At 40.1% G+C, this 144,179-nt stretch overlaps 2 protein-coding genes across 4 annotated transcripts; one reads left to right on the top strand and one right to left on the bottom strand.

Annotated features, from left to right (window-relative positions):
- Nucleotides 1-52,885: 52,885 nt before the first annotated feature.
- On the top strand, nt 52,886-74,545 carry SNN (stannin). 2 transcript variants are annotated; one of them, XM_043978954.1, is made up of 3 exons: nt 52,886-53,209; nt 54,500-54,699; nt 73,493-74,545. In XM_043978954.1, the coding sequence occupies exon 3, from the start codon at nt 73,581-73,583 to the stop codon at nt 73,842-73,844; it is 264 nt and encodes an 87-aa protein (XP_043834889.1). In that variant the 5' UTR covers nt 52,886-53,209; nt 54,500-54,699; nt 73,493-73,580; the 3' UTR covers nt 73,845-74,545. The 2 variants fall into 2 exon arrangements, with proteins under 2 accessions (XP_043834889.1, XP_043834879.1); XM_043978944.1 differs by lacking the exon at nt 54,500-54,699 and having other exon boundaries at nt 53,004-53,209.
- Nucleotides 74,546-76,902: 2,357 nt separating this feature from the next.
- Nucleotides 76,903-138,898, bottom strand: TXNDC11 (thioredoxin domain containing 11). 2 transcript variants are annotated; one of them, XM_043978926.1, is made up of 12 exons: nt 138,495-138,898; nt 134,262-134,478; nt 132,457-132,554; nt 127,284-127,413; nt 99,207-99,300; nt 93,905-94,017; nt 91,855-92,055; nt 87,608-88,388; nt 84,470-84,612; nt 84,041-84,150; nt 81,965-82,045; nt 76,903-77,533 (listed from the first exon to the last, which is right to left on the bottom strand). In XM_043978926.1, the coding sequence occupies exons 1-12, from the start codon at nt 138,740-138,742 to the stop codon at nt 76,903-76,905; spliced, it is 2,847 nt and encodes a 948-aa protein (XP_043834861.1). In that variant the 5' UTR covers nt 138,743-138,898. The 2 variants fall into 2 exon arrangements, with proteins under 2 accessions (XP_043834861.1, XP_043834867.1); XM_043978932.1 differs by lacking the exons at nt 127,284-127,413; nt 138,495-138,898 and having other exon boundaries at nt 134,262-134,399.
- Between the last annotated feature and the right edge of the window lie 5,281 nt (nt 138,899-144,179).

The raw sequence follows: 144,179 nt of genomic DNA, 5'->3' as shown, positions 1-144,179 counted from the left end.
ATAAATGGAGTCATGGAGCAATTGATTGACATTTCCCTTCTAGGAAAAGTTATGTTAGTCTGATTACTGTTCCCAGAGCCAGAACTAGAGGTAGAAAAAGGGGAAGATAGCCAGAATCTAAGGCCTACTAGATATAGTGAACCTGACATATTTTGTATGTGGAGGATGGGTTGTAGAGGGGAGAGACTTGAGACACAGAGAACAGTTAGGAGATTATTGTAATAATCCATGGGAAAGAAGATGGTGATCTGAACTAGGCTGACTGTAGTGTCAGTGGGGCAGCTAAGTGGTGCAGGCAATAGAACACTGGGCCTAGAGTCAGGAAGACCTGAGTTCAAATGCAGCCTCAGACACTTATTAGCATATGAGCCTGGGCAAGTCACTTACCCCTGTTTCCTTATCTGTAAAATGAGCTGGAGAAGGAAATGGCAAACTGCTCCAATATCTTTGCCAAGAAAACTCCAAATTGGGGCCATGAAAAGTTGGACACAATTGAAACAACTAAACAACAACCACAAAAAAGTGTCACTGGGTAAAGAGAAGATGATGGATTCAAGGGATGTGGGGGTAGAGTTCACAAAGAAAGATCTGGATCATAGAGTGTAGCCCAGAGAGGGCAGGCCAGACCAGGGTAGAATATGCTAACATATCACTAAATGAGGCTACAAGGATTGCAGGAAGTGAGGTTGGTGAATGGGGAAGACATCAGAAGACAAAATCCAGATTGCTTGAAACATCACAGATGCTTTTTCAGGGCTGGGCATCTTATGCTATTTTGGCTTAATCTCAGTGTCTGATGCCTCATCTGTAAAATGGAACACTGGGCAATGAGCTACTTCCCCAGTGAGGCTGGCTTAGGAGATTAATGATTGTTTGTTTGAGTGCTCTGATGGCCACAGATAAAAAGCATGCTGGCAAAGCTCATTATTCAGTGAAAACAAAGCCCAAAGACAGGTGAGATCATGGACGCTTGAATAGCAGCATCATGCCTCTGAAGATGGAAAGGAAACTTCTAGTCTGATGGACAGGTTGAGTCAGAACATCTTGGTCCTTCATCAGGACAGGAAACTTGGATGAGAGCCCATCCACTAAAACAAGCGACATCTCATCCTAAACAACTTGTCTCTCCCCTCCTTCATCTCCCATCTCCCATTTCCCATATTTACTGTTGAGTTCCCAGCCCTCCTTGCCTGTGAATATGCTAACATCTGGAAAAGGCTCCTTGCTTCCATATTTGGGAGGGAGGGAGGGATTTTTGTAACCATGACATTACCGTGTCATTTGCTGAAATAGCTTTCTGGGCCAAGCTAGCGATGGGAAGAAGGGGGACCTGAAACACTCCTCATGTTACAAGCTCCCAGGATGAGGGGCTTTACTGGAAGGGAAGATGAGGGGTATTTCTATCTCTGACCCAAGAAGGAAAGTACCAAGAGGACCAGAAGAAGGAATGGGGATTTCTGCAATGCCTGATCCAAGAGATCAAAGCTGGGCCAGATTTTCTGGTCTGAGGAATTAGGTTATAGGGGTTTTAACCTGGGGTCTGTGAATTTGTTTCAAAAATATTTTAATAACCATATTTCAATATAATTGCTTTCCCAAAGTAGTACTTTCCCTTGATGTTTGGGTTCTTTTGTTAGGAAGAGTTTGTTGGCTCTGAGACTGAAGCTAACAAGAATACACAGGGATGAGATTAGCCATGTAAAACATTTGCTCATTTATTCATTTAGTAAATATTTCTTGCACACCTACTTTGTGCAGGGCATTGTGCCAAGTGCTAAACTGATTTTTTTTTAAATCCAGAGTCTTTTCCTTTAAGAAAGTAATAATGAGTGGGGACAACTAAAAGGCACAGTGGATAAGGCACCAGCCCTGGATTCAGGAGGACCTGAGTTCAAATCCGGTCTCAGACACTTGACACTTACTGGATATGTGACCCTGGGCAAATCACTTAACCCTCATTGCCCCACCAAAAAAAAAAAAAATAGATGTGTAAGAAGGTAATAATGTAGGCTGGGCAAGGTAGCAGACACCTGTAATCCCTACCAGGAAGGCTGAGGTTAGCAGATCTCAAGCTCAGAGTTTTACACCTAGTGGGCTAAATTAATTAGAGTATGAACCAAGTTCAACATTAATTTGGCAAACTCCAGGGATCAGGGAGGAAGGGACCCACTGGGTTGTCTAAGGAGGGTCAAACCAGCCCAGGTTAGAAATGGAGGTCAAAACTTCTTTGATGATCAGGGTGAGATTGGGCCAGTAAATAGCTCCTGCACTCATAACTTGCACAAGATAGGAAGCTCCAGGTTTTATGTATAATATATGTGAAATATCATATATTATATATGTTTTGTGTGTAATATATATTTTAAGGAGGTTATAATTTAGTAGGGAGGAATCAGACAAGTAAAAATTCTTATACAAAGCAGGATGTGATAAATATCATAAGGGAAGTGTTAACAAAAGAATATGAGAGTTCAGAGGAAAGAGAAATTAGTACTAATCTAAGATAAGGAAAAACTTTTGGAAAATGTCTTATCTCCAATGAGTATGACCTACAAAATATATAGGAGATTGATACAAATAAGCAAGACCAAGTTTCACCCTCTATTAGTTAAGTGGTCAAAAATATAAATTAACAATTTTGAAAAGGATATATGCAAACTAAAAGCAAGTTGGAAAAAAACCCCAATCATTAATAATGAGAACAGTGAATTAAAACAATTCTGATATTTCAACTCATAACTATCAAACTGGCAAAGATGATAAAAATTGAAGTTGTTAATGGTGGATGGGCTGTGGGAAAGGAAGCACACTAATACACTGTTGGTGGAGCTATTGATTGGTCCCATTGTTCTAAAAAATAATTTGGGAGTGACTAAATTGATAGGAACTATGTATGATAGGAAAGTGACTAAACTATTCACTCCCTTTGCCCTAATGATTCCATTCTAGAGAGTATACCACAAGAAGGTTAAAGACAGGGTAAGGAAGGTCCCATATATGTATAGATACTTACACTGAAATATGTAAATAGATTTTTAATCCATTTCCCACCAGCTTTTGGACTTCTTTGGAATCCTCCATCACACCTTAATGCCCCAGGAATTTCATCATTGGGAAATCTCATTATCCTGCAAGATTTAGTCAGCCTTGGTACTCACATCTCATCAGTATCCTCTGCCCTTCTGATTGGACCCTTTCACTGGAGGGAAGAGCCATGGATTCCAAAGCCTTCATTCAAGGAGGAGGACCAACACAGCCTTCACCCCATTTCCCACCAGCTTTTGGACTTCTCCATAGTACCTTCACATTTGCCCCCAGCACAGCACCTAACACATAGTAGGCATTTAATAAATGTTTATTGATTGACTGACCATCTCACCAATGTTTTGTAAGCCCTCCAGAGCTGTAGATTGAGGTCTTTACATGCTCATACATCCTGTGTGACCTTTTTCCAGTGTCTTCCACTGGGGATTTACCTAATGTATATAGGCCCTTCCTTGATTTATCTTGACATTGAGAGGATCTCTGTTGTTATATATTTCAAGAAATCTTATATCACTTTCATATATGCATGAGAGATACCTTATTGAAGGAGAGCCTTTAAGGTAGGATTTTTGCTCTAAAAAATCAAAATGTCAACAAACAATGCGCAAAGAAAATTATTCTCTACATCTTTTAGTCATGTGCATGCTAATTAGGATATTGCCTAGTGTGGAATATCACTTGCAAAGGCTTGCCTGTTCCTTTCTAATACTCTCATCAAGAATAATCTTGGGGGGCAGCTAGGTGGTTCAGTGGATAAAGAACCAGCCCTGGATTCAGGAGGACCTGAGTTCAAATCCAGCCCCAGACACTTGACACTAGCTGTGTGACCCTGGGCAAGTCACTTAACCCTCATTGTCCCACCCCCCAAAAAAAGAATAATCTTGACAGGCATATAGTTTATTCTCATGAAAATTCTATATAGCTAGGAAAGCAGGCACATAGTTCAATATAGCTGTTTATGTCCTTTGTGGGTCTCCTTTTTATTTGGTAGTAATAAGGCTTAAGATTTCGCCTGCCTTTGCTATGTTTCCATTGTTCAGATACTTTGAGAATTGACCCTTCAACACATTCACAATTGTGTATTCTCCAACAGAGACATCCTCTGTGCACACTTGGTCTAAGATGGTTGTTTTTCCCATCTTCCTTCTCTTTCTATCTTCTCTATACTGTATCTTCTTCTCTATACTGTACTATCTTCTCTGCTACTGTAATATAGTATCCAAGTATAGTGGCTCCTTTTTCCTTGAAGGCAAAAAGAGTCTGTTATAAAAAAACAAAACAAAACAAAAAAAAACTCGGCTGATCTTTTCCATTTTCTTCTGTTTGTTGTCTCCATTTCACTCTCAGCCTTAAATGTCCTTGGAATGACATTTCATTGCAGGTTCTTTTTATCAAGCTTGCTTTTAAACTGTTTTTATTCCTTACTGCTTCTCTCTGTTTTTAAGTAATATTGTTTATAACCCTATAGTATTCATCTGTGTAAGACTTTATAAATTAGTCTTATATTGGAATGTAGTTTTTCCATAGTCTACCATATCTCTTTAGTAGGCAAGTAAGACAAGGTTTTTTTTCTGACAAAAGTCTCTTTTAGTCGTCTTCTTATAATAATTGATTTACATTGGTTAAACTTCTCTATGAAAACATTGTATTCCTATATATGCCAAGATATTTATAGAAGCATTTTTGTGGTAGTCTAAAACAAGGGGGGGTTAAGTATTGTTATTGTTCAGTGATTTCAGTCATGTCCAACTCTTCATGACCCCATCTGAGGTTCTCTTGGCAAAGAGACTGGAGCAGTTTGCTATTTCCTTCTCCAACTCATTTTATAGATGAGGAAACTGAGGCAAACAGTGTTAAATGACTTTCCCAGAGTCACACAACTATTAAACGTCTGAGGCTGGATTTAAAATCAGGAATATGAGTCTTCTGAACTTCAGGTCAGTTCTCTATCCACTGCACTACCTAGCTGCCCTAGGGCTTAAGTGGGCTTCCATCAGTTAGGAAATGGTTGAACAAATTGCTATATATGAGTAAAATGGAATGTTATTGTGCCATAAGAAATGAAGATGATGAGAAATTCAGAAGAACTTGGGAGAATGTGTGCAGAACCAAGATTAAATCACCATAATAATATAAAGGAAAACAGTGCTAAATGTCATCAAAACTTGGATCAGTACCATGACCAACCTTAACTCAGGAGAACTGATAAAATAAGCTTCCCTCCTTTCAGCAAGTATAGTACTACAGGTGTTTAATGAAGCCTACTCTCACGGTCACAGTCATGTTTGTTTTTGCTTAACTGTACTTTGCTACAAACGAGGTTGTTGGAATGATGATTTTGAGGAGGGAAAACAATGTTCTTCAAAAAGCATCAATAAAATTATTTTTTAAAGCAAAAGTGACATCTGAGCTTGACCTTCAAGAACAGATAGGATTTCAACCTGCGAGGTTACAGGGGAAGAATATTACAAATGTTGGGAAATATGTGAACATAGGACTAGGAAAAGGCAGAATGTGTTTTAGAAAAATAAATAAGTCAGTTTGGCTGGAAGACAGCCTCACATGTAAGGCTTGGTTTGGCTGCCAACAAGGAGGTCTAAATTGCCAAAGACCCTAGGACTTGTATTTTGTTCCAAAATGGGAAAAGAGGAAGGTAGCATGATATCAGGACTGGAGACTGATTTTCTTCCCAAGGGGGAGTTTATGAGGATCCCTCAAGAGAGAGAAGAGGCTAGTGTTGAAGGTCCCCAATATAGAGCAGCATGGATCATCATAGCTATACCTGCAGTCTTCAGGTCCTCACAGGAGACCATAAGAGATGAGCTCTAAAGGGATAAGTGGAGTGGCCTATGACAATTTGGATTTTTTAAATTGTGGGTAATCGCACACATGGGCTGCCAGGTGGTGAAATGGATAAAACACCTGGCCCAGAGTCAGGAAGTGCTGAGTTCAAACTAACTTCAGTCACTTAGTAACTATGTGACCCTGAGCAAGTCACTTAACCCCGTTTGCCTCAGTTTTCTCATCTGGAAAATGAGTGGAAAAGGAAATGGCCAACCACTCCAGTATCTTTACCAAGAAAACCCCAAATGGGGTCACAAAGAGTTGGGCACAATTGAATAACAACAAAAACAATTGGAACATGAAGGAGAGAAATGGACATGAGAAACTGATGAGCATGACTAGAACATGCTTCTAATCACATCCTTTTATCCTGTTAAAAATGGCATCTGACTGATCTAATCTCATTTCTGTTAAACATTTGTGGTACACACTGTCCTTGCATTTCCTGATGTCTCTTTGTTTGAGGAACCAGGGCCCAGGATAGCTCTGGGAACCACACAGGGGAGAGTGACCTTTCATAGCCCTGGACTGGGATTCCAACTCTCTCCCTGCAACACATACATACACACTTCAGCTTAATATTCATGAGTTTTTGCTCTTTGAGGGCATAATCCAAAGCCATTCATATGTTTCATAACTATAACTCTAAGGGCAGAATTATTGCCACCTTGGGACCATTTAAATTTGCCTCATCCAAAGTAAGTCTAAAGTAGTGGCCCCTTGGGTTATAGATTTGACAGGAGAGTAGTATGAAATGAGGCTGAAAAAGTATGTTGGAAACAGATTGTGGAGGAACTTGAAGGTTCATTTTGTAAACATTAGGAACCACTGAAGATTTGGGAAATGAGGAGTGATATGCTGAGAATTGTATATTATGAAGGTTAATCTAGCAATGAGATATAGGACAGATTAGACAGAGAAGATCCTAGAGAGAGGCTATTGTCCAGATGAGAGAAACAAGGAAAACCTGAACCCAAGTAATAACAGTGAGAATGAATAAGCACATAGAATAGGTGTTTAATAAACATTTTAAAATATTTTATTGTTTCTAATTACATGTAAAAACAATTTTAACATATATATATATTTTAAATTTTGGGTTTCAAATTCTCTCCTTCCTTCCCTCCTCCCCACCAAGAAGGCAAGCAATTTGATATAGATTATAAGTGTGTAGTCATGCAAATATATTTCCATATTAGCCATATTGCAAATAAAACACACACAAACCAAAACAACCCCTCAAAACCAAGAAAAATAAAGTTTTATAAAGTATGCTTCAATCTGCATTTAGACTGTCAGTTCTTTCTCTAGAAATAGATAACATTTTTCATCATAAGTCCTTTGAAAGTGTCTTGGATAATTATATTTCTGAGAATAGCTAAGTCATTCATAGTAGATCATCATACAATATTAACTGTTATTGAATACAATGTTCTCCTGGTTATGCTCACTTTACTTGGCATCAGTTCATGTAAGTCTTCCCAGGTTTTTCTGAAATCTGCTCACCATTTCTTATAACACAAGAGTATTCTATTACATTCATATACCACAACTCATTCAGTCATTCCCCAATCAATGGACATCCCCTTAGTTTCCAATTCTTTGCCACCACAAAAAGTGCTGCTAAAATTTTTTTTTGTACATATAGGTTCTTTCCCTTTTTAAAAAAATCTCTTTGGGATACAGACCAAAGAGTATTTCTGGGTCAAAAGGTATATACAGTTTTATAGTCCTTCTAGAGTTTATACTATATGATCTTTGTGACACACTATTATAACCTCCTTGCTGGTATTTTATTTTTAAATTTTGCATCAATATTTATTAAGGATATTGGTCTATTTTCTTTCTGCGTTTAAGTGACTTGCCCACAGTCACTTAGCTATTAAATGTCTGAGGCAGAATTTTAACTGAGGGCTTCCTGATCCTAGGTCCCACAGTTCTATCTACCCCCTTGAACTTATTTACTTTACTTAAAATGAGGAACACAATGCTGGCAGCACTGCCTTTCTCACAAGTTTTGTTTGTCTTGACAGGACCAGGATATCACTGGACTAGGAAAAGCCTAATGAATAATCACAACCACAGCCCTCTGCAATTTATAGGCTTAGAAAGGTGCCTGGGGTCAGTGAGAGGTTAAGTGACTTGCCCAAGGAAATACATGCAGTGTATGTCTGAGGTAGAATTTGAACCCAGGCCTTCCTAATATGATGCCAGCTCACTAACCATTAAACCACAGCTGTCTTCCAGAATTATTAGTGTCATGGGAGGATTAAGGACCCACGTGCTTTCTCCTATCGGTTTCCCCATATCATTAGGAAGAAAGTGTTTCCTTATTCTTAAAATGTTATATAGACCTGGGCTATTGTTTTTAACCTCCGCTGCTAACAAAGTTTATAACAACAAAGTGTGCTCTTGGCATATAGCCTTTCCATTACCCAGCCTGCTGAGGAGATTAAGGTGCTTCCTTATATGTCATCAAGAAGCAACCGCCCTCAAACAGAATCAAAGAGAAAGAATGAGCAGACTCGAGAACTAGAACATGTTATGAAAATCTGTTGAAATGCAGAAAGAGGGAGGGAGAGTTAAAAGGGTGAGTGTTGACAGCAGGGTAATGATTCTTACCTAAGTACAGGGGTGGGGGAAAGAGATAGAAAAAGAAAGAGAAAGGAAAAGAGACTTTCAAACACAGAATCTCAGAGAGGAATGGGAATGACTCATTCCTGAAAAAATATTCCCTGTAGGACCTTCAGTGATGGGGACTTCAAAAAGGCAACTCATTCGATCCACTTTAGGAAAGTTCTGGCCATTGCTGGGGTTTTCCTAAGTGTGGCCAAAATCTACCCCTACAACTCATCACCTGTTGTTCCCCATTCTAGCCTCTGGGGCCAAGCCAAACAAGTTGTAATGTATGCTCACTGACAGAGGATTTTTCTCTGGCATTCAAAGTCCTTCCTAACCTCCCCCTACAGATACCTTTTCAGTTTTCTTGAACCCTACACATCCTCTCTTCCCCTCACCCTCCCACCATATACCAGGAGATCTGGTGGCACTGGCCTCCTTTTTATTCTTCTCACAAGACGTTCCTGTCTCCTGACTGTCCCCCATACCTGGAATGCTCTCCCGCCTCATCTCTGCCTCCTGACTTTCTTCAAATCCCAGCTCCCTTTCCCTCTGTTGATTATTTCCAGTTTATCCTCTCTATAGCTTTTTTGCAAACAGTTATTTGCAGAGCTCCCTGAGAGCAGAGATAGTCTTTTTGTTATTCCCAGTGCTTAGTACAGCATCCATCAGAAAGTAGGAACATGATAAATATTTATTGACCCACTACTAGACTCTTTATTTCATGGATACTATGCCTTTTAATGCGACCTAAGATTGCATTAGGTTTTGTGGCTTTCACATCACATTGTCAGACTCATAGTGAGTTTACAATCCATTAAAACATCCCAGATCTGATTCAGATGAACTCTACTATCTTATATTTTCAAAGGTAATTTTTTGAACCCATATTAAAGACCTTACATTTCTCTCTTAAATTTCATTTGACAGTTGGATAAAGCACCAGCCTTGGATTCAGGAGGACTTGAGTTCAAATCCGACCTCAGACACTTGACACTTACTAGCTGTGTGACCCTAGGCAAGTCACTCAACCCTCATTGCCCCTTCCCTCCCCCCCCAATTCATCTGATTGTAGTTGTTTTTTGTTTTTTTGCAGGGCAACGGGGGTTAAGTGACTTGCCCAGGGTCACACAGCTAGTAAGTGTCAAGTGTCTGAGGCCGGATTTGAACTCAGGTACTCCTGAATCCAGGGCCAGTGCTTTATCCACTTTGCCACCTAGCCGCCCCCCATCTGATTGTATTTGGCCCTTGTTCCAACCTGTCAAGATCCTTTCAGAATCCTGACTCTCTCACCCAATGCAATAGCTCTCCCTCCCAGTTTTGTGTGATCTGCAAATTTTGGGTATCCCTGTATTAGAGTCATTAATCAAAATAGCACAGGATGAAAGACCCAATTCCTGGAAACAGAGCTGTGACTAGGAATTTTTGCCCCTTGAGCAAGCACTACAGACTTTGCTCTGGAAAAACAACAATGAAAGGTTTCCTCATTTGGGGTGGGGAGAACAGATAACACCCCTGGAGGGGAAACTGAGAATCTGGAGGCCACTGTAAGGGGGCCTCCCATCCCCCTGGGAGAGGAAGCAAGACATCAGAAAGCTTTCTATTTTAATTAGTGATAGTGAATAACTAGGTGCTAAGATTAGTAGTTTGTTGATGGGTTTTGATATGGTGGGGAAATGGGGTAGGGGTTGGGGTTCTTGGGAATTCCTCTTTAAAGAATTACACCCTCTTGCACACAAAACTTAGTTAGAATAAGGTGATAGTTTATTTAGGAGCAAGGGAAGGGAAGGGAAGGGTGGGGGGAGGGAAACCATGAAAGAAATCCTTGGACTTTTCATGGGGAAATTTGGCATAAAGCACATGGCTCAGAGGTACCAAATCTCCCCGAACAAGAGACTGGAAGGTACTTTTATAGAGGCCTGATGGGGGTGGACCATCTGCCTGTGGAAAGTTCCTTTAGTGAAGGTGGACCATCCCCCACTGGTGGTAGCTGGGGGAATTGGGTGAGGAGTGGAGGACCATCCCCCACTGGTAGTGACTAAAGGAATTGGGTGTGGGGTGGCTACAGATCCCTCTTCAGAACACAAAGGCCGAAGCCACACCCAAATTTATCTCCCCAGGGTAAGGGAGACCAGAATGAAGGGTAGGAATCCGAAGCTAGCTCAGTCCAATTTGGTTCAGTTTATCTCTCTAGGCGTTATCTGTCCTCTGGTTTAGTTTCTCAAGGAGAAGATTCCTTGGTGTGCCCCAGAGAACTTCTGGGGTGCTCTGCACCCCATGACAGTTTGTTTGTTTTTTCCACACTTGACATCCAAGAAACCTGATTACTAGGGGGATGGGAGCAGTGGAGTGGTAATCTCTATAGCTAAGAGATGGCTGCTTTGGGGAAGAGGCCTGAAGAGGGCTTGAACCTAATATTCCAGAGACTTTTTAAAGAGTTATGATAGAAAGTGAAAGCCGGAAGAGAGGCCTTGGGGAACTATCTAGTCCTTCATTCTGCAGAGGAGAAAACTGAGGCCCCAGAAAGGAAAAGTGCCGCCCAAGTTCACAGAAAATGACTCATTCAACTTTTACTGAAACTGAGGCTGAGCTGAGGTGAGCAACTTGGGGAGCAACTTCTATACCCCCTCATGTTGAAGAAGAGGAAATAGAGGTCCAGAATTATCAGAAGAGGAACTAGAGCTCAGTCTCTTGACCCTCCAGTTCTTGAGGGGTGGGGGGCACTTAAGAGACTCCCCAGGAGCCCACTGAACTACAGTTTGGTTTCATGAATGATTCTACAACTCCCTCAAGCCATAGAACCTGAAAAACATGAGCTTGGGGCTCATTTGCATTTCCCTTATAACAGGGGTTCTTAATGTGAGATCCGTGAACTTAAAAAAAAAAAATGTATCTCAATAGAATTTGTTTCTTTTGTAATCTTGTGTGTTTTATTTTATGAATTTCAAAATATTATTATCAGAAGAGGTCCAAAGTGGGCCATGACAACAAAATGATTCCAAACCAAGAATGAGATAGTTGTTAACATGGGTTATTATCAGGCTCACTCAGAGAGCTGGGGGCTGAGGTCTCCTGGAATGGATGGGGGAGCTTGGAAAGTTCCACTTCTGAGATGGCACAGTAGGGGAGTGATCGATCTGTGTGGATTCCCTTTCTACTTAGAAGAGGGAAGTGAGGGGCAGCTAGGTGGCGCAGTGGATAGAGCACAGCCCTGGATTCAAGAGGACCTGAGTTCAAATCCAGCCTCAGACACTTGACACTTACTAGCTGTGTGACCCTGGGCAAGTCACTTAACCCCAATTGCCTCACTAAAAAAAAAAAGAAGAAGAAGAAGAAGAAGAAGAAGAAGAAGGAAGTGAGAAGAGCATAGACTATTCACATTCTGAAGTAGTTAGGCACAGAATGGAAACTAGTTGCCTGGTACTGACCAGCTCAGTAACTAAGGTGTTTGGCCTTGTTGGCTATGCCTACCCCCAGAAACTCATCACAAATTAGATGATTTTTCTGAGCTAAAGGCCTTCAGTTTGGCTCATCAAACATCCCAGGAACTCGTTCATTTTCCACAGAGATTTTATTCACCTATTTGTAAGCAGGCCAGTATGTCATGACCCCTGTTCACGTCCCCTGACCATCTGGACATGATGCCATAAGCCATGGAGACAACTTTGGGGAAAGAAAATTCATACACTTATATGAACTGTTGTATAGTGAAGTGAGAAGAACCAGGAGAACATTGTGAAGTGACAGCAATATTATTTGAAGAACTGTGAATGACTTAACTATTCTCAGCAATACAATGATCCAAGACAATCCTAAAGGACTAATGATGAAGCATATTATCCATCTCCAAAGAAAGAATTGGTATTGATTGAACACATACTGAAGCATGCTATTTTTCACTTTCTTTCATTTTTTTTTTATTCTGGTTTTCTTGTACAAAATGACTAATATGGTAATTTCTTACATAATTGCACATGTATAACCTATATTTGCTTACTGCCTATGGGATTGGGGAGGGAAGGAAGGGAAGGAGGGATAGAATTTGGAACTCAAAACTTTAAATAAAAATGTTTCTTATAAAAAAAGCAGCAGAAAATGCTCTTCCTCCCCCCACAGTATTCCTTCAAAGCTTGCCATAGAACATGAAATTTCAATCTTAGATTTACTCCCTAGAGTTTTCTAGGGACACTTACCTAGGTTAAATAACACCCTACATAAGAGGGATAACACAATAACTATTTAACCTCTTATCAGCAAGTAGATGATTTACCCAATTTTAGAGTTGATAAAACTGAAGCTCAGAGAGAATGTATGTAAATTTATTTGTAAACTTTAAAGCACTATATGAATTTCAGTTATTATTATTATCACATTCTCTGCTTTTCTTGATGCGGCTCAGATAAAGGTGGTGCTGGGACAAAACTGCCTTCCTAGAAATCTTGTAATGTTCAACAGACTGTTCTACAAGTGGATCATATGATTGCTTTCTGTAATTGAATAAAAGTATGAGAATATCAGTCCCTGTTCTATTGGCTCAGTAAAAACATCTACAGAACAACTCTAATGGCAGACAGGATGATGGGGAGGGTGTGTATTTCATCCTGTTCCCTTCTAATTTTGATTTTTTTCTGCTGGACTTCTAGATATTTCAAAAGTGTTTCATTTTGCCTGGATTAAAAGTTATGAGTACTTGATAGAGCAATATCTATTAAAAGTGAGGTTCTTAAATATATGTGGATTATTGTTCTGGCCAGGCGATTTGTCTGTGATCATGCTTCAGTTCCAAAACACTTTGTCCAATTGTCAGAAATATTTTATACTCTGCATTTGTAGCACAGGGATGTGTAGTCTGTTAGTTTAGTCAAGACAGTGGTCTTCTGTATCTGGGGCCACCTCCAGTCATCCTGATGTTTATCTTGCCACTGGAGCCAGATGGTTCTGGAGGAGAGACTGAGGTTGGTGACCTTACACAGCTCTGCCTCACTTAAATCCAATTCAGCACAAGTCAAGACACCACCTTCCTGCTGTCATTGGTCCTCTTTGAGAAGGACAAACAACAACAAGTTTTTCCCACCCCTTTGATGATCCAGGTTGGTCATTAAATCCTTGTGAATAACTTCTCCCTAATTTCTTTGACAGTGACCCAATCTTGAATTGCTTCTAGAAATCACTGTTTCTGTAAAAAAAAAAAATCTTCTTGACTCTGCCCTTTGATCAATGCTTCTCCATCAGTATATTGTTGGCTAAGTTCACCTAGATGTTACCCATAAAATGGTCTTTTGATTCTACTCTTAAATCTTTGCTGTTTCACAGACTCTGACCACCCAGTTTCATTTACCTTTGAAAAACCAGTGGTTTATAAACCTCTTTTCAACCTTTACCATCACTCTGTGAAGTGTTATACTTGTTCCAGAAACATTTCTGTAAATTTTGAATCTGTTTATCATATGTTCTGGGAACCTCTATCCTTTAGGCAAGGAAATGTTCATCTTTCTACAGCTGCCTTGGTGTGATCAGCCCTGGGTTTTGTTAATGTAATAACAACAATAATTATTATGTAACTTGCCTAAGGTTGACTGACGAATCCAGTAGCAGAATGGAAAGAATCCTCAACTTGTAGTCAGGAAGAGAGAGATCTGCAAATCTTGAAAGTCTCTGGCACTTCCTAGCTATATGACCACAGGCTCATGTTACCTCTCTGAGCCTCAGTTTCCTTATCTGTACAATAGGAGTAATAGCAATGGTAGCACCCTACCTCATGAGATTGTCCTGAGGGCAAAATTATATAACGTTTGTGAAATGCTTTGGAAATTTACAAAGCACTAAATCAATGTTGGTTATTGTCATGAAAAATCTATTACTACTCATTGTTACCTAGGAAAGAGCAGGGCTCTGAGGGAATGAATGGGTCAGAGTTTGGGAAAGCAGAGGGGAACAATCTATTCTAGCGTAGGAGTTCACACATTTCTGGAATATGAGAATTCCCTTTAAAAAAAGAATTTCATGTACTCTGACATAAAAAGAGTCCTATTATCAGCATCTGTTGCTGGGGAAAATACCTGATGACAAAAGTTATTACGAATTTAGTAATACTTTTAAATACACTTGAATTTTACTCATCACAATAATATCTACATACATTTGAAAATGTAAAGAGTGAAAGGATATGGGGGCAGCTAGGTGGCACAGTGGATAAAGCACCAGCCCTGGATTCAGGAGGACCTGAGTTCAAATCCAGCCTCAGACACTTGACACTTACTAGCTGTATGACCCTGGGCAAGTTACTTAATCCTCATTGCCCTGCAAAAAAAAAAAAAAAAAAGAGCGAAGGGATATGAGAGGACAACCCCACCTACCCCTTCCTAGAGGTGGGAGGTTCACAGGTGTTACACATGTTTCCTAACTTTTTCAATGTTATCAGTCAGTTGTTCTATGTTGTTGTTGTTTTTTGGTTTTTCCTCCCCCGCAAAAATATTGTCATATGCAATGGCCCTTTGGGAGAGGAAGAAGAAGGGATACATGGGATACTATGATGATGTCAGAAACAGAAAATATCAACAAAACTTACTTTTTAAAAATGTTAGATACATTTCAAGCTTCAAGAGGTAAGTTTATTTACTTAGGGATTTCTGCACTACTTGAAAAAACTTGAAGGCCCCCAAAGGTCCTTTGCCCACAGGTCTAGTGTTCACAGGTTCTCAAAGTAGGGTTGGGGGACCCCTAAGACCTTTCATGGGGTCCATGAGGTCAAAACTATTTTCTTTCTTTTTAAAAAAAACTATTTTCATAATAATACTAAATGGGGGCAGCTAGGTGGCGCAGTGGATAGAGCACCAGCCCTGGATTCAGGAGGACCTAAGTTCAAATCCGGCCTCAGACCCTTGACACTTACTAGTTGTGTGACCCTGGGCAAGTCACTTAACCCCAATTGCCTCACTAAAACAACAACAACAACAACAACAAAGAGTATAAAAGGATCCTGAGACCAAAAACGTTGAGACATGCATATAGAATATGAGACTACAGGACCTTGGTGGAATTAGCACTAAGGTCACATGAAGCAACTGAGCACTGGGCATAGGGAAAAGGAGTGTTAGGAAGGATTGGGGCAGGCTGTGGGCAAGTTTTGATTAAGGAAAGGACAAAGGAACAACCTAGAGCAGTGGTTCACAACTTTCTTATAAGGGGATTATAAGAATCCCTTTTTAAGCTTAAAAATGTCCATGAACCACCACATAATAGTATTCGTATTATTAGCATCTGTTGGTGGAGAAAATGCATAATGACATAATACAAGATGACATCAGTATATAAAAATACATAATGACATAATGTCTCCACTAAACCACACTGCTTATAGAAATTGAATTAAATGAAAAATAAAGGAAATTGAATTAAACCCTGAAAACTAAATGGTTTGACTTTTTTATTATTATTATTATTTCAGAGGGGCATCTAAAAAAATACACAAACATATAAAGGAGGAGTTTGAACATCTTTCTACAACTCAAAAAAGCTGTTTAAATATCATTATGGAAAGATGAAGGAAAGAAGAATCAGAACTAACTAGCCTGATGTCAGGAAGCAACAGGGTGAAATTGTCAGAAGCCATTGTGGGGGGGGGGGCAGAGAAGAAGACTCCAAAATGAGAGGAAGAGTCAAGCAATGCTTGGGATAGGAGAAATCAGAGGCACTCTGGTCTTTCTTGTGATAGGAAGCTTTCTGCCATGACAATGAGATGATACACAAGGGCTATGCCTAAAACATCTAGGAGGTTACTCACCAGCTAGTATTTTTTAATCAGAGTGCTAAAAAGGACCTCAGAGGCCATTAACAACTTTCAACAGTTCCCTTTTGCTCTGGGCTACAAAATACAGACTCCTTAGCTTAGCATTTGAGGTCCTACACAGTCAGACTCTATCCTACCTTCTTGGCTTTATTTCATACTATTCCCTTCATTACTACTGCCTCTCCCACCTCCACGGATACCCCAAAAACTTTCTCCCATGCCTGGCATGCATTCCCCTCCACATCTCTGGCTGGTGAAATCGGTTTCTCCCTTCAAAGCCCAGCTCAAATTCTCCCTTCTCCATAAAACCTTTTCTGATACCTTTCCCCACTTAAATTTCTTACAGTAATTTTTTAAACTTCTCCTTGCTTTCATCTTATGCTTCCTTATAGGACTCGTGAGGAAAAATGCTATTCACGTGCAGAGGAAGAACTGATGGAGTCTGAATGCAAATTGAAGCATACTATTTTCATTTTCCTTATTTTTTGTGGGCTTTTCTCCCCTTTGGTCTGTTTCTTCTTTCACAACATGACTAATATGCACATATATTACCTATATCAAATTGTTTACCATCTTAGGGAGGGAGAAAATTTGAAACTTAAATTTTTAAAATTAATGTTAAAATTTGTCCTTACATGTAATTGGAAAAAATAAAACACTATTTAAAAATACTCTACCTTATACTTTAGTTATTTTTGTATACATTTTCTTTTCCCCTCCCCATTAAACTGCAAGGTTCTTGAGGGCAAGGGATGGAGGTTTTTTCATCCTTATATTCCCATTGCTTAACACTGTGCATTGCACATAATATAAGCATAATAAATACTTCATGGCTGAACTGAATCTAGTCCGACCTCCCAAACACTGCAGGATTTCTCTCTACAGCATTCCGGAGAAGTGGGCATGCAAATTCTGCTTGAATATCAGGAAAAGGGAATGCCTAAATGAAGAGTAACCTCCAGTAGAGGCGGGCAGAATGATGTGTTCAAGTCCTTATCAGAGAGCACCAAGGGGCCCAGGAATGAAGGAATGAAGGGAGAAGAGAGGAGGGAAGAGAAGACAAAAGGAGAGGAAAGAGGAGAGGAGAGGAGAGGAAAGAGGAGAGGAAAGAGGAGAGGAGAGGAGAGGAAAGAGGAGAGGAGAGGAAAGAGGAGAGGAGAGGAGAGGAGAGGAAAGAGGAGAGGAGAGGAAAGAGGAGAGGAGAGGAAAGAGGAGAGGAGAGGAAAGAGGAAAGAGGAAAGAGGAAAGAGGAAAGAGGAAAGAGGAAAGAGGAAAGAGGAAAGAGGAAAGAGGAAAGAGGAAAGAGGAAAGAGGAAAGAGGAAAGAGGAAAGAGGAAAGAGGAAAGAGGAAAGAGGAAAGAGGAAAGAGGAAAGAGGAAAGAGGAAAGAGGAAAGAGGAAAGAGGAAAGAGGAAAGAGGAAAGAGGAGAGGAGAGGAGAGGAGAGGAGAGGAGAGGAGAGGAGAGGAGAGGAGAGGAGAGGAGAGGAGAGGAGAGGAGAGGAGAGGAGAGGAGAAGGGAGTCGAAAAGGCAGAGTAAGGGATAAGAAAGGGGAGGGGAAGGGAGGGGAAAAGAGGAGGAGACAATGAAACATTTTTAAAATACACAGCAGAGAACAAAAGGAATTTCAGAAGGGGACACATAAAGAGGGCAATATTAGTATTACCATGTTAAATCTAATATCTACTTTTTAAAAAGCAACAAAATATGGTTTTCTTTCTTTTTAAAATTTAATTTAACTTAATTTTAAAAACATTTTTCTCCAATTACATGTAGATATTTTTTGAGTCCCAAATTTTTCTCCTACCTTCCCTCCCCCCTCCCAAAGCCAGAAAGCAATCTGATATAGGTTATACATTAAAATTATGTTAACCATTTCCACATTAGTCAAGCAACAATCTATTTGTAATATAGATTAGTGGTTTTATTCTGTTTTTTACATATGGAAATGTTCCTGTTGATGTTTGTCAAGTTTGAAATTTAAAAAGAAATAAAGAAAAAAAAATTGGAGGGTGGAACACAGGCCCAGGCAATCATTTCATGTTTTCCTGACTGTCCTTCAGTAGCTCAATGATTCATTGTACAGAAAAATCCCAGGGGAGACTCAGGCTCCTGGCCAACCCTGTAATCAGCCTCTGGGCATAAACACCCAGGTAGACTGGTTCTGATATTAGTTAGTGAGGGAAGGGGAGGAATATCCAGTGGTCTCCATGTGCCCTCCCTAGGACTGGTCTAGATAGAAGGAAAGTATTGAGATTACAGAAGGTCCTGTTAGAACAGGTTTTGAGGCAGGATGGGTTAATGCATTTTGCCAGGTAATCTCTGACCCTAGCAAGTCAGGAACCCAGAGATGAAAACATGGAACCTAGATCCCTGATCTCTTTTTTATTTCTTTCTACAACACCCAAGCCAACACCTCTTCCTTCTTCTTCCTCCTATTCCTTACCACCTCTTGTTGAGAGTGATAGAAAGATTCATCTCCCCTGAGGCAGCAAAGAATAGAAATCTGCATCTGGGGAGAAGATTAATTATTCCTACAGTTTAAATATATTTCTAAAGATGGTGGCTAAGGGTTCAATTCCCTTTCTAGGGAGGGGTAATGAATGATGATAGATAGTGCAGGCAGCAACATGTGATAAGAGCAAAGGATGGCTCTAAAGAAGATAAAACATAAGGAAGTTCAGGTGGCCCTGAGGAAGCAGGCTGGCTTACTCAGAAACAATGATGACATCTCCTACCCTAGATGCTTCTCTGAATGAAACAGAGAACTAGTTTGGGGCCAGGACCTGCTGAATCTCATTTCTAAAATATTAATTCAATTTTTAAAAATTTGTTAAGTAACTATGACATGCAGAGCACTGTGCTAGATACTGGGTGAGATACAAAATTTAGCTATTACATCATTCCTGTCACCATAGTTTACAATTAAGGAGGATTGGGGAGGGGAGGGAATAAGTATTTATTAAGGGCCTACTATGTGCCAGGTGCTATGTCAAGTGCTTTCTAAATACTATCTTACTGATCCTCACAACCATGATCCTACTATCACATTAGGTCCTATTATCATCTCTTTTTTTACAGATGAGAAAATGAAAGCATGCAGAAGTTAAGTGACTTGCCCAAGGTCATGAAGCTAGTAAGTATCTGACGTCAAATTTGAACTCCTGTCTTCCCAAGTCTAGGCCTAGAGCTCTATCCACTATGTCACCTAGCTGCCTCAAAAAGAGGTTATGACATATAAACAAATAGCAGTTCTCATCAGTTACCCAGAACCACAGGGCTGAACTGACATGGATCCAGTCAATCTTTTTTTTTTTTGGTGGGGCAATGAGGGTTAAGTGACTTGCCCAGGGTCACACAGCTATTAAGTGTCCAGTATCTGAGGCAGGATTTGAACTCAGGTCCTCCGGAATCCAGGGCCAGTGCTTTATCCACTGTACCACCTAGCTGTCCCCCAGAGTCAATCTTGAAGGCATTGAAGCATTGAATAAGACTCTTTTCTCTATGAGCTCTTCATAGCTTTTGCCAGATTTTCTCTCTAGTAAATTCACAACCCAGCTCATTTTAGCCTTTCCCTTTGGGTCTTAGATTCCAATCCTGTAAACAAAAAAACAAAAACAAAAAAACCCCAAAACTCAATGCGCTCACTATGCATTTAAATACAGAATATGTATTAAATGTATTAAATACAGGAATATGTATTCCTGGCCCATAATGAATAGAGACAAGGATAATAGTCCAATCTCTTTAATGAAACAATTGGGAATGTATCTCACCTTCAGACAATTGCGGGGGTTTTTTTTAGAGAACAAGGGAGCGTCTACTAGGTGCCAGGCATTGTACTAAGCACTTCACAAATATCTCATTGATCCTCAATAAAAACCCTGGGAGGTAGGCACTATTATTATCTCCATTTTAAAGACAAGGAAACTAAGGCAGGATGAGGTTAAATGACTTGTCCAGAGTTATACAGTAGGGGCAGCTAGATGGCGCAGTGGTTAAAGCACCGGCCCTGGATTCAGGAGTACCTGAGTTCAAATCCGGCCTCAGACACTTGACACTTACTAGCTGTATGACTCTGGGCAAGTCACTTAACCCCCATTGCCTGCAAAAACAAAACAAAGCAAAACAAAAAAACAGAGTCATACAGTTAATAAGCGTCTAAGGACAGATTTGAATTCAGGGTTGGTTTTTTTAACCCTTTCTACCCTTAATTGTTTCTGTTTCGGTACCATTAAAAGAATAACATCACCAAAGAGGAAAGTTTTGCTACCTTTAAAAAGGGGTTCAGTAACTTACCCATGGTCCCAGAACTGTTGGAAGTTTCAGAACTGAGATTTGAACTCATACTCTCTTGGCACCAAATCTAGCCTTCTTTCTACTTCTAAATTCAACTCTCACTGACAAGATTCAAAGTCCCAAACAAAGGCTTACCTACCTGGGACCTCATGAAACTGATCAAGGGGCCCCTCCCATCTTTCAAAATAATAATAGTGATGCCTTTACCTACATACATACATATGTGTGTATATACACATACATATGTGTACAAAGTACTTTCACATCCATTATCTCACTGGCTCTCCCTGACTACCTTGTTGGGTAGGTATATGCTATCCTTCCCGTTTTGTAGATGAAGAAATAGAGACTCAGAGAGTTTTAGGTGCTTGCCCAAGGCCTGCTCCAATGCTCTATCCAAGGGCAGCTAGGTGGCGCAGTGGATAAAGCACTGGCCCTGGATTCAGGAGGATCTGAGTTCAAATCCAGCCTCAGATACCTGACACTTACTAGCTGTGTGACCCTGGGCAAGTCACTTAACCCTCATTGCCCCGAAAAAAAAAATGCTCTATCCATACTACATGACTTTACACAACTCAGCTCACAGCACAAGACAAGGTCTGAGCCTGATTTCCCTTGTGTCATTAACAGAAAAGAAGCACAGACATAGGCAGTGCCTATTGACAGGCCTCAAAGCTGCTGAAGGAGAGATTCTACTGGATGGAAGTGGGTGGAGGCCCAGAGAACAGGAAAGAGACAGAGCTGCTCCCCTTACCCACCTACCCTCCAGGGCAAGGCTATGCCTACACTTGCAGAAATCTAAGCAACTTGGTCTTGGGGAATTCTGTGGCCAAACTGTTTTAGAAATGTTCTCCTCCTCCTCTCTCTCCTACTTCCCAGTTTCTTTGATTTATTCCCGAGTATTACTTGGTGAATTTGTTTCCTCTTCACTCCACAAAGTTAGGATAGCCTTCCTGAGTTTCTCCTGTTCATAGAAAGACTCCACATCTGTATGGCCTGGAGTAGACTGAGCCTGGCACTTAGAGATGGAGAGCAATAGTAAGACATGACTACCAGAAAGGTCCATACAAGCTTAAAGTTCATGATGCTATCAAGTGCCCAGAACAAGGGAGATAGAGAATCATGTCCCTGTCCCCTGTCCATTCAATTGTACACTCCTTGAGGGCAGGAACTGTCTTTTGCCTCTTTTTAAATCCCCAGCACTTAGCACAGTGCCTGGTCCATAGGTGCTTAATAAATATTGATTGATTGATTAATTGATTGACCTGGTCAAACTACATCCGGAGTCTCAAATTTAGGCAAATTTGAGTGGGGACATGGACAAAAAAAGAGGTTGTCCAGAGGAGAATGACCTAGATGATGAGAGGACACTCCAAGAAATTTGACTAGTTCAGGAAATCTTCCTACCCCCCCCCCCAGCTATGAAATGATGTTTTAGTAGGAACAATGAAAAGTACTAGGAAAGTTGACCAAGGAGTAGGTCAACATCCCTACAATAAGGGGTTGAACCTAGTGTATTATACTAGGGTTGGTGTTGAATAAGCCTACTGCATTAACAGCCCTAGGGATATAGGGTGTCACCCCTAAGAGTAAGGGTGATGTCATCATCATCATGGTAACATTTGTATTAATATTCGGCAGGGCAGTTAGATGGCACAATGGATAGAGTGATGAGCCTGGAGTCAAGAAGACCTGAGGTTTGATCTTGGGCAATTCATTTGACCCAGCTTGCCTCAGTTTCCTCATCTGTAAAATGAGCTGGAAAAGGGAATGAATGGCAAACCACTCCAGTATCTGCCAAGAAAACCCCAAACAGGGTCTTGGAGAGTTGGACATGACTGAAATGACTGAACAACCGCAACAATATATGCCAGGCACTGTGCTAAGCACTTTACAAATATTATCTCATTTGACCTTCATAATAAACTTGTGAGGAAGGGGTAATTATTATCTCCATTGTAGAGATTAGGAAACTGAAGAAAAAAAGGGTTCAAGAGACTTGCCCAGATTTATAGCTAGATAGTATCTGAGGTCAGATTTGAACTTAGGTCTTCCTGACTCCAGGCCCCAGCACTCTCTCTACTGCACCATCCAGCTGCCCCCTACAGAGCTGTCTTCAAATATTTGAAGGGCTGACACGTGAAAGAGGGATTAGATTTATTTCTGTAATTCCAGAGGGCAGAAATGGTGCCAAGAGATGGAGATTACAGGGATGCAGGACTTAAGCTAGAATCCTTATGTCAGAGATTCTCCCAGGACACAGAGGACATATTCCCAGATTTTGATTTCTTTCCTGGTCAATTCAAGAAAACTTTCAATTGCCTATGTTCCAGATACGGTGCTAGTCTGCTCATCCCCAATATCCAGTGGAATATCCACACCCTCTAAATTTCAAACAACAAAGGCTCATCTCTCCTAAGTCCATCAAGTTTGATGAGCAAACTCACCTGGTCACCTTTACTGTGAGGTAATTGGTCATTGTTTTGATTAGTTTTTTGATGTCTCTTCATTATAGATATCTTTTACATTATGGTGGTTGTGGTGGACACTTTATTTCTTGGAAAGGAGGTGATGCTAGGTTTTCCAAGGCTGGCTCCGCAAAAGAGTAAATCTGCTATCTTAGAACCAGCCTAGCTAAGTTTGGAGAGGTTTATCACCAGCTTGGCCACACCGTCATTAATTTGTAGGACACAACATCCTCGAAGATTACAATCTGGATCTTCATTAGTGGATCGGGTGTGCACACTGATGATGACTTTACAGGTTCTTGAAATGGGGAAATATTTAGATGGGAAAACAAGAGAGAAAAGGACAAATTGTAGTACTCAGTGCAATACACACTGAGGAAGTGGTGATGAAAACTTGAATGGGCTGCCTTGTTATTGAAAATGTCAGAATAGAAGCTGGATTATCCCTTAGCAGTTGTGCTGAACCATCTAACTTGAAACTTCTTTGGTTGGTAAGCATTCAGCTGAGCTGCTGAAGATGCCAAAGAAAGACTGTAGGACTGGGGACTGTTGACAAACTTCATCAGTTTTTAAACATTATTTAGGTAATGGAAGTGTACTGGCCAATGGGTGGGGGAAGAGGAGAGTTCTTATAGCATGCTAAGATATACCCAGTCTAGTTCCAGTCCAAACAACCACTCGAGGTGAATATCATGGCACCTGCTGACATTCTACTCTGACCACACATGGGACTTCTAGATTTCCTGAACACTCAAGGTTGATCTTGAAATACTTTTTCACATAACATTAGGAAGAACTAGAAAAAGACAGAGGCAATCAACCATATGCTCACAGTTGCCCAGGCTCAGTAGGAGCCAGGGCAGCTGCCCTCCCCCACCCCTTCTTACACCCCCAGCAGACCCTGAGTCATCATTTCTTCTGGCTTCAGAAGCCAATTAGAGAATTCTTCATCATCATACAGTACAAATCCCTGAGTCATCATGACCTGAAGTAAGCTTGCCCCTAGCTTCTGTTTGGTAATTTGGACTGGAACCAGTCAGGGAATAACCGGGATATGCCAAGAATTGGGCTACTCTACCCTCATTACACTTAAAACTTCAGTTAACTTGAGGGACTTGATATTATTTATAGTTTTATTCATTTACATATATGTAAGTTTAGCACTGTGGAAAGCACTGGACCCAGAGCCAGTTCAAATTTGGCCTCAGACATTTATTAGCTGTGTGACCCTAGGTAAGTCATTTAACCTCTGTCTGCCTCAATTTCCTTATCTATAAAATGGTGATAACAATAGCACTTACCCAAGGTTGTTATAAGGATCAAATGAAATAATTTTTATAAAACTCTTTGCAAACCTTAAAGCTATATATGGGGGCAGCTAGGTGGCACAGTGGATAGAGCACCGGCCCTGGATTCAGGAGGACCTGAATTCAAATCCGACCTCAGACACTTGACGCTTACTAGCTGTGTGACCCTGGGCAAGTCACTTAACCCCAATTGCCTCACCAAAAAAAAAACCAAAAAACTATATACAAATGCTAGCCAACATCATCATTAATACATTCTTTACAGGATCATACAATTTGGAGCCCCAAGGCATCTTGGAGGTAATTTAATCCAACTTCTTCCCTTTGCAGATAAGATACCTGAGGCCCTGAATTAGTCAGTAATCATCATTTATTAGGCATTATGCTAAGCACTGAGGATAAAATGAAAGATAAAAACATGGTCTCTGCCATTGCAGAGCTCACATTCTAAAGGGTGGTAAAGAAACTTACCCAAGGTTGTTGTTGTTCAGTTGTTTTCAGTCATGTCTCTGTCACCCCATTTGAGGTTTTTATGGCTGAGAATCTGGAATGGTTTGCCTTTTCCTTCTCCAGCTCATTTTACAGATGAGGAAACTGAGACAAACAGGGTTAAGTGACTTGCCCAGGGTCACAAAGCTAGTAAGTGTTAAGTGTCTGAGACCAGATTTGAACTCGGGTCCTCCTGACTCCAGGGCCAGTGCTCTATCCATTGTGCTACCTAGTTGCCCCAGGATGGTAATATTTTAATAAGAACATTCTATGTTTAGCAAATGTTTTAATGTCTACCCAGCACTTTCTTCACAACAGTTCCATGAAGCAGGTAATGCAAGTATTATTATCTCCATTTTACAGATGAGAAAACTGGAACTCTGAGCTTGGTTCTGACTATGCCACTCCCCTACTCCATAAATTCCAGTGGCTCCCTATTTCTTTTGAGGATCAAATATAATAATAGTAGTAGCAATGATGATGATGATGATGATGATGATGATGATAGTTAACATTTATATAGCACTTACTATATGCCAGGCACTGTGATAAATGTTTCACAATTGGGGCAGCTAGGTGGCACAGTGGATAAAGTACCAGCCCTGGATTCAGGAGGACCTGAGTTCAAATCTGACCTCAGACACTTTACACTTACTAGCCGTGTGACCCTGGGCAAGTCACTTAACCCTCATTGCCCTGCAAAAAGAAACACTACTAATATAAATGGTTCACAATTATTATCTCACTTGAGCCTCACAACAACCCTAGGAGTGCTATTATCATTCCCATTTTACACATGAGGAAACTGAGGCACACAGAAGTTAAGTGACTTGCTCATGGTCACACAGGTAGTAATTGTCTGAGACAGGATTTGTATTCAGGTCTTCTTGACTCCATATTCATTCTTGTTTGGCATTCAAAACTCTTTTCAACTTGAACCCAATTTATCTTTGCAGCCTCACCACTCCTAACTCCTTTTCACATAATCTAAGGCACAACCAAAAGGACCTTCTCTCTGTTCTTCATCTTTTGCCTCTACCTACATTTTTGTACCAGCTCTTCCTCATTCCTGGAATTCACTCCCTCCTCATCTTTACCCTAAGAAGCCTTAGTTCCCTTCAAGGCTTAACTCAAGCATCACTTTCTAAATGAAGCCTTTCTTTACCTCTTCAGTTACTGGTACCTCCACCCAGGCCTCCGAATTACCTTATTTGTGTAGCATTTGTCTCCAATAGAAAATAAACTCTTTAATCAAGAGCAGGAACTCTCTGTTTTGTCATTGTGCTGCCAGTGTCTGGCACCTAGTAGGCTCTTAAAAATGGCTTGTTGTTGAGTAACTTGCCCAGGGTCACTGTATCTAAGATACGATTCTAACCTAGGACTCCTGTGTCTAATGCCGCATCAGGTATCTTTCTCAGTCTCTTTGGGTGAGAAAAGATTTGTAAGTTAGTACCTGAATTGCATTCAATTTATAACAAGTAAAGGCTGGGCACAGAGTGGAGTGTGAAGGGGCCCCCTGAACAAGGGTAGCCTCCTGAATAGGGTTACAATAGGGAGTTCCTTTTAAGAAGATTGAGAGGACAAGGTAGGAAGGAATGTGACATACTCAGGAAACAGGCCTAAGGCAATATAATACCTTAGGGAAATAAAGGGGATCCCTTTGGGAGAATTCAATAGGACTGCTGGGAAGAGTAGGGGAAAGGGGCCGCTGGTCTCTAGAACAGACTCCATTTCAGGCAGAAAGACCAGCAAAGCTGTCCTAATCAGCCTTCCACTGAAAGAATAGCTGTGGAAATGCAGAGTAAAATCGGAGACAGGCCCAGCACTTGAGGATGGGTAGATTATCTGCTTTCTAGACTAAAATACAGTCCCCAGAGTGAGCAATAGATCACAAATGAGAAGGTTTCTACTTGGCCTTTTAAAAGCAGCCCCACGTGCCTGACACAGGCTACCAGCCGAGTATCATAGCCCAGCCCCACCTGGCTGGAAGTTCTGGAGCTTCTCTGAGGATATAACTTTGCTTCAGCCAGTTCAAATGAGGAAGAACTTCCTCAATACAAAAACTAGGAAGGTTAGTTGACTGAGGGGGTTTTCTGGATACAATGCCTTAACCAAAAAGAGTGATTCAAATAGAGGGGATTTCAAGTTTCCCGAAAGTCTGGAGAGAGAGAAATACAGGGAGGGACTGCTGGGGTTTAAACTGAAGCATTCTCCACTGAGAACATTCCATGGAGGTAGTTGCTGACTCTATCTACTCTTGGGGCCTGTCCTGAATATACCCACCTCCAGAGGGCCACTCAAGGGGGAAGGACCAGGTTGGAAATTCCGAGAACCTGGGATCCCCTGGGAATCTCTTGTCTGAGAAGTGACAGAACAAGAACAAATTGTTCCTGGTCCCCAATAGGTCTTAAGACCCTCTGGTTCCATTTAGCCACCTGGACCCCAAACCAACCTTTCTCCTCTTCTCTCCCACCTCCTTACTGCTTGCTTTACCTTGAATACTCAGCACAGCCCATATATTAGCACTGCTAGGGGTGGGAAGGTGGGAAGACGTGGGGAAAGGAGACTGGGAAGCAAAAAGCTCTTGCTTTTGACATTGGGCTGACTAACATTGGCACTTAGCCAGCCTGGTGTATTCTACAGGATGGGGGGAGGGGAGTAAGCCATCCAGAGAACAGCAGGAAGGAGAACAAGGGAGCAGGAGTTCCTTTTTTAGATGGGAGCCGACACGTGGGCTGGAATTAGAGAGAGAGAGGGAATATTTGTGCTTTGCCAGGTACACATATTAACCGAACCAACTTGATGGGAGGAAATATTTGTATTTTCCCAGGTGGTTGCATTAGTGGAACCAATCTGATGAGAAGGGATATTTGTACTTTTCCAGGTGCATGCGTTAGTGGGACCAACCTGATAAAGGCAAAATGTGTGATCCCTTAGATCATGTGATTCAAGAGGTGGAGGAGGAAAAAGAGAACATTGATCGTGGAGTGAGGAGACCTGGATTCAAAAAGCAGCCTTGGGGCAGCTAGGTGGTGCAGTGAATGGAGCACCAGCCCTAGAGTCAGGAATACCTGAGTTCAAATCCAGCCTCAGACACTTAACACTTACTAGCTGTGTGACCCTGGGCAAGTCACTTAACCCCAATTGCCTCACTAAAAAAGTGACCTGTATGAACTCAGGTAAGTGAGTGTCAAATGTGGAGGGTGGGCTTTCCAGCTCTAAATGTATGATCCTATAATAATTCCCCCTCTTGGGGAAAAAACCCAACAGTATTTCCTCACTGATACCCAAAATTCCATCTCATTTTTCATTGCCCTCTTAAATTACAAGCTCCTCTGGAAGAATTAACATCCATCCAGAATAGTTGGTCACAAAATTCCTTTCGACTAGAAGGAGAAGAGGACCATGACATCAGGGTGTGTCATGACTCAAAGTGAATTGGATTTAAGTGAGGGGGGGGCTGTGTAAGGGCACCAACCTCACTCTCTCCTCCAGAGCTATCTGAATCCAGTGCAAGATGTACATCAGGACAACTGGAGATGGCTCTGGTTGTTTAATTGGAATGAAGTAACTTGCCCAGGGTCACACAGCTAGTAGGTATCTGAGGTGAGAGTTGAACCCAGCTCCTCTCAACTTCAGGGCCAGTGCTCTATCCACCTAGCTGCCCCTAGAAGGATTTGGAGTACATAGGTCACAAGGGCAAAGAAACATATTTGTACCCAACATGTACATATTGTACATATTTGTTTATTTGCTGTCCCCTCCATTAGAGTGTAGGCTCTTTGAAGACAGGGACTATCTTTTGCCACTTTTTGTATCCCTGGCACTTAGCACAGTGCCTAGCACATAGTAGGTGCTTAATAAATGTTTACTGATTGATCAATTAAACCTCAAAGGCCATCTAAACTAACCCCTTCATTTTATAGCAGAGGAAACTGAGGCCCAGAGAGGTTAAAAGACATTCACAGGGGTGATGAGCACCAGAGGTAAATTTGAGCCTAGGGTCCTCTGACTCTAGTCTAGTCTAGTCTTTCAGCTGAGGAAATATTTCATTCCCTGGGCTAAGGGAGAAAGAAGGATGCCAACTTATTGCGGGGGGGGGGGGGAGGTTATAGCCATTGAGCCAGCTATTTCCTTGATGCTCTCTTTTCCATCACTATATATAATCACCAATTAATTTATCAGAAGTATTAAAGGGATAAGATATATTTCCATCCATGACCCAAGAGTGGCTCCAAAGACAAAATTGAACTTCATCCGAATTCACCTAGGACTTTAACTAGGTTGGTGGAGGCAAGATGGTAGATATAGGGGCCTGCCCAGCTGAATTCTCCCAACATTCCCTTCTGAAAAACTTTAAAATAATGCTTCAAATAAAATTTTGGAGTGGCAGAGCCAACAAAAGGTTGAGGTGAGAACTTTTTTCAGCCTAAAAAAACAAGAAGTCAGCAGAAGTCTGTGATATTGGAGTGGGGGCCTGTCCCCTGAGCATGCATGCGCACACACACACACACACACACACACACACACACACACACACACACACACACACACACAGCAACAAGAGTAGCTGCAGAAGTAGCAGCAGCAGTTTTGAGAACTCTAAGCCCAGAAACAGTAAGGGGGTCAGACAACTGGTCAAAAACAAATTACATGGGACCCTTTGCTGGCACAGGGTACATCTGGTGCTGCCTGGCAACTCTATTGCTCATACATAGTTCTGGATCATAGCTCCAGGATAGAAAGGAGTTATTGTGGCAACTCACAAGGGAGCAGGGACCCTGGTCACAGCTCCAAAGCAAAGAGGACCTCTAGCACTTCTGACTATAGGGAACCAGGGGCCTTTCCTGGATAAAGGCCAGAGCACAGACCAGGAGAGCAGTGGCCACCTTTCTCAGGATCTCACAACCTTGGAAGCATCAAAAAACTTGCACACTACTAGAACTATCTCTGAAATTAGCAGCATGAAAAAGCTTGAAGCTTGGAACAGTGCCTCCCTAGACCAAGGTGAGCAGTCCAATTTTAACATAGAGTTTAAAGTCAAGAAATAGATTGGAAAAATAAGCAAACAACAACAAAGAATTTGACCATAATAAGCTATAGTGGAGGCAGGGAAGACCAAGACATAAATGCAGAAGAAGATAGCAATGTGAAAACAGCTACAAAAATAGCTAATTGAACCTAAGGCCAATAAGAATTTCTAGAAGAGAGGACCTGAGTTCAAATATGGATTCAGACACTTGACATTTACTAGCTATGTGACCCTGGCCAAGTCACTTAACCCCAATTGCCTCTCTCTCTCTCTCTCTCTCTCACACACACACACACACACAAATTTCTAGAAGAATCAAAAGAGATAAGACTGGGAGAGGAAAAATTGGAAAAAGAAATGAGAGTAATATAAAAAAATTGTGAAAATAGAATTAATAGCTTGCTAAAAGAGGCGCAAAAAATACTGAAGAAAATAACACCTTAAAAAACCAGAGTTGGTCAAATGGCAAAAGAGACATAATAATCCACTAAAGAGAAGAATTCCTTAAAAAGCAGAATTAGCCAAATGGAAAATAAGGTACAAAAACTCACTCAAGAAAACAAAAATCAGGATTGGTCAAGTGGAAGCTAATAACTCCATAAGACATCAACAAAAAATAAAACAGGGTCAAAAGAATGAAAAAAAAAAAGAAGAAAATGTGAAATATAACATTGGAAAAAACAACTGACCTGAAAAATAGATCTAGGAGAGATAATTTAAGAACTATTGGGCTAGGGGCAGCTAGGTGGCGCAGTGGATAGAGCACTGGCCCTGGATTCAGGAGTACCTGAGTTCAAATCCGGCCTCAGACACTTAACACTTTTAGCTGTGTGACCCTGGGCAAGTCACTTAACCCCAATTGCCTCACTAAAAAAAAAAAAAAAAAAAAATTATTGGGCTACCTGAAAGCTATGATCAGAGAAAAAGTATACGCATCATATTTTAAGAAATTATCAAGGAAAACTGCCCTGATATCTTGGATCCAAAAGATAAAATATAAATTGAAATAATCCACTGATCACCTCCTAAAACAGATCCCCATAATGAAAGTGAGAAAGAGGGATGCACTGGGAGAAAGGGAAAGGAAGATATAGGACCAGAAAAATTTCTCACATAAAAGAGGCTCACAAGGAAGAGTTTTTATAATGAAGGGAGAAGTGTGGAGAGGAAATGCTTGAAACTCACTCTCATCAGAATTAATTCAGAGGGAAGAATATGTATACCATCAAGAGACTATTAGGAGACACCCTGTTTTCCAGAGCTAAGACCCAGCAAGAAAGTCGTGCCCTCACCTCACAATCCTATGCCCTCACCCTCTGGATGAACTCTGCCGCAACTAAATCACAAAACTGATGGTCCCTGAGCTTGGGCAAACACCAACAGGCCCAGACATGAAGCCCTGCTATGAATGGACTTTTTGTCAATAGACAGCCTTTCTTCACTAATGCTGTTGTGCCTCACCACTGTTGCTACACTACATTGTTTGACTCTTTGTCTAGCCACAAGCATATAAATCAAGGTTCAGCCACACTAAAGTGGGTCCCCACACTAGGGGTGGGGTCTGGCACATGTGTCTAGCCTCCTTGCTTACAAGACATTTTCCTCACGTTGAAATTAAACTTCTGTATGATACCTGACTCTCCTGTCTCTAGCGTGCTCTCTTCTGCTCTGGCCTCCCACAGGTTAGAGCTGGTTTGGTCTCATTGACAAAACACACTCTGCCATGTATAAAAATCCATCTTACCTAAAGGGGAAGTAGGAGAAAAAGGGGAGAAGAGAAAGGAGGAAGGGATGATAAAAAGGAGAGTTAAGGGTTAAGATTAAGGGAGGCTAGGGCAGCTAGGTGGTGCAGTGGATAGAGCACCGGCCCTGGAGTCAGGAGTACCTGAGTTCAAATCTGGCCTCAGACACTTAACACTTACTAGCTGTGTGACCCTGGGCAAGTCACTTAACCCCAACTGCCTCACTAAAAAAAAAAAAAAAAAGATTAAGGGAGGCAGTGGTTAGAAACAGAGTAGGAAGGACAGGACAAAAAGAGATGATGAATTAGAAACTAGAATCCAACCATATGTTTTTTACAAAAGACACTTGAAACAGAAAGACACAATTAAAATAAAGGGCAGGAATAGAATCTAATAAGCTTCAGCTGAAGTTAAAAAAAAAAGGCAGAATGATTGTAGACAAAGCAAAAGCAAAAAGGAGACCTAATTAAAAGGGACTATCAGGGAAACTACATTAGGCTAAAAGGTACTCTAGGCCAATGCTTCTTAAACCATGGGTTGTGACCCCATATCGGGTTGTGTAACTGAATGGGGAGGGGGGTCACAAAAAATTTGGCAGTAAATGTTTTATTTGTGTACCTATTTTATTTACCTACATACCCGGGGTTGAGTAAAAATTTCTCAGGCAAAAAGGGGTTGAGGGTTGAGAGTGGAAAAAGTTTAAGAAGCCCTGCCATAGACAATGAAGTAATATCAAAAATTTTTATAGCAAGTTTCTCTGATAAAGACTTCATTTCTAAAATTTATATTGAGTATAGAAGTGGATCCAAAAAAATTTTTTTGTGAGGCAATTGGGGTTAAGTGACTTGCCTAGGGTCACACAGCTAGTAATTGTTAAGTGTCTGAGGTCAGATTTGAACTCAGGTCCTCCTGAATCCAGGGCCAGTGCTCTATCCACTGTACCACCTAGCTGCCCTGGATCAAATTTATAAAAATAAGAGTCATTCCCCAATTGATAAATGGTCAAATGATATGAACAGGCAGTTTTCAGAAGAAGAAATCAAAGCTTTCATATGAAAAAATGCTCTAAATTACTATCAATTAGAGAAATGCAAATTAAAACAACTCAGAAGTTGTTTTACCTCATACTCATCAGTGAAAAATAGGTAGACTAGTGAATTGCTGGTGGAGCGGTGAACTGAGCCAACCATTCTGGAGAACAATTTGGAACTATGCCCAAAGGCCTATAAAACTGTGTCTACCCTTTGACCCAGTAATACCACTACTAAATGTATAACCCAAAAAGAACAAAGAAAAAGGAAAACCTATTTGTATAAAAATATTTATAGCAGCTCTTTTTGGGGTGGCAAAGGATTGGAAATCAGAAGGATACCCATCAATTGGAAAATGACTGAACAAGTTGTGACATGTGTTTGTGATGGAGTACTATTATGCTATAAGAAATGATGAGGGGGGAGGTTTCAGAAAAACATGGCAAGAACTTTATGAACTGATGTAAAAAGAAGTGAGGAGAACGAGAAGATCATTTTGCACAATAAGAGCAATGTTGTAATTAATGATGATCCACTGTGAAAGTCTTGGCTACTCTGATCAATATAATGATCCAAAGGACCTATGATGAAAAAATGCTATTCACTTCCAGAAAGTGAACTGATTAACTCTAAGTGCAAATTGAAGTATGATTTTCTCACTTTCTTTATTTTTCTTGATTTAAAAAAATATGGCTAATATGGGAATATGTTTTGCATGACTTCACATGTATAATTGATAGCATTTTGCTTACCCTCTCAGAGTGGGGGAGTGGGTGGGAGGGGCAGAGATAACTTGGAACTCAAAATGTAAAAAGAAAAAAATGTGCTAATAAATAAATAATGAGTTGAAATGTTTGGGGGAAAAAAAGAATTAGTCTAGGACCTACCATGTTTAGCCCCAGGCTCTATACTGTTCTCTCCCTTGGATAGAAACCTTGGACTCAGTGTGATTTCCTATTCTTCCACACTGCCGGAGACCAGTCTGACTTTCAATCTCAACCCCAAATACCTTTGTCTCTGAAGTCACCTGATTACCCCCACCCACTGAAAACATCTTCTTGGTCCTTGTCTTCCCATCCTAAATATCTGTGTCATCTCCATACATCTATAGAGAATGTCAGCAGGTGTTGAGAAGGGAGCCTAGAGAGAAGATGCAAAGATGCATGCCCTCCATGACAACAGAAACCTGTCCCTGTAGATGGAGCTGATTTTGAGTTCTAGCCTCAAGTTGATAATAAAAACCTGTAGGAACCAGACCTCTATGAATAATGTATTCCAGGCCCTGATAAAACCCAGACCTCTTCAGAGGAAGGCCTGTAAATAATTAATAGCACCAATGGAGACTTGCCTCACACAATAAATCCCTGCTGTGGTTCAGGTCGATTCTTTCGATATGGTTAGAAATGAAGAATTTCCCCAGAGACTGGAAATTATACTACAGGCTCTCTTCCTCCATCTTCACTTTCTCTTTCGTCAAACCAAAACAGGTAAGGAGAAAACAGTAAATGTTTCTACATCATCTATTTGAACCTCTTTCCCCTTCCCCCCACCCCCACAACATTCTATCCTCTTATCTCAAAGGAAGGTAGCAGCCAAATACCAGGGGCCTAGATCACTGTCATCAGAAATGTTTGGAAAGAGAGGCAGCAAAATCCCAGCCTGTTAGTCAATGGCTGGGTCATAGTTACATGGCACTAGAGAAGCAAGGGCCCTAGGCCATCTAGTCCAATCCACTCATCTTTCCAGGTGAAGAAACTGAGACACAGTGAGATTTAGTGACTTTTCCATAAGCACACAGGTAGACAGTGTCAGAGGCAGGATTTGGGCCAAGATCCCCTGACTCCAGAACTCTTTCCATCTTCCTACTCAGGACAGTCAAAGGATGTGAATTTCAGACAGAGACAGTCTCTCTTCTTCTTTGAATGCATTGAAAGGTGAAGTTATATCAGAGTGCCACACAGAGAAAAGAATTTTGAAGAAAAGAATTTCCCTGTGTCAAAGTGAAGCTAGAATAGTTGGAAAGAGACCCTCCTGACCTTTTCGCCTGACTTATTCTACTTTCTTGTTCCTCTTTCTTGTCTGGAAACAAGCAGAATGTTTACATCTTACACCTTGCTTTCATGAAGGATTTGAATGGTATCTTATCTAAATTTCCCCTGAATGAGAATTCAGTGCTCAGAATGGTGATATGTACATATTGGGTGCTTAATATGTATTTGTTGAATGAATGAACAGTTTTAGAGGAACACATAAATACCATTTCAGGAATACTTAAAGTCAGTGGAGTGGAAAGAGACTTGGGCTGAGTAGTTCTGGTTCTACTTCTGTACTTACCTCATTTTCCTCATCTGTAAAATGGGCAGGTTGGACAAGGTGATTTCTAAAGTTGGCTCTAACATTTTGTGATTTTGTAATGCAAAGTGGTTTTGGTCTGGTTTTTTTGCAAAAATAATAAAATGTTGGGGGCAGCTAGGTGGCACAGTGGAGGACCTGAGTTCAAATCTGGCCTCAGACACTTGATACTGTGGTAAAAAATATGAAAGTTTTTTAACAGTCAGTTAGGATAACTGAAAGACGCCAGTTTTTTTTTAAGGACCACCCTTTCGGGGAGGAGACCAATGGCATGAGCTACGCATGCCAGTCCGCCTGCTGCGCACGTCAGACTGCCTGCTACGCACTCCACTTCCGGGGTGCAAGCTTAAAAGGCAAGGAGAGAACGGAAGTGGGAGTTTTTTCCTGCTCTGCTGGTCTCCTGACTGCGCTGCACAGGCTGATGCTGATGAGAGTTTCGACCGGGTCCAGCTCAAGGTTAGCAGCAGCACACGGTCTCTCTCTCCCCAAAGGTGGCCTTCGGTTTTGGTGAGTTTTATACGGAATATAGACTAAGCTTAGATTTGAGACGATTTGTATTGTGTTTCTACTTTCCTATCCTTCTAATCAACATCACCTTGTGACTACCATACAATAAAAGCTCTATCTAGAAAACCAGAAGCTTCTTCCATTTACTAGTCTGGAAGATTAAATTAAGGGAAAGGTTAAAGAGGGGAGATTTATGATCTAATATCCAATTTTAAATCTCACAATACCTACTAGTTGTGTGACCCTGGGCAAGTCAGTTAACCCTCACTACCCCACCAAAAAAACAAACAAATAAATAATAAAGTCTTTTAGCATCAATAAAGGCGGAACTATGATGGAAAGCAAAAAGAAAGGAAAAAAAAGAAAGTATCTGGTAAACAGAAAAAGTCTCAGAACTGGAAAGAATTTTTCAACTCTGTTGTCATATTACAGATGAGAAAGCTGAGGCCCAGAGAGGTTAGGTAATCTAACCAAGGTCACACAGCTAGCCACTACCAAAGCTATCAAGTCTCCTGACTCCCAGTCCAGAACTATTTTCATTATACTATACATGCATCTGCATTGGGGTTTTTTTTTGCCAGTTTGCTCCCTGGAGTGGTTATTTCTGTATTCTATAAAAGTGAAATCGTTTTGGGTTGTTTTTTTTCACAGAATATAAAAAAAATGGCTACAAATAGTCTGAAAAGAGCTTGAGCCTGGGCTCATGATGGATGATCCTATAACAGTGATTGCATGGACCTACGGAAGATTAACTGCTGCACTAGAGTTCTATGCCTTCTGTAATCATCCTTCCTGCCCTTTAAGTTTCTCTCCCCCTCCTTCCCACCTTCCCCCTCCCTTCTGCCCTCTGCCCAAGATATTCAGTCTCTCTATGTTCTGTCCTCTTGACTGTCCTATAAAAGCCTGCCTTAAAACCTTAGAAAAGTTCTCATAACCTATTCCCAGTGAATCAGTCAACCAGCATCTATTAAGCACCAGGAACTAGATGCTGGGGATACGAATATATGGAATTAAGTAATTCCTACCTGAAAGGAGTTCACATTCTAATGAGGGAAAGAAGTACACACATAAACACAGCACAAATAAAAAGTGAGTAAATACAAACAGATAGAAAGTAGTTAAATACCAGGTAGCTTGGGAGAGAGGGTGTCAACAATCGGAGGAATCAGGAAAGGCTTCATGTCAACATGATGATAGTCCCTGAGTTACCTGTGAAAGAGAGGGTCTCTATGAAGGAGAGATAAAAAAGTGGTTCATGAATTCCAGTGCTTAACACAGTACAGGGCACATAGTAGGTGCTTAATAAAGTACCAGGTACGGAAAATATCCAAAACAAAGACAGGGAAATAGAGTGTCTTGTTTAAAGAACAGAAGGAAGGCTGATCTGGCTGGATGGAAGAATGTAGGAAGGGGAATGATATACCAATGTATACACTGAGCCTGGAAAGATAGGTTGGGGCTAAGTTGTGCAGGGTTTTTTTGTTTGTTTGTTTTTGTGGGGCAATGAGGGTTAAGTGACTTGCCCAAGGTTACATAGCTAGTAAGCATCAAGTCTGAGGCTGGATTTGAACTTAGGACCTCCTGAATCCAGGGCCGGTGTTCCATCCACTGCACCACCTAGTTGCTCCTGGTGCAGGGTTTTAAAAACTAAACAGAAGAGTTTATATTTTGTCCTAGAGGCAATGGGAAGCATTGGAGTTAGTTGAGAAGGGAATCACATGGTCAGATCTGCACTTAAGGAAAATTACTTTCTCAGCAGTGTGTGGGATGGTGAGTTGGGGAGAAACAAGGAGGAGGCTGTTGCAATTATCTAGGTAAGAGGTGGTGAGGGCCTGAATTAAGGTGGCAACCATGTGAATGGAGAGAGGGGATCATGTTTGAGAGATGCTGTGAAGGTAAAAACGACAAAATTTGGCAATTGATTGGATATGGGGGCCAAGGGAGAGTAAGAAATCCAGGATAATGCTGAGATTATGAACCTGAGATGGGGAAAGGTGCTTTCAACAAAAATAGAGAAGTTTGGAACAGGAGAAGGTTTAGGAAGAAAGATGATGAATTTAATTTTAGCCATGTTGAGCTTAAGATATCTCTGGGACATCCAGTTTGAATTGAATAATTGGTCATGCAGGATAAGCTTAGGAGAAAAGAGTGGCTCTGGAAATATAGATCTGGGAGTCAGCTCCACAGAGATAATAGTTAAACCCATAGGAGCTGATGAGTTTATCAAGAAAGCAGCATGGCTTCTTATACTTTTTGGTGCTATGGATTCCTTTGGCAGTCTGGTAAAACTTATGAATGCCTCAAAATAATTACTTGTTATTTGTTTTTTGTTAGCTTTTTTATTTATTTTTTTGGGGGGGCAATTGGGGTCAAGTGACTTGCCCAGGGTCACACAGCTAGTAAGTGTTAAAGTGTCTGAGGCCGGATTTGAACTCAGGTTCTCCTGAATCCAGGGTTGGTGCTCTATCCACTGTGCCACCTAGCTGCCCCATGTTATTTGTTTTTAAATTCATGATTGAATGAAATGCTAAATTTCAGTTCAGGATTCCTGAAAATAAAGATGTAATTTTTTGCCATCTAAATTAATAGGTTTCTATGAATCTATCAAAGACCTTGGAGGATGGGGAGTCTGTGGACCCCAAGTTAAAAATACTTGGTAGAGAGGGAGAAGAGAAGAGAGCCAAAAAAAAAAAAAAAGAAATGGAAAAATTACATTTCAATCTGTACTCAGAGAGGTTGGCCTTGGCAAGAAGGGTCGTCTCTTTGTTAGAGACTAGGAAAAAGGAAGCCAAAATGGTGGAGGAAAGACATTAAATGCACAGAGCTCCAGACACAATTACCCCCAACATAGTAATAAAACAACCCCTGGAGCAGCAAAACTCACAAAAAGATAGGTTGAGATTATTTTCCAGCCAAAGACAGACAAGAGGGGGCCATGCTGGGCTGCAAGAAGAGTCTAACCCCACAAGTATGCGCCAACACAGTCCCCTGGCAGGTTGCGCCAGAGAAACTTACCCCTGAGCCTCTGAATCAGCTGCAGCACCCGTGTGTTCTGGAGCTGAGTTTGTGGTCTGGTGACAGGGCTGAGCAGCTGGCCAGGGGATGGGGGGAAAGTGCAGGGGTGTCTGTGGGACCTCGGGAGGAATTCGGCTGTCCCACCTCAGCAGGGAACCAGGTTCGTAGGAGCTAAGAACCACAGCACACAATGTTCTGCTGGCTGATTAATTAGCAAGTTGGCTTGAGGTTTTCCTTGGACCAGAGAACAGGCCAGGCAAGAGAAAAACCTGCCTTCTCTCAAACTAAAACACCTGGGACCCTTTGAAGCTTGGGTTAGTGTAGCTTGGAAGTAGGGCCCCTCTGTAAGAGGGAGTTAAAAGTCAAGTAAAAGATGGCAAGATGAGCAAGCAAAGAAAGTTGAAAACTATAGAAAGTTTCTTTAGTGACAAGGAAGATTGAGGTGTACCCTCAGAAGAGGATAACAACCCCAGGGCCCCTACATTCAAAGCTTCCAAGAAAAATATGAATTGGTCTCAGACCATGGAAGCACTCAAAAGGGACTTTAAAGAGAAAGTAGGAAAGATAGAAGGAAGATTTAGAGAGGTGGAGGAAAGAATGGAAAGAAACTAGGAGAAAGGAAAAGAGAATGGGAGATGCCAAATGGTTTAAAATAAAGAGAATGGAATAAAAGAGAAGCTCACATTGGCCTTAATTTTTTTTTCTTCATTAAAGTAGGAGGCAAGGTCTTCAGCTGAGAGAGGGGGATTAGGAAGAAGTATGGAGCATGGGTATTTTGGATCCAGTTTGTTCTGGCTCCCAAAAGCCAATTGTTAAATTTTCAATATGAACATTTACCCCTCAAAAGTCAGCAAATGCCACAAATTAGGGCTTGATTTGTTCTTTGTTGATTGTATAGACTATACTTGAGAAAGTGATGGAGAAAATGTTAATAATGTAGATTAAACTTTAAAATGTGTCATGTGTATTTTTTTTTTGGTGGGGCAATGGGGGGTAAGTGACTTGCCCAAGGTCACACAGCTACTAAGTGTCAAGTTTCTGAGGCCGGATTTGAACTCAGGTCCTCCTGAATCCAGGGCTGGTGCTTTATCCACCGCACCACCTAGCTGCCCCTTGTGGTTTTTTTGAAAGCTGGTTTTTAAACATTTACTAGCACATCCCTGTGTGGAAGGGCTTGAGGTTTGAAAGAACTTCTGTGGTTAGTAAGCAAGGAAAGAATGAAAGGACTGCCTTGATGCAGTGAAGACTCCAGTTCAAGTTGAAAACATGACTTTGCAATGCACCCACCCAGCACAGTTGTATGACTTCCTCCAACTTTGTTCAGTGGCCTTCTGAGTAGAAACAAAGAAGATTGATGGTGGAGGTAACTGAAGGCTGATGTTGGCAAGAGAAGAGACTTTGTCATTAGAAGCTCTTCTGATGCAGAAACAGAGAACAGTGTAGACACTGACCCCTCTATTCAGGGGTTTGGGCTTAAGGCAGAGGAATGAAACTCTAAATGTGTAATTTCAGGGATGAGTTTAATCCTGCTTTGATAATGTACCCATTACCCTCTAACACAGATAAACTTTACAGACAGCGAGTTCAGATGAAGAAACATTTATTAAGGCAGCTAGGTGGTGCGGTGGATAAAGCACCGGCCCTGGATTCAGGAGGACCTGAGTTCAAATATGGCCTCAGATATTTGACACTTACTAGCTGTGTGACCTTGGGCAAGTCACTTAACCCTCTTTGTCCCGCAAAAAGAAAAAAAAAGGGGAAAAAAAGAAACATGTATTAAATGTCTAGTGTGTACAAAACATTGTGTTGGGTCCTGGGCATAAAAAGACAAAAATGAAATGGTCTCTATCTTTAAGGGATTTCTCATTCTATTGGGGAGATAGTAATAGCTTAGGCAGTTAGGTGGTGACCTGCATGAAGCAGTGGAGCATGAAACATGGAGTGCTAACCCTTGCTTGGAGTCAGGAAGGTTCAAATCCTGCCTCAGACATGGCTAGTTGCATATGATCCTAGGCAAGTCAACCTCTCTGGTCTCAGTTTACTCGTCTACGAAGGGAATGATAATAGCACCTACCTCCCAGGGTTTTTATGAGTATGAAATAAGATGTCTGTAAGTGACTCACAAACCTTCAAGCACTATGTAAAAATGAGCTATCATTATCCTTTTTATATCAAAACTGTAATTTATTTAGCATTCTCAGGTTCACAGAGTGCATTACATACCTTATCTCATTTGACCCTCACAGACACCAGAAGCCCTTTTGCATAAGTACGATTATCCCCATTTTGCAAACAAGGAAATGAGGCAGATGGTGGCTATGTGACTTATCCATTATCACAAAAACTAGTATGTGTCACAGGCAGGATTTGAATCCAAGTTTCTCCTGACTTCAAGGTTGATGATCTTTTCACTCCATGCTACCTGTCGATTTATGCACAAAGAAATAAAGACAGGGTGATCTCTCCCTCCCAAGAACACTAATACCCAGTACAGATGGAGTTTTGGCCAAGGCTTGCCTATGTCAAATGAGCACTTATAAACCCTTGTATACAGAAAAAAAAAGTATTCTGTCATCTGTAGAAATATTCCAGAGCACACACATATATACAAGATGAAGAGACTTCTCTTTACAGAGGCTCTAGTCCAGCTGGACTTATCTGTAAACAGAAATGAACACTGGTGGATCACTGCTGTTTCATTTCTCTTCAAGGATATTCATCCATGCCGCTTGGTCCAAAGACATCAATATCATTACCCATAAGTCCCTACGTATATGAGGAGGGGCCCCGGGACTGAGGAAAAAAATTGTCTGCTAATTCTGAGGTGCCCACTGGCAAAGATGTGATTTGATCCCAGGTTTCATGCATCAAAGTCACCTTCCCCAAGGACTTTTTCCATTCTCATAGACATTTATTTTAATCTCTTTACCAAGCTGTACCCTACCCAGGGTAGGGAAAGAATAGAATTGCTAGTCCTAAAATCTCATTAGACACCCCTAGCTCAGCTTTCAAACTCTCTCATTGCACAGGTCTTTACTGACTCTTCTGGGGCCCCACCTATCTCCTCTCTCCTGTCTCTGGGTAGGTCCTACTAAGTCTGTTAGAGGGGCAAGTTTCCTTTCAAGGGCCAAGGCCTTTTACCCTGCCAAAGTCTGTGGAGCATCATTAAGGTCACCCTAAAGAAAGATTTGGCTCCTGGGAAAACAAGGAGATTCCAAGGCTGTTTTTAAAACCAAGATAGCTATGTACACACCCAGCCTCTTCACTTGCCAAGTGTAGACAAGGGCTTATCAGATTAATCTCCCTTTTCCTTCTCCCGTTGCCCACAGATCTCCAGGTGATCTCAGGCTAATTCCTTTGCCTCTTGAGTCACTTAGGGACGAGAATTTTCTCAAGGTCTCAGGAAATTATCGGGAGGAATCTTCTGACATCCAAGTCTTCTTCTAGCCCTGATCAGCCTTTACTACCTCTGAACATCAATCTTATCTAAAGGAAAGCATCTCTTATCCCTTCCCCACTAGCAAAAAGAGCGCTGTCCTGGGCTCTGTAAGGAGAATACAGAAAGGAGAAGAGATGTTGTTCAAGCCTTCAGGAAGCTCCTAGTCTTATGGGGGAAGTTTGACTCCCTTCCACCTCCAAGAACTCCTAGGAAGATAAGAGAAATGAATGTAAGATTTATCAGAGAAGATTTTATTTTAAAAAAATCTCAAAGTAAATACAGCACAAACCAAGTACAAGAGCAGAAGGGGAGCCCAGATCATAATTTAAAATGGAAAGGGTCTTTAGAAGTCATCACGTCCAACCCCACCCCCCCTTTTTTTTGGAAGGGCAATGAGGGTTAAGTAACTTACCCAGGGTCACACAACTAATAAATGTCAAGTGTCTGAGGTCAGATTTGAACTCAGGTCCTCCTGAATTCAGGGCTGGTGCTTTATCCACTGCGCCACCTAGCTGACCCCAACCCCTTCATTTTACACAAGAGGAAACTGAGGCTGAGAAACTAAATGACTTGCCCAGAGTCACACCCCTAGTAAATGTCAGCAGTGAAATTTGAATCCAGGTCTTCTTGACCTTATTCATCAGACCACACTGCCTAGAGTTAAGAGAGGTAGTTTGAATCATGCCCTCTCATCTAAAGGTAGCTGCTGGACACAGGAGCCCTGATTTCAGAAATGCTGCCCTCTCACTGACAACAGGCTTTTTTCAGGTTTCTCTAAGGACAGACTGGGTTTGAGAAGGCCCTGGGGACACAGTGATCAATCATGACATTTTCCATGGCAAGAACTGACATGGAATTTCATGCTACATTTGAAAGGAAGAGAGGAGTGGGACCATCAGCCTGAGGCTGGAGAGGAAGAGAGAACCAAGTTTACCCATTTTCCTCCAGTGGACAAGGGCCCTGTCACCCTTCCTAGATGCTGTCCAGTTTGTCAGGTAAGCACCATTATCCTCAGCGAAAACGGATGGACAAGGATTGGCCACACCCCGACCCCCTGGAAGCAAAGGGCTGAAGCAACAACATAAACATATCCAGGAAAGGAAAATCCTAAAGGGAGGGGCAGGTCTCAGGAACTGAACATTCTGGTTTATTACCTCAGGGCTCTATTTCCCTCAGCCATAGGAAGACAAATTAAAAAGACCTGGTAAGATGTGTCTTGGCATGGAAGGACTTGGTGTTAGAAGACCTAGGTTGAAATTCTGGCTCTCCTGTGGATGACCAGTGTGACCTTAGACAAGTCTTCACCTCTCTGGCCCTCAATTTCTTCCTCCGTAAAAAGTGGGGTGTGGATTTAATAACTTCTAAGAAATTTTCCAGCTCTCCCTGGAGGGGAAACAACCCAACACCACTAGGAATGGGGTAAATGGACTAAGGATTGAAGTGAAATCGGGTTTCTGAGTTTCCTTTAACAGGGCTAGGACTGGGGTATGGGGACAGGAAGGCAAAAGATGAGGACCTTAACAGGCATTACTAATGTAATGGTCTAAGCCAATAGACTGTCCTTGTGTCTTTATTTTTTAATTTTTAATTTTAATTTTATTATTTCATTTTTAATTGCTGTTTTGTTTTTAATATTACAAACATTTACAGATTACTCCCCATGTAAGAGTTCTTTTGTAACAAAGTGAAATTAAACAAAAATTATAACATGATGAGAGTTTAAGGAACATTCCACATCTGTAGCCACCTGCCCCACCCCCATTCTCTATATTTAAAATAAGTAATATAAGGCTATTTTCTCTAACTCCCATTCTTCTGAACCACTGAAAAAATAAAAAAAAGAAAAACAAATTTCTGGTAGTATGCATTATCTTTTTTGGGGGGTGGGCAGGGCAATGAGGGTTAAGTGACTTGCCCAGGGTCACACAGCTAGTAAGTGTAGTAAGTGTCAAATGTCTGAGGCTAGATTTGAACTCAGGTCCTCCTGAATCCAGGGCCGGTGCTCTATCCATTGTAATATGCATTATCAAGCAAAACAAAATCCCTCATTGGCTGTATACATCTCTCACACACATACTCTCTCCCCTCCATATATACATATACACACATACATATATATATATACATATATATACATATATATATATATATACACAAATGCACACATGGACATACATGTACACAGACAGTATAGATGTACATACGTGTATGTGTATGTGTATATGGAAACATCCCTGGAGAGGATACTCCAGCTACTCCTTATGGGGTAGATACAAAACGGGATGCGGCAGTTACCGGTTATAAGTCACTCAGGAGCTGTGGCTCCCACATCGGACTGCACAGCCACACTGTGGCCTGTGGCTCTTCAAGGCGCTGATCCATGGTTGTCCGTGACTGGTGGAGGCCTACGACTACTACTATATGGAAACAATGAGAGATTTTCTTTTGCTTGATTATACCTGTTGTCGTTTGTCCTTCATTTTCAAAGAGGACCAGTGACATCATGAGTGATGTCTTGACTCACAGGTGAATTGGATTTAAGTGAGGTAGAGTCGAACAAAGTCATCAGCTTCACTCTGTCTTCCAGAGTCATTGAAGTCCAGTGGCAGGATAAAAATCAAGACAACTAGAGATAGCCCGGACGACCTTGGCATCTGCATTATCTGACCAAGCACTAAGTGCTCTACAGTGTCTGCTCAGCTGCCTCCATGGACTTTGTTCTCATCTGACCATTCTGCCAGGGGAAGTCTTCATGTGCTTGGGGTGGACATCCCCTAACTCTCCAATGAGTTTGAGGCTTGTCGTTATTCTCAATCTGGTTTAGCCTGTCTGGGGAGACAGTCTTACTAGGGTGTGGCTGCTCCTCACTCTACAGCTTCTTGAAGCCACAGGTGAGAGTGGGGTCCCAGGTAGACATCAAAGGTGGATAAGCAGCCCTGAACACCAGAGGTGCTTGTCCTTCCTGAACACCCCGTACACCCCTTGATTATACACATTTGTTATACATTTACATATGCATATATACACACATGCATATAACTAATATATATGTATGTGTGTACGCATGTCTCAGTATGTACCCTAAACCCCATTGCGGGAGGTGAACAGTATGTTTTGTCATAGGTCCTCTGGAATTGTAGATAGTTGTTGTAGCATCTAGGAAGGGTGACAGGGCCCTTGTCCACTGGAGGAGAATGGGTAAACTCGGTATTGATTATAGTTCTTGCACCTTTCAAAACTGTCTTGATGGTGTTATTGTATAAACTGATCTCATTCTGCTCAATCCATTCTCCCTCAATTTATAAAAGTCTTCAATTGTTCATTTCCATAATACTGATGTTATAGTATATAGCATCCCCCTGGTCCTGCTCACTTTACTCTTCATCTTTATATTATCTCAGTCCATTGAGGCTAATCACTCTTTTCCAGAAGGAATGAATGAATGCTGTCCCCATCCAGCCTTAGATACTTACTATCTATGTTATCCTGGGCAAGTAACTTAACCTCTGTTTGCCTCAGTTTCCTTAACTATCAAATCAGGATTAAAAAATAGCAGATACTTCTGAGTTGCCATGAGGATCAAATGAGAAAAAACACTTAGCACAGTGCTTGGCACAGAGGAAGAGCTATTTAAATGCTTATTCCTATTCCCATTCCTTTCTCTTCCTCATCATAAAAGAAGCCCAGATAAGCCTCATGTTGGGGGTGGGAGGAGGGGAGATCTGGATGGGAATCATCAAGCATGGTTCTCAATCATTATTTTTACTTGGAAATGAACAAAATGGCTGGAGCCCGTGTTAATGAGGCTAAGGTTGAGTAGATTTGATCTCTATGCACAGAGAAAAGCTCTGTTCTACCTATGACTCTGGGATGACTTCTAATTCATCCACAATGTTACAAATATGTGTCATTCATCACGAGGGGGACAGAATGAGAGTGTGTGGATGACTCAATCTGAATCCATCATGTCTACTAGAAAAGAACAATTGATTAACAATGGTGGCTCATCTTCTTTCATGAAAGGCAACATGTTTTGGTTTTTTTGTTTTTGTGTGTTGTTTTTTTTTTTGGTGGGGCAATGAGGGTTAAGTGACTTATCCAGGGTCACACAGCTAGTAAGTGTCAAGTGTCTAAGGCCAGATTTGATCTTAGGTCCTCCTGAATCTAGGGCCGGTGCTTTATCCACTGTGTCACCTAGCTAAAGCAGCATGTTTTATACGTGTGAGGTTAGGAGGGAAGGAAGGAACAGTAGCAGACTGAGTTCCTAGACCTGGTATCATATGGATGTGCTCTGCTACCTTCAGGGAGGGGTCTAGTACATTCTCCAAAGGGTCAGAGAGACTGGAGTTCAGCAAGTTTAACAACTCCAATCTAATACACATTTATTAAGTTCCTTCTATGTGCCAGCCAGTATGCTAACTGGTAGGGATAGAATTTTTATTTATTTATTTATTTTTGTGGGGGCAATGAAGGTTAAGTGACTTGCCCAGAGTCACTCTTGATTCCGGGGCCTGGGCTTTATACACTGCCCCATCTAGCTGCCCCCTGTAGGGATATAATCAATAAAAAGCCAGTCCCTGCCCTCTGGGAGCTTGCAATCTAATGAGTGGAGAGAACAACACAGAAAAAGAGACAAGAAAGGTGGAGGGGTAGGGGGCATCTGGTTTCATGGAGTTGAAATCAAGCAGAGAAGTGATGCAGAGTGAAGGGAGCCCCAAAATCTAGTTTCTGCCCTCTGTAAAGGAAGGCATCAAGCAGACAATGTGGTGAGAATGAACCTAGCATAGTTCCCATTTCTTTCCTTTTCTTGAGGGGTGGACAGACAATCGGGGCTAAGTGACTTACCCAAGGTCACATAGGTAGTTAAGTGTCTGAGGCCAGGTTTAAACTCAGGAAGATGAGTCTTTCTGATTCCAAGCTTAGTGTTCTATTCACTGCACCACCTAGCTGCTCCCATTTCTTTCTATCTAGACACCTCTAACTCTAACCCTAGCCCAGACCCATAACCATATGACCACCTCAGACCTGCTTAGAACAAAACAGGAGTTGTCTCCAATTTTCTGTTAAGAAACTACTTGTAGAGGCAGCTAGGTGGCGCAGTGGATACAGCACCGGCCCTGGAGTCAGGAGGAACTGAGTTCAAATCTCTCCTCAGACACTTGACACTTACTAGCTGTGTGACCTTGGGCAAGTCACTTAACCCTCATTGCCCAACCAAAAAAAAAAAAAAGAAAAAAAAAGAAACTACCTGTAGAGGGGGCAGCTGGGTGGCTCAGTGGATAAAGACCAGGCCCTGGATTCAGGAAGATCTGAGTTCAAATCTGACCTCATTCTCACCACATTGACACTTCCTAGCTGTGTGACCCTAGGCAAGTCACTTAATTCTCATTTCCCCGCAAAACAAAACAAACAAACAAAAAAAGAAACTACCTGTTGAGAACTCCAACATCCAGGGAGCCATAATGAGATTTATCTTCTCCAAATAACTGGTATCCAGGAACCTCTTTCTTATCAAGGACAAATAGGAAGGCTAAGGAGGAAAAGCTTCCTAAGGCAGAGTTAGGCCCTTAGGAGTAGAAACTGGGGGAGGCTCCCTCAAAAGGAGAAAAGAAAAGGACAGCTAGGTGGTACAATGTACTCCAAGCACTGGATTTGGAGAGGAGGACATGAGTTAAAGTGCTACTTCATATTCCTCATCCATCAAATAGGGGAAATAATAGCACCTATACCTTAAGGTTGCTATGAGGATCAAATGATGTAATATATGTAATGTACTTTGCAAACATTAAAGTGGTATAGAAATGCTAGCTAGTATTATTAGTATTAGAGTAGTTAGGTGGTGCAGTAGATAGAACACCAGCCCAGGAGTAAGGAAGACCTCTGAGTTCAAATCTGGCCTCAGACCCTTATTAGCTGTGTGACTCTGGGCAAGTCATTTAACTGTTTGCCTCAATTTCCTCATCTGCAAAATGATTAGGAGAAGGCAATGGAAAACCACTCCAGTATCTTGGCCAAGAACACCTCAGATACGGTCACAAAGAGACATGACTGAACAAAAATTGTTAGTATTAGGAAATGTATCTGGAAAGGTCCCAAAAAAGTGAGGAAAATATCATGATGGACATTAATAGAGACCTTTAAAAATCTGCAAAGTACCTTATACAATCACTTCATTTGATCCTCACACCAACCCTGTGTGGAAGATATTTTCAGGCATAATTATTCCCATTTTACAGATAAGAAAACTGAGGCTCATTAAAGTGAAGTTACTTGCCCAGGGTCACACAGCTAGTAAGTGTCAGAGCTAGAATTTGAATTCAGGTTCTCCAGATCTCAATTCCTGTGTTTTATCTATTATGAAATGAAACTTGGAGGGATAACTGGTACTTTTTGTCCTTTTTCCAATGGGGGATGGGGGTGGAATGGTGGAGAACAGCAGGAGAGAGTCTGGCTTCCTGGGAATTGGTCCAGCCTGCCTTTTGGAGTCTCCCTCTGAAATCAATTCTCCTTGTGTTCAGTTGGCCAAACCTGAGCCGCACCATCTTCCCCCACCCCCACTTTCACTTCTCCCTGCCCCTACCCCATATACCACGGCTGCTGAATTTTTTCTTTCTTCTTCTTCCCTTGGCTCATGAGTTTTCTCTCCCTGCACTGCACTACAGGAGAAAGCATTTGGTCAACAGCTCCATAGAAATCTAGATAGGGGAGGAGGCAAATGCATCCTCCCTCCTATCCCACCCTATCTTCCTTCCTTTTCTTGTCCTAACATAACTGGAAATGCAGAGCTTCAATCCTTTCTTTCTATTAGATTCCAGCCTCCTGGCAGCCTTTCCCTAAGACCTGGTGACTGATTCCTGTCAGCTCATCAGGACCTCGTGACTGTGTTTGGCAGCCAGAGCTGCTCTGGCCACCGAATGCCAGATGCGTGTGACCCAGTGTGTAAAGCCAAAAGTATAAAGAGGAGGACAGGAGAGGTGAGGGTCCCCAGGGACTGGGAGGGGGGAAGGGAAGGGGAAGTAATTGCTTCCCTTTGCTGAGAATGGAGAATGCTGGAAACAAAGGACTCGGGGACCTGCTGCCCTTTCCCCAGCTGAAGCTGAGACCAATGCTTCCCAAGGGACATGGGTTTTGTGTGTGTGTGTCAGTTTGCAAACACCACTGGGCACTCGCTTTTTTTTTTTTTAATTTTTGTGGGGCAAGGAGGGTTAAGTGACTTGCCCAAGGTCACACAGCTGGTATGGGTCAAGTATCTGAGGCCAGATTTGAACTCAGGTCCTCCCAAATCCAGGGCCAGTGCTTTATCCACTGCACCACCTAGCTGCCCCTGGGCACTCATTTTGAAAAGCTCACTGACTTAGGCATGGCAGATTTGTAGGCTGATGACATAAGCACTTATATAGAGGATACATATATGGCTGCCTCTGAGGCTAGACACCGTATCCTGAGTCTCCTTTGTACAGAGGCTGGTTTGCTCAGTCCGTATGAAATAGCAATGAACCACAAAGGAAGGTTGGTGAGGTCCTATGGACCAGGATGGTGTGTGTGGGAAGGTTGTAATTCCCACCTCCCCTTCCCATCTTTTTTTTTGTTTTTGTTTTTGTTTGCAGGGTTATGGGGGTCAAGTGACTTGCCCAGGGTCACACAGCTAGTAAGTGTTAAATGTCTGAAGCCAGATCTGAACTCAGGTACTCCTGACTCCAGGGCCGGTGCTTTACCACTCTACCACCTAGCTGCCCCCTCCCTTCCCGTCTTAAGACTAGAGACTTCCCCAGGTCCTGTGGGCCACTAATTATTCCTCCAAGATTTATTTCATAATAGGTAGAGCGCTAGATTGGAAATCAGGAAAACTTGGGTTCAAATGCTGACTCTGTTACTTAGCAACTGTGTGGCCCTGGATAACTCAGTTAAACTCTCTGAGCCTCAGTTTTCTCGTCTGTAAACTGTGGATAATAATACCCAAAGTACCTGACTCATGAGGTTGTTGTGAAGATACAGGCTATGTTGAACCAAAGCGATCTATCCTTCTGTTCCTTAGCTTTTGGCAATCCCCTATATCAAGGAGAGCATCAGGAGGCTTGGGTTATGGTACTAGCTCTGCTAACTAACTAGTTATGTGATTTGAGCAAGTCCCTTCTAGCCTCTTGGCCTCATTTTCCCCATCTGTAAAATAAGAGGAGTAGGCTGAATGATTTTTAAAGTCCCAATCAGCTTAAAAACCTGAGATTTCTGTGACTGTGTCATGCTTGTCCGAATCTTCCCAGCAAGCATTGCACCTTAGTGCTCACACCACTAATAAAGGCTCTGCAAAGGATTGAGTCCAGTGTAGGCCTAACCCTGGGGGAAGTTTTGTGCTTCAGAAGCCTTTTTAAACAGAACTGGCTTTGTGGGAAGAACCTGTTTCAGTTCCTTCCTGGAGCTCCAGAGGGAGGAGAGGGGGGAATCCAGGGTGAAAAGGAAATTGGAAGACTTTGAAGTTAACTATGGGATTTGTTCAAGTCTGGAGAGTTCTACTCTTTCTACTCCCCTGAAATCCAGATGCACAGACCTTCCTGCTCATGCTTTCAAAAGCAGTTTCTTTCTTTTTTAAAAAAATTGTCTTAATGCTCTTTCCCCCCTTACTATTACTGTCAATTTCCTCTAACTCCACTTTTCCCAAAGAAACTTCCCTTATAACAAAAGGGAGCCAACCAAAATACACAAGCACAGATTTATTTTGGAAGAGGAAATAAAGATGGAACTATACTCTTTTCTTTAAAATTATACTCCTATAGGTCTGAAGCCAGGTCTGGGTTTGAAACTTGTCTCTGTCACCTGTGTTACCTTGGGCAAGTCCCAACTTCTTTCCTGTTTCTTCATCTGTTAAGATAAAGGAGTTGGATCCAATGACTTCATTTAAATCTATAATCCTATGACGCTGATCATGCCTGCAAAAGGATGTCACATTCTGCTACCACTTCTCTCACAAAAGGTATACTTGCCTGACAGTCCTCTGAAGTACAAATTATTCTTGCCTTCCCATGATGATTTCCCCCAAAACGATTTCTATTGGAAGATATGAGGGAGTTAGAAACTTCTACTGCAGTGGTTGCTTCGCATGGTGAGGGGTTTTCAACCCTTGTGAGTGGCAGATAAGAGGTTCTCTCATTTTTGAAAAGCTCTCTTCTTTCTGTCTGTCTCCTCCTTCTGCTTTTAGTTCTGAGATATTTAGAGCCAAGGGGGCCCCAACCTCCTTCTTCCCTCTGGCTGGGGACTCTTTAGAAATTCCTGATCTCCCCATGGTTCTTTTCCATTTGAGGTTTTGCCTAGGGTCGCTCCACTATGCTCTGCAATACCTCAGCCCTGGGGCCTCTCTCTTATTTCCATCCATACTGGGCTCCAAGGGTTTCCTTTTCATACTGGGCATGAGGAGGTTCTGGAGTACCAGTCCCTTGAAAGATATTCAGCTTGTCTAGATACAATATGAGGAAAATGGCTTTCGGGAACCTTTTGTTTCACTAGAATCCAGACTAAATTAATACTCTCCAAACAAGGGAAATAAATATTTCTCTAAACAACTACTATCTCCCCTCTTCCTTCAACATCCACCTTCTTTTCTACGGCCCCTGATGAATTACACCAGACAGTTGTACTCTACCTATCCCCATACAGATCTACTTTCAGAAGAAAAGAAGGCCCCATTTAAAGCCTTTAATTCCCTCAAAAGGGGAGGTACCTTCGTTTCTAAAAAGAAGTGGGTTTCTATTCTTTCCTGACTCCCACTTCCCAGGTGGAATGAAGAAGTTGTCCCTAATGATTCCTTTCGACCTTTTTTTGCATATAACACTCACCTCTCCCCATCTATATTAGAGGATGGGATGAGAAACCAGTCACTCAGAAGCTGAAAGCTTGGTGGAACTACGTCCAAACCGCCTGGAAATCTTTCACATGATACAATCCTCAAGGGAAGAACAAAGGATGATAGCACTACCTGGCAGGAACTGTCAAGCATAAAGGTTGAGTCATTGGGATTTATAGAGAAAGGCAAAGCAGGAAGGAGCCTTTGCGATCATCCAATCCAGTACTCTCATTTTAGAGATGTGGAAACCGTCCCTAGGGAAGATAAGTGACTTTTCCAAGGTCATGCACTGAGCTAGCTGCAGACCCGACATTAGTTAGCATCTCATGAATCAAGTGTTGGGGAGGGAAGTGTGAGAGGAACTTGGGGCCGTCTGCCTAAAAAATTTCACCTGATTATCTTGTTATCCGGGTAATTAAGCTCTGACTACTCCTCACGAAGGCATAAATTCTGAAAATACGAAAGCCCTCCACATCTCACTTTACCCCTGTCTCCACAGTACCCCGCAGTGACCTCCACTGTGGTTTCTGTCCCTCTCTCCTTCTCCACGAGGCATGTAAGGGCTGAGGAGGGTAGAACTAAGAGAAAATCAATCCCTTTGTGGAAGGGGATGAGAGGGAACTAAGTATATTACTCAGCCTAGGGGCCCGGTGACGGGGAGATTTTGGCTTGTCTCACAGAGCAGACAGTCCCTCCCGTCTTTCTGCCTGAGGTCGGGAGGGACCCTCCATCCTCCCAGTTATTTGTTATTAGGAAGGTCTGCATAGATATATACAAACGGTATGCGCGTACCGTATGTGTATGTGTATGCTAACCACCTGATAATCAGCCACGCCTCCCCTTGCCCGGGGCCAGTAAAATGTCCAATTTCGTCTTTTGTCCCTCCTCCTCATCTTGCCCCCACCTTTAGCACCACCCCTTTTCTCCTCCTCCTCTTCCCCAGAAATTCTTTCCTCTATTGTTCCTGCAGCCCCAGCCCCTCCTCCCTCCAGAGCTCCCCCAGCCCCAGCCCCAGCCCCAGCCCCAGCTTCTCGGCTCTATCCCAGCTCCGCCTCCCGCCCCCAGCTCACACACTCCATCTCAGGGGTTCAGACCCCGTCTCTCCCGGAGCCCACGTGACCGGCTAACCCGGTATCGCCATCCCAGCCGGGCTTCTCCGGCGGTCGGTCACAGGCACCGCGCTCCCATTGGCAGACGCCCCAGCCCCGCCCCGCCCCTCCCCCCTCTATAAGGCGGCGCTGGGCGGCTTCATCGCCGCAGAGCAGTTTTCGGTCAGCTTTGTCCCTCCTTTCTCACCCCCCCGCCCAGCCTCCCGCCCCTCCCGGGATGGTGCACGGCTGGGACTGAGCCACCGGGGCGGAGGTAGCACTGGGGTGGCCGCGTCTAAGCAGCGCCATGGTGAGCGCATCGCGCGAGTGGCGGGGGGGGGCGGGGGGGCTCCGGCGGCTGTCCCACGGAGAGTACGGCGGCGGGGACTCGAGGGGGAGTGGTGGCAGGGCACAGCCTTGCAGGGGGGAGGGGGGCGAAGGGCGGCACAGGGTGCCAGGCTTGGGGAGAACCGCGCGCGCACTAACGAGGTGGACGGGGGAGGCGAGGAACCGTGCCTAATGACGGGCTCGGGCTGGGGCGAGGGGAGTCAGGCACCTTCGGCTTGGGGGCTGCGACGCGGGATGCCGGGCTGGGAGAGCGCCTCTCTCCCGAAGCGGGTGCAAAGGATGGGGGCGGGGTAGGGTGGGTAGGTGCCTGCGGCGCAAGAAGCGATCGCGGCGGGTGGAGGTGGTCTTCTTTGTTTCTACGGCCCCGGGCCCCGCTGCAGAGAGATCGGGACAAAGGAAGCGGCCGCGACGGGGGGGAGGGAGCTGCGACGCCGCTGGCTGCAAAGCCGACTCCAGGGGGCTGGGGGCTGCGCGGGCTGGGAGGGGCGGGGGGCGTCTCCGTGGGGCCGATTCCCCACTCCATCTCGCTTCTGGGTTTGAGCGGAGGAACCGGCTGAGGCAGGTCGCGGAGCTCTTTCCCATCCTCTTGTCTCTTCTCGGAGACTTCTCCAAAGCTCCTCGGCCCTCCCTTCTTTGGAGCGCAGCGGTTCGGTTCTGCGCCCCCCCCCCCCAAGTAGAGATGCCCCCTTCCTACAGAGGCTGCGCTCCCTCTGGAAACGCGCCTTGCTTTTTGCTCCCGATGTAGTGGCTCCTCGCAGCGCTCACCCCTCCTCTCCCGAGGCTTAATGGGACACTTTGAAAATTCCCCAAACCTCCTGGGGAGGGAGAGACGGAGGGAGAGGCAGCTGGGAGCCCATCCTTAGACTAGGCTTGACTAGGAGGTGTTGGCTCTTGAGCGGCTGAATTGGAGCGTGTGGCTGTTTCTCCCATGATGAGCCCTGGAGAGGTTGGTGGGAGGAGAGACACTAGGAGATGCTCGCTGCTTTGTAGGGCTAGGAAGTGCTGCCGGAGAGCAAGTCTTCCCTGTCTTCTGAGTGGGGCTGATTTTGAGCATGATTTGCACCAGGGGCCCAGCACACTCACTTTAGGGTCAGAAATGGGTCTCTCAGGTCCCTTCTTATTTACTAGATGACTCTGGCGTGGGAAGTCTCAGGTTACGTTTTTGGGGATGGAACCGAGCTGACTTGAAAGAGAAAGTTTGAAGGTGTTTGCTGTAGCTTAAGATAATATTCCCTTGTCTTCCTTGCGTTAGAGGAGGTGGTGAGTCCAGACCCGTGATTTCACCGCAGTAGGGGCCTCCTTTCCTGGTGTGGAAACTCCCTACCCGTGATGCAGGTTGGCCTCTCTGCTTGGAGCCCTGAAAGGCTAAGCGACTTGCTCCTGATCCCACAGCCAGTATGTCGCAGACTTTGAATCCATGTCTTCCAGATTCCAGTAGCAGTCTTCTAGCCTGTAAGTGCCTTGTTGCCTTTAAAGATATAAAATACAGAATAATAAGGCTTTTATGAGGAAAAATAAACCTAGGATGCAATATGTTAGATCAGTAACTGCCAAATGCTGTCAAGCTGCCCCCTGGATGACTGAGTGGTCCCATTTAGGTAGTCTTAAGGGACGATTCTTTGCTACCATACCTCTCATCCATTCTGTTACAGATTTAAGTGTTTGAAGAGGCAAAGGAAGAAAGTTAGGAAGAGGGCAGGTGATGGAGTTGAGGATCTCTGTATAACTTTCCCTGTTCAGTTTTATATTACTTACTTTGTGGACTTTCTAGGGGAAAACGGGATGCATAGCCTCTTTCTCTGTACTTCCTACTGTTGTCAGACTTGTGCATTCAAAGAATGCAAAAAATCTGTAGGTAAATTACATCTGATTTTTGGAATGTGCTAAAACGTAACAATAATTCCTGATTATTCACTGTAAAATCTGCACCAGCACCCCCACCACTCCCACCCCCCTCTGTGGATGAATGAGTGAACTACTTAATGCAAAACCAGCCCCAAATGGCTTGCTTACAGTGGCCTGACCCAGTCCTGTGGCTGACCTTGCCCCTTAAGAACCCAGGAGGAAGAGTAGGGGAGAGAGAAACCTGGATCCCTGCTGCAAGCCTGTACCCTGTTGGTGGGGACTGAGCTAAGTTAAAATGACAGTGGAAGCTCCCGGGATGGAGAGTTCTATTTGCAGAACTTAGCCTCTGATAGCATTCTGGAACCCTCCTGGGGATTAATCCTAATGAACTAGCACCAAGGGGAGAGAGAGGAAAAAGCTGCCAGAGAGGATAATGAGGAGAAAGGCCCTTCGCTGGTGTATCCAGTGTGAATTGCAAACTCACTGGTTATGCAGCTTGTGACTGGAGATACCATGGCCCATCCAGAAGATTGTTCCTTGGGGAAAGGAATAGTCATGTGTATGTTAATGGAAGAGGTTATGTGATTTAAAGGTGTCTGGATCTACCTCTTCTCCTAGTTATTTCTTTCATTGGCCTTCAAGGCATTTTTTCCTTTGGGGATGAGTTATTCCATCTCTTGGAGCCCCCAGACACAATGTAAATATGTTTCACAGTTAGGGATCCATTTCCTAACAAAATCAATTCCAGTTCTAAAGCCTTGGAAGAGATAGGATAAAGGACATTAAGTGTTTATAACCCTCAGAAGTCCTGAACATTGGGAGGGGGGAGAGAGGTTGAGGGGCAAGGGGCTAAGCAGGAATTTACTAGGGTAAGTGAGAAGGGAATAATAAACTATGACAGTCTTGGCCTGGCTTGAAGAAGCCTCCTTTCCTTCCCTCTTGGTTGTTGTGACCTGATCTATAGCTTCTCTGGGGAATTTGAACAGATATTATTAGATATCTTAATATTAGCTCACATAGATAAAGAACTTTGCTGTAGTTTTTAATAAAAGCTATTCTTCACAACAATCATATGAAGTGGGTAAATATAAACATATATTTTTCCATTGTTGCTGGTCCCTTCCCAGGTTATGTGGGGAATCTAACCCTCACTACTGTAATAGATGTGGTGAGACTTGCAAAACTCTGTTCCCCATCCCAATTGACTTGGTAAATTCTTCAGAAGGCCTTCATAGAGACTGACAAATAAAGCCATAACTCCTTTTCATAATTTTTAAGAGGGGGAAGAGAAGAGCAGGGTAGGGAAAAAAAAAGGCATTTTAGACTATAGTCCTTGAGCTTGACTTTGAATCCTGACAGAATTCTAGAATATATTATTACAGGGATGGTAATCAACATCTAGCATTGTTGTTCAGTCATGTATGACTGTGACCACATTTTGGGTTTTCTTGGCAAAGATTCTGGTGTGGTTTGCCATTTCCTCTTCCAGCTCATTTTCCAGATGAGAAATTTGAGGTAGATGGGGTTGTGACTTTCCCAGGGTCACACAGCTAGTAAATGTACGAGACAGGATTTGAACTCAGGAAGATGAGTCTTCCTGGCTCCAGGCGTGCTCCACCTAACGGCTCCAACATCTAGCATAAGATAAGGTAATTACAGAGAGCCTGCATGGCTTGACCCAGAACAAGTCATGCCAAACATTTTGACCTGGTAGGTCAGGGGAATACTGTAGATAGTTTCTGTGTATCTTATTTTCCTGGATATCTTTTGTTTTTCTATTACCTTTATTTCTGAGTCATTTTGGGGGGGAGGGGGGAGTTAGGGTTAAGTGACTTGCCCAGGGTCACACAGCTAGTAAGTGTCAAGTGTCTGAGGTTGGATTTGAACTCAGGTCCTCCTGAATCCAGGGCTGGTGCTTTATCTACTGCGCCACCTAGCAGCCCCTGAGCCATTCTTTTAATGGAGTGTAGATGGGGTATAATGGACCGTGGGATAGAGGTAATAATTTTGCAAAACCAATCAACATCAGTACTATTTGAAAATATATAAAATATTCCATGCCCATAGCCCCTTGCTTTAGAGAAAGGATTTACCTAGATTGTCACATGCTTTACTTAAAGTTTAATGCTCTTTTTGTGGAAGAATCACTAAAGGTCATGCATTGGTTGAATAGCCACGCATTGGGTAGGTTTATTGTAGAAGAGTCTTACAGGCATGAAATTTGGTGATGTTCTGTATGCACCTACATCCTAACTACCTGGACTTTCTTGGGTTTCCATTCCTATGGGAAAAGGGAGACCCTGATAGCTACTGCAGTGCAGTCAGTTAATAAACATTTATTAAGTGCTTCCTATGTACCTGGAGGGCACCCAGGGGGATATAGAGAGCCAGGCCTTGGAGACAGGAAGACCTGAATTCAAATTTGGCCTCAGACATTTACTAGCTGTATGACCCTGGACAAGTCACTTAACCCCTTTGTCTCAGTTTCTTCATCTGGAATATAAGCTGGAGAAAGAAATAGCAAACTACTCCAGTATCTTTGCCAATCAAAGAAAACCCCATATGGAGTCACAAAAAGAGTTGGAGATGACTGAAAATGACAACAAGATGTGCCTGGCACTTGGGGGGGGGTACACAAAAAGAGGCAAAAGCTAGTCCTTGCCCTCAAAGATCTTACAGTTTAACATTCTAAAAAGAACAATACCCAATTGATTAGTGGGAAAAGAGGGACACTTTATCCGAAACCCCTCTGTATTTGATACTTGTTTCTTTTCCTTGCCCAGGGGTTCCTTCACCCAAATACTTGGAGGTAGTGCAGTATGGTGGGAAAGAGTGCCGACTCTGGATTGAGAAGATGTGTGTTTCAGTCCCACCTATGACATTTCAGTGTCATGTTGGCCCCTTAAACTACCTGGGCCTCAGTTTCTTTATCTGTAAAGTGAGGGGATTGGACTAGGCCTTTGAAGCCACCAGAGCTAGACCTCCAGTCTTTTGGGCTCTCTTCCTCTCCACCACATCTGCTATCTTCTTCCAAAGTATCAGGAAACTTGGAAGATATTCACGAGAGCAAAAGGGCTCTCTCCCTGCCCCAATCGATCCCCCTCTGCTGGAATAGTGTCCTGAGTTCATAGTTACAGAGAATAGGCTCAGTCCTGAGCTTGTTGGGAAGTGGGACTACCCCCTTCATTCAAGAGGGAGGTGCCTGATCTCTGAAGTAAGGCATTAGAGACACAGAGTACCTGATCAAGGGTTCCTTAAAGATTCAACTTTTCCTGTTCCAGCTTTGTGGTGGTGAGTTTTACCACTATCCTTAAATTCCCAAGCCCCTATTGGCATGCCAACAGCTTAGTTAAGTGCCCGGGTACTTTGCTAACCTCTTTGAGATGTGAAGAAAGGGGAAAAGAACCCCAAACCTAGTTCCTGTTCTCAAGGAGCTCACATTCTCATGGGAGGGGTGGGGGAAGGAAACAACAATATGCAAATAGCTCGGGTGCTAAAAGTTCACATTTTTTAAATAGATGCAATCCTGTTTCTTTCCTTTGCAACTCACGAAGATCAACTTCTGGGTAGAGGGCAGCACATTTCACAGTTTTAAAAAAAACCCACAACCCATCAAGAGAATCCTGCAGGATTTGTAGGGTTTTTTTCTTTCTTTCTTTTTTTTTTTTTCCCTCGTGAGGCAATTGGGGTTAAGTGACTTGCCCAGGGTCACACAGGTAGTAGGTGTCAAGTGTCTGAGGTCGGATTTGAACTCAGGTCCTCCTGACTCCAGGGCCGGTACTCTATCCACTGTGCCACCTAGCTGCCCCAGGATTTGTAGTTAATGCAACCTTAGTCAGAATCTGTAATGCCTTTTTCTGAGCAGGCCTGTGTGTAGAGTTTTGTTTTCCGTTTCTCAGGGTCTGATCCCTGGAATTTCTCCGTAAAAAAGGCCCCAAATTTCCAGGGCCCACATGAACTCTTTGCAGCCTGAAGGCCAGTCTTTCTTCTATGAGGGTTTTTGTTTTTGTTTTTGCAGGGCAAGGGGGGTTAAGTGACTTGCCCAGGGTCACACAGCTAGTAAGTGTCAAGTGTCTGAGGCCGGATTTGAACTCGGGTACTCCTGAATTCAGGGCCAGTGCTTTATCCACTGCGCCACCTAGCTGCCCCCATGAGGGTTTTTGTAGTAACCAAGTGACAGCTGGGTCAGGGGCAGAGATTTAGAGGTGGAAGAGGCCTGGAGTAGTCATGCAGCGCAAAGCCTCGCTTTGTGAATGAGAAAATTATGGTTCTGAGGTAAAAGTAACTTGCCTAATGTCACACTGTGGCTAAATTGGGATTTTCACCAGAGTCCTCTGATACATTTCACCATTGGGGAATTCAGGCAGCTCCACAGCATAGAGAGAGCATAGATTACAGGAACAATCTGAGTTCAGTTAGACACTAGTTACTGTAATCTTGGACAAGTCATTTGACTTGTCTATCTCAGTTTCCTCATCTGTAAAACCTCCCTCACAGGGTTACTGTGAAGATCAAATGAGATAACACATATAAAGCACTTTGCAAATCTTAAAAATGCTATTAAAAAGCTACCTATTGGGGCAGCTAGGTGGCGCAGTGGATAAAGCACTGGCCTTGGATTCAGGAGGACCTGAGTTCAAATCCAGCCTCAGACACTTGAAACTTAACTAGCTGTGTGACCCTGGGCAAGTCACTTAACCCTCATTGCCCTGCAAAAAAAAAATTTAAAAAAAAAAGCTACCTATTTTTTTTTTTTTTAGATTGGGAAAGTGGCCTTAGGGACCATATAATTTAACTTGACAAATCAGGAAACTGAGACCCAGAGAGATGAAGAGACTTACCCAGAGTCACACAGGTAGTAAGTGACAGCCAGGATTTGAACCCACATCTTCTGACTCCAAAACTAAGCTCTGGTGGGAGAAAGGTCACCTTGGCTTTTAGGTGATGGCAGATAGGACCTGAAACCCAGCAAGCCTTTGAGATAAGCTCTGTGGCATTTAGAAGTCTAGAGTGAGCCACCTTGCCCACCATGGCTTTCTGACCTCGGTGTGACTGCTTCTGCAACTTCCCTTTCCCCTCCCTACCCCCTATCTTTATTCTGAAGGGTCAGGGTTTTTTCAGAGGTTCTTCTCACAGAAAGCCATGTGCTCTCAGTCTCTTGGGAGAAACAGCTGATTGAGCTTTCCAATTAGCTTTGCCTGCAGTTAGTTCCTGTGCCTGCAGTTCAGGCAGCCTCTTCAAGAAGCCATTTGCCAAAAGGCTGCTTAGCTGTTAGCTCCTCACACCCTTCTTCCTCTTTTAAGATGCTCTGTAGCAAAAGATTGACAGGACCCTGGGTGAACAAGGCACAGTTCTAATGGCTGTCTCACTCCCTGAGTTAAGGGGTCCAGTACAGACAGGCCCACTTAGCAAGGGGACCTTGTCCAGAGAAGAAATCAGAGAGGTTCTGGAAACCACTCCCAGCTCTCTGGTAGGAGGGAACCAAAAGTCAGCTGGGACCTGCATTGGGCTACAAATGTCTGCCCTGTGTGCTTACCTGGTTTTAGAAGGCAGAGGGTCATTTTTGCACAAATCTGAGCTCTCTTTGTCTCCATCCTGTCTTGCTTGAGTTTTGCCAGGTGCACATCATGATAGTAAAGAGAATCTTTAAAGCAGGAGTTCTTAACCTGGGATCCATGAACTTTAAAAAATATATATTTTAATAACTACAGGGTAGGCCAAAGTCTTAAAGGGGTTTTTATATTTAATAACTCCTTTATTTTTGTTTTTAATTTATAATGCCATAACATCATATACAGTATATGTATGTATATAGGAAATGAATTTACATTGCATGTGAAAACTCAAGTTTCATAAGTGGCAAAAAATAAAACAATTTTCAAAAAGTTATAAAAACATCATGAGTTTTGACCCACCCTGTACAACTAATTATAATTGCTTTCTTTTGTAATCTATGAACAGTTATCTCTTCTACATCCAGGGAGTTAGGGGTGTGACACCCCTGAGATCTGAAAAATTCATATAAAATTTTTTGGCCCTCCCTTCATACCAGAGAAGAAATCTGAATTATTTCTTTTTTTAGTGGGGTGTTTACAATATCTTACTGTAAAATTTGGGTAGATATTATAGCATGCTATACATATATTTTATGCATTTCTGAGTTTTGACACTTTTTCTGTGTTATCTGCCAGCCTTCTCCTGTTGTCTTTGGCTTCTGAAAAACTTCCCTCAAATTTTCATTTAATTTCTTATACCAACATATCAAAACTTGGACGGGGAAAGTCGAGATGTGAAAGAGAAAACTGTATTTTATTTTAGGTGTTTTAAAACATTCTGAAAAGGGATCCATCCCTGCTTTGAAGGACTTTATCTTTACTGAGCTGCTATGGGTTGTCAGATGGGCCAGGACAAATTTTTCAAAAGTTTCACCTGCCAGCCCCCTACAGGATGATGGGAGACTCCCTTTCTGTCCCTCCAAATTGGAGGCCACAGTGAGAATTGATGTAATGAGAATCCGCCTGCCTATTCTGAACCCTGCTTGAGCCTGTATTATTCCTGGCTCCAGGGAAGCCAGTATAAACCTGGCTGAATACCCTCCTTCCTTCTCCTCCAGCGAGTCCCTTCCTTTCCCTCCCCCATGCCCCAGCTCCTTGGATGGTGACTGCATCTTTCAGCTGCTTGCTAGTGACATGGCAGACATTGGTTTAATTGGAGGCAGTTTTGGTCAGGTTTTCCCTTGTCCTTGCTGATCTTATTTCTATTGTTTGATTTCCCATTTCCTGCCGGCTCTGGGAGGGATGCTCCATTTCCCTCCCAAATAGAAACAGACTGGTGCTTAACTTGCTTCTCTTTCCAGGGGTGTGGGTAGCATGCCCTGCCATGGTATTAAAAGCAAGGCTTGGGGGCAGCTAGGTGGCACAGTGGATAGAGCACCGGCCCTGGAGTTCAAATTTGGCCTCAGACACTTAACACTTACTAGCTGTGTGACTCTGGGCAAGTCACTTAACCCCAATTGCTTCACTTTAAAAAAAAAAAAAAAAGGCAAGGCTTGGCCCTGCTTTTGTGAGCCCAGCAAGGAGAAGAAAGACTGGGGCCATGAAATGTTGAAGACATAGTTGCTTTGGGGCCAACAACAAAAAAGAGATAAGAGGAAGTTGGGTAATGAACTGGGGGAGGGACTTGGGTTAGACACTAGGGAAAATGTTCTCTACAGATCGGCAGAAAGCTGTTCTGCATAGTTTGATGTTAACTCCACAGAGAGGTGTCCTTTTGGTGTTCCTTTCTTATCCCAGGATTCCAAAGCACCTGGTGTTTAGTCTTAAGTCATTCCAGGTCTAGAGCTGTGTTTGTGAGGTTTAGGGCCATCGACCCGGGGAAAGAGGACAGAGGTGATAACTGAACAGAGCAGTGAGGTTCTGAGCCCCGAGTGCCATTTAGCCAATGATTGGTTGAACATCTCAGTTTCTAGACCCAGCTGTCATCTGGACTGTAGAAGCAGAGGTTCCAAAAGGGATTCCCACAGAGAATTGCCTGTCACAAGTGAGAAGACAGATCTGTTGAAAGTTGTTCTCTAACTTCCTCATGGTCCACGTGGAAATTTGGCCTCATCACTCACACAACAAGCATTTTATATGTATATTTTTATTTATTCCATTAAATATTACCCAATTACACGTAAAAACATTTTAACATTCATTTTTTAAAAATTTTGAGTTCCAATTTCTCTCCCTCCCTCTTGCCACTCCCCCCTCCTTGAGAAGGCAAGCAATTTGATATCAATATCATATGTGAAGTCATGCAAAATGTATTTCTATATTAGCCACATTGCAAAAGAAAACAGACAAAAGCAAGAAAAATAGAGAAAAATTTTAAAAGTGCTCTTCAGTTTGCATTCAGAGTTCATCAGTTCCTTTCTGGAAGTGGATAGCATTCATCACGGGTCCTTTGGAATTATATATGTTACCCTGCAATCCCGAAGGCCCTATTCTAGGCCCTCTCAGTGTTTTATTTATACCCTCTTACTGACCTCATCAGTTCTCATGGCTTCACTTATCACCATGTAGACAATACCTGGATCTATATACCCAGTCTTTGCTCAGGTCATCTATCACTATCCCTATTGGACTTTTCCAACTGGCTGTCATACAGGCATCTTAAATTCGACATATCCAGAACAGAACTCATCTTCCCTGGACACCTGCCCCTCTTTCTAACTTCTCTGTTTTTGTTGATATCCCAGACATCCTTCTTGTCAGCTTTAGAGTCATCCATGACCCTCACCCCCAGTCCCCTCATCTAACTGGTTGCCAAATCCTATTTGCAAACATCCCACATCATCCAGACTCTCTGCTCATAGCTGTTATCTCAGTTGAGGCGTTCATCACCCCTTGCCTGGACTCCTGTGAGAACCTCCGAATTAGTCTCCCTGGCCTTCATACTCTCACCTATCTCAATTCATATTCCACTCAGCTGCCATAGTGGTATTCCTAAAGTGTAGATAGGCCTGACCATGTCACTGCCCACTTCAAAAAACTCCAGTGGATTCCTATTGCTTATTTGAAAAAATGTAGATTCCTTTGCCCATTTAAAGTCTTTCACTATCTGACTGTAGTATATCTTTTTTTAGTGAGGCAATAGGGGTTAAGTGACTTGCCCAGGGTCACACAGCTAGTAAGTGTTAAGTGTCTGAGGCCGGATTTGAACTCAGGTACTCCTGACTCCAGGGCTGGTGCTCTATCCACTGTGCCATCTAGCTGCCCTGTAGTATATCTTTCTAGACTGATTTCCTATTATCTCCTTTCAGACAAGCTACACTCTAGCCAAACTGAGCTAGTCTAACAAAATGCCACCCCTCCCCCCCAAAATATAAGCTCCTCGAGTGGGGAGGACTATTTATTTCATTTATTCTTTGCATCCTCAGAACTTAGCACAGTACCTGGCACATAGAAGGCCCAATAAATGTTTACAGAATGATGACCAGCTGCTTCAGATTGCTGACTTAAGCTCTTATACCCTATCTGCTCTCATGCTGTTACACCACTTTGGTTGTTGCCATCTTGGATTTTGCATTATGGTGATTTTAGATTGGCTACCCTTTGGGTGTTTTGTTTTTTGGCTGCATCGATTAATGAAATGGATGTTATCGTCTGTAGACAGTAATAGATTGCAATCAGGATTGTGGGAGAGAACCATTAGATCAGTGAAAACACAGATCTTCCTGGGTGATGAGCCTTCTCCTTGTGTCCTTCAGCCTCTTGTTTTAACCTCGTAGGAGCCTTGACACTACCCTGACTCTCTTCTTCTGACTCTCATTTTTAGTCCCTCCTCATCCAGTGGCACCTTCTCTGTTGCCAAGACACATGACTGTATCTTCTCTGTCCTTAAATGTTCACTTGACCCACTCAAACTTTTGTCCTGTGTTTTGCTTCCCTTGTACGGAAAGCTATATGTTCATTGCCTGCTTTTTCTCACCTCCTACTCCTCGACTCTTTATAATAGACCTTCTGACCAGTCAGATGGTGGCACGTGAATGAAACTGCTCTCCAGATCCAAAGACCTCTTCTCATTCCTCATCCTTGTTGCCATTAACCTTTTGGATTCTCTATGTTCCTTCTGTTTCTGTGACTCAGTCTTCCCTCCTGGTCTTCCTGCCTGTCTGTTTCTTTTGATGAGTCATTTTCCATGTCCTGATCCTTAGTCATGGGTCCTCTAAAAATTGGGTCTCAACCTTTTCCTTGAACACAGCACTGCATTACCCAACTCCAAGCGTTTTAACTGGCTCTCTGTTCCCTATGCCTGTAACTCTACCTCCTGATCTCCATGTCCTGCCTTCCCTCTAGTCTCAACTAAAGTTCCACATTCTTCAAAGAACCTTTTCTCAGTTCTCCTTAATCATAGTGCCTTCCCTGCAAAGTAATCTCTGAGTTCTTGCATCTCTACCCTGTTTGTATGGAGCTGTTGGCATGCTGTCTCCCTCATGAGATGGTGAGTTCCTAGAAGAGCTACAAGTGCTTTTTGCCATTTTTGGTATCATTAACACTTAGTACAGTGCCTGGCTTATAGTAGGTGCTTTAACAAATGCCTGTTAACTTGATCTGACTTGACTCTACACCTTTTAGTGATTTTTTTTTGGCAGGGCAATGAGGGTTAAGTGACTTGCCCAGGGTCACACAGCTAGTAAGTGTCAAGTGTCTGAGGCCAGATTTGAACTCAGGTCCTCCTGAATCCAGGACCGGTTATTTATCCACTGCTCCACCTAGCTGCCCCCTGCATTTTAGTGATTTCGTCAGGTCCCATGAGTTTGCTGGTCTGATAGTCAAATCTATATATCTAATTCTAATCTTTCTCCTGCACTGTAATTCTGCATTCCTAGCTGGCTTCTTGGTGTCTTATAGGTGTTTCAAATTCAGCATTTTACCTTGCTCCTCCTTCCCTCCAAATTTCCAACCTTTCATTCTTTTGTTGAAGACACCACCATCCTTTTAGACACCCAGGTTCCCTGAATTGTTCTCCCCCACCACCACATTTAAAATCTTGTTACTTGTGCCTCTACAATTTCTGTCTGTCATCTTTTCTCAGCTCACACAGCTATCCCCTTCCATATACACTATTGCAAAAGCAACAGCGCTGTCTTTACTTTTGGTCTCTCTCCTCTAATCCATCTTCCAGACTGCTACAAAAATATTCCTAAAGTGCAAGTGTGAACATGTTGACTCCACCCCCTGCTTGAGAATCTTCAGTGGTTCCCTGCTCCATCTAGAATAAAACACTGGGGCAGCTAGGTGGTGCAGTGGATAAAGCACAGGCCCTAGATTCAGGAGGACCTGAATTCAAAACCAGTCTCAGACACTTGACACTTACTAGCTGTGTGACCCTGGGCAAGTCACTTAACCTTCATTGTCCTGCCCCCCCCAAAAAAAAATCTCTAAAAAAATAGAATAAAACACAAATTCCTTGGCTTGGCGCTTAAAGTCTTTCAGAAGCTGGCTCAAGCTTACCTTTCCAAATGTAGTGCCCGTGACTCCTTTTCAGGCATTCTCCATTACAACCAAACTAGCCTGTTTGCTGTTCCTCTGAATAGTACTGCCCTCTCCCAGCTCTGAACCTTCTCTCAGGCCTTCCTCTGTGCCTAGAATGTGCTCCTGCATCACCTGCACCTCTTAGAATCCTTCGTCTCATATACTGTAGACATTTATTAAGCGCCTGCTATTTACCAGGCACTATGTCAAGCACTGGGGATGCAAACATGAAAATGAAAAAGAGCCCCTGACTTCAAGGAGCTTACAGTCTAATGGGGGAAGAGCATAGACAAAAAGAAGTTGGGGGGGAGGAGAAGGGTGCCAGAGGCTGTGTACCCAGGATGAAGATAATGGTAGAGGTTGGGAGACACCAAGCAGAGTAGTTGGTTGCAAATGAAGGCTGGGATTTTAAGCCTTCAATTTATTTATTTATTTACTTATTTTTTGTGGGGCAATGAGGGTTAAGTGACTTGCCCAAGGTCACACAGCTAGTAAATGTCTACTGTCTGAGGTCACATTCGAACTCGGGTACTCCTGAATCCAGGGCTGGTGCTTTATCCACTGCACCACCTAGCTGTCCCTTAAGCCTTCTATAAAGGGAGGCTATGAAAGGATTGTTTTTGCTCTACGATCCAGCCCTCCTGTCAGAGAGGCTGAAACAATAGGCTACAGATGAAACATGAATGGCAAAACTGAAACAATCTCCGTGATGGTGGTAATGAGTTTATCCTGGGTGGAGCATGATGAAGATGATGATGGAGTTGAAACCAAGTTGAGCAGCTGGTGGCAAAGGAAGAATTTTCTGTAAAGATTCTGTTTATGTGACATCTTCTTTTCTCACTCTCCCTAATGGTCTCTCCCTCTTTTTTTTTTTTTTGGTGGGGCAGTGAGGGTTAAGTGACTTGCCCAGGGTCATACAGCTAGTAAGTGTCAAGTGTATGAGGCCAAATTTGAACTCAGGTCCTCTTGAATCTAGGGCCAGTGCTTTATCCACTGTGCCACCTAGCTGCCCCTCTCTCCCTCCTTTAATCATTTTTTCTTACCTATTTACAAATTGTATTCCTTCCTTTCTTTCCTCCAAAAGACTGTAAGCTCTTTGACTCCAGAGGCTTTTCCCCCCAGGCTATATATGCCTATTGCCTAGTTCAGTGTCTTATTATTCTTTCTATACTTTAAAGCAAATTAAATTGTCTTGGTAGAGAGTACCCTACCCTGAAATCACCGGTCTTTCAAATATTGATGAAGAAGACTATAACTTCCCTCCCTTATCCATTCTCTTGTTTGATAACCCCCCTTGAGAAGTCCTGCCTCATTTCTAATTTAAATTTGGCCATTTTTTCTTAAACTTCATGGACTACAGATACTCTCCTATCTGTTGTGTAATAGTTGATGCCCTTGATACTTTTGACTTGAGGAGTTAAGTGAGCTCCAAATTGGATTTTTGTGGTAAGTATTGTTACCAGCTACCCAGAAAGGTTTATGCAGCTCAGCATTTCCAAAACTAATTTGGCCTCAGAATCCTTGGGCTTGAAATATACAGACAGAACCCATAAATGCTTGGGGAGGGGAAGGATGGCATATTCCCTGGAATAAAAAGGGGTCAAGGACATTTTAGGACAAAACAGAAGAAAGTAAGCTTTTTTATAATGAAAAATGACTGTACCAGGTCTTCCTGCCTCCAAAACTAGGTCTCTCCACAATTGTGGAAATCAATAGCATCAAAACTTTCCCCCTACATAATTCCTTCTATTGCTTCTAAGCTGATATCATACTTTTAGGAAGGACCCCACTCAAGCTGAGCACCTTGAGGGATAGTAGCTTTTGTAAACCTTTTTTTTCTTTGTTATCCATAGTGCCTTTGATTAGGGGATGCTTTTAAAATGGTGTTTGGATTATTATATACAATGATGCGGAAATGGAAAGCCTTCCTCCAATTTGCAGGGGAGAAAGGGAAAACATACCACCACCACTAACTCCTCATCAAATAAATAGGGGGCAGCTAGGTGGTGCAGTGGATAGAGCACTGGCCCTGGATTCAGGAGGACCTGAATTCAAATTTGACCTCAGACACTTAACACTTACTAGCTGTGTGACCCTGGGCAAGTCACTTAACCCCAATTGCCTCACCCCCCCCCAAAAAAAGAATAGAATCAAATGATTAACAAGTTTTTTTGTTAGTAGAGCATGCCCCTCTGTGGTCCATCTTTCATGCAGCTCATAAAGTAACTTTCTTCAATGCAGGGTGTATGGGGTGCTAGGGAAGGACTAGCAGCTCTAGCGTGAGGGCTCGCTGAGTCCTTTTTAGAGCTGCTCGTCCACCTTTGGTGTCTACCTGGCACACAACTCTCACCCCTGGCTCCAAGAAGCCTGTAGCATGCCAAGTTGCCCCAGCCTGGTAAGTTGTCTCTGCAGACAGTCTCAAAACAAGTTGTAACTGACAGGCCTCAAACCCCTCATTGAGTTGAGGGAGAGTGTCTACCCGAAGCATGTGAAGACTTCTCTGGTGGCATGGATGGATAAAAACAATTTGTTCCAACGGCGACGAAAGCAACAGAAGCAGGTGCTGTGGTGCCATTAGAGCTTGGTCAGACATTGAAGATGCCACAGGCATCATGTGAAGATGCATCCCGGGCCATTACCAAGACTTTTGTCCTGCCGTGGACTTCAATGCCTCTGGAAGAAAGAGTGAGGCTGATGCGTAGTGCAGCTCTGCCTCACTCCAATCCGATTCACTCACGAGTCAAGACATCAACCTGTGATATCATTGGTCCTCTTTGAAAAGCAAAGGACCATCAACAAAAGGAACCTCCCTAATATTACGTCTAAGCATGGAGTTTCCCTGCTCAAAAACCTCCTTTGTTCCCATGTTGCTTCTAGGAACTAATACAAGTCCTCAGCCTGGCATAGAAGGCGCTTTGCAGTGTGGTCTCAATCCCTATTCCCTTTCCTGCTCATTACATTTTTAGTTAAACTGCACTGTTTGACTTAACATTTCAATCCCCTTCTCATCTGTCATTTGGATTTCCCTTTTCTTCCTCCAAGCCTCCGTTCAGATGCCATCTTTTCCCATGTCCCTAGCCCAACAGTTGTTACTACTTTTTCCCTCGTGTTCCTAGATTATGTCGCTCTACTATTAAATAATATGTCTTATTTCTACCTGTCTTCATACTGTTTTTCCCTAGTAGAATGAGTTCCTTGAAAGCAGCAATTATCCCATAGCCCTAGGCACTTGGTAAAGAAACACCAGCTTATATTTATCTCATGCTTTCATATTTCTTATCTCATTTGATGCTTAAAACAACCCCGTGTGGCAGGTTGGAAATCAAGGCAGTATGGTATAGTGTGGAAAGAGCATCAGACTGAATCAGGTTTGAGCTTGAGTTTAGATACTCACTTGTCTCATCCTTGACTAGTCGCCGCCTCAGTTTCCCCTCTGCAAAATGGACTAAATAAACCACACAGATTACCTTCACAGGGTCCTTGTGGGGAAGCCCACTGTAAATATTGAGGGCATTAGAGAAATGTAAGCCCCATTATCCCATTTCCCTTGATAGAATTAGACCTAAAATTTGTGACCTAGGATTACATAACTAGTGATCAATCAATTGAGATAGAACTTGAATTCTGGCCTTCCCAAATCCCAGGCCCTTTTCTGCCCCCTTTCTCAAAGGTGAAGAACTACAATTCTGTTTTTATAGTTTTGTCATGTATAATTCATTTTTTTTTCTTTTTTAGTGAGGCAATTGGGGTTAAGTGACTTGCCCAGGGTCACACAGCTAGTAAGTGTTAAGTGTCTGAGGCCGGATTTGAACTCAGGTACTCCTGACTCCAGGGCCAGTGCTCTATCCACTGTGTCATCTAGCTGCCCCCTAGAATTCATTTTAAAAATTGTTTTCTTTTAAAATTATGCGTATTTTTTTTTTACTTAAAATGATGTTGATTACAAAACAACTATTCCCTCAAGCTGATCCTACAGAATCTCTACTTAGAAATACTTGGCTAATTATTGTACTACATACCAGACACGATCATTGTGCTCTAATTAATGCTCAAGTTCTTTTTTTTTCCCCACTTTTTTTTGGGGGGGGCAGTGTTGCTGGGCAATGAGAGTTAAATGACTTGCCCAGGGTCACACAGTTAGTGTCAAGTGTCTGAGGCCGGATTTGAACTCGGGTCCTCCTGAATCCAGGGCCAGTGCTTTATCCACTGCACCACCTAGCTGCCCCCTCAAGTTGTTTTAAGTGCTTTTTAAAAAGCCCTAAATTTGCAAGTGGTTTAGACATTCCTTTTGCAACAATCTTTTTTTTTTTCCCCTCAGTGTAGTTGTGAGGATCAAATGGGGATGATATACACGAAAATGATTTTTTGGGGTTGTTTTTTAAATATTTATATGAGCACTTGTTACCTCTGTCTCACTGTTAACTCAGTTAAAAAATGAAAATAAAATCCTCATAACAAGTATGCATAATCCATCAAAGCAAATTATCACATTGGCCTTGTTAAAAAAACATGCTTGTTCTGAATTTTAAACCCATCACCTCTCTGGTAGGAGATAGGTAGGATGTTTCATATTCAGTTCTTAGTACTTGTATTTTTTCATTGCATTGATCACAGTCCTAAAGTCTCTCAAAGTTGTTTTTCTTTGTAATTGTTGTTTTTCTTTGTGATGTTGTCACTGTATAAATTGTTTTACTCACTTCACTCTCCAACGGGTCATACAAATATTCTGTTTCCTCTAAAACTGTCCATTTCATCATTTCTTATGGTGTAATAGTATAACATTACAGATGATAATTTGCTTAGTCATTCCTTAGTAGGCAAACACCCCAGAGTTTCCCGTTTGGGGCTACTATGCAGAAAGCTGCTAAAATATTTTTGTACATATGGGTCCTTTTTTTCCTTTTTCTTTGATTTTTTTGGGGTATGTGAAGATCATTTTATTAAAATACTGAATACCTTACAGCAGGAGTTCCTTGGAGTTAAGCCTTAAATATCAACTTTTGCTGTTATTTCAAGAAACATTCCTCTTCCTGACTTCTTACTGACTTAGTTACCTCTGGTCTGTAACTCATTATCTTCAACTCTTTCCTCCATCTAATCAATTGCCAGGCCTTGTTGATTCTACCTTCATGGCATCTGTCTCAAATGCATCCTCTTCTTTCTGCTCACACGGACACCACCCTAGTTTAATCCTCACATCACTTTCTCTCCAATCCATTCTCCACATGGCTGCCAAAGTGTTTTTTTGTTTTGGTTTTTGGTGGGGTTTTTTTTTGCGGGGGTGGGAGGTGGGGGTGGGGGCGGGGAACCAAGGGGCAGTGAGGGTTAAGTGACTTGCCCAGGGTCACACATCTAGTGAATTTCAAGTATCTGAGGCTGGATTTGAACTCCAGTCCTCCTGAATCCAGGGCCGGTACTCTATCCACTGTGCCACCTAGCTGCCCCACAAAGTGGTATTTCTAAAGCACAGGTCTACGTCACTCTTGACTAAAAACTCCATGGGCTCTCTCTTACCTAAACAGATAAAAGAGAAATCCCTTTGTAGCATCCATAGCCTGTCACCATTTGTTGCTAGCCCACTTTTTCAGACTTCTGCCCCTTTGCTCACTAAGGACTAGCTAAAATTGGCTGTCTTAAACCTCACACACAATATTACATAGATCCCTTGAATGCTTTCCATCCTGCTAGTCTACCTAGCTTCCTTCAAAGTTCAACTTAGTTGTCATCTCCTACATGAGGCTTTCCCTTATTTCTAACATCCTCTTCTGGAAAATTACTTGTATTTACTTTGGTACTTAATTATGTGTATGTGTTATTTCTTTTTTTTTTTTTTGCTGGGCAATTGGGGTTAAGTGACTTGCCCAGGGTCACACAACTAGTAAGTGTTAAGTGTCTGAGGCCAGATTTGAACTCAGGTATTCCTGACTCCAGGGCCAGTGCTCTATCCACTGTGCCACCTAGCTGCCCCCTGTATGTGTTATTTCAACTGATAGACTATAAGCTCTTTGAAGCAAGGGGCTTTCATGGGGGGGGGGGGAGGATTCTATTCTCAGTACTTAGCAATGAACCAGGCACATAGAAAGGTACTTAATAGCAACTGATTGATTGTGCTGTTCTTGGTTGTGATTTCTCAAAGGTCTAGAACAGATTACTTCTGGTTAATTTTCCTTCCTGGTTAAGGGGAAATTTCATGTTGAATGATTGGAAACTGCTTCCCAGCTTGCTTCCATTCCAACAGTAAAAACAAGGGGATGGGTAATGGACCCATGTTTTCACTTCCTCATTCTTAGGAGACAAAACTCTTTGCTCAGAGAGAGTTAATTGACTTGCCCAGAGTCACACAGTATCAGGAGGTTTTGAATTTAGTTCTTCTGGTGTAAGCCCAGATCTCTATCCACTACCACATAAAAAATTCTGCCAAACCTATTTTCCATACTCCAGTAAGAACCTTCTGTTCTAGTAAAGCTGATTATCTTTTCTTCTCAGACATTGTCACTCCCTGTGCTATAATTTTCTCATCTTCTTTTTGCTTATCCAAAGCCCACCAATCTTTCAAAGTCAAAGTTCTTAGCCCCACTCCTTTGGAAGCCTTTCCTTACCATCCTGTTTTATATTACTCTTATGTTACTATAAATGTGATAATGTGTCAGGTCAATTGTGTACAGTTGTGTCCGATAAACGTTTGACTTTGCAAGCCTAGTGTTTGTAGTCAGACTAAAAGTGCCTTGTTGGAGGCTACTATATTTTTTACTGTTGTATCCTGTACCAGACACTCAGATACTTGTTGGCTGATCTGCAAAAACAAAATTTTACATGTAGTTTTATTTTAGGACCAAAGGCAGAAGTTTCACCTTCTCTCTTTTTAAAATTAAATGCTACTAAATCAAAGTTTTATTTATGTCTAATGTAAAATCATCACTATCTCCATTTATTAAATCTACAAGGCTGCATTAAGTCACAGAAAACTTATACAACTATTGGAACTTTCCATTTATCTGGTTTTTAAGGGTCTGTCATTTAGCTGAAGATGGTTAAGTTACCAAGTAGATCTAACATTCTTGTTTATAATGACAAATAGCTGGTTTTCCACCTTAGACTAAAAAGATAGGAGTGAAGCGGGGGAAATGGCATTTGGTTAGAGTGAAAAATCCAGTCATTTAAAGACTAGAATCTCAACTCATCTGATACCCACAGTGAGGGCAGCCTACTATGGACGAATAGCCAAGAATAGGAAATGGTTAAGTTACTTTATAAAGCTTGACTCAAACCAAGAATCCTGGAGTAATTAAGTGGTAGTTGTTATAGAGAGTTTTTGCTACCATTTGGAAATTAATGGGATGCAAATGTAGCTCTGTTCACTCACATCTTGCTTTCTGTTTCAGGACATGCATATGCAGACAGCACCACGTTAAGTCCACAGAAGTGGTAGGACCACCATTGTAACTTGTGAGCTGTCCCAAAGAACTGACCATGTCTATTATGGACCACAGCCCCACCACTGGAGTGGTTACCGTTATTGTCATTCTCATTGCCATCGCAGCCCTGGGGGCCTTGATCCTTGGCTGTTGGTGTTACTTGCGCCTACAGCGTATCAGCCAATCAGAAGATGAAGAGAGCATTGTGGGTGATGGAGAAACCAAAGAACCCTTCCTTTTAGTCCAGTATTCGGCTAAAGGTCCTTGTGTGGAGAGAAAAGCTAAACTGACTCCTAATGGCACAGAAGTCCATGGCTAAGCTAACCCTTGGCACAGATGCTCATGGGTACTAAACCTTGTGTGCAACCAGCAGAAGAACTGGAGAAGAACAATTTGGATATGCTGCTCTCTAAGAAGAACTGAGTTTAAATTTCACATTATGGTCTTGTTGGGTTTTGTTATTGCATGCACTGAGACCTGTGTCCTGAACCTAAACTCCTTGGCCCTGGGAGTTGGCTGACCTTTCTGGTGGTACTGTCCATTGCAGGCAATGGACGGACCAGGCCCTGCTGGTGTAAAAGGAATCAAAGCATTTTTGTTACTTGAATGTTTAGCTGAGCCTGTTTTAGATGGAGCTACTACTGTAATGTGAACTAGCTAACAAAACTGTGAACTGTAAATAGGCACCAGAAGCACTTGTTTGTTTTTTTTTTCCTTTTAAAAAAAAATAATATAGCACATGGAGCTGCTGGTCTGAAGTTATTGTAATGGTAAACTCAGAACTAAAGACTGAGTCCCATGACCATGGAAAAAGTTCTAATCGTGGAAAGCCCAAGTTGCCATCAGCTGGCTAGTTAGTATTCACAGATGTAAATATGTATAGAAAAGAGCTGTTGTTTTTAAGTCCTGTGGGTAACTTTATAGAAAACAAGAGATGATGCTTATTAGAATTTGGCTTCTATTGCAGGAAGCAATAGGCCAAAAAAAAAAAAAAGAAAGAAAGAAAAGAAAAAAAAGAAACATGCCTCTCTCCTTTATTAGGTAGATTAGGCTGTTAACTATGAATATTGTTAACATTAACTGCATAACTATTGCAAGGAAGCTGCTGTACTATCTGGGAGCCAGTGAAGGATGTGTAACGTACACAGGGATAGTCCAGAAGGTTGCCAGGCTAATTTATAGCAGCAGAGCAGTTTTTTCCTATGTCTTTTTAAAGCATGTTAAAAGTATAGAAGTGTCTTTTCTCTACAACTGGCATTACTTAGTGCTAGCTTGCTGTAATTGCTATGATTTACATGTGAATATATGAAATCTACTTTAGTCTAAACAAACCCAACTGTCACAATATAGACAGCAACAGACTTTTTCCCGCTATTGAATGTTTTCTGAACTGGAAGGGAATGGCAAAAGAGGCTTAAGTCTTTTTTTTTCTTTTCAGAAACAAAATTTCTAGTTACTGTCCCACTAATAGGTATTGAATTTTACCATCCTCAGCAAATCTGTAAAAGCATGACTGGAATTCTCTAATCAGGCTTCAAAAACATTCAACAAGCATGTGGTAAACTATAGACAAACAGCCTAATGTTCATTCAGAAACCACTTTTTGTGTGTGTACATGCAGTTTAATACTTATCAAGTACTATAGGAATAGCTCATGACGTTTAGGAGGTAAGGATTTGTATTTTCAAAATAATGACTTTAATCACAATCTAGCCAGCGTCTCACCTCAAAAAGCAAAAAGGAAAAACCATAAAGTCACTTTACGTACACTGGTATGAATTTTGCAATAGAATATAGATCTAACAAGGCACAGTGAGAATCTTCATGTTAGTGTCAATTTAAGCATTAGTGATTAGAAGGATATCAGTGCCTAACTTTATTTTGTAAGAATCATTAGCCAATGTGAACTGAGCTAACAAAAACATGAAAGTGACCTGAGCACAGAACTGTGGTGGGGAAGGCTAAGTATGTACTAAGCAAATAATATTAATGTTTAAAAAAAAACAAAACTAAAATGGGTTTCCATCATTCCTTCTTATTATTAAAATTGTTTTGAAGGGAGAGATTTAGATTTTACAGCAGGGATTCTTTACCTTTTTTTGTTTGTCATGGCCTCCTGTGGCAGTCTGGTGAAACTTTTTAAATGGATAAGATAAAATACATAAGATTACAAAGGAAACCAATTGTACAGAAATACAATTATAAAAATAATTTTTTTTTAAAGTTCATGGTCCCTAGTTTAAGAACCCCTGCTTTACCATAAAGGCTTTATCTGGCATTTTGGGGATACCAGTGAAATTGTAGTTAATAAAGTCACGCGTAGGGTCCCAAGTTGGGGATGCTGGAAAATACTCTAGGTTTAGAGAGACGATTATTAAGTGCAAATCTAATGACTGCTTAAAGCTAAGGAGTTAAAAGGAGAACCAAGGTCCAAGCCCAAGGATGAAAGGAAAAGGGGGATTGGAGGTGGGGGAGGGTTGCACACCCTAAAGATAAGATAAGCAGATCCTAAGATGGACAACCATTTACTTAAATGACATGAAAAATTTCTGAAGCTCTCTACTTCCATCATTTTGCTCTGTAGGGAAAACAGTCCCTAGATTCAGGTAGCCAGCAAAGTAATCCAAAGGCAATGCCACATTTGCATTTTATGGAGTATGCTGAGATCATCAAATATTCTTTTAACTGCCCTATTTTTTAGAACCATGCCTGGCTTTTTATAGAGCTAATAATTTTTAAAATACAGTTTATCCAAATTTTAGGAAAATATTTTTTCTTCCACTTGGTCACCAGGGAGAACTTTTAACTTTGCTTTTTTATTTTTTAAAATCAAACTTCTTAAAGGCAGGCAATATTTGGTGAATAGTGGCATTACTACTTACTTACTAGATTGAAGCTCTGTTTAAGATGAAAATATCAATAAAACTGGCCAGCAAAAAAGCAGCTTTTACCAAGCATACCAATCAATAAATATTTAGCTTCTAAGCCCTTCAATCACTTGTATAGTCTGAAGATTTACTAACCCCTCAGAGCAATTCTAAATGGTTTATCACCTTCAAACTTGCTGAACAGGTGACAAAGAATGATTAGAAAACTATAATAGGGGAAATGCAAGAATTGTTATTGTCACATAAATATAGACTTGTTTTTTCAGATTCTTATCCTCAAGGATCTGTACTACTGTTTTGGTCTCAAACCTACCAAGTTTGTGCAATAAACTATATAGGGAATGTTTCCCCAAGTTGAATGATCATTCACTTTGATTTTCTAGACCACTGAGAAAAATTTTTATTTACAATGAATTTCAATAAAATTTGCATAAATTATCTTCCCAGTATACAACTGTCCCGTCTGATTTCTTCATATTATCTTAAAAATCAATCTGTCCTATTTTCATTATTCTGTTCAGAAGCCATAAGAGAACTCATATTAGTGGCAAGTTTTCTGTTGTCTCGTGACTGGAGTTCAGTTTCATGAGAAAGTGTCTCTTGCAGGGTATTAGATTTTTCAGATTCTTCCTTATTTTCTAATTTTCCTTCCATTGTTGCTACCAGTATTTTCAGTAAAGCATTCTCAGTTAAAAGGTTTTCTGATGCATCTGCTAATTCTTGAAGCTTCAGTGCCATCTCCTCCAGCTCTCTGGTTTTCTGCTCATAGAGGGCCTCTAACTGCTCACTGTGGAGCTGAAGAACACTATGTTGCTTTTCCAGTGTTTGTTTTTGCTTTTGCAGTCTGTGTTTATCTCTCCTGGCATCTGAAAGTTGGGATTCCACTTGGGCTTGAGCCCGGTGAAGAGTAGTGATTTCTGCTCTTAATTTATGGATCTCTTTCTCTAAGTGGGATATGTGTCCTTTCTGTAATACTGCCTCATTCTGAAGACGTTCTTTGGTTTGGGGGTCAGCTGAGCTCCCAACAACAGAAACAGGGTCTGAATAATGCAAAATGAACTTCAGCAGATTGGGAAGGGTGATGGGAGAATCCTCAGGAAACTTCACACTCATGTCCTTCCTAGAAAAGAAGGAAGTATTTGGGTTAGAGCTGACATACATAAATTTACTTACATGACTTAAGGAACTTAACTCTTTTTCTTGTCGACATTTGATAACTGAGGGCAAGAATCCTTAAGGTTCTGACCCTCCACAGCATGACTACTGTGCTATTAATTATTACATAAGCAAAAAAATTATGATATAAGCTTATCCAACAAAGTTGTTTGTATAGGTTACAAAACCAAAGCATACAATTTATTAATGATAAAGGTTGCAGATGCTGCTAGACAGCAGTGAGTTAATACAACAGAACAATTTTAATTTTCTCTGAAATGTCTGTGTCTACTCTATGACATTTCTATACACCACATATTTATAATCTTGCTCCTATGAATAATGGAATTAGTGCAGTTGGCTTTGACTTAAAAAGCCTAAACTGTTTCATTGGAATAGAGAGATTGGTGGTTAATCAGATCTCTTTAGGACAATCCTTGAACAGTTCATAAATACTGCAAGATCAGAATCATGCAGTAATTAATCTACTGGGTTTTTTTTAGATAAAGTAAAAGAGCACTGAATATATGAAAATTAGAATTAAAAAAATAAAAGATTATTTGATGCTACAGCATTCTTTTTAGAAAAATTTCTCCTAGTACAATGATTTAGATGTAACTTTTCAGAAATGCATTTAAGCAGCACGAGGCACATGACCCATTAAGTGTGGTACTCTATCTTTCCAATGGAACTGAGGAGTTTATGGTTTCAGATAAAGCTAGGAGGTTTTTTAAAAATTGCTCAAGGGGCAGCTAGATGGTGCAGTGGATAGAGCACTGGCCCTGGAGTCAGGAGTACCTGAGTTCAAATCCAGCCTCAGACACAAGACTTATTAGCTGTGTGACCCTGGGCAAGTCACTTAACCCCAATTGCCTCACTAAAAAAAATAAATAAATAAATTGCTCAAGAAGTTAGCTCAGAAAAGCTTTAATAGGAAAAGACTTCCCATTCTTTTTCTAGACCAATCATGGAGTACCAGTGTTACAAGTTTTCAAGTCTACACCTTAGAATCTTCTGGCTCCAACCACACATATTCTGAGAATGAAGAGATCTATTCATTACTTTTTCTTTCTTTCTTTCTTTCTTTCTTTTTTTTTGGTGAGGCAATTGGGGTTAAGTGACTTGCCCAGGGTTACACAGCTAGTAAGTGTCAAGTGTCTGAGGTTGAATTTGAATTCAGGTCCTCCTAAATCCAGGGCCAGTGCTCTATCCACCGCACCACCTACCTGCCCCTATTCATTACTTTTAACTTTTTTTTTTTTTGCAGGGCAATGAGGGTTAAGTGACTTGCCCAGGGTCACACAGCTAGTTAAGTATCAAGTGTCTGAGGCTGGATTTAAACTCGGGTACTCCTGAATCCAAGGCCAGTGCTTTATCCACTGTGACATATTCATTACTTTTAAAAATCATTAACATCTATTGATCTCATCCCCAATTCTCTTTTGGTAGACGAGAATATAATGTTTTCTGAAAGGTGGTTAAATCATTTGCCCAGAGGGATGACTATGATACTTCAGAACTCTAAAGTAAGCAACAATTATACAAATAAGTATTAGTTAAGGCAGCTGGGGCCTCAAGCTTCTGTCATTTAAAATGTGCTAGGTGAGTGCTATCTTTGTCTCAGTGGGCTAAAACAAACCATGATGTCGTAAAGCTATTCTCTTTTTAGAATAGCAAATAAATAATGACATACCCAATAAAGTTCCCTTTCCATTGAGATTTTCTACAAACTTGCTAGAAGGTTCCTTTTTAGACCTTTTTGCCAATCACCATTTCTAATAAATATGTATTTAACTTCAGCACTTTGATTAGTCAAATCATTGTAAAAGTTATCCACACTCTATAAAACTGTTAGTTCTAGCCAAACTGTACTGTTTATCAAATGATATTCACACAAGGTCCTAAAGAAATGTCAAATGCCAATTACTATTAAAACAACCTCACAAGAAATGAAAAATTCAATGCATCATAAGGAGACATCATATAAGATAAACTCTTCAGCCTACTATATAAATAAAAATTAGAAGCCAAAAAGGACTGTCTCACTTTGCCCAATGCATTCCTGAAGAGTTGTATGTAAAATAAATTTTTAAATGAATGGCATCATTATAAAAGGATTTGGCATAGCATTTATTAAAAGATTAGTAGGATATTCACTTATAGTTCTTTTGTAAGTGTGTGACTTTAAAAAGGTTTTTCTTAAAGTAGGGCATTCCTGCCATATTTACTATATAGTCTAATGACCCCCCACTCCCACCCCTACCCTGCCCGGGCCCCCATTGAGTTTCCTGTTAAAGCTAATTCATTCTCCTAGGAAAGCAGTGAGTGATAAGGCCTAACCAACATCACGGAAATTTCATCTAAAAGACTCTGTATATCTCAGACTGACAAATTTATCATATATCATCCTAATGCATTCCTAGAATGAATAAAGCTGTATATGAAAGAGACTTTACTAATGTTATCTAAATACCCACTTCGAGGAATAGTAAGCAAACCTGCAAACAATTTCTGAAATGAGTAAACCCAGAGTGTTTAACTTAGAGAAAGGAAAAGCTGAGTTCAAATTCTGCCTCAGATACTTAATGGCTAGGTGACCCTTGGCAAATCACTTAACTTCTTTCTCAGCTTCACTTTCCTCATCTCTTAAAATGGGGATAATAATAGCACCTACTTCACAAGGATCACAGGAGAATGAGAAGAGAAAATATGTTAAGTTTTTGTAAACCTTAAAACAATTTAAAGTGATAACTTATGATTGTCACAATAAGGATGTTCAAAAAGCATAAAAAAGTGCAATCTTCTGCTTAAGAATCATATTCATTCAAAGTTTAAGGAGAGAGAAACCTTAACTCCAGTACAGCCAGAGCTACAAGTACACTTGCCTCATTAATGTTATAAACTCATTCATTTTGAATTTCCTTATATCAGTTTATCATTATTAAGGTTCACTTGTTTTCTTTAGGAGAATTAAAAAAAAAACTAACTCCTATGACCATTACTGTAATAAAATCATTCTGCCACATTAAACTTTTTAGGTTTGCAAAAGAACTTGACAGCCTTCTCACATTCACTTATTACAGACAAAAATATTTATATGACTAGAGATTTATATTATATAAATATTTTATTAAAGGATCTTTAGTTGAAAGCCATTTATTCCAGACTCATAGGTTCGAAACAATTCTTTTCTTAGTTTTTCTACATATTTATTTATTCATTCATTCATTCATTCATTCATGCATTCATTCCAATAAATGTTTATGTAGTTTTAGTATGTAGCAAAGCACTATAAGAGCCGGTCAATTCAAATTACTGAAAGATTTTCCAGTTAATACCATTTTAATTTTGAATAGGTCACAATATAAAAACTCCTTGGAAAGAAATGTTCTTTTCACATATTTTCCAGAAGTTCCTTTAAGTGACTTTATGCAGATTTTATCCTGATGAGCTTAACTCCCCCAGAAGGATTCAGAATAAAAAAGTACATGAGCAAAGCAAGGAAATGATTCTACAAAAATATGATAACTTTGCTATGTTTGAAAATATTAGGATGAGAATAGCTGAGATAACCACTTCTACTACTACATTAAGAGCACAGGAAATTATAATGGTTCACACATGTGAGTTTCACTAGCACATCTGACCCAAAATAACACTATCTTTATTCTACAAATAAAATGCTGCCCTGTAATTTGACTCCATATACAAGACTACTAATTTACACTAAAATGCTTATAACTTATAAAAACAACAATAAGAGTAGGAAAGAGTAAGAGACTGTTGGTTCAACTAGTCTTTACATGAGCCACACTATATTGACATTTGCTAATTCTGTAAGATGTGTTTACTGCTTTCCCTTCAAAGATTCCCTTCCTTGAAACTCCACAATGGAATCAAGCTGTTTCTTTTAGGGTCTTATTACTATCCCACATAGGGCAATGTCACAAAACCAGGATTAACAACTTCAATATGGAAGCACATTGAAAAGCCCAGGTACATTTGGAGAAAATGGACTATTCAAATACAGATAAATTTTTAATTTATAACTGCAGAGACTGTGCATATAAAATTATAATTTTTGTATCTTAACTTCCTAACATTGCCATGAAAGTATGAAAAAATGAGTTGTTTTAACTACACACACACACACACACACACACACACACACACACACACACACACACACACGCGCGCGCGCTCAAAAGATGAGATTTTAGCTCAATTCCTGTTTTTTTCTAAGGTGTATTTTATGAATACCACCATATCTACATAAACAGTCATAAAAACTATTTATTGCTATTCATTTAACTTCTTCAAAAGTATCTTGACATTCAATTTTTAGACTACACCAAACAAGTCACCCCTAAGTAATAAAAAAAAAATCCAAAATTACCTGTTGCATGGAAAAAACAAAATGGTAGGGAGATGGTCAACCATAAATTCCCAGGGAAGATCATTCTGAGCTATATCAATCCTGTTAGTGATAAGAGAAGGGGAAACAGAATAGGAAAATAATGAAAGAACAGAAAAAAAAAGACAACAAAAAGCACCTAACATGCCTTAAGAATATGGAAAATTAAAAAGGCTGTGCCAGATCCTTCTGAGTGAGAATACAACTAGATACAAGTTAGGCAATAATACTTTAGGATCAGTTGTTACTATTGCGTGTCCATAAAAACCTAATTTAGGAAGGATCCTATTGCTACATAAGTGTAGATGAACTTACATCAAGGCTTTTCTTAAACCTATAAAGTAGATCATCCACTTGGTATGATCTGGCACAATATTCTGCCACATTAAATACCTCTAAAATAGTGTAATTTAGCAATTTAAGGAAATCTAGAAAGCAAAATTACAATATACTTGATAAATCTAAATAGGATGGCAAAATCATTTCTTTATCAGTTATTTCCAGATTCATTTTCTTATAAAGAAATTAATTTGGAACTAAAGGTCAAGGTGAAAACAGACATGGAAAAATCACTAAGTAAATGCTTTTGTTCAGTTGTTTTCAGTCTTGTCTAAAATGATGCCATTTGGGTTTTTCTTGGCAAAGATACCAAAATGGTTTGCCATTTCCTTCTCCAGCTCATTTTCCAGATGAAGAAACTGAGGCAAACAGGGTTAAGTGACTTGCCCTGTGTGACACAGCTAGTTAAGTGTCTGAAGCCAGATTTGAGCACAAGAAGATAAGTCTTCCTGACTCCAGGCCCTGCATGCTATCCACTGCGCCACCTAGCTGCCAAATGTAGTTAGCTGTAAATGCTAGCTCTCATTATTACTAAAGCATTTAAAATGTTCTTTAACGTAATTAAATAGAACTGTCCTTTTTGTCCTTTTTTTGTCCCACTTAATGCTTTCTTGTGGCATATAAAAAGACCATTATCAACTTCTGGCAGGTTCTTTACCAAGCTAAAAGGCTTTGTAGATGGCCCTGGTGATATGTTCCACATCTTCCATTTAAGGCAAGCCTAGTGAATTTGGAGACGTGCTTTACACCAGTTTAACTGCAGAATAATGTCATTTTCAGTCACAAAAACCCTAAGAGATTGTCTAGTAGATCTGATGATGAGCTGAAGTAGGCTCTGGTAGTATCTGGTAGTAATTTGGTGGTATCCATACCACCAAAACCACACAATCTTGAACTAAGCTTATTTGTATTCATGACAGAGCTATGCATGTACCAGATAGTTCACAGGTATTTGGTGAATAAATGAAGTAAATGCAACAGGGACAGCACATCAAGAAAAATCCAAAAAGTGCCTTCCTTTTGTAAAGACAAGCTTTTTAGTCCATTAGTTTCCACAGTGCATACACAGCAAAATTTTTGAGGTAGCATCTCCATAAGTTTTATAAAGTATATTAAATAGAAATGGGCCTCACATTTTAGTCTAAAAGTATATCATTTTAAAAAGGGGGTCAAGATCTGCAAAATAATATAAACTAAATGATGTATTCCTAATTTAACAGAGAATAAAATGTTCAAGCTATCTTTTGTTTTTAAAAGGTAAACTAGGGTATTATATGTTAGCAAAGCTTCTTTTCAATCCCTTTGATGTTTATTCATTAGTTCATAATAACCATTATTAAGCACCTACTATGTGCAAAGCACTATACTAGGTGCTGGGGGAACTACAAAGGTCCTGGTTCATGCCCTCATGATGTTTACAATATGGCAGGGTGGATAACTTGGAACTGATCTGTCCAAATTGGATTTTTTTTCCTAAATACATTAAACAATATGGTAAAGTGACACATAAATGTACAGTATTAGAAACCAAGCATATTTTGTTATAATAACCTTGGTGACAATAAATTTGTACTCAGAACTACAGTTAAATAGATAAGTTAGCATAAACTTAGTGGAAAATGAACAGAATCTACAACTTAATATACAAACATTGAAAAGGAAAACTCAAGAGGCATACTAGCAAAGCACATGGGTGGGAAATAGGTTTATTTTATTTACCTGGCCACAGTGAATTTATCTGGAGGCAGGAGACGAGAAAGCTGGATGAAAACATGATTGAGAGATGCACAGAACCCACACCAACGTGTGTAATACAGCAACAAAACATCCTAAGAAAAGGAAATACAGAATTTACTAAAACCAAAGACATACAGACCATAGCTCCTTCATGAAGTCATCCCAAATCAGACATCTCAACCTTTGGGGAAAATGAAGTAATTTCTATTTTTTATGGAGATCAATAGAAGAGAAAACAGAAAATTAATGCTGCACTTAAAAAAAAAGTCACTGGGTTCAATAAAGAGATATCATACTAACAGCTGTTTTATGTTCAAAAGCTAAACACCACTCATTCACACAAAGGTATTTTGAGAGGAAAACTTTTTGTAATGGGAAAGGAGGCTTGATTTGCTTTTTCACAGAAAATACCTTTTTCCTAAGGACTACTTCCCAAAAGGTGTCAGTTGTTACTTCAGAGATTAGGTGCTGAGAAGGAAAATGGATAGTGTTGCTTCCAATAAGGTGCCTTTTCAATGGACTGTAGAGAACGCTGAAATTCTGAATAAAAGACTCTATAAAAAGAAACAACAAGATTATTCTCTTTCACAGTTTGCATATCAGTAGCTGGTCTATTTTAATGTTTACATTAAAGAAAATGAATTTTTGAAATATATTTCTAGGCTTATATTTTAAAACTATCCCACCCTGAAAATTCACAAAGTAATCTTGAATGAATTATACCAAGCTTACCGGGTAGCACAATATTATGGTCACTTTCCATAATATCATAAATTGTCCATTTCAAGTAGAAATTTTGCCATTTTCTTAATAGGGCCAATCCGCAAATTCAAAAGTGGGGTTGCATAAAAGAATTTCTAAAATAGCACAATCTCTAAGAGATGTCAAGCTACAATACAATGACTTTCAAATGCATTCCAATGACAATGAATAAAATCAAGCATTCTAGTCATGGCTTTTGAGGGTTAATTGTTTTTTTAAAGTAAGGGACTTTTTCCCCCCTCCCTAGCCTATGGCTTACTGAAACAGGATTCAAAAATAAAATGGGTAAATGAAATCACAAGTATTCAAAAGCCTAAGTTTAGTTAATAGTAGCCACCCTATTAACTCATCATTTAATATTGTTTTGCTACAATGTAGCAGCAGATTCACATCTTTTTCTCCTATTTACAATATTCTCCTTCATTTTGAGAGTCAAATATCCATTTTGCTGGATATTCTGGTGAAAATATCCAAAAGCAAGCTATAGGAGGAAGAAGATGAAGACCAAAGAATGAATACTCCATAGATTAGTTTACCAGAAACTGAATGACTATACTTAAACAAAAAAGAGGATCACTTTAATCTGAATGAAACACAAATTCTACAAGTCCCAAATAACTTCTCTGAGTATGTAATACTGTTGTTGTGCAATAGGTGACTTCCCATAATTCACTACTGATTTTTGTCAACAATGTTGAGTCAGCAATCACCTGGCAGGTTTAGGTTGGATGCAAGAAAAAAAAGAAGCAACAGGCTAAGGATTCTGTCCAAAAACCTGTTTCAAAGTTAGCACATTATCATCTCATTGAATAAATGAACACCATTTTGTGGGAAACATTTTGTGTGTGTGTGTGTGTGTGTGTGTGGTTTTGGGGGTTTTTTTTGGTGAGGCAATTGGGATTAAGTGACTTGCCCAGGGTCACACAGCTAGTAAGTGTCAAGTGTCTGAGGCCAAATTTGAACTCAGGTCCTCCTGAATCCAGGGCCAGTGCTCTATCCACTGTGCCACCTAGCTGCCCCGGGAAACATTTTTTAAACCACGTTATTCTTCTTCCTCCTTCTTCCTCTTCATTTTCTTCTTCTTCTTCTTTAGTGAGGCAATTGGGGTTAAGTGACTTGCCCAGGGTCACACAGCTTAAGTTTTAAGTGTCTGAGACTGGATTTGAACTCAGGTCCTTCCTGATTCCAGGGCCAGTGCTCTATCCACTGCGCCACCTAGCTGCCCCAAACCACCTTATTCTTAAAAATATATGGGTGTTCCTTACTCTAATAAAACCTCATATGCCAACATATTTTAGAAAACATTAATTAGTGGATAACTATTTTCATTACTAATGGATTTTAAGCCCTTTACAAAGTATTTGATTATAGGGTTTCTTTAAGTAGATTCCTAAATGCATGTAAACTATATTTTGCTTAGAAAGAAGTTCAACATATATACCTTGTCTTGAACATGCCTAAAGAAAATTACTATAAATGGATACTCTGTGGGGGAAGAGGGCTTAATTTTAATTTAATTTTTCTAACACTTGAATACCAAACTTTAAAAGTTTTCTTTAACGAATTCCTGTCTATTCAGGGGAAAAAGTTGATTTTTGGGGGTGGCTAGGTGGTGCAGTGGATAAAGCACCGGCCCTGGATTCAGGAGTACCTGGGTTCAAATCCGGCCTCAGACACTTGACACTTACTAGCTGTGTGACCCTGGGCAAGTCACTTAACCCCCATTGCCCTGCAAAAAACTCCACAAAAAAACAAAAACAAAACTTGATTTTCCTGTTTCCTATAAAGCTGAATTAACGTAGTTTTGAAACTCATAGGTTTGAAAATTAGTAATAATGATGTCCTATTCACAGGGCCTGAAGAATTCACTGTTGCCAGAGACAAGCTAGGTTTAAGTATTTCTTCTTTTTTAAGTTCTTTGAAAAGGATGACTGTTATTTGTTTGTCTGCTTGCCAGGAGAATAGTTTATTCTTGTGATGTGGGTACTTAATACCAAGAAAATATCTCCAATGCGATGATATAAACTTAGCAACTGGTCAAAACAGGCATATTGATATGGACTGTTGGAAATTGAATTTTTGGGCCAAAGGGAGATAAAAAATAACCTCAAAGTACTTATGTTATTCTTTTGAGGAATGAGGTTGATGTAGATGGTGACATTTCTCATTTATCTGAGATATACCCACCAAAACAGGTTCTGTTTATTTTGCCAGTCAAATACCTTGGTATCTCTTAATTCATGAAGGTATTCTCTTCCCACTGGATATAATTTTAGAAATATTTTCACAAAACCTTCCTTCAAAATCACTGAAAATGTATTGGTTTGATTTTTAACAAAACATTGGTAACAAATAGGTCCAGAAATTGGGGGCCAGAAAGCACTATAGAACAATGGAAACAACACTGGATTAGGCCTCAGATTAGCCTGGCCTCAAACCTTGGCTTTCCATGACTATGGGCATGTCACTTAATATCTCTGGATTTGTTTCCCATCATTAAAAGAAGGGTCTGGACTATAAGACCTGTAATATCTCTAACATCAATACTAAATCCTATCATCCAGGTATTAATCTAATTTAGTCATTTAGAAAGACAACATACTACAGGTAAAAAAAAATAAAACCGAAAAGTTACATAAAGACTGACAGCATCCTTTTAACCAACATTATTAGCACAACAGATTTAAGTCAGTATATTACCTATTACCAACAACATTAAGAAGGCACCTCTAATTCAGGAGTTATCATTATATATAATATTTGCAGAAGCAAAACTACCTACAGTACCTAGAGTGGGCTTTACAAGAGCTTGTTTGGGGTCCAAGATATAATGAGATTCTTCTTTTACATCAACGATAGCGGCAAACTCTTTAACCTGAGTGGAACTTGATGCACCCAGTCTTTCTGCATACAACCAGAACAAATTTGAATCCAATAGGTAAAGGTTCAAGGTCTTGTTGGTCCTGCAGCTCAGGCCTGTGATACTTGTGCTATTAATATCAACATCAGGAAAGAGAGGGATGTTCTCCTCAATGTGAGGAACAGAACTTGGGTTATCAACCTCGCATTTCTTCTCATGGGAAGAAAATGCAATGGTAGGGGACTGAAAGATATCCTCTTCAGAATTAGTCAAGCCCCTATTCATGGTCCTGCAACATGCAGTGTAGTAGCTAAAAGGACTATAGAAACTTAAAAAATTGCTGCATTCTATGCTATCTGATGTAACTTGATAGAAGGTGTGTTCCTTGAGGTAGAATGAGTCCAAAGCTGCTGCTATCTCAAAAAAACTGCACTGTGGCACATTGACTTTACTTGGCTTAATCCCAACTGACTGGTTGACACAAAGCTCACAGACATTGTGGGTTCTTGAGATGGAATGCCACTGAGGAAGCACCACAGTATTGCAGCATGGGGACTCAGTTATTGAAGATGCTTCTGCCAGTTGGATTGGGGGGTTGGATACCAGAGAATCCAATGTTGATGAATCCACGTGTCTCAGGTGTTGAAGTAGTTGTTCAACTACCTGACTTTTATTACAGTTGTTGTATTCCAAGGCCACTTCGGTAATCTAAAGAAAAAGTCATAGGGGAAACAGGATCAGTAAGACGTATGCTACTGACTTAAAATAGACCCACTCCAACCTTCTCAATTTACAGGTGTGAAAATCAATGCCCAGAGAGTTTAAGTGGCTTGCCCAGGGTCATAGGAGAAATTAGCAGCAAATCTCCTGTCCAAGCTCTTCACATGGTATTGTTAAGCTTCAAGCTATATAGGATATTTTACAATCTGATAGATAGCTATATTCTTCATCTTAACTGCCATTGATGCTCCAAAATAACTTCATTCTGAAAATTTTCACAACTCCTAATGAAATATTACTAGCAAGTCAATTAGTTTCCAAATCAATTCATATGCACACAAAGAGCATGAATGCATTGGGTAATTTTTACCTCTTTTCTTTTTCTATCACATCCCTTGTTTATCATCACCATAATACTATGTGCTAGCAAATTTAGACTTAAGGATCACTCAGTTTCATTTATAATAATTATACATATATATGTGTACATATATAATATATACATGTGTTGTATGTATACACACATACTTACAAAATGTTAACTAGTAAGTGACTGAGGCTAGATGAGCTGCCTCAACCTGAATGCATCCTACTCTAGATAAGATATAACAGCACAATAAATCTTATTTTTCTTTAGTTATAAAAGAAAGAGAAATAACTCAGCACAGTGGAAATCATTTGCAGTAATAGGAAAGGAATGAATAAGATGTTAAATCACATGGAATTTCTTCTTTTAAAAATTGAAGAAAATGAAAATAAAGATTATTATTTTTTGCCCTTTTACTTTACAAGCAGTATTTTTAAAATCTTGATCAAACAATGTTATGTACAAGTCTAGTGTCTAATGCCATATTTTATTACAAAGGAACAAATAAGGAAGGCTTGGTAACTTTAAAATGTTAGCACTGTAATTATTGCTTTCTATTTACTTTAATCAGTAAAATTTGTAGGTCTGACCAAAAGAATCATCACATCACCTTAAGGATTTATGAATTGATACTGAGTGAATAAAAGAAAACCAAAAAAAATGATATACACATTTCCTACAACAATGTAAATGGAAAGACCAACAAAGGAAGCTAAATTTTATCTAATTATAATAACCAAATTCAGTGCTGGAGAAGAACTGAGAAAATAAATGCCCCACCCTCCCTTCTTTGTAAGGGGGGAGAAGGACTATGAATGTAGAATATTGCATACACTGTCAGAGGTCATTGATATGTCTTAATTTTGCTGAATTCTTTTCCCCCCTCTTCCTTTTTTATTTTTACTTTTTAAATTTTAATTAATTTATTTATTTATATTTTGTTTTGCAGGGCCAGTGAGGGTTAAGTGACTTGCCCAGGGTCACACAGCTAGTAAGTGTCAAGTGTCTGAGGCTGGATTTGAACTCAGGTCCTCCTGAATCCAGGGCCGGTGCTTTATTCACTGCGCCACCTAGCTGCCCCCCCTTTTTTATTTTTTATAATAAAGCATGAGTCACTGGGTAGGAGAGTAAGGAGGTAAATATTTCAAAGTGAAGGTAATATCAAAAACAAAATATACCAAAAACATTTTTTATTGTTAATTACTAGAATGGATTAGGCTAAGCCTTTGACAAGGTAGGAAAACATGAAGATGGTAATTTTTGGCTCCTTAAAACTGAAGGGGAAAGTCTCATCTATAAGGGCTAAGAAATTTAAGAACTAACCCCTTTTAGACATTAGCCTTTTTCAATCAAATCTGCTTACGTGACTGACACTATGAGAACAGAGCAGTAGAGTTGAATAGATGACACTTTAGATTGGGATTCACAAAATTTGGAGTCTAGTCTCAGTTTTACCCATGATGCACTGCATTACTTTGGGTAAGTCACAACTGTTCTAAGCCTGTTTTTCCAAATAGTTTGGAAAAACCCCAAATGGGATTAATTTAAAATTCACAGGAATGTCGTGGGCTCAAAATAAAAATTTGATAGGAAAAGTGATGAGAATATAAGGCAAATACATAGAGACGGGGTGCTTGTCTAAGGAAAAATATTACTAGTCAATACATTCTCTACTGTGTCATTAGGTACATCCATATTCCATTTCACCAGAGAAACACAGCTTCTACCCCTCTGTCACAGCAACCAAACCACACCTAATTTGAATAGAAACTTAAAACGTTAAAAGCATTAAACGTTGAAAATTAACGGTTACATAAGTATTTACACCTAGAACTACTACTACTGCCTTAGATGAACATAACTTTTTTCTACACAGTGCTCTAAAGTGCTATTGATGCTCTAAATGAATAAAATCTCAGTTAATTTAGAAAGTGGGAGCATATAGCTGAGCAGATGAAGTTCGAATGGCCAAAATATTTAAAAGAAATTAAATTTTATTCTTCACAGATCTTCCCATCAGAGTGGCATGAACAACAAGGAAGCTTTCCATTTGCACTCATCTCTCTCTCATTTTCCACACAATCCAAAGTAGTGCCACATAATGGAATAATCTCTACAAATGTCTACATGAGAAAATTCCAACAACAAAATGATGGTCTTAGCTGGACAAGAAGTATTAAGTTCTGTTTTTCTTGGAGGGATGAGTTAGGTTCACTGTGAAGGGACAAAAGTAGTAGTTAGCTTAGAGTAAAGTATACTGACTCTGAAATCTGTTTAACCAATTAAGCCATCCTTCTGCAAGAGGGAAATAAAACAGACATTAAATCCAATTTAGTAACTATCCCCAGGCTTTCTACAACTTGTTATTGTTCCCTATAACTGACTGAAAATGAACCAAGTATAAAATAAACTTACAGAAAAAGGGAATAAACTGAGTGAAGTTGAGCAAGTGGGAGAGTGGAAAACTAACCCTGCTGCTGGTGGGCAGTCACCTGAAAACTGGCTTGGGTGTTTGACATGAAAACAGAAAAGCCAGAAAAATGCTGTTGTTGCTGGTGCTAGCATTTTACTTTTCCTCCTGGGTGTACAAGGGGAACTGAAACAAGTCTACTCTGGCTTTGCTGTGTTGGCTTCTCTTGTGAATTCCACTATTCTGTGCTTGTGCTTCCATCTTCTCAGCCATAACAGCAATAATGTTAGTGATGATTAATAAAGAAAGGAAAGAATAATCTCAACCACTTTACGTAGCTTAAGTTTTTCCCCTGGAGGGAAATTAGGAAGGGTGTTGCTTTCCTTCACCCTCATCCACTACCAAGTAGTTCTGTATTTCTGACTCAAGAAGTGCTACTCATTGGCCTCAGGTTCAGGTTTATCCCTGGCCTTTTAACTGGAGAAAGGAAACCCAGGGACACTGTTACTGGCACTGATGGAACTGTTTCACTGAATTATTATGAATAAACAAGTACAAATTCTTAACTAATTAGTTAATAAACAAGCACAAATAACAAATTTACAAATACAAGTACAAATAATGTTTTGCTACACAATAAATAATTCTGAGTTAGACTTTCATATGAGGAATCTTACCTCATCTAATAGAGGATGACTTTCTGCAAGGGGATTAAAAGGTATAAATAAAAAAAGTGCTGGTCCTTTTTTGAGTTCATTATTCAGGAGAAGACTTTTCCCTCCATGTGGTCGCAGCCATTGAACAAGCATTTCTCGATTTTCTAAAGCCCATTTATAAATATTTTCAGCTGTGTAGTTTATTACCTCTCTGGGAAAGACCTTTGTATAAAAAGACACATGAAATAAAACCAAAACAATATCATTACAGGTATTATGGAAACTATATATAAGACTAAATCTTATCTCAAAAGTTGAAAATGTAAATTTGATAGGGCTATGTACTGATTATCTTACTTTTGATTCTTAGATTAAAATATTTTTATCATTGATATTACAAATAACTATTCCAACACCTTACCTAGAAGCAATTTTCACAGTCAGATATGCACAGTGAACCAATAAGCACCTCTATTACATCTATGCCAGTATAAGTCTAAGAAAATAAAACTAATTGTACTATTTTTTCTAATTTTATTGTTCCACAACAATAAAACTTTAGAGAAAACAACATTACAGTGGCAAGTTAATTTCATATGAACGGTGTTATAAATAGACCAAATAACATCAAAGCATTTGCATGTGGAGGGTTGATTATACTGAATGATTGAAAGAAAAAGCATTTATTAAATCTCACTATGTGGCAAGCACTGGGGATACAAACAAAAAAGCCAGACAATCAGTGATCCCAAGAGCTCATATTCTTTTTTTTTTCCCCAGGGCAATGAGGGTTAAGTGACTTGCCCAGGGTCACACAAGCTAGTAAGTGTCAAGTGTCTGAGGCCAGATTTAAACTCAGGTCCTCCTGAATCCAGGACTGGTACTTTATCCACTGTGCCACCTAGCTGCCCCCAAAAGCTCATATTCTAACTGGAGGAGACAACACATACAGCAGAGTTTGGCTGCAGTGAAGATGGAAATGGCTTTGTGATTCACAGGGTACAGAATTAAGACATACTGCTCATGTGAGAATATTCATTATAGAAAATGTTTATGTGATGAGAGAGTGTTCTGGGATTCTTTTTCAGAACAAAAAAGTATTCATTTGAAATAACTAAATTAAAATAGTCTGAGTGATGAAAGCTTTACTCTATCAGTTCAGTTTTTTCAGTGCTATTCTCAATTCTGCAGGTGTCATTACCTTCTTTTTGTTTTGTTTTGTTTTTCAGGGCAATGAGGGTTAAGTGACTTGCCCAGGATCATACAGCTAGTAAGTGTCAAGTGTCTGAGGCTGGATTTGAACTCAGGTCCTCCTGAATCCAGGGCCGGTGCTTTACCACTGCACCACCTAGCTGCCCCAATAATGACTTTTTAAACCAGAATCCTTTGGTAGAAAAATAATCTAATCTATACTGTTATACAAAAATAGTAAGTGATAGAAACAAAGGTTACTATAGAGAAAGAAAAGTATACATCTGGTGAAACACATAGGGTGACAAATACAGGGAAATATCTTTATGCCCTAAGGTGAAAATGTCAATAGAGCTAATAGAACTATACAGTTCTAAGAAAAATAAAATGAAACCCATACTATCTACAGAGTAAGAAGACTAAATAAAGTAGCAAATAAAAATAAAATAATAGCTGGGAAAGATTATGTCAAAGCTCTGGAATAACTCTGCCCTGAGGTGGTCTCTCTAAAACACAGCTAAAACTGAGAAACATTAAGGGAACTTTAAGGGCTCCCTAAAGTGCTCCAGAGATCAAGTAGCCATAACTCTAGATGCTCTCTAGAGTGAACTGAAAGGGCTTAAAAGTCTATCCAATCACCTTGGGAGAAAAGCTTGTTATTTTATTGTTCTTGATAAATGGCACAAAGTTTACTCTGCATAAAAAGTAGGGAATAACTCCTGGGAATTTAAGCACAAAGAGTTTCACAGGCTTTTTTTGCAATTTAATGCCCAAAATGAAAAACAAGCCTTCTTGAAAATCCAAGAACAAAAAAAACCCCTAAAGTTCAATAAAAATTCAAGGCACCTCAATGTATCAATAATGAATACTGAATACTTACAAGTGATGTGTTGAAATGCCTGTGTAAATACACACTTCCAGAATGCACCAAGGACACCAGTTTGGCAAGATGTTGATTTGTAATAACACCAAAGCGTAATGTTCCTAGGTAATCTGAAACAGAAGATGTTCTTTTGTTTAAAAGAAAATGCTTATTAAAAAATAAAGTGACCAAAAAGAATAGTGACATCTTGATGAATGGATTCTTTAAAAACAAACCTTCTTTTAATAAAATTGGCCTGAGCTCAAAGGAAGTCTGCAGATCCCAGAGTGGCAACAGAGGTTTGGGGTTTGTTTTTTTTTTTACTTCAGGCAGCCTAGAGAGGAAGTCTTTAACCAAAAACACATCTACATATGTGACCAATTCTGGCAAGTAAGTTTTAACAACAAAATAGGCTACTGGAATATATTCCAGGTATTATTTCTTATATAATCACAATAATTGACATTTAGTGATCTTATCTAAATTCTAAACAATTAAGAGTAAATATACATATTTTTTTAAAAGAGTAAATATATTACCACAGTTGCTTTGGCTGAGGAAAGAAAAAAATTATAGCAAGAAAATAAAAACCCAAATGAAATTTCACAAATATTTAAAAAAACAAAGAGCCACAATGTTTTTATGGCTATATCCAATATTTCCTGAATTTAACAAATTTAAAAGTTATGTTTTTCCTTCTTATAATAAAATTTTTAAATATTTTAAAAGTAAACCACAGAGGCAAAAATGCAGTATAACAATTAAACACATATGTAAACAGGTATACTGTATATATATATATATATATACACACACACACACACACATATAAATATGCACAGAAGTATACTGAATTTAACAAGCATGTTTGCCTTCTCATGTATAATTTTTTTAATGTTTAAAAAGTAAACAAACCACCAAGGCAAAAATGAGCTATAGTTTAATAGAAATAGCATTGTGTGGAAAGCTGGATAATAATTGTTCACATTTTAAAGTTTTTATTATGCAATATGATTTTATTCATGCATATAAGTACACACATATTTAAATGTCTATATGTTTAAATGAGATGAATATATACATACATGTGTGTATATTTAAAGTATGATTAAGAGCTCCTAGGCCAATTTCAAAATTTAAATCTCAAGAAGAAAATTAAGACAAGTAATTACTATTTAATAACTAAAGTGGAATATAATGCTCCTCCTCTTTCCTCCTGTCTTTCTCTTTTGGCCTTCCAAAATCACTGGAATAAAAAGGAAAAAGTAAGCCATACTGTAATTTAAAATGTGCTACAAAAATACCCCATTGTATCTATTAAGGAAATGGCATTTAAATTTCATCTCTAAATTACTGTCACTCTCTTCTCAGATGGAAAAGTGACAGTATTGCTTTTTGGTTGAACTTATTCTCTGAAGTTTTCAAAGCACTTTGATTATTTTTTTCTCATTTGGTTATTATCCTTATCCATATGCTTTAAAATGTCTTACACTTTTGGAAATTGCACTATACGAATTTTGGTTCCCAAGTTGAGGCAATTCTTAGTTCAAATTCTCACTCTGAAACATAGGCAGACACACTTAGAAAGGAAAAAAAGGAGGCATGAACCATTTTATTTTCTTAGCCCCATTTTTAACCCGCCATTTTGAGATGAGACCAATAGAAACTATATTTTATAACACTGTTAATCATGTTGTAAATTACATGATGTCCAAATGTGCAGATGTAAATATTAGTATGCCAGATGTGAGTTTCTGAAATATGGCATTCTCAAATAAGTCCAGTCCTCTAGCAAAAAAATGCACAAAGAGCTTAGGAGCAGGATAAAACAGAAATGGACATGAAGGAAACACTAAGTTCTTAGTGTAACAAAAGATGTTTTTCCAGTTGGCCAATTTGTCAGGTATGTGGAGAATAACCTGAAATAAAGAGAAAGTGGAGGAAGTAAGACCAGCTAAGAAATTGTTACAATAATCCAAGTGTGAGGTAATGATGGTCTGCAACTAGGACAGTAGCAATAAAAAGGAAGGTAAAATCTAAAAAATGTTGTGGAGGAATAATTAGTAGCATTCAATAATTTACTGAAAGGTCTGGAGGGAGGACATAAAAACAGAGAATAACAAATATTACAAAATTTCAAGCCTAAAGGGACAAGAAAGAGGGTTATCTCAAAGACAGCAAAGGCTTGATAACACTGCTTCTCTCTGACCATAACTACCTGGCTCTCTCAAGCTCTCCCTGTGCCTCCCCTTTTCTAAACCTTCAGAGGCTCTATTCTTCCCTGTTCTGGCCTCATGAAATTACCTTCCTAGGGCTGAAGTTAACCACTTCAATTTTACACCGTACACTTGATAATAACTGAGGAAACAATCTGAACTAAATAATTTATTAGGTGGACGTGACAGAACAATAACAATGTTAGGGCAGCTAGATAGCACAGTGGATAGAGGGTCAGACCTGGATTCAGGAAGACTCATCTTCCTGAGTTCAAATATGGCCTCAGACACTTACTAGGTAGCTGTATGACCCTGAGGCAAGTGTCACTTAACCCTGTTTGCCTCACTTTCCTCATCCGTAAAAGGAGCTGGAGAAAGAAATGGCAAAGCATTCCAGTATCTTTTGCCAAGAAAATCCCAAGAGGTCATTAGGAACTGGACATACCTGCAAACAACTAAACAACAACTTAATTCTATTAATTAACTCTTATAGTTCATTTAAATTAGGCCAAATTCAGGATGCTCAGCTATGTTATCTATGCAAAGACTTTTTGTTTCCCCACATATTGAGAAATTAATAAACTCCAGCAAGTCCCAAAATATGGTTTAGAATATCTTCAATAAAAATTTTACTGGAGAAGAAAATTCAAATTTGAAAAATCCTACGTGAATAGTTTTCAGCTTAGTACAGGATATTCTTAAATGAAGAAGAACGATACCAATAAACATCATTGTACATTTTCATATTCTTAATATTCACTCAGTTGAGTAGGGCTCCAAGGCTTTAAAACAATAGGGGCTTTATAACCAACAGAGTAAGCTATTCAGTTCAGAAAATAAGGAAGCCTCAATATTTTAATACAGCTGGTTTTTTGAAAAAAATTTAAAATATAAATATCAAATCCATCAGAAAAAAGTGCCCAATTCCTTGATTATAGTCATTTATCCATATTAAAAGCCTGAAGATAAGACAAAAAAGTTAGCAGTAAACTTTGCTACTCTGAAATTTTATTAACAATTTGTTTCCTTTCAGTGATAAATGATGTTCATAAAGATAACTCTGAGGCACTCTAAGAACATTAAGTACCCTCTGAATAAAAGAATAAATTTTGTTCAGTTCAGTTTTAGTGAGAGGCAAGCAGTCATGTAGGCCTGGGTAGGAGTCCCACCTCTGACACATACAGGCTGAGTATGTACAATAAGTATAATAAGTACTGTCAAATTTTGATAGCCAGGATTCAAATCCTGATCCTCTGACTCCATACCCTGCATACACAAGTAGTATAGTTCAATAGTGGAGGGAAATCAAAGGGACAGGAGGTGGCCTGAACAAACATATCATCATCATCATCATTATTATTGATTTTTTTGTTATGATTTTGCTTTGCTAGTTACACTAAAATCTAGTTGCTCTTGATGACTTCAAAGCATCTGGCCCAAATGAACTACATCCTCAGGTATTGAAAGAATTAGTGGATATGATTGATGAACCACTGTTAGCAATATTTAAAAGATCACAGAAAACAGGATAGGTAAAATGGAATTAGAGGATAAAAATTATCCTCATTTTGGGGCAGCTAGGTGGTGCAATGGATAGAGCCCCGGCCCTGGATTCAGGAGGACCTGAGTTCAAATCCGGCCGAAGACATTTAACACTTACTAGCTGTGTGACCCTGAGCAAGTCACTTAACCCCAGTTGCCTCAACAACAACAACAACAACAACAACAACAAATTATCCTCATTTTTAAAAATAGCAATAAAAAACCAAACAAACTATAGGCCAGTGAACTTGACTTCTGTTCTTGGGAAAATTCTTGAACAGATTATTTTCATCTGGTCATGTCAGACTAACTTTTATGATCTTTTTAACAGGCTTACAAAACTAATAGGGGAATGTTGTATATATAGGTTACCTAGAATTCTGCAAAGCATTTGATAAAATATCCTTACACAGTTCTTGTGGAGATGATGGAGAGATGCCAACTAGGTGATAAGAAATAAAATTAGATAGGATTCTGAACTGGCTGAGCAGCTGAACTCAAACAGTAGCAATGTCAGTAGGACTCGACTGTCAAAAAGTAGCAATGGTTCAGTATTGATGTAGCAGAAAGTCATCAGTGGGGTGCTATAGCCATCTTCTATCCTTGACTATGGGCCATTTAAAATCTTTATCAATGACCTGATTAGAAGCATTGATAGCAAGCTTACCCAATTTGCAGATGACACAAAGCCAAAAGGGAAAAAGAACATACTGGTTGAAAGAGGAAAGAACCAAAAAGATCTTTGCAGCCTAGAACATGGGGCTGACTGATAGGATGAAATTTGAGATGTATCAACATAAAGTCTGTTAGTTAAGGTAAAAAAGTTAGCTTCCCAAGTATAGGAAGGGGGAAGGGCTACTTAAGGAGAATTTTGCCTGAAACACATGTGGGAGTTTTAGTGGACCATAAGCACAACATGAGTCAATGTGATATGGGCAGCCAAACAAAAGTACATCACCTTGGGCTGTAGTACAAAAGGCTTAATTAAGTTCCCAGGAATAAGGCAAGAACAGTCCCTCTGTAGTATGCAGTAGACAGAACACATATGGAACACTGTGCTCGGTATTAAATGCCACATTTAAGAAGGATATTGATAAGCTGCAAAGGACAGCAAACAAAAGAATGAAAGGCTTTGAGTCCATGTCATAAGCTGAAGGAACTGGGAATATTTCACTTGGAAAAGAGAACCCTATAGCTATATTCAATTATATAAAGGGCTGTCATAGGAAAGAGGGGTTAGACTTGCTCTCTGGCCCCAGACAGCAGAACCAAGAGCAATGTTTGAAGCTACAAAGACTTGCTATCAGGAAAAACGTCCTAACATTCAGAGCTATTCAACAGTGCAATCGGCTGCCTTAAGAGGGGAGTCCCCTCTCACTAGAGATACAAAATAGCTGTTTATTTGATAGACACATTTAGATCCAGTTAATTATTTGAAGTAATAATCATCCATCAAATTTTCAAAAACAAATAATCAGAACACATCTTAAAAAGGACAGTGGCATCACTCTGAGTAAATTTTTATTTATAGTGTTTTGATGTCTTATATTAAAACTTTTTACCTTTCTTTAACGAATGTAATGCTGAAGTGAAGAATGTCAAATAACCAGGAGGCTGGGGAGAACCACTGAATTCAAAATATCCAAGTACTCCAGGCTGCAAAAATAAGAGAATCAGCTAGCTAAATGCTCATACAGTATCATGAATATATTTAATATGAAACTTGGTATTTTAAAGCAAGGACCATGTGCAATTGAATTCAATCTTTCATTAGGCACCCTACTATGTCTAAGGCATTGTGCTAAGTCCTAGGGATAAAACACAGCATAGTGTTTCCCCTTAAACTTACTAGAAGGACTGTGACACATACAAAAGTATTATGCTGATTTTAGACTGCTCATCCCCCAGAAACATTGCTATGGAGATGTGGTGGGCTGGTGGAATGTGAATAATAACTATTAAAATCCCCTAGGTTTCCAAGGCTTTTGGCCTCTCAAGTACTTCCTTTGAGGAAGTCAAGCGAGACTGGAAGGTAGCGAATAAAGACATTTGGCCACATTCAGGTTCCTTGCTTCTCTTGCCAAACCCAGAAGAAATGATCAAACCCATATCAGAAGCAAGGCACTGAAAAGAACATAGTGAGCACTGAGAAAAGATGCTTTATTAAATGTGCATGGACCGACTGGAACAGGCAAGAGGAGATGAACCCAAAACAGCGGCACATAGTTGGCAAAATGAAGCACATAATCCCTTTGCTTCCCCTTCTTCCTTGAGAGGTATCCAGGGAAACTCCCAATCCCTTCTACCTGTCCAAATATATTTTGTTTTGTTTTGGGGTTCCCCCCCCATTCCTCCTTTCTGATTGGTGAGGAGAAAGGCTGGGGGACTGTGAAAGAAAGAATTCAACCCCTCAGATTCAAGTCACACTTCAGGCTGCTACATCTTGGTTTAACATCTATCTGAGCAGCTGTACCATTTGATGCTGCAATTAAAGCTGTTGTTTGTCCTTCGTTATCAAAGAGGATCATGACAGATGTCATGACTTGCACTGAATTGGATTTAAGGGAGGCACCTCCAGAGCCATCTGGGTCCAGTGGCAAGGTATACATCAGGATGACTGGAGATGGCCCCTGATGTTTTTGGGGTTTTTTTGGCAGGGCAATGAGGGTTAAGTGACTTGCCTAGGGTCACACAGCTAGTGTCAAGTGTCTGAGGCAGGATTTGAACTCAGGTCCTCCTGAATCTAGGGCTGGTGCTTTATCCACTGTGCCACCTAGCTTGTCCACCCTTAATGGCCCTGAATGTTTAAGGCAATTGGAGTTAAGTGACTTGTCCAGGATCACACACCTAGTGTCTGAGGTGAGATTTGAACTCAGGTCCTCATGATTCCAGGGCCAGTGCACCACCTAGCTGCCCTGCAACTAAACTACACAGCCATTAACAATGATTTCTGGGCAATTATACACATGCAGTAACTCAGGATTAAGAGAAGGGAAGTCGGTCAATTTCAAACTCAGGCAGGGCCAAACTGATCAGAGACTTTCTGCAGTTTTGGTCTTTTGGGAATAGCCAAACCTGTTTTACTGTTTTTGAACTCAGAGAAAAACTTATCAAGAAAATGAGCCTGTGCAGATTTCAGAGAAACCTGGAAGGACTCGCATGAACTGATGATAAGTGAGATGAGCAGAACCAGGAGAACATTGTACACAGTATCATCAACATTATGTGTTGATCAACTGTGATAGACTTGATTCTTCTCAGCAATACAATGGTAAAAGATAGTTCCAAAGGACTCGTGATGGAAAATGCTCTCCAAAACCAGAAAAGAACTGTGGAATTGGGATGCAGACTGAACCATACTATTTCTTATCTTTTTGGTGCTGTTGTTGTTGGGGTTTTTTTGAGGTTTTTCCTTTTTGCTCTGATTCTTCTTTCACAGAATGACTAATGCAGAAATATGTTTAATGTGATTGTACATATATAACCTCTACCAGATTGCTTGCTGTCTTGGGGAGGGGGAAGGGAGGGAGAAAAATTTGAAACTAGAAATCTTATAAAAACAAATGTTGAAAACTATCTCTACATGTAACTGGAAAATAATAAAATATAATTAAAAAAAAAAGAAAAGAAAATGAGCCTGTGAGCTGAAAGGTGAGGGGGCTGTTTAGCACTGTTACTCATACCTAGAATGGTTAATCAGTCCACATGCATTTAATTAAACATAGTGTGTTAGGCACTGTTAAGTCCTGGGCATACAAAAAAAGAAAAAAACAACAACATAGTTCCTGTTCTCAAGAGCACATCTCACATTATATAAGGGGAGACATAACATAGAAATAACTATGTACAAACAAGGTATATATGGATAGATGGAATGGAATGGTTGGGGAGAGGGGACTAGGAAACGGCTTCTGCTGAAGGTAGGATTGAGTCTGGGTAGAAAATCAAAGAAGCTAGGAGATCAAGGTAAGAAAGGAGAGTATTCCTGGGATGCAAGAACAGCCAGGGTCTTATATCAAGCAAATAGGCCGGTATAGCTGGATCCTAGAGGACTGGGGGTGACGGAGAGAGGATGAAGGTGAAAGAAGCCTAGAAAGAAAAGGGATCAGATTGTAAAGGGTTTGAAATGCCAGAGGACCTTATATAAGATCTTGGAGGTAACAGGGAATCTTAGAAGTGGAACACAGAGTAATAATACAGGCAAAAGGAGACAAAGTGCTCCAAAAAATTTCTTCTCTTTTTTCTTTCTTTCTTTTTTTTGCAGGGCAATGAGGGTTAAGTGACTTGCCCAGGGTCACACAGCTAGTAAGTGTCAAGTGTTTGAGGCCAGATTTGAATTCAGGTCCTCCTGAATCCAGGGTCAGTGCTTTATCCACTGTACCACCTAGCTGCCCCCTAAAAAATTTAAAGAAGAAAAAACCATTTGCATGCAGGAGAATGGGGTATAGAAAGACTTATACTTGAGTTTAACTTTAAAGAAAAATAAGGATGAGGTACACTAGGCAAGAGCAAAACTTTTTCCCATTTGCGACCCCTTTTCTCACCTGAGAAATTTTTATGTGAACCCAGGTATATAGGTACATAAAACATATATACAAATCAAACATTTACTGCCAATTTTTTCATGACCCTTATATTCAGTTACATGACCCTATATGGGGTTGTGACCCACAGTTTAAAAAGCTTTGCTCTAAGCATGGAGGAGAGCCTCTGTATACCTATGAAGGCAAGAAATAGCATGCCAAAATTATGCAACAGCTTGGCCGGGATCATGTGAAATAAAGCCAGAAAGACAGTTTAGAGCCAGATTGTAGAAAACCTTAAATGCCAGGATGTGATTGTATTTCATAATGTAAGCAAAAATAGTGTGTGTGTGTGTGTGTGTGTGTGTGTGTGTTTATTGCCTCTATCATGGAAATACTCTTTTAAAATTATGTAACTTAATAGAAAAAGGGCATAGTCTAGTAGGTAGATAGCTGTCTCTGGAATCAGGAAGACCTGGCTTCAGGTCCTTCTTCTGACACATACTGTCTGTGTGATTCTGAGCAAGTTACTTAATATATTAGTTAATATTTTAGGCAACTCTAAGACTTTAAGTTGCAAAGCAGACTGGTAGAGGGAGTTTGCTCAAAGGCTATTTCATGTATAACAATGGAATCACTGATCTAATTTTCTTTAAAAAAAAAAAGAAAGATGTTACAATTTAAAATATAATTGAAACCTAGGTCCAGAAAAGATAAGAGTTGCAAAACATATCTGAGTAACCATTTACTTCTCATGCTAAAAGATCAGTGGTTACAAAATCGTGCCACATCCAAACTGAACTCTGCCTTTACCCCCAAATAGTTTTCCCTTACCAGCTTCCCTACTGACAAACTTTTTCATAATCCCACAAGCTCAAAAACTTTGGGGGTGGGGTAGAACTCTGAATTTTCTCTCCAGTCTCACAACTTTCAGTCACCAAGCTCCTTTCGTATTTCCTCCTGCAATGTGTCTTAGAGCACTAGTGTCAAATTTAAATAGAAAAGGAACCTTGGAGAGGAGTCCACATATTGACTTAGAAAACCACAAATGAACAATATCTATCTTGTATTGTATTTTTATTTATTTTGTCATACATTTCCCACTTATATTTTCTTTGTTTGTTTTGGGTTTTTTTGGTGAGGCAATTGGGGTTAAGTGACTTGCCCAGGGTCACACAGCTAGTAAATGTTAAGTATCCAAGGCCAGTTTTGAACTCAGGTTCTCCTGAATCCAGGGCCAGTGTTCTATCCACTGTGCCACCTAGCTGCCTCCATTTACATTTTAATCTGGATCCTGTCCCTCTCTGGATAGGGACTGCAGCAGTGAATCTGACACAGGTATCTAAGGTAAGTCATACCTTACTCCTCATTCCTAGTTCCATCCCTCTTTGTCCAGTTCTTTATCTTCTCATCTCGGAATTACTTCAATACAGTCCTAACTCCTCTCCCTGGTCTCTCTACCTTTTCAGTTCTTCCTGTACATGGCTTGCAGATTTTTTTTTCTTTTTTTTGCAACAAACATTTATTTTATTTTTTCTAGTTACATGTAAGGGTAGTTTTCAACATTCATTTTCATAAGATTTAGCGTTCCAAATTTTTCTCCTTCCCTCCCTTTCTTCCCCCCTCCACAAGACAGGAACCAATCTTGTATAGGTTATATATGTTCAATCTACAAGTGCTCTTTTTTTATCAGTTCTTTCTATGGGAGTGGATAGTATGCTTCATCATTAGTCCCTTGGGATTGTCTTGGATCACTGTATTGCTGAGAGTAGTTAAGTCATTCACATTTGCTCATTGAACAATACTGCTGTCACTATGTGCAATGTTCTCCCAGTTCTGCTCATTTCACTATACATCAGTTCATATGAGTCTCTCCAGGTTTTTCTGGGACCATCCTATTTGTCATTTCCTATAGCATAATACCATTCCACTACAATCATATACCACAGCTTCTTCAGTCATTCCTCAATTGATGGATATTCCCTTGATTCTCAATTCTTAGCCACCACAAAGAGTTGCTATTAATGTTTTTTGTACAATTTCCCCCCTTTTCTCTTTTTCACAATTACTATTGTTAACTGTTTCCCTCTATCCTATTCCCTTCCCCATGATATTTACTCTATTATCTATATTCTTTCACCCTATCCCTCTTCAGAAGGGATTTGCTTCTGTCTGTCCCCTCCCCCAATCTGCCCTCCCTTCTTTTGCCCCACTCTCTTTATCCCCCTCCCCTCCTACTTTCCTGTAGGTTTAGATAGATTATGCCATTCAATTGGGCGTGTGTGTTAATCCCTCCTTGAGCCAACTCTGATGAGATTAAGGTCTTTGAGCCTATTCCGATGAGTGTAAAGTTCATTTACTCCCCTGCTCCTCCTCCATCTATTCCCCCATTCCATAAACCCTTTCCTGTTTCTTTCATGTGGGATTTCACTTCATTCTACCTCTGTCCTTCCCCCTCCCCCCACTGCATTCCTTTCACCCTTCAATTTTACACTAAAGATGTCACCATGGTGCAGCTAGGTGACACAGTGGACAAAGCAGTCACCCCTGACCCAGAGGGGCCCCAGCCAAAACCCGGCCTCAGACACAAGACAGTCACCCACTGTACAATCCCAGGTATGTCCCCCAACTCCAATTTTTTATGGTTCTCTAGGGTCTTATATTTGAAAGTCAAATTTTACATTCAGTTCTTTTCATCATGAATACCCAAAAGTCCTCTTTTTCACTGAAGTTCCATTTTTTCCTTTGAAAGATTATGATGAGTTTTGCTGGGTAGGTGATTCTTGGTTGTAATCCCATTTCCTTTGCCTTTTGAAATATCATATTGCATGCCCTCCAGTCCTTTAATGTAGAAGCTGCTAGATATTGTACTATCCTGACTGGGGCTCCACAGTACTTGAATTCTTTTTTTTTTTTTTTTTGGCAGCTTGCAATATTTTCTCCTTGACCTGGGAGCTCTGGAATTTGGCTATAATATTCCTGGGAGTTTTCCTTTTGGGATCTCTTTCAGGAGGTGATAGGTGGATTCTTTCAATTTCTATTTTACCTTCTGCTTCTAGAATATCAGGGCAGTTTTCCCTGACAATTTCTTGGAAGATGATGTCTAAGCTCTTTCCTTGATCATGGTTTTCAGGTAGACCAATAATTTTCAAATTATCTCCCCTGGGTCTATTTTCCAGGTCAGCAGTTTTTCCCAGAAGATATTTCACATTGCCCTCTATTTTTTTTTTTATTCATTTGGATTTGCTTTGTGTCTTGGTTTCTCATAAAGTCACTGGTTTCTATTTGTTTAATCCTAATTCTTAGGTAATTATTTTTGCCAGAGAGCTTTTCCATTTGGCTTTTCAAGCTGTTGACTTTTTTCTCATGTCTTTCCGGCATCACTCTCATTTCTTTTTCCATTTTTTCCACTACCTAACTTTATCTTCAAAATCCTTTTTGAGCGCCTCTATGGCCTGAGAGCAATTCATATTTTTCTTGGAAGCTTTAGATATAGGGGCCCTGACATTGACATCTTCCTCCGAGGGTACACCTCAATCTTCCTTGTCACTAAAGAAACTTTCTATGGTCCTCACCTTTCTGTGTCTGCTCATCTTGCCTTTCTTTTACTTGACTTTTGGCTCCTTAAAGTGGGGCACTGTTTCTAGGCTGCACTATCCTAAACTTCAGAAGGTCCCGGGTGGTATGATTTAAGGAGGAGCAGGTTCTTCACTTGCTTGGTCTGTTCCCTGGTCTGTAGATGACCCCAGACCAACTTGCTAATCAAACAGGTTTGTGTGTTGTGGTTGTCAGTGCTGAGGAGCCTGTGCCCCTCCCCCACTTGGGCCACTGCTACTCAAGCCTATCTCCTTGTTCCCAGCAGGGGTGAAAAACCCAAGTTCTGCCTCAGCACCATCAGAGACCCCTGTAATCTCTCTCCTGCCAAGGGCTCAGCCCTCTCACCAGATTGTGAGCTTAGTTCCAGACAACACTGGCGCTGCAGCTGATTCAGAAGCTCTGGGGGTCTTTTTCTCTGGCGAGGCCTTCCTGGGACTGGATCTGTGTCAGGGTGACTGTGGGGTTGGGTTCCACTCCTGTCTCAGCACAGCAGCTCCCTCCTTCTGACTTTCCAAGATGGTTGGAAGATGATTTCAGCACATTCTTCTGTGGGTTTTGCTGCTCCAGGAATTGTTCTATGGCATTATTTGGATGTTTTTTGGAGCAATCGTGAGTTCAAGAGCTCACTGCCTTTCCTCCACCACCTTGGCTCCACCCTGGAAGTCTCCAGATCAATTTTCCTTCAACATGATACTCCTCTGATTTAAGAATCTCACTAATGAATATCACAGAATCAGAGAATTGGAGGAGTCTATATGTCACTTAGTACAATCATCCACCCAATAAAGAAAGCTATTCTTTCCATAATACTCCTGACAGATAGCTATCAAGTCTGTTTCAAAATGTGGATGTTGGAGAATTCATTTATTAATAAGCCAGTTTATTTTTCTGTTGGAGAACTCTAGTCATAAGAAAATGCCTATTTATATAGAGCCAAATCATATTTCACTTATCTTCTAGCAACACAGAATAAATCTAAAGCCTATTGCAAAGGGCAATAATTCAAACACAGATACCTCAGCCTGACATTAACTTCCTTCTTTAATGATTGACCTTTAAATAGCATTTTATGGGTCACAAGGCATTTTGTACCCATAATCTTATCTGAATATTAACAAAGGCACTATCATTTCATTCATTCATTAATTTATTTTTTGCAGGGCAATGAGGGTTAAGCGACTTGCCCAGGGTCACACAGCTAATAAGTGTCAAGTGTCTGAGGCCGGATTTGAACTCAGGTCCTCCTGAATCTAGGGCTGGTGCTTTATCTACTGCACCACCTAGCTGCTCAACATCATCATTTTAAATGGTACTTTTTATACAATTTTTTACAGATAAGGAAACTGAGGCTCTGAGAAGTTAAAAGGTAATACAGTAATTAGGGACCAGAAGCGGTATTTTAATCCAGGGCTTTCTGATCCCAATTCCAATTTACTTGGGTTCCCCCTCTCTGCCCCCCACTATATCATTACCTCCTTTACCAAGCTTAAATATATCATTGTTTCATCCTCCAATATTCCAAGATCATTTTGAATTGTAATATTTTCATCTCTAGATAGGTATGCTATCAAAAGTGATACTTTTGGGGGCAGCTAGGTGGTGCAGTGGATAGAGCACCAGCCCTGAAGTCAGGAGTACCTGAGTTCAAATCCGGCCTCAGACACTTAACATTTACTAGGTGTGTGACCCTGGGCAAGTCACTTAACCCCAATTGCCTAACTAAAAAAAAGTGATACTTTTTATTTTCAATCAAGACAAAATTCTTCTTCCTGAAATTCATGCACTAAATAGTGCTGTCCAATCCAGCCTTCCTTCCTGTGCAATGTTTCAATAGAAGTCCTCTGCTCCAAGACCCCTGGTGATCCTGTTCCCCAGTTTGCTCTACATCCCCTACAGAAGATCATAGATCTAGACTTGCAAGGGACCTCAGAGGATAAGTATAACCTCTTCATTTTACATATGAAATGATCTTTTTTCTAATGGCCTTTCCTCAGTCCTTAACCTTCTTTCTTGACCTCTCTACAGTCTTTGCCATTGCCAGTCACTCTTCTTGATACTCTCTTCTCTCTGGGTTTATGTGACACTGCTCTGTCCTGGCTCTGTCCTGACCCATCTGACAGCTCTTTTTTTTGTCTCCTTTGGGAGATCTTTATCCACTTCATGTCCATTAACTATGGGAGTCTCCCAAGGCTCTGTCCTGGATCCTCTTCTCCAGCTATACTTTTTGACTTGATCTCATCAGTTCTTATGGTTTATATTATCATCTTTATGTCGATGACTCTCAGATTTACTTGTCCAGCCCTAAACTTGTTCCTAACGTGAGGCCTCCTGCCTCCAGCTGCTAACTGCACATCCCAAACTGTATGTCCCATAGACATCTTCAACTCAACAAGTCCAAAACTGAATTTATTTATCTTTTCCCCAAACCCTCTTCTCCCTTCTAAACTTCCCCAGTATTATCAAGGGTACAACCATCCTCCCACTCCCATAACCCAAGTGTTATGGGCCTAGCACCTCAAAAGTTTTCTGGGGTACATCAAAGAACCTTCTCCTTGAGAAACTAAACCAAAGGACAGACACACCTAATGAGATAAGTGACACCAGATCAGGACTGAGCTAGCTCCAGGACCACCACCCTTCATTCCAGTCTCCCCTACCCCTGGGGAAATAAGATTAGGTGTGGCACTGCCTTAGTGGCTGGAGGAGGAGAGAGATGGCTTGAGAGATCCTGCAGCCACCCCTCACCCAACTCCCCCAGCCACCACCAGTTCGGGATGGTCCTCCCTCAATAGGGGAACTTTGTACATTCAGATGATCACTTCATCAGACCACCATCAGACCTCTATAAAAAGTATTTGCCTGTCTCCTGCTCAAGGAGATAGGTATTTCAGAGCCATGCCTCTGTGCTATGCCTTCTCTCCATGAGAAGAAGTCCAAGGATTTCTCTCTTGGTTTCCCTTCCCCAGCCCCTAAATAAACTATTATTTTATTCTAATTGGATTTGTGTGCAAGAGAATGTAATTCTTTAAAGAGGAATTCCTAAGGACCCCTACCCTTATCCCTATTCCAAACCCCTACCTATTTTCTCTATAACACTAAGTATCATCCTCAACTCCTCACTCTCTCTCACCTCCCCCATATCCAATCAGTTGTCAAGTCCTGATTTTTCTTTTGTAACATATCTCCTATACCTCTCCTCCCTCTAACACTATCATCATCCTGGTGTAAGCCCTCATCATCTCATGCCTGGACTACTAAAATAGCTTGTTGTTTGGCTGATTCAAGTCTCTCCCCACTCCAATCCATTCTCTACTCAGCTGCCAAGGTAATTTTAAATTGCTGGTCCAACTATGTTACCTTTCTCCTCTCCCATTTAATAAAACTCCAGTAGTTCCCCTATTATCTCCAGGATTAAATATAAAACCTGCTGTTTGGCTTTCAAAAGTCCTTCATATCCTGGTCTCTTCCTACCTTTCCAGTACTATGCAATATAGCCACACTGGACTCCTTGCTCCATTTCCAGACTGTGGATTTTCACTGGCTGTCTCCCCATGCCTAGAATACTCTCCCCCCTCATCTCTACCTCCTTGTTTCCTTCAAGTCTAAGCTAAAGTCCCACCTTAGAAGCAAGAAGTCTTTCTTATTAAACTCAGTGCCTTCCCTCTGAAACTACCCCCAATTTATCCTATCTAGATCTTGTTAGTACATCAGTAGTTGCAGGTTTTCTCCCATCTCCTCAAGAGCAAGAACTGTGTTTTGCCTTTCTTTGAGTCCCCAGCACTTAGCACAGTGCGTGGCACATAGTATTCACTTAATAAATGCTAAATGACTGAGGAAAAAAACAAGGCCCAGGGAGGGCCTTGCTCAAGATCACCGAAGTGTTAAGTATCAGGGAATGAATTTAAATCCGAGTTTCATCACATTTATTCCCACCTCTCTGTACCTTTGCTCAAACTGATTCTTCCAATTTATAATGTTTCCCCCTTCTCTTCCAACTCATGCAGTATTTATTCCTCCTAGCTCAAATGAATTCTGGTAAAAATCAGCCACAGCACACAATTTAGCACTTGTTGACCTACTTTACAAATGATTTAAAATTCTGATTTTAACAGAGCCCACTACCATTTCTAATGCAAACCATGTGCTTCTTTTAAATAGATTAAGGTTTGCATACATATTTTCATGCAAATACAAGCAATCAAAAATGTCTAGAAATCTATCAAATGAATTTCCAGATGAGCTAAAGGAATTAGGAAGATATACTGACATTCAAAGAATGGCATCATTAACTTCTCATGTCTCCTCACCCCCCCAAAAATCCCAAAGAGCAAACCTGGTATTGGATTAGGATTAAATGCCCATGCCTGGGCTCTAAATTCAATTAATTTAAGTATATATTTATTATCTATGACATACAATGCTATGCTACTATAGTCACTATGCCAGAACCTGGGGGAGAAGTTTTCATTAGGATTAATACCTTAATGGAGCTCACAAATCAATTTAAAAATTATGTAGTATTAGTAGTGATGGCTGTGGTGGTGGTGTTCAATTGTTCTCAGTCCTATCCAACTCTTTGTGACCCTGATGTGGGCAGGAAATGTTGAGTCAAACTGATCATGATTCATCCCAAAAGAATTATGAGACTCAGTGACTCAGTTTCCCAAGTTTTATTGCAATGCTGTGAGTGATCACAGGGACAGAACCAGAAAAGTAGAAAAGTATCTCTTGAATAGTGAAAGAAAAGACAGTTATATTTATAGTATAGATAAATTGATTATCAATCTCATTATAATAATCACCACCTTGTGGAGGTACAAGGGAGGGTTTATCCTAATTTGGAGTTCCTAGGGTCCTAAGCCAACCCCCAAGGTAGGTACCTTTTTCAGTGGAGGTGTGTTTTGGGGGTTTACATGTCATAAGGTGAATATGGGGACAAATTTGTCCTTTTCTGCGCATGTCTCTTTCGGATTCCATTGGCTAGTTTCAAAATATAATCATTTTTCTTTAGAAAGTCTATACCCTTGTCGTTTCCTTTATTGTTATTTGACCTGACCCGTTTTTATGCGTACTGATCACTGTAGGTATGAGAACCTGGTAAGTTATCCATTAACTGGAGTCTGACTCCCTTTTGGAGCTAATATCTGAATTAAAGCTTGGGTCTTAGGTTTTTCCGTTAACCCTTTTTTCACCTCCTACATCAACCCCATTTGGGGTTTTCTTGGCAAAAACATTGGAGTGGTTTACCATGTCCTTCTCCAGCTCATTTTATGAGCAACTGAGGCAAACAGGGTTAAGTGACTTGACCAAGGGTCACACAGCTAGTACATGTCTGAGGCATCCTTTTGACTCCATGACTGGTAATATCCACTAGCTGTGTACCTAGCTGTCCAGAAGTAGCAGTACTAGTAATAATAGCATCTAAATAGCTATATATCAGAGGAAGGATTTGAATAAATAATGATCATAAAAATAGCTAGCATTTATATAGTACTTTAAGGTTTGCAAAGCACTTTTCCTGTGTTCTCTCTTTTGATCCCCACAACAACCCTGCAAGGTAGGCACAGATGGACATACTGAGGCTAAATAAGATGAAATGATCTGCCCAGAATTACACAGGTATTAAGTATCTGAAGAAAGATTTAAACATAGGTGTTCTGGATTTCTGTTCCTGTACTCGATGCAATGCACCACCTATTGCCTCCTAACATCATGGTGAAGTGGGGGATGGGTTTGATTGATCAGATTGATCACGAGGCATCCCAAAGGATTACAAGACTCAGTGACTCAGTTTCCCAAGTTTAATGAAAGACTGTTGACCACAGGGAGAGCACCATGGAGATAGGTGTCTCGAATAGGGAGAGAAAAAATGGTTATATTTATAGTAAGAAAAAGTAGGTTATCTATCTTAATCTCCTCCTTGTGGGAAGTTCATGGGAGGTCTTATCCTAATTTGGACTTCCTAAGACAACCCCCCAGACAGGCAGGTACCTTTTTCCTTGGAGGTGTTTTTGAGGTTTACACATCATAAGGTGAACCTAAGGACACATTTGGCCTCCTCTGTGCATGTTCCTAAAGACCTGCTTAAACTTGTCAGACTCAGAGGGTCTGTGTTTTTGATGAGAATCTCTTTACTTAAGATCTGGTTTCTAGGTGTCCTGTCATCTAGGAATATTATGGCTATTAATGGTTAATGGTCCCTAGTTACTGTTTCTGTTGATGGTGAGGGTTGACAGGGACAAACCCTCTTGGTTACTGTAAGAACACAAACCTTAGTTTCTCTGTTAACCCTCTTAGGTACTATTAATAAGGACTAAAGGCTCAGTTTATCTATTAACCCCTTTTTGCCTCCTCCATCAACGGTACACCAGACTACGAAGACATGTGAAAGGGAAAAAGGAAACCAAGGGATCTCTAGTCATATAAAGTTATCAGGCACTGATTTAATATAGTAAATTCCATAGTACGGCCCTGTGCTGTTTGTGTACTAGCCACAGGTCAGCAGAATGACATGGCAGAATAGAAAGAATTATGGATTCACAAGCAGAATTCCTAGGTTTGAGGGCTACCTGTACTTGGGCAAATCACTTCCTTAAGTTCTATAAGTCTTAGTTGCCTTATCTGTAAAATTGTAGGGGAGGAGGAACCTTAAAAGTTCAGGTGTCCTGGCAAGGGTTACACAGTCAGCACATAGCACAAGTGAGACCTGAACACACACACACCTCCTGACTGAGGGCAGCTTTCTACACACCAGGCAATGCTGACTCTCACTAAAAGTAAAGTTATATAATTTATTCTTTGACTCACAGGACACTCAAGGTTAGACATCAGTTATCACTGTTCAGTGGAAATCGGAAGTAATGGTTAGCAGAGTTTTCCAGTTTGGCAGATTCAGGACAGCAATCTAAAAGTATTTGGGGAATTTCTTTTTATCAGACCTGCAATTTCACTGGTATTGCTCCAGGTGAGCAAATTACTTCTGTCAATGCAGACCAACAGCTGTTCTGCCACTTACAGTCCAAGGAGTGCTATAAGGAGCACCGAGAGATTCAGGGAGTTATTCAATTGCACAGCCAGCACATGGCAGAGGTAGGACTTTAACCTGAGTTGTCCTGCCCTCTATCCACTTAAATGTAAACAATTATTGCTAGTACTCATTATGAAAGAGAAGAGAAATCTATTTTAAACCTAGGGAGATCTTAAAACCTTTAAATCCAGCAAGATACAATAAAGTTTCTTCAAAATTCTGACAACCCTCAAATTCAAAACTATTATGCCTTCATTTTACACCTCTACCCAAACCATCAAATTCATTCTAAATAATGATGAAAATAGCATGATTAGACCTTAAACAAGATTATTGTTACAGCTATCTCCTTTATATCATCAATATGACTATTACCAAACAAAGCATTATAATGCTGTTTATTTCCTTATATTCATGTGAAAACATTTCATTACTAAGTCCCAAGTAAAACTTTAAAGAGACCACTCCATTACTCTTTGTTAAATGAAAAATGAACAGATTTTTACAGGTGTACTGCTTCAATGCAAAGCTTGAGAGGTACTCATGACTGAAATAACTGCTATAGTTCTAGATAGGTAATACATTTATTATTCAACAACATTTCATATCTTGGTTGAATCCATCTCCAGGTGGGACTAAAACTTTACAATTAATGAATATTAAAAATTCAGCAGCTAATACATGCAATAAGTACCTCAGACATATTCTCTTCACTGCCAAAGAAATGAAGATATTGTGAGAAATAATTATTAATAATTGATATCTTGGGGACAGCTAGATGGCACAGTGGATAGAGCACTGGCCCTGGATTCAGGAGGACCTGAGTTCAAATCTGGCCTTAGACACTTAACACTTACTAGCTGTGTGACCCTGGGCAAGTCACTTAACTCCAATTGCCTCACACACAAAAAAAGAAAAAAAGGAAAAAAAAAGAATTGATATCTTGGGGGACCCAGTGATCTCCCCTTTTTTCTCAGTCCTTTCTCCCTCCCTCCCCCCCACTCCCACCAGCCCCACTTAAAGGCAAGCTCTCCTAGAGAGATTCCATCAAATCTCCTCATCTGAGTCAAACCCAACCCAACCCAAGCTTATGAAGAATCTTGGGTAGAGATAGATCCTTTTCTCTGGATTGCTGAAGGACTGATGAGATTAAACCACACATAGACGGAAACTATTTTGCCCTGATCAGCTTGAGTGAGGGTCTTACATTCTTTTATTTTAATATAGCCCACCTCCAGGGGCAGCTAGATGGGCACAGTGGATAAAGCACTGGTCCTGGATTCAGGATCTGAGTTCAAATCCAACCTCAGACACTTGACACTTAACTGTGTGATCCTGGGGCAAGTTACTTAACTCTCATTGCCCTGCAAAACAAAAACAAAAACAAAAAAACCCACCTCCCATCATGTCAACCAATTAGATTTGAATGATGTTAACCAATTAGATTTGATTTCTATGTGATAGACCTCTTATAGGTGGAAGGGGATATGAATCGAGAGGGCCCAAAGGCCTCCTTTTATTAAGAATTCTGAGGGGCAGCTAGGTGGCGCAGTGGATAGAGCACTGGCCTTGGAGTCGGGAGTACCTGAGTTCAAATCCAGCCTCAGACACTTAACACTTACTAGCTGTGTGACCCTGGGCAAGTCACTTAACCCCAATTGCCTCACTAAAAAAAAAAAAAAAATTAAAAAAAAAAAAGAATTCTGATGACACATTAATAAAATGATTAAATTACCCAGAAACTATATCTCTCATTTTGGGGGGGGGGGCAGGGCAAAGAGGGTTAAGTGACTTGTCCAAGGTCACACATTCAAGTCCTCCTGAATCCAGGGCTGGTGCTTTATCCACTGTGCCACCTAGTTGCCCCTCATATTTTAAATCATCACAATAATTAGCAAGATTAAAAAATGTTAATAACTAATAATGCTAACTGTACTGTTTGCAAACATTCATGATAATGTCATAGTTGTATATAGCTTTAAAGCATAGCAGTTTGGGGATTAAAACATATTACTTTCTTTTTTTATTTTGCCGGGCAATGGGAGTTAAGTGACTTGCCCAGGGTCACACAACTAGTAAGTGTCAAGTGTCTGAGGCCGGATTTGAACTCAGGTACTCCTGAATCCAGGGCCGGTGCTTTATCCACTGCGCCACCCAGCCGCCCCCAAAACATATTACTTTCAAAAAGACACAAAACAGGATAATACAAGAGGTGGGAACACAAAGGTCTGTTTATTTTCCTAGTAATTCAACATTAAAAGTTTTGAAGCTGGTGTAAGGGCCTAAAATTCTAGCTGTGATGTTTAAAATCTAATGCGTGGTTGCCTTAAATTAGAAAATGTATAGCACCAATCTTTGGGCATTAAGTATTTATTAAAGTATGTTAGGGGTTAGTAAAGAGAAATATGTGGATAAAGTATCCCTATTCTGCCTGTCCCTGCTGCCTCTGCCGCCAAGCTCAAGTCCAGAAATAAAAAGGCCTTGCTCTCCCCTCCTTCTCCCACTAATAGGTGGTACCTTCTGGACACTAAGTCACATGTGGATGCCAAGTCACATGCTTTCTCCTCATGGTGGAGCTTCCCTGCAATATCTTTCTCAGCATGTTGGTAGCACTCTAATTCTCACACTGAGAAACAATTTTTACAAGAAGTGTCTCTGACAAAGGCTTCATTTCTCAAAGATATAGAGAATTGAGTCAAATTTATAAGAATACAAGTCATTCCCCAATTGATAAATGGTCAAAGGATTGAACATGCAGTTTTCAAATGAAGAAATTAAAGCTATCTACAATCACATTAAAAAAATGCTCTAAATTACTGTTGATTAGAAAAATGCAAATTAAAATGACCTGATGTACCACCTCATAACTATCATATTAGCTAAGATGACAGAAAAATAAAATGATAAATGTTGGAGAAAATGTGGGAAAATTAGAATGCTAATGCACTATTTGTGGAGTTGTGAACTAATCCAACTATTCTGGAGAGCAATTTGGAACTATGGCAAAGGCAATCAAACTGCATCTCATTTGATCCAGTAATACCACTAAAAAAAGGAAAATGACTTATATGTACAAAAAATTTTTATAGCAGCTCTTTTTGTGGTGGCAAAGAATTGGATACCCATCAACTGGGGAATGGTTGAACGAGTTGTGGTATATGAATGTAAGGGAATACTCTTGTGCTATAAGAAATCATAAGCAGGATGGTTTCAGAAAAACCAGGAAAGATTTACATGAACTGATGAAAAGTGAAATGAGCAGAACAAGGAGACCACTATACACAGTAACAGCAACTATGACTGACTTAGCTCTTCTCAGCAATACAATGATTCAAGAGAATTCCAAAAGATGGAAGATGCTATCCACACCCAGAGAAAAAACTGATAGTGTCTAAATGCAGATTAAAGCATATTATTTTCACTTTAAATTTTTCATAGTTTTTTCCTTTTGTTCTATTTCTTCTTTCACAACATGACTAATATGAAAATATGTCTTTTACATGATTACATATATGTGTGTGTAAATTGCTTACCATCTTTGGGGAAGAAGGTGTTAAAGGCTAAAATTCTAGCTAAACTGTCTAAAATATCTAATGAGTGGTCGCCAATAAATTATAAGCTTTAGGAAGAGTTAGGCTTTTAAGCATTTATTAAGGAGAATAAGAATTTGGTAAAGAGAAAGAGAAAGGCCTAGATTCCTCTATCTATTAAAGGGAGAGCGCATTTCTAGCTCCCCTCTCTGCCCAAGTCCACAGGAAAGAGGGCGAGTCAGAGTGCCAGGCTCCCCCTTCTTCCTCCCACAAGCAAACATCACTTCCTGACGCCAAAGAAAAGGCACATGGTCTTGCCCTCAAAGACCTTTACCTCATGGGTGGAGCTCTTCTATAGTAAGTCTCTAGCAGGTGGCGTCATTCCAATCGTTACAAAGGGAAGCATTTAGAACTTAAAATTTAATTTTAAAAATGAATGTTAAAGGTTGTCTTTACATGTAATTGGAAAAAAATACTATTTATAAGAAAAAAGTTAGATACATCTGAAACAACAACAACAACAATGAATCATCAAAACTACCTGTTTGGGTGTGGTAGTGAAAAAGATCAAGGAAATCAAATAGATATACCCATAATGAAACTTAAAAAAAATAAACCTAAAGAAAACAAAAAAAAAAGTTTCTGAGTTTGTTCTGGATGGACTTTGGGGGAAATCTATATTTTGCAACATTCTCTGTCAGATTTAAATATGCCCCTCTCAAGGGGCTAGATTATTTTTGAGAAATGAAAATGACAGCTTCAAAACATACATTACAGATTCTGGCAAATGCTCTTTTTTAAATCATCGCCCTGGAGAAAAGGAGGATGTGAAAGAAAGCAAATACACCCACCCACAAAACACACAGATTATTCTATGACTCCTATATGCTCAATTGCAAATTATCTAGAAACGGATGAATTAAAAACAAACAAAATTAATTCATTCTCAATTCCATAATAATTATATTTTAGAACATTAGTCTAAGAACAAACCAGATTACTCAGGTATATGCTTGTACCCAATACACATCAATATACTGTTTTCTTCATCAAAAAAAAAAAAAAAGTTAGGCTTTTGGCTATACTAGCTATGGATTGACCTTCATCCTAATTTTGTACTAATGGGTCAAAATCATCTATACCTGGCTTCTGTCCCCCCAGTTCTATTCATTCGTCCATTAACAGTTGCTTTAGTAGCTGCTAAAAATACAGGTAAAGAAGTCTTTCAACTTCCAAAATATCCACTCTATATATTGACTCAAATTTATGTAAAACTTTTCATATTTAAAATTCTTAAAAATTTAACTTCTACATGATGGAAAATAGCCACTATTATGCATAGGTTGTGTTATAGGGATTAAAGCTTGGCAGGACAACAAATGTTCATTAATAGCTTAGCAAAAAACAGCTCTTGAATGCATAGTTCTCGGAGCTATCTGTAAATGTTAGCAGATGGTTTCTGCACCCTCTTGTGGTTCTAGGAATAGATCCCCCTTTCCTGGCCTTTCTTTTGGCTCTACCTTCAGTATTTGTCATTCCTAACTAAAGTTATGCATCACATTTTTTAAAAATTAAGTCATTTTATTCACCAACACTACTAAACTGTAACTTTAAATTTGGGTAACTATCCCACGATGCTCTGTGCAGCATTTATAGCAATATTACACTGACAGACAATGTATAAGTACAGCATACTAGTTTATTTCAATTAACAAGTATTTGTTAAATGTTGACTATGTGCCAGGCATTCAGTATAAAAATTTAAAAAATAACAGTCCCTAACCTCAAGTAACAAGATAAACAGATAAATATGTGTGTATGTGGATGTAAACCATACATATAAATAAACACATATATCTATCTCCTGGGCCAAATATTCTGTTGGGGTAAAGCAACACATATACATGTTAGAAAACACAAAAATATAGACAAAATAAGCTCTGGAGGAGAAGGCACTAATGGGAAGGGAGAGAAGAAAAAGGAACTCAAGAAAGGCCTCATGTAGAAGGGAGCAATTAAACTGAACATTAAAGGAAGTGAGGAATTCTAACAGGTGGAACTGAAGAGGAAGAGTATTCCAAAAGTGGGGGACAACCTAAGCAAAGGCATGGGAACAAAAGATATGTGCAAGGAACAGAGAGTAGACCACAGAGTGTGTAAGGGGAGTAATGTGTTATTGTTTTCCTTCATTCCTGAAGACGACCAGGACATTGGGAGGTGATGTCATGACTTGCACTGAACTGGATTTAAGTGAAACAGAGCTGTGCAAAGTCACCAGCCTCACTCTCCCCTCCAGAGCCATCTGGGTCCAGTGGCAAGATATACCTCAGGATGACTAGAGATGGCCTTGGATGTTTGAGGCAATTGGGGTTAAGTGACTTGCCCAAGGTCACACAGCTGCTAAGTGTCTGAAGTGAGATTTGAACTCAGGTCCTTCAGGGCCAGTTCTCTATCCACTGCACCACCTAGCTGTGTCTAAAGAGGAGTAATGTGTAGTAAGTCAATGAAGGTAGGATAGAAACAGATTAAAACTTTTGATGACAAAGAAAGGAGTTTGTATTTGATCTTAAAAACAATAGGGAAGGGGCAGCTAGATGGCAAAGTGGATAGAGTACTGGCCCTGGAGTCAGGAGGACCTGAGCTCAAATCCAGTCTCTTCACTTGATACTTACTAGCTATGTGACCCTGGGCAAGTCCCTTAACCCCAACTGCCTCATACACACAAAACAAACAAAAAAACCAATAGGGAGCTACTGCAGAGGAGACTTACAGATGAGGAATACCACTTTGGAATCCATGTGTAAGATGGACTAAAGGGTTAAGAAACTCCAGTGGAAGGGGGTGGGGTGGGGGTGTGAGTAGCTAGGTGGCACAGTGGATAAAGCACTGGCCCTGGATTCAGGAGGACCTGCATTCAAATACAGCTTCAGACACTTGACACTTACTAGCTGTGTGACCCTGGGCAAGTCACTTAACTCTCACTGCCCTGCCAAAAAAAGAAAAGAAAAGAAAAACTCCAGTAGGTTTTGTTCAAAAACTTAAATTTCTCATCATTAAATTAAATTACCTAACTCTTAAGGCAAAATAATAGCCAAAGCCTCTTTTTCAAATAAAATAAAATTGTTAAGTCCATTTAAATTTTCAGATCAGCTTCTATGACCTATCTACAAGAGGAAAAGGATGGCAGGAAGAATCACAGGTCTTTAGGGGAGGTTCAACCTGCTCTATACCAAGGCACAATATAACCTTGGTTCTAGATATGTTCATTTTCTTCTTTGAGCCTTTCCAGTATTCTTTTTGCCCCACAGTGAATCTAATTTGGGGCTGTGTGAAGTTGGTTAACTAATGCCCTACTACAAAACACTGTCTTTGAATTTTTCCTTCTTCATGTCTTTGAAAGCTAAGATATTCTATATTTGAGGGCTCTTTCCTCAATCCAAAGAAAATTTGTCCATTTTTGTTTTAATTAGTTAGGAAAAGCAACAGCAAAAGAAATGTTTTTCAATCCAAGGAAGACAAATTTCTTGCATGGTTTTGAAAGAGGACTACAATCAATAATACCTACATTTGCAGTACCCTGAGAGTTACACTCCACTTTATAGATATGTACATATTTTGTAAGGCACTTATATCAATGGATAGGAACAAAGAAAAATTCTTTCTCCTACCTTTCAGGATGCTATGTTATTGTCATTGACAGCAATTCCAACTGTCCCAATGAGGAAGAAAATATTTGTCTTACCAAAACTAGACTAATTAAGAACCTGTATGTTTATCACCAGCTGCATCATGTACCTCATTGATTTTCCAAAAAAATATTTGAATCCAACATAAAAATAATTTTGTGAAAATGCAAAGATCAAGTGATCATTAACATATATATAGCACTTTAATTTTTGCAAAGAGTTTTATACATGTTATCTCATATTATCCTCACAACAACTCTTGTGAGGTAGATGCCATTTTATATCAAGGAAGCTGAGACTAGAAGTTAAGCTGCCCAGGGTCACATTGCTAGTAAATGTTTGAGGCAGGATTTCAGCTCAGGTCTTCCTGTTTCCAAGTCCAACACTTGACCTACTATACTACCTAAATGATAATTAACAGGTCAAAGTTTAGAAAACGGTCACTGTTTAACTTTCTATGCATGAAATATGTAAAACTGAAAACTATATAAAATGTACAAGGTTTGAAGTTTCTGTATTGCTATTGAAGGTCCTAATACAATGTCCTTGACAACTAGTACCCATCATAAAATTATCTAAGAGTCTCTACGCAGCAAAGCAGGGTATTGAGAGCAGTACCCACTCTTTGATATCAGTGCTTGACCCAGAGCAAGTGCTTAACAAATACTTGGTGATTGTTTCTATAATATTTAAATAAGTTAAAGATCTAATTATCATAAACTGGATCTGAATTCCTGATCATAGTTGAAAAACAAAAGTCTATGCTTAGAAAACTGATTTGGGTAAATGTTTGTGAGTCTACCATTAAAGTGAAGTATTGGTCCAGACCTATGCTTTTAGTGGCTATAAGGAACACCCTCTTCCAACGTAGAGAAGCATTAAAGGTCAATTAAAATATTTTTTCTTGATTTCTGTTTTCAAAAGTATAAAATGAATTCAAAGAAATTTTATGAGTTCAATTAATAACAATCTACTTTAAAACAATATCAATGAACACCTGTCAGTTTGTATGCACTTAAAATAAAAACCTGATATGATTAAAATTATTTAGTTTGGATTATTTTCCTTCTCAATGTAATAAAGATATGGTTGAATAATTTTACTTTCAAAAACTGTTTAAAAGCTGTCATGGGCAAATAAGATATCTTCTAAAAATAAGAAATGAGACCAAAAGTATTCCTGAATGTATTATATATAACTACAAATGCAAATTAATGCCAAAAGCAGAAACCATTTTGTTACCATGACAAACCACAAGAGTATACACTATTAACAAAAGAGTTCGTTTTTATTTTCCAGTATGCCTAAATTTAAGCATACCTCATAAAGATCCATATTTACAAAAAAGAAATTAGACAGTGTTTAGGCACAACGAAAAGTTAAGAGGGTAGCTTTAAATAGCAAGCTCCCTAGTGAATTTAAAACAAATCAATTTACCAAGAACTATCATCAATATTTATGTAAGGCTTTAAAGTTTAAAAAGTAAGTTACATATATTATTTCATTTATACTTCATAACCCTATCAGGTAGGTTATGATAGGTATTAAGCCCTATTTTACAAATGAGGGAAATCAAGGATCAAAGAGGTTAAGTGATTTGTCCCTGGTCCCACAGGAAATAAATATGAATGTAAGAATCTGAATCTGGGTCCTCCTGACTCCAAGTCCAGAACTTTAAATACTAGAATAGACTATCTCTTTCATGGAGAAAAACAATTTATTCACCCATAACCTCTCAGGAACACTGTGTAAAGAGTTACTCAGGTATTCAATAAAACTAGTCTGATTTGCTGAAAGCTGGATCCATACAAGCAATTTCATCTCAGTCAATGAAAAAATATATGTCAAACAGATAATACAGCTACTCTGAATATCATCATAAAACAGAAGGAAATCAAAGATTTAGACACAGAGTAGTTCCTTTAATAATAACATACTTTTGAATCCACAGACCTAGAGATATCTGTCTAAGCACCATTCTCTTGGTCATGCCTTTCATCAGATCATCTTCAATACAGTCAGACTATAATGTGGCACACTATGAAGGATGTCCAGAAGCATTTACTACCAACTTCCATGATTGTGAGATCCTATATATTCTTTTTCTGTTTGTTTGTTTTGCAGGGCAATGAGGGTTAAGTGACTTGCCCAGGGTCACACAGCTAATAAGTGTCAAGTGTCTGAGGCTGGATTTGAACTCAGGTCCTCCTGAATCCAGGGCTGGTGCTTTATCTACTGTGCCACCTAGCTGTCCTCAACTGCATCAAATTTTTAAATCAACATTTGAAAGCACTATTGAAAAGTAAATCATTAATAGCAAAGGAAAAAATGACTCTACATATATAATCTATATTAAACTGCTTGCCTTCTCAAGGAGTGGGAAGGGCTATTGTTTCTTGTCCTTCCATCTTGAAGAAGACCATGACATCAGGAGGTAATGTCATGACTTGCACTGAATTGAATTTAAGTGAGGGACAGCTGTGCAAAGTCACCAGTCTCACTCTCTCCTCTAGAGCTACCTGGGTCTAATGGCAAGATATATATTAGGATGACTGGAGATGGCCCTGGATATTTGAGGCAATTGGGGTTAAGTGACTTGCCCAGGGTCACACAGCTAGTAAGTATAAAGTGTCTGAGGCCAGATTTGAACTCAGGTCCTCCTGATTCCAGGGCCAGTGCTCTATCCACTGTACTACCTACCTGCCCCAGGGGGAAGGAACAGAGAGGGAGGAAAAGAATTTGGAACTCAAAATTTTTAAAAACAAATGTTGGGGCAGCTAGGTGGCACAGTGGATAGAGCACTGGCCCTGGATTCAGGAGTACCTGAGTTCAAATCCGGCCTCAGACACTTGACACTTACTAGCTGTGTGACCCTGGGCAAGTCACTTAACCCCCATTGCCCCACAAAAACAAAAACAAAAAAAACCCAAAACCCAACAAATGTTAATTATTTTCGCTTACATGTAATTGAGAAAAAAAATAAATTAAAATTAAATGTAAAAAATAAAGGCAAAAGAATATTTTTCCTTTGGTAAAATTTATTATAAAAAACATACTAGCTGTGTCTTTCATCAACATCTAGGGATAACAGAAATATAATCAATATGCCAAATTCAAATTTATGAGAAAGTCTTCAAAAGTTTGAAGTCCTCCAGGAAATTCCTTAAACACATCTAAGACTTTTGCTCTGTTGGTATTTAGGGCTGGCAGTCCATTCCTCCTACTAATTCTCTTTAGGTGGTACTCATGAACCTCCCTACCTTTACTTCCTTCTAATCTCCATAGTAGCTCAAGCCTGTTATTAAACTTTAAAACTGGAAGCAACTTTATAGATCATGTAATTAAGCTTTTGTTTTACCAAAAGATGAAATAAATGATACTATCTTGGAAAAACATATATTTACGTTTTTAATCAATGTTTTTTTATTTTTTTTTATTTTGCTAAATATTTCCCAATTAACATTTTAATCTGGTTATAGCAGCACTTGGGAGTGTTGTGAACTACATATTTAACACCTCTGGTCTAGTCTGATTATGCTCAAGCAAGTTAAAGGCTAAATAATCAAAACAGAATATTGTATATTCTCTTCCAGAAGGTGTGTAGGGAGGGTGACTCTACCACTTTCCTCCATTGCTTACCCCAGTGTTTCATCATGAAGGAATTTCATCATATGTGCCACCAAAATATCTCCTGCTTTAATTACACTTGGAATCACAAAGTTACAGATCCTTAGACCTGCAAGGGATATTAGAATTCATTTAGTCAAGTCTTCTCATTTTATAGATAAAATAGATAGAAGATAAGTGACTTGCTCATGGGTGCACAACAAGAAGATGACAGAGCTAGGAGTAGAATCCAGGTCACTTTAGAGTCTAATGCTCCTTCTATTTCTGTGGACAGAGTATAAAAGCATGTATCATCTTCATACAGGTCCCTCACATACTTTAAGATTGTAATGATGTCACTCACCCTTTAGTCTTCTCTTCTTTAGGCTAAATAATCCTAATTTCTTTAACCTTTCCTGATAGAGCCTGTTTCTTCTCACTTTGATCATTTTTGCTCTTTAGACACTGTAGAGGAAAGAGCACTTGACTGTGAATCATTCCACCACCAACTAACTAGTTGTGTGATCTTGGGCAATTCACAACCCCTCTGGCCCTTGTTTTTCTTATCTATAAAATGAGGTGGTGATCTTTAAAGTTCCTTTCAGTGGTAAAATACTAAAGAATCTCTGGATCCTAAAGCAAAAATCCTTCCACTATATCAATGGGGAAAAGCAAACATGAATTAATGAAATTTTTTATTACAGAATCTTATCTTTAATTTTTAAAATAAGCACTGAGTAACTAACAACTGGGTAACTATTAAGATAGTTACTTAGGGTAACTATTTTAATGAAGAGATAATGATTTATAATATATGTTTGAAAACAGGAAATTTCAGAAAAAATGATTAATATTCTTAGCAAACTCATTTTTTCACAGGTAGTATGAAGAAAATAAATTCTCATATATTATAAATTAGTAGGGGGTCTGACTTATGAGGCTTTATGGCACTTTGTACGTTTTTATCATCCTACATTTCTGCATATTTCTTGTATGTAAGTATATCTACTATTTGTATTTAGGACAGGATCATAGGATTTTAAAGTTGGGAGTCCTTGGAGATCATCTAATCTAACACCCTAATTTTTATACAAAAGGAAACTGAGGCATAAAGAGACTAAGTAACTTAGCCAAGATTACACAAGTCACAAGCAGGATTCTAATCCAGTGTTCTGACTCCAAATCCAATGCTTTTTCCATTACCCTATAATTAATACTTTTTTTTCCCCAATTAATACTTCTTTAATGAACTTCACCTAATTTCTGTAAAATTATTTATCTCTATTTTGGTCTCCATTTCTCACAATCATTTATCAATTCCAAGTAATTTGACTCCAACCTCATTAGTCAATGAAACTGCTCTCACCAAATCTGTAACAATTATCTCTTCTTTGCCAAATCTAATAGGACTTTTTCGGTTCTCATCCTTCTTGACCTCTCTGGAGCATTTGACACGACTGATCATCCTTTCCTCTTGGACACTCACTCAAGAGTTTTCATGACATTGCTATTTCTCTAACCTGCCTCGCCACTTCTTCCTGGTCTCATTCATGTCCTGCCACCCAACTATGGGTGAACTTCAAGGTTCTATTCAAGGCCCTTTTCTCTTCTCTCTCTACACTCTCATTTGGTAACTTCATCAGGTCCCAGGAGTTTAATTATCATCTCTGTGCAGATGACTCCTAGAAATACATATGTAGCTTCTCCCCTGAGCTTCAGGCATACATTACCAAGTGCCTACAAAACATTTAAAATCTGATGGCCTCGAGTATTTCAAACTCAACCCATCTAAAATGGAACTCCTCCTCCAAATTCGTCCTTCCGACCATTCCTGTTTCTGTCAGGGCTACCACGATCCTTCTCATCACCAAGGTTCCCAACCTCATAATCATCCTTGACTTCTCCATCAACCTTACCTCCACATATATAATCAGTTGCCAGCTTCTGTTTCACCTCACAAAATCTCACACACCAGTTTCCTTCTCTCCATTCACATGGCCACCTAGTTCAGGTCCTTATCACCTAAGGTCAGAAGTATTGCATTAACCTCCTAAATGACACTTCTGCTTCAAGCCTCTTCCCTCTCTAATCAATCTTCCACACAACTGATACTACTTTAAAGCAGACGTCTGACCATATCACTCTCCTGCTCAAAAAGCTCAGATGGGTTGCTACTGATCCTAGGGACAAATACAAACTCCTTTTCACAATCTGGCCCCAGTGTACTTTTCCAGGCTTATTACATGTTACTCCTTTCACCTACTCTATGCTCCAATCAAACTGACCTTCTTGATGTTCTACAAACTGTAAGGGGCTAAAATTCTAGCTATGATGTCTAAAATCTAATGAGTGTTCACCTTAAATTAGAAAAAGTATACCACCAGTCTTTGGGCATTAAGTATTTATTAAAGTATATTAGGGGTAAGTAAAGAGAAACACATGGATCAAGTATGAAATTTGCTTGCTCTCCCTATCCTGCCTGTCCCTTGCTCCCCTGCCGATGTCTCCAACCGGAAGGCCCTCTCACTCCTTGGCTTCTCCCCAAAGCTTCCTGAGAAACCGGAAACAGGGCCGTCCACACACACAGCTCCAAGCTAACTGGCTGGTAACTTTGATTGACAGGACCCACAAGCAAACATTACTTCTTGATGCTGAACTAACCTTTGAAACTCCAGAAAAGGTCACTTCTGGACACTAAAATCACATGGTTTCTTCTCAGGCCAGAGCTCATTATATCCTCCCAGCAGGGGGTGTCATTCCAATTCTCACAAAACCCAAAATATTCCACCTTCTGCCTTGATAGCTGGGCTCTGGCTCTCCCTCATGCCTTCAATGCACTCTACTTCTTCCTCATTTCCAACTCTCAGGATCCCCAGCTTCCTTCAAAACTCGGTTCAATGACCACTTCCTACACAAAGCCCTTCTTGATTTCCCCCCACCCTCAACGATACCTTACATTTACTTTGTCTTCATTTTGCATTTACTTATATGTGTATGTGTTGTTTACTTCAAGAGAATGTTGGGTCCCTGAGGGCAGGGCACAAAGTAGGTACTTAATCAATTTCTTGTTAGTAGAGTAGTCTCCCAATAGTTAATTATCAAAGAGATAATGTTAATTCAACAGTGATAGAAAGTGTTTATGTAAAGGGGGAATGGAGGGATAAAATCATAAATGCCAACCACACTAGGAATTTTTTAAGTAGAGGTAAACCTCTCCAGTATAAAAATGCAATAAAAGCATTTTCATGGAAAATTGCAGCTAATATATAATTCACACATAGAAACCTAGGTATATAACAAAACCCCATAGAGTAAAATTAACAAAATTTTAGGCTGCATGACAATTACAAGTTAATTTTTATATAATCTACTTTACTTCCAGATGTCAACAAGCTAAAAGTTGTCAGAATTCTTACATTCAGAAATAAATTCTGATCAGATTTTACAACTATTTTATTATGAAACACCAACTAGTTTAGCATTGGAAAAAAATCTTAAAAAGTAGCACTTCTGGAATAATCAAAATGGGGTTTTATTTATCTACTTTGAATACAGTTTTATTTTCTAATTGCTGCAAATCAAGAGCTATGAACAGACATCATTATTAGATAACAAGAAAAAGTAAAGACTTTTGAAATTAGAGGGAAAAAAATCAATATGAAATAGATACCTCATAATTTGAGAGAAAATCTAGCAATTCTGACCGAGAGGGGATGTAGAGAAGTGGCGTCATCACCCGGCGAACAAACTTCTCAATGTAAACAGCACGCAAGGGGCCTTTGTATTCAATTGGTCCAAAACTAGTGCCAAGAAGGAAGAAAAAACCATACCATGCATTAAGCTTGTAAAGCACAAATAAAATCACTAACATCAAATGAAAAGCTCTTACTTTGAGGTGCAGGCATATATTAGAGAGGCAACCTGCATTATCCCAGGAGATGTAGAGCTTATAAATAATGAAAATTATGTATAAGAGAAGGTATTGACTGCTCCACTGAGATTGCTATGACTCTACTACGAAATGGACTAATGGAGATTGAACTTTAATGAAAAAATGTTTATTCTATTCTCCAAACATAGTTAAGTAATTATGAAAATATTTCATCTTTAAAGAAATATAGTACCCACAAATAACTAACTAATTGTTCTAAGGAAGGATTTTATAACACCCTTTCAGAAATGTTATTTAAAATGTTTTCATATTACTGTAACAAAACAAAAGCTACACACACACACACACACACACACACACACACACACACACAAAACACAAGTTACTTCACACAACCTAGAAATAAGAGCAGTTCACATTTCTATAGCACATGAAGGGTTTGCATAACATTTTCCACATATTTTCTCATTTGATTTGCAACCACCTCAGAAGGTAGGTATTCTTATCATACCTATTGTAGAGACAAAGAAACGGGCTGAGAGTGATTAAAAGATTTCCCCAAGGTCACCTAAGTATGTAGTATCTGAGGCAGGATTTAAACCTAGGTATTCCTAATCCCAAATTCAACACTTTATCCATCATGCCATGTTCCCTCTTTAAGGAATCCTAGCTATTGTGCAACACAGTACACACTAACAAAGATTTTGAAATATACATATATTTTTAAAGTACAAAGCTCAATAAAAAAGACACAAATCTTCCTTTTACAACAGATTTTGAACTAAATAATAAAGTCAGCAGATAAACTAATAAATAGTAGCACTTAGTTGATATTTCTTTCTTTTTTTTTTTTTTTTAGTGAGGCAATTGGGGTTAAGTGACTTGCCCAGGGTCACACAGCTAGTAAGTGTTAAGTGTCTGAGGCCGGATTTGAACTCAGGTACTCCTGACTCCAGGTCCGGTGCTCTATCTGCTGCGCCACCTAGCTGCCCCAGTTGATATTTATTTCTACAACTACATACATAGAATGGCCAAGATATTTACGGCCTACCATCTATTTAAAGTTTTGCTGAAACAAACAAAAAAAAGTTAAATTAATGCTGGCAATCAATCATGGAAGTTTAATGACTTTCATTTTTTTCTCATTATTTTTTAGCATTATGAAGGGACTTAACATGCATGTACTCAAGTACTCAACTACTGCTTTCCTAGACTATAGTCGGGCTCTTCACACAGCTTTCATAAATTTTATACACTCATCTAATGAAACTAAAGACTGAATATTTAAAATCAGCAGTTCCATAGGCCTTCCACTGACTAAATTAGGAAGGAAAAGTTACTAGGTTAAAAGGAACAAAACAAATTGATGTATTAGTGTACACACTGTTATATGATGAAATCACACCAAAACTCATCACCAGAAAACAAAGTAATTTACTAATGCAACATGAATTCTACCTATTCAGTGAATACACAGACCATTACTATCATTAGACAAAATGTCATATTAAATATATTCTGTGCATCAAGAATTTTTTAAAATGAAAATACCATTCCAAGTGTACCATAGGAAGATTTCCAATATTTACTTTAAACATGAATTTACAAATATGAAGACCTATTAACTGCTTTCATATAAGCTGGATAAATTTATGGTTCAGCCTTCAAAAGAGCAATTTTTAAAATGTGAAATATTAAAATGAAATAGCAAGCTCTAACACCACCAAGTTACCATTTAATCTAGGAACAACTTTTCAAGTTAATAGATTTTTTAAAAATTTGGGTGGGGGGGGTGTCTAACAGTATAGAAGAACAATCTGGATACTTCATTGCAAAACTGAGAGAACTCCCAGAATGCAAGGTATGTATGGTATGTTCTACAAAATTTACCACACCATGAGACCAACTGTCTCCAAGCGCAATTCTCACAGGAAATAATTTGAAAAACAATCCATGCTTCAGTCCAACTTAAATCTTTTTTTTTGGGGGGGGGGTGTCAGGGCAATGAGGGTTAAGTGACTTGCCCAGGGTTACACAGCTATAAGTGTCAAGTTTCTGAGGCCAGATTTGAATTCAGGTCCTCCTGAATCCAGGGCCAGTGCTCTATATACTGGGCCACCTAGCTGCCCCCAACTTAAATTTCTGTGTGCTGGCACCATCAATTGCACAATGACCCTGTGAGGTAGGTACCAGAGGTATTATGATCCCCACTTTACAGACAAGAAAACCAGGTAAGTGGCATTTATAGAGCACCTTCAAAGTTAGCAATGTGCTCTTCTGCTGTAATAAAACAGAAAATTTCTCCACTATATATAACATAGCACTTGTTGCAACAACATGCATTATAAATATTGACACCAATACTCTTACCTACTCAGGAACAAATGCTATCAGCCAACCCTGCCCTGAACAATCTAGTTTCAAATAAACAAGCCTGAGATCTTGAGTTGCAGGTTACTTGTAAAAGTAACTACATAGGGGAAGCTAGGTGGCGCAGTGGATAGAGCACTGGCCCTGGAGTCAGGAGGACCTGAATTCAAATCTGGCCTCAGACACTTGACACTTACTAGCTGTGTGACCCTGGGCAAGTCACTTAACTCTCACTGCCCTGCCAAAAAAAAGTGCCATGTAAATATTAGCTATTACAATACAATACTTAACAGGTTAAGTCATTAATCTTGCTATAGAAACTCACATATAGCTCTGACATGAAAGATTTACACAGCTATACAATTCATTTTTATTGGTAAGCCTTGATTAAGCTATAATTACTTAGTAGTCTAAGTATTAGACCTTGGATTTTACCTTTAAGACCTGATACACGGGGGCAGCTAGGTGGCGCAGTGGATAAAGCACCGACCCTGGATTCAGGAGGATCTGAGTTCAAATCTAACTTCAGACACTTGACACTTAACTAGCTGTGTGACCCTGGGCAAGTCACTTAACATTCATTGCCCCTCAATTAAAAAAAAAAAAAGATCTGATACACTCTGATGGATCTTCATCTAGGTCACATATAATAATTGTGGGTATCCCCCAAAGCTCCATCTTGGGTCCTCTTCTCTTCTCACTCTGGTTTGCTGATCTCACCAATAATTTTTATGCAAGTGATTCCCAAATCTATCGAGCCAACCCTAGCCTTTATCCTGAGCTGAAGTCCCATATCACCCAATCACCTTTTGAACATCTTGAAGTGGAGATCCTATAGGCATCTAAAACTCTACATGTCCAAAAGAGAACTCATCTTTCCCCTAAAGTTCTTCCCTCTTCCAAACTTCCTCACAGAAGTTTAGGCACCACCATAATGCCAGCCACCTAGGCTTGCAATTTCAGTGTCAACTTCAACTCCTCTCTCCCATTTATTCCACAAATACAATCTGTTATCAAGACTTGTCATTTTTCTGTTCATACATTATTTCCCATATATCCCCTTCTCTCCACTGACCTTGCCACCATCCTCATACAGACCTTCATTTCTCCACAGCTGAATTATCACAATAGTCTTCTGACTTGTCTTCCTACTTCAATTCTCTTTTCTCTCCTATCCATCAGATGCCAAAGGACAGGCCTGACCAGGGCTCCCCTCCTTCTGCCTTCGGGTTTCATTCAAGACTCCATTCACATGCTACCTTTTACAGGAGACCTTTCCTGGGCTTCCTGTCCCTATTCATTCCCCTTAGTCCTGGCATCCACCCACTGCTAGCGCCTTCCCTCTAAGGTTACCTTTTATCTTATATGTACCTAGTTGTTGGCATGCTCTTAGCACAATGCCTGACACAAAGCTCTTAATAAAGGCTTGTTAACCAATTGATTAACTTTGCCCTAAGAAAGCATTCCTTATTTGCACTTTAATCTGAAAGTTTAGGCAGCAGGACTCAAAACACTGGACCAGAAAAATAAAGTTGGCTAACAGTCTCGAAATAAAATTGTAGCCAAACCATATTAGAAATTTAATTGCATGAATAACCAAAGAGAAATGATGAAAGAGGTAATGAAACCACCTATCAATTATTAATGTTCTTCAGAAAAAATTATTGTTCCACAGAAAATTCTTCTTTAAAAACAAAAAGTTATGCTTGAACCTATAATATACAAATATGAAAAATACCAAACCAACATTCAGTGTTTTTAAAAGAGACTCTGCTTATAAGATATAGCAAACTATCACTAGTGGAAAAAAATCAGGACAAAAGTAAAAAGATTTGCCAATTCAATTTTACTTTTAAGCATACCACCTTCAACAATAAGCTTCACACCAGTTGAACCTTTAGTAATTATAACAGAAAGCATTACATTTGAAGGTATAACAACACTTTCACAACAGCACTCCCAAATAGGATTAGAATTTCCATAAAGATATAACATTACTTGCCTTTCAAAAAACAAAATGTCATAGACAATGGTTTTTTTTTTTGTTTGTTTTTTTGGCAGGGCAATGGGGTTAAGTGACTTGCCCAGGGTCACACAGCTAGTAAGTGTCAAGTGTCTGAGGCCGGATTTGAACTCAGGTACTCCTGAATCCAGGGCCGGTGCTTTATCCACTGTGCCACCTAGCCGCCCCGACAATGTTACAAGGACAGTTAGTTGCAAAGAAACTGTTATAAATGGGATGGTAAGCATTACATTCATGGAAGGTAATGTCACTGGGCTCAAGCATTGTCTTAGATTGTCTCTTACCGTCAGATTTGTATCATGGACAAGTGGCCAAATGACATTACAAGAGAGTTTCAAAATATTATAGATAGCTTTGGTTATAATTATATTAAACAACTGTTAATAATATATTATGCACAAGAAACTGAATAATGTACCAATGATGTTATTATGAAAGGTTGTCAGGGTAACATTATGCAGGAATATGCCCATATATTTTACTGTCTCAAAACATCATCAAAGCTAACCTTGATATTTACAAAACTAATTCCAATCGAACTTTGCATGAAAATCTTACCTCCGATGATACAGATATATTACAGGAAAGTAAAAGAAGTGTTTCTGTTTTCTGCATTTCCCTTGGTTCCACCAGCAGTTAACTGCCACAAACAGCACCTGTAGAACAATGACAGTTTTCAAGTAACTATAAATTAGAACATCTGAAAAGAAAGTCTTTAAAGACAAAGTTGGAAAAATGAAAATATTCTGCCTCTCAAATGACCGGGGATAAAAAAGTTCAATGACCATATATATTAATGGGAAATTAATGAAACATGCATAATCTAACTGAGCACTCAAAGAGCATTTATTTTCAAGACTGGCAGCTCAGAGAAAAATTATTACTGTTTTTAATAAACCACTGGCCTTATCTTTAAAAGCTACACTAGTTCTGTTCAGTTTTTCTAAATATATGCATATATAAAACAGGAATACATCTCATACATCTCATATGAAGGACATAATTAGAACATAAGTAAATTTGGCATTTGAGATTAGAAAAAAGTTCTACTAGGAACACATTTAAAAAGGGAATTTTTTTGCCCATTAAAAAATCTGTCTCATTGCTTTATCAAATTCATTTTTTGGCCCAAAAGTCAGTCAGCTAGCAAGCATTTGTTAAACATTTACTATATGCCAGGCACTTTGCTAAATGCTGGAGACACAAATATAAGAAAAAATAAACAATTCCTGACCTCAAGGAGCTTACATTCTAAAGAGGAAAGGCAATATATAAAAGGAAAGGGGAAGAGAGGGGAAGATACCCAGCTGAAAGGATAATGGTTAAGTCAAGAGAATGAAGAATGGCTCATTCCCCTTCCCCTGAGGTCCTTTCCCAAAAATGGAGGTTTTAGAACTCACCAATGGGGAATACTATTACTCAGGGTAATCACCTAACCTCAGTCACCAGGTTGGCACCAGCTTGTTCCAACCTTTACCTTTCTAGCCTTATTATGTATTAATCCCTTTCAAAGGATGCTCCATGCCCATCTCCAAGCTGTCCATCCACCTTCCCCTCCCCTCATTTCTGGATATACTTCCTTCATCACCTCTGCCTCTCAGAATCTCTTCTACATGAAGCCTGCCCTGATCTCTCCAGCCTTCTCCCCATATTACAACACACATACATATATACAGACATCATCACCCTAATAATTGGGTTTTTTATCTCCAACACTTAGCACAATTGAATGCTCACTGACTGATTCCTAAATGGCTTTTGACTTTCCAAATATTGAATCTATCCTTGAAAGACAACAAATTGCTACCACTGAGTATTCCAAACAATGTTCCCAAGACCCTGAAGACAATTCCAAAAAAGTTTTAACAATGTTTCAAGAATCATTACAGCCATGTGAGGGGACTTTGGAGGCACAGAAGTCTTTTATATATGAATATTTAACTTGCTTGTTTTTTGTTTTTAATATTTAACTTGCAAACAATTTAAACAGGCAGTAGGAATGGTCCCAAAACAGAGCTTTCTTTCCTTATGGAAAATGCCATTTTCCCCCTCTCATTTAGAACACCGAGGGAATGCAAATCTAGAGAGCTACAGAAAATCTTTAATTTACTTGTGGTATATCTCCCTTTCCTTCTTCCAACACAACTATTCAATAGTGTCTCTGTCCTCCAAGGCTGTAACCATTTTTAAAGAAATATATGATTTAACATTTTTTTTTAAAGTGAAGGCAAAGTTATGTCTAAGGTCTTTCAAGTCTCTAAGGTCTTTTTATAGTTCAAATTTTTCTTCTTCTATAGTTCAAATTTTAAAATTCTATGATTTTAGAATAGTTATTTTCCCCAAAGTACTTTCATTGGCATTACCTGATCTGCAAGCCTGCTTGCAACTTGTTCAATTTCTCCCTTTGCAGCAATGGACTGTCCACACCATGGAGCATAGAAAAACAACAACACCACTTCTGAATCTCGACGAATATATTCTGCATAGTCCAGCTGTCCTTGGAAGAGGTCAAGGACAGGAGATCTCGAAGAGAAGAAATTTACTGGTGGTTTTGCCGGTATTATCACATCTTTTGCACGACTAAAAAAAAGCCCCACAAACAAAAAAACAATTAGAACATTTCCTTTTAATAAACTTTTTGCTTCAAAAAATTTTTAAATAAATTAAATCTTTTAAAAGGTGCCTTCAATTGGGATAAGTAAATGAGGTCATGAAGGGGTACTGTCACTAACAGTCTAATATTTTATACTGAAACAGTAATTGAGATAGTATGTTACTTTTTAAAAATTAATGTTTTGTTGATACTTTTAAAAAACCAACAATATTGTTCTCACTTCTAAATGACTCTCTCCTACAAGAGAACTTTCTTTATAACAAAGGTTTACAGCCATGCACAACAAACATATTGGCTAAGCTTAACAATATACGTCTCATTCTATACCTATATTCTACTACTCTCTGTAAAGAAAAAGGAGGTGTACTTCATCATAAATCTTCTAATGTCAATACTGGCAACATGTTATGTCAATCATATCATTAAATGATTCTTTGGAATTAAGTAATACAATTAACATTCCACTCCTTTCTCCATAAATTCTAGGAAGCTAGAAAGTTTTTAATGGTTAACCCATGCCCTCCCTCTCACACGTGCTAATCAGAATCGAGGTTGACAATGAAGACAGCTTGAGGAGACACTATCCCAGAAAATCGAATAAGGTCAATTAACTACAAAATGCTAGTATACAACAAAAGAACTATCATTTATATAATAAATGTTCATCTTTAAAACAATATACCTGTGAGGGGGCAGCTGGCTGGCGCAGTGGATAAAGCACTGGCCCTGGATTCAGGAGGACCTGAGTTCAAATCCAGCCTCAGACACTTGACACTTACTAGCTGTGTGACCCTGGGCAAGTCACTTAACCCTCCTTGCCCCACCAAAAAAAAAAAAAAGAAAGAAAGGAAGAAAACAATATACTTGTGAAACCTGAAGAAGTTCAGTATATAGAACCCATTTACACCGAGTATTAGGAGATTAGTGGTAAAATTACATTGGAATATACAACATTCCAGATACAAGATATTGTGTTTTAAGAATGAAAAGGCTATTTTCAATGGACAGGAACCCTCTACTTACACAGAACTCAGACTTAAGTTCCCCAGCTTTTAGCACTGTGCCTAGTAGTAATATATATATTTAATAAACATTTGCCAATTATTCATTCTCAATTCCAAAATTTCAAAATGGTTTATGGGTAGTCAAAATAAGTGTTACAAAGCCTCCTATCTGTACTTTACTCCCAGAAGTATCCCTTTCAAGCCCTCCAGATGCTATCTTTATTTTACAATTATGACAAATTTGATCATGTAGCTTACAAGTCCATACTTAGACAATGAGAAGGTAGACTCCCTGAAAAAATGAGAAATAACAGCCAGAAATCAAGAGAAAATATAGAAAAACTGTAAGAAAGGGGTTACAAAAACTCAAAAGGCTCAGTATGTCTGTTAGAATACAAACAAATGTTCCACACACACCAATTCTATGCACAGTAAAATAACTGATGTTACCCTGGTTGGTTACATTTAGTATACTCTGTTTAAGGAGGCAGGGAAATATATTCCTACATTTGTAAGGTATTTAAATCAGTACTTCTAAGATCTGATATTTCTTCTGTATCAGTAATGCCTTCAAGAACGCAGGTCTCAGGGCAGCTAGATTGCACAGAGGATAAAGCACTGGCCCTGGATTCAAATCCGGCCTCAGACACTTGACACTTACTAGCTGTGTGACTCTGGGCAAGTGACTTAACCCTCATTGCCCTCCAAAAAAACCAAAAACAACAACAACAAGGCAGGTCTCAAAAGCTCCATAACTAAGTCTATGGTCTTCAAGAGTTGTAGTTGGGCAAAATTTATTGTTCTGAAACCAATTTGATAAAGTAATTTTTTTGCACCTAGCTAGGTTGCGCCTTGAAACACAAGTATAAATATAGTACATCACTGGGCCCATACTCAAAGCTGTTGCAGCCTGGTAAGGCTTGACAGAGTTTTTGTTATGCTGACATGGCCTGAGAACCAGCTTTGGAGAAGAACTTTAGCAGAGGATTTCCATCAAAAATGGTTAAATCATATATTTCTTTAAAATTGGTGTTTAAATGAGATGTTCAGTTCCCTAAACAATTTGTGTACACATATTCTCGAATTATGCTGGCAAATGAAGCATTACTGAATTTATTTCCAAAATAAAAAAGAATTAAATTTGTTTATTCTAATTTTTTATTATAAAAACTGATTAGGTATCAATGCATTTTTTAAAATACAGACCTTGCCTATTATGACATATTACCTCAAATTTACATAGCACCTTTCCTCTCCCTATTTTAAAGTGCTTTCATCAAATCATACAATGAGACCTAGAAGGGACTTCAGATGCCACCTGGGCTTACTTCCTCATTTTACAGAAGAAATTGAGACCCAGGGAGGTTAGCTGACATACTCAAGGTCATATATAAGTATTAGTTCTGACCCTCAGTATTTGAACCTGAGGTCTTCTGAGTCCAAAGGTTCTTTTCCACTGTAGCACACAATTATTTCAAAATACATCTTCAGCTAAAAGGGGGGAAGCATTCTTAAACTTTATTTTTGTCAACAGGAAGCAAAGAGAAGTTAAGTAACTTGGCTTCCTTAAAGGTTCAGTTCAAATCCTATCTTCTTCAAGAGCCCTTTCTTGCTGTTCTCTATCCTTCAGTGGGTACTGAAGGCATGATAGTGGAGAGAAGAATGGACCTAGGAATACTTGGTATTTGACATAGAAAAAAGACTAGAGAAGCATCCCAACCCACTAGAAAGGCATCCTCATCCACCTCAAATGTACTAGACCAAGTGCTGAATAGACGTCTGACAGCCTCACTATTACAAGAAACCTAGGGCACAAAGTACAGGATTTCTACTTCCCCAAATTTGAGAACTCCTATTTCCTTCATCCAAGTCTTAACTCACCATATGGAAAGAAAAGTCCAGGAAAGGGAGGAAAATCAAGTGATAGCAATCTTAATTGGGGGTACCAGTGACAAGGAGAAGTGGGAAGGGGAAGAGGGATCCTGTTTGTTCCTGAGACAGAGGTGGGTAACAAACAGATAAACTGAGGGCACCAGAAAGACAGGGCTCAAGAGAGGAAGACAACAGGAAGATAGAGTTGGGGGGGGGGGGAGAACAGAATAGGGAAGGCAAGAGGAAAAAAAGTCAAGCAACAGAGAGGAGGCCAAAAAAGAGACAGATGGGGGTAACAGAAGGGGGACAATAGGGAGGGTGCAACAGGGGACAGCGATCGGGGAACAGATGAAGGAAGGCAATAGAGAGCGAAAGAGACAAGGGCAATAGAGAGACAGAAAAGGTGGGTAACAGAGGAGGGACAACAGGGAGACAGAGATGGGGAAAACAGGAGGGAGGCCAGAGAGAGAATGAGAGAGTAACAGAAATAGGGGGTAAAAGAGTGGGGACAACAGGAAGGGGGTCAAAAGAGAGAGGGAGGCAATAAAGGGAGAAGACAGGCAATAAAGACAGACAGGTGGCAATAGAAGGAAGGACAACAGGGAGCAGGGCAACCTAGGAAAGCAATAGAGAAAAAACTAAGAAATAGAAACAGAGAAACAGGAGAGTAACAGAAGAGGGTAAGAGGGAGACAGAGATGGGGGAGACAGCAATAGGAGACAGAGGGAGGTAAGGCAAGGAGCGGGGCGGGGGGGGTGTCAGAAAGAGGGAGGCAACAGAGAGAGGGACGGAGCGAAAGAGAGGGGCAGACAGAAGGACTCTCAGAGTCAGGCAGGTGACCAGGGCCGGAATGACCCTAGGGGTTAACCCCTCCCTCCCGCTGGGGATGGTCTGGTTAACAGACCGCTGCCCCGAGCCGGTCCAGCTCCCCACGGCCGGCCTGAACTGCCTGTTGGTCACTGTCATTCACGACCCACCCCAGCCTTCCTGCCACATGCTCCCAGGTGAAGGGGCACGAGAGGGAGGCAGCGCCTCTGTGGCTCGCTCTGCCTCCCCGGTCCGGCTGTCACGGGAGCCGCCGGGGCAGCTCCCTTCTCGGGCCTCACCTGCAGGTGAACTTGAGGGCCAGGAGCAGCGCGCAGCCCACGGCCACAACCCCGCACAGCAGCTCGGGCCTCCGCCGGGCCATCAGGGAGGCGCCGCGCAGCCGCCGGCAGAGGAGACCCGCGGGGCCGGGAGGGGCTGGGCTGGAGGAGCCGCCGCTGCTGCCGCCACCGGAGCCCTCGGAGCCCTCCCCACCGTCCCCGCCGTCTTGGTCGCCGCTGCCGCCACCGCGGCCTCCGCATAACGACATTACATTCTCCCTGCCGCCGGCTTTATACAGCTCAGCCGCCGCCGCCAGGGGCCGGGCAGGGAGGGCCGAGCCCGGCCTTCCGCTCCCCTATCGCGCAGAGGCTAGCGCTCACTAACCGGGGGCCGCCACGTCAGCCCCGCCATCACGCCCGCACCGGGTCCCGCCCCCACCGAGCCTGCGCCTGGCCCCGCCCTAACGGAAACCTATGCACGGGCCCCGCCCACAACGAGCCGGTGCTGCGGCTCCGCCCCAACAGAATCTAGACCCGGGCCCCGCCTGAACCTGGGTCCCTCTTCCACTGAGCCTGCGCACTGAGTCCTGCTCCGCCCTAAATTTATGCTCGGGACCCGCCCCCAACGAACTGATGCCCCGGTTCCGCCTTGAACTACCCTGAGTCACAGCCCCGCCCCAACAGAATCTATACCCAGACCTAACCTCTGCTACTCCTGATCCTGGGCCCCGCTCCCAGTGAACCTGCGCCCCGAGCTCGGCTCCACCCCAGCACCACCTAAATCCGGCTCGGCCCCCAACAAGGCTGCGGCCCAGCTCCGCCCCCAACGAGCGGGCACCGGGTCCAGGCGGCGTTCACTGTGGAACGACAGAGTCCTAGATGGAATTTGGGGCCAGTTCAGGCGTCAATTTAACATAAGGACGGGTAGGCCCAGAGAGGTATGGTGCCTTAGCCCAGAGTCCCCCAGCAAGGAAAGAGCGGTGTGATAACCCGGGTTCTTTGTATCGCGCGGCAGGTAGTGAGGGTCCCGAGCTTGCCTCGGGGTTGCTTCGGTGTATGTGGGATGCGGGATGCTCGGGTCCCTCCCACTTAACCCCTTCGTCTCAGGGGTTTCTTTGTCCCAGTCTGTGCACGGATTTTCGGAGCTCGGTTCTATGACCAATGCTCGGCTGTGCACGGAGGCTCACTCCTTCCTCGGGTTCGTTTCCGTTTCTTTCTTAGCCGGGATGCCCAGGGGAGAGGAGAGGGACCCACTGTCAGAAGCTCGTTGGCCTTTAGGAAAAGAAATTGGAGCGAGCTGGAAAACATCGCGGGGAAAGGCCCTCGGAAGTCTATGGTCCAGTCCCCTTAATCACTTAAGTGATTTTCCCTAAATACACCTATCCAGGGCGTCCTCCCACAAGTTAGTTCTTTTTTAGCTTAAAAATGTACTAAAACTTTTGGGATGCACAGTATTCGTGAGAAGATTTTCACAGAAGCCCTGAACACTAGAGAATACAAGCAAACATTAAATCAAGTTCTTAACCAGATGCTACAGACTCAAAGCTATAGGCATTAGAGCAACAGGAAGAGGGACTGAGCCAGTGGTTTCTCTGAAAGAAGTAATTCTCGCTACTAATACACATCGGCATTACCTTTTACAATTACAATTGAAGACCTCTGCAATTTCAGAGGACAAAAGGATAGTTTTGTAGCGAGAAAGTTGAATAGTATAGTATTCAGTGGGATAGTGTTTTGTATAAATGGGTAAAGGGAAATGTTAAGACTGGGTATTTAAAAAAAAAGACTGGGTATTAAAAATGTTTTTTTTTAAAGCCCGGGTATTTGGTTTATAAACTGATCAACCCGTTCAAGTTTCCCTTAAGTCCTATTAACGAAGGTAGGCACACCATATGGCAGGGTCATTCCATGACCAATGCTCCACGCTGCTGGCGGATTACATTTTACACAACCAACGGATGTTTTCTGTCCGACAAATTTGCGTAGATCTTTAAATCTCTCCCTGGAGATTGGCTGGAAAGTTAATCCCGATGAACTCAAATGGAAGCAGAGTTGGCAGGAGAAGTAGAAATAGCACTGCCCATAGCCAAAAGGAATTTCACCATAACTGACCCAGATCATTATCGAGCCAATTTAACACGTGGCACAAAGTCGTCTCGCTTTTCCGTTCTCTGCGTAAATGAGGTGCATAGAAATGCAGATATATTTAGGCGTCAGGCATATCAGAACAAAGCTTTCAAAGAGAAATATATTAATCAGCAGGACATGATGGATGAAGTCTTGGAGTGATTATGGGCCAGTTGCCTAATTTCTCAGTGCCGCGCCCCTAACAATCTGGGACTATGTAGCACAGGAGTTGCTAATCGACCTACATTGGTTGGGGAAGTTTCCTACACCAGTGGTCCAAACAACAACAACAAAAAATGTTTAAGATTTATTACTGAAAAATCATAAAATGTCAGAGCTGAAAGGGACCTTATAGATCATCTAGCACAACCGCACCTGCCCGATCCCTGAGTCATAAAGCTAAGTAATCTTGGGAGAGCTCAGGTGTGAACTCATGCCCCACCCGCATTTTCTATTAAAATTGTTAAATTACAAACAACAAAAAAAGATCAGAAAAAATCCACGTGATCAAATGAGAAATACACATCGATTTTTAAAAACAAGTTTATATTGTTCACAAGTGTAAAGGAGTATATTCCCTGAGGGGGCAGAGATCATAGCAACTGACTATAGTAACATACATATGCATATAGTAACAAACTACAACAGGATGCCTTAAATTTTATGATTCAAATTCCATTGGAAATAAAATGGAAAAAGCATGATAAATGTGTGGCTCTAAGGAAATAAGATCAATTCACATTTATAAAGCATTTTTAAATTACAAAGTTCTTTTATACACATTATCTCATCTTGTTAAATACCCAGCACTCAAAAATTCTGTGTAGTGAGGATAAGTATTTACTTCAATTCTGCAAATGAACAAAGGGGAAGTGACTTATTCCTGGGCCCTTTTTACAATACTCTAACAAAGGTGGTAAAAAGATTCACATTTAGTTGCTGTATTTACCGGTTTCAAAAAATAATACACTTTTTAATGCATTTTCAAACCTTTATAGCATCTGACCCTTACTACTTTATTGTGAGGTAGTAGGGCACATATTATTCTCATGTATTCCTAGAAACTTAAAGTCTAAAATTGAATTTAAACTGTCTAAAACTGAACTCAACAAACCTATTTCTCTCAAAGGCACCACTATCTTTCCAGTATCTCTGAATCATAATTTCAGCATTATCCTGCTCTTTTCACTATCTCTGACCCCACATATCCAAACAGTTTGCCAAATCTTGCCATTTCCACTTTCACATCTTCTCATATCAGATCAGATGCCCCCTTTCTCCCCCTCCCATTGGGACCACTTTGGCTCTAGCCCTCATAACCTCTCACCCAGATTATTTCAATAACCTTTTAATTGGTCTTCCAACTTTTAATCACCACTCCAATCCTTTGCTGCAGAGTAAATTCTATTAAGTACAGATCTGTGACTCTCCTATTCAATCAACTCCAATGATTTCCTAATGTCTCTAGGAAACAATACAAACTGTTTACCTTCTAAAGTCCTACATGTCTTGGCTCTAACCTATCTTTCCCAACTTCACTGGTAGTTACTCTCCCTCCTAAAATTGATGAACTAGCCAAATTTCTCTCTTCATTCCTCTTCAAGGTTGTCCCTCTACAACTTGCCTGGCTGTGCCTTTGTTCTAGCCATTCCTTTATCCGGAATGTACTCCCTTCTTACAAATACTTGGGTTAGTCTTTTCCTTTGGGATGCAGCTTAAAAACAACCTTTGCCTGAACCCTCTCCTGATCCCAAATCCAAATGCAGATCCCAAGTACAATTGCTTCAATTACAAACTTGCTTGTATTTAACTATTTAAGGTATTACTAACTTTATAATGTGTGTGTATCTGATATTTGTGCCTGGAAAATAAGCACTTAATTCTTGATTAATTTTATTGAAAGAACTATTATATCTTCCAACCATTATTAGTATCCAAGTAAAATAAGATTAAAGATAAAACTTACTTAAAGAGAGTTACAAGGGGACAGCACACATCCTGCTAGGTATGTGTGAAAAGTAGGAAGGGGCAATTCTACCTACGTGACTGATAATAACAGGAGAAATGGGAAACTGTATAGGGGCTGCAGTCTTTTTTTTTTTTTTAAAGCATCAATTCATGGAGTTGTCTCAACCATTTGCCTTAGGCCCAATTCAAGTTGCACTATCCATGGCTCTGCTAGAAGGGCTAAATGTCAAAGCTACCATGTAAGTAGGCTATTGCTTGTGCCCTTTAATTAAAGTACTACTTTATGAGTTTTAGTATTTTGATTTTCCTTAACCCTACTTCCCCTACCAGTCACTTCAATACAACAGAAATTTCTCTTGGTGGAGGTATAATCGTGACTTGGAATATACTGTTAACTATGCATTATAACAAAGACCCATCTATTTTTCATAATATTCTCCCTGTGATGCTTTATGACTTCCACAGTGATGGGGACTACCATAGTCCACAAAGTATTAAGGTTGAGGGTCACTCAAAGGATAATGGAGACACCCAGTAAGCATGAATAAAATATAACATATTATAAACAATGGAAAAGGAGATTAAAAAACTGTCTGATGAAAATACACAATGAATTGCACATAGGGGAAGCAGTGCAAAATATTTAAGACATACAATCAGAAAGGAAAGTAGTAAGCAAGATTTAGGAATAGCCACTGAAGGACAACACATGAGTTCATGGGTTGGTTGCAATCTGCTTTGGTGGAAAAAGTACTCCACATGGATGAGATCACAAATATACTGAAGGATCGGTCACTATTTAAAGCTGGAAGAGATGACAAAAGTCTAGTCTCATTAATCCCTTTTTACAGATGAGGAAACTGAGGTCCAGAGAGGTAATTTCACACCGGTGTATTAAGTAGCAAAACTAGGATTTGAAGTGAGGTCCGCTGACTACTTTAAAGATTTAATATTGAAACTGAGATATTACTAAAAATGTACCCATAATGACTATATTTGATATAAAGGCACATAGTGATCAATTCACTATCAAACATCAAACTACTATACAGTTCCCTCAAGACTTAGAACAATGAGAGACAGTCATGTTGAAAGGCAGAGGACCCCTAACCTTAAATGAGATAACAGTTCCTGAGATTTTTCTGATACCAAAAAACATTAATGGCAATATATACACTTTACTACATTCCAGCATTATGTAATAGCTTCATCATACCCCCTCAATAGTCACTGGAATTATTACCAAACAACTGACATGGGACTTAGGATAAATCAGAAGTTTCTCTGTGAGAAGCAAAACCAAAGATGACAAGATAACAAGACAGACATATAGAGGAATCAAGGGACTATTAAAATTTAGACTAAACAACTAGATATCAGTACAGACACACCTAAGAAGTATGGGGAGATAAAATTCTATAGCAGGAAAGTCAATGAGTCGTGACTGCTACCTGACCAGAGCTAAGATCGATAACCCCAAAAGTCAGGACCATCATTTCAAAAAAATCCCCCTCGGCTCTCAGGAATATGACAAGAATACAAGTTTTCCCCACTCCAAAAGAGAATTTTCCAGTTTTCAAGTGAATACCCCATCTATCCTCTATAAAAGTT

Source organism: Dromiciops gliroides, chromosome 1, assembly GCF_019393635.1.
Source record: "Dromiciops gliroides isolate mDroGli1 chromosome 1, mDroGli1.pri, whole genome shotgun sequence".
Taxonomy (NCBI): Eukaryota; Metazoa; Chordata; class Mammalia; order Microbiotheria; family Microbiotheriidae; genus Dromiciops; species Dromiciops gliroides.
This window is presented reverse-complemented; position numbering and strand designations above follow the sequence as displayed.

What these genes read in the sequence shown, in the direction of transcription:
- SNN (XM_043978954.1), top strand. Translation starts at nt 73,581, where the DNA reads ATGTCTATTATGGACCACAGCCCCACCACTGGAGTGGTTACCGTTATT.
- TXNDC11 (XM_043978926.1), bottom strand. Translation starts at nt 138,742, where the DNA reads ATGTCGTTATGCGGAGGCCGCGGTGGCGGCAGCGGCGACCAAGACGGC. An exon ending in GCCCTCAAGTTCACCTGCAG is followed by an intron (nt 134,479 to 138,494) that starts GTGAGGCCCGAG and finishes GCTTTTTTTTAG; the next exon opens with TCGTGCAAAAGATGTGATAA. An exon ending in GTCATCCTCTATTAGATGAG is followed by an intron (nt 88,389 to 91,854) that starts GTAAGATTCCTC and finishes CTTTTTCTTTAG; the next exon opens with ATTACCGAAGTGGCCTTGGA.